This window comes from Ylistrum balloti, unplaced genomic scaffold (genome assembly GCF_031769215.1).
Source record: "Ylistrum balloti isolate Yb309-2 unplaced genomic scaffold, AGI_CSIRO_Ybal_v1 Utg370910, whole genome shotgun sequence".
Classification (NCBI taxonomy): Eukaryota; Metazoa; Mollusca; class Bivalvia; order Pectinida; family Pectinidae; genus Ylistrum; species Ylistrum balloti.
The window spans coordinates 425,558-539,228 of record NW_026782516.1 but is presented as its reverse complement, the minus strand read 5'-3'; the positions used below and the strand labels follow the sequence as shown (position 1 = coordinate 539,228).

At 34.3% G+C, this 113,671-nt stretch overlaps 1 protein-coding gene across 1 annotated transcript; it reads left to right on the top strand.

Annotated features, from left to right (window-relative positions):
* The first annotated feature begins 3,559 nt into the window (after window positions 1–3,559).
* On the top strand, window positions 3,560–45,717 carry LOC132559429 (TBC1 domain family member 19-like). Its single transcript, XM_060224043.1, has 17 exons — window positions 3,560–3,855; window positions 5,119–5,191; window positions 5,359–5,480; window positions 7,304–7,378; window positions 13,528–13,591; window positions 17,650–17,746; window positions 18,349–18,409; window positions 20,962–21,073; window positions 24,149–24,261; window positions 24,442–24,516; window positions 27,781–27,843; window positions 27,932–28,094; window positions 36,816–36,925; window positions 37,122–37,213; window positions 38,385–38,500; window positions 39,023–39,093; window positions 44,369–45,717. The coding sequence occupies exons 1-17, from the start codon at window positions 3,760–3,762 to the stop codon at window positions 44,435–44,437; spliced, it is 1,572 nt and encodes a 523-aa protein (XP_060080026.1). The 5' UTR covers window positions 3,560–3,759; the 3' UTR covers window positions 44,438–45,717.
* The last annotated feature ends 67,954 nt before the right edge of the window (window positions 45,718–113,671 follow it).

The window sequence follows — 113,671 nt, the reverse complement described above, 5'->3', positions numbered from 1 at the left end:
TACCGTAAATGATAAAAGGTTACTTTCGATTACACTGATAAACATGTCGTAATGATTTACAGAACCAAGGCTGAAAGTAGCCTTCTGTGTGTGATGCTACTTCTCACAATTAAAACTGACTTCATCATTATTGAATCGCTGATAACACGAAGGAATGGTTCCACGCTATCTTTACAACAAGCATATGATTGCCATTAAAGTACGATGGATCTGGCCTTTTTCATCATGCCAAAGAAATGGTGTGGGGATTACTTCAAAGCATTGTCTAATTTTCTCAGTTATGTCATCAACAACACATATTCACCTCCCCCACCCCACACCTGAAAAACGATGATGCCTTGTGCAATGAAAACGTGATCATATTACGAACCCAAATCCATAAGAATTCAACATAAATATTAATGTTTCCTGGCCAATAAGAGCTCCCGGCCAGAAAAAAAAAAAAAAAAAAAACTACACGTGATTAATCTTAAGTGTAACATGAATTATTTATATAAATACAAAATTACAATAATGATTAATGCTCCCTGCATCAAACTGGTTATATGAACTATTGGTTATACATGTAGTTGCATTGTACGGTAATTTGACTCATTCTACATGAAAGATAGGTGATTGTGTTACCAATGAAAATTAAATTTATAATAAACTTTATTCATTTTACAACAATTGCGAAGAAAGTTTTACCAACTTATATTAATTACTCTTGTTGGCTCGGATGGAAGTGCGCGGCAGGAAACCGGAGTACCCGGGGAAAACCCACGTGGTCGGGCAGGTTTTCACACCCATTCCGGGAATCGGACCCCGGCTAGGTGAAAGGCGAGTGTTTTACCAGTGCCTTTGGCATAATAATTATTCTTATTACACATTGACTTGTGTTGCACTGGTTGATATAAGTATGGCCAAATGGTCTGTATTTCTTCTATCCAAAACACGTGCATGCAAGAAGGATATATTCCATGAATTGGTGTCAAATATATTCCGGCTATTTTAAATGAACTAGTCAGTTTCACTGACATTGTACTACACTTCCTGTTTATTGATATTACATAATTGTTGGTAATTGTATATAATGCAAGCCCAAAGTAAAAAATCGAATAAAAATAACTTTGTATTAATGTTGTTATAAGTCTGAAATAAAAATTCGAGATTTGCCTGTATTATCTACAAGTAAAAAACACGAATTAAAAAAACTGGAGATTTGTTTACAGAATCTATTGCAAAAAGTCTTAAATGATATCGGATATATATTTGTAAAAATCTTTGACAAACAATGATTTATGAAATTTAAGTTCTCTTTTGAGATTTCTATGGTAAAATTTCTTTTAGAATCACGCTTAGTGAGCACCTCAACAGTACTTATTATAAAGCTGATGTCGACTTACCTGTCTGATCCAGCTTTGCTCCGAGAATATAAACAACAACATGTCAACAGAATCTCAGTCCAGACTCTTAATTCAATAAAACAAGCGCAAAATACCAACAAGTGAAACTTTTACACGGAGAGTCTTTAAAAAGTACAAAAATGATAAGACCAGGTGTTCCAGAAAAGTAAGCGTCCTCTGCTTCATTGACGACACCCGTTTCCATTGAAGATGATAAAATATTAACAACTACGAACTGCCAGACATACTTACTAACATTAAGCACATCCAAGTCTCGTATCAAACAAAGAAATATCACACTTCCCAATGAGGTCAAAATGACGACCGTTAAACTCATTATAAGATCGATACAACGTTTTTTGACTAGTTTAAGGTGACTTTCATAAATAACTTTCACTTCAAATGTGAACCAAAATCTATTTTTTGTATACAATATGTATGTATGTATGTAGGTAGGTAGGTATGTATGTATGTAATGGGAGCTACGCATGCTATGATTTAGATGTCTACATTTCAAAGTCTAAAATGTTATTCACGAAATTACATCGCTCTGCGACTTAAACACGGTTGCATGATTGGACAACGGCATCACTCACACTCCCATCTTTAGAAAATGAAATTTATATTTAGATGCCTAAGTGTCATATAGGTATACTAACGTATACCCAGTGCGACGTTGGCGTCCTACCTCATCAACCAATAGTGTCGCATTAGGCGACACAACTAATTATGTAGCGTAGAATATGGGCCCCATGACACTAACCGGTGTTTGTTATGATCAATAAAGATGATGGCTTAGTCGGTGATACTTAGCGTCGCAGTACTTCTGTTAGAGAGTATCGCGTGCTATCGTTAAGTGAACGCTTTCCTGTTGAATATTCAGTTCAATTGAAAAGGCGATGTTTATTATTTGTAAATAAATCATTTGTTGTGCCTACAGTAATGCGCCTACTGTGATATGCTTTTCCAACTTAACTGCCACATTTGGTAAAAAAACAAAACTTTTAAGGTGAACAAAATAAATTTGCTTTGAAATTGATTCGAAACGAAAATGGAAATTTTGATGGTTTTGCAAAGTGTCGCATATTTCAAAGTCATATTCAGGATTTTTCACACTTTTGGTTCCGAACATTTCTAGATGAGTTCTTAAAATGAGAAACAATTTTGTGATGCAGTTTTCTTTTTTACATCTTATAAACAGTTTAGTTTCACGTGTTACTTTGTTTTGTATAATGTGCATTGCCTACAAGTTCGTACCTCGTATAATGCGGTCAGGGCGTTAGCTTCATCCTTTAGCCCCTACAGGGACTTGGCATGAATTTCCAATCCACAATCCATCTATTCAGTATGTCACTATAATACTTATACAAATATATATAGACAGTGGTTTGGGAATTCGCACCAAGACCCCATGATTGCTCCATGTATGTAGATTCGTACACGTATTTCAAGTTGAAAAGCTGTGCTGTAAACAGGTTTATCTCGTATTTCTATTGGTATTTAAACAACATATTTTCTTGATCAGGATGGCGAAACGTAGATGGTATGCTTGCATTTAATATTGTACTTTTCAGGGGAAGAATTCTCTGATGTATGCTACCAGCCATACCTGAAAGGAAATGGCCAGCGCAGATAGAGACAGTCGATACTTTTGAAATTTGTAATCATTGTGTGAATGGAAAATGAAATGCGTTCTTTTAAGATATACTAGTAGACCACCTCTTTGAAATTATACCCAGAAAATCGCTTTGTCAGGTGTTTGAGAGTTATGTGTGTGTTAACGTTTATGTTAGGCGTGGAACTTGGATATCAAACAAATCTAGTCTGAAGGGTCCTGACTGCTATTTCATTTCAAATTGATTCAACATCCACGCGACACAGCCATAAATCGTCGTGAACCCTTAAAATGCAATAAACATGTCCACGTCATTTTGATTAAAACTTTAGCTATAATTGTGAGCGGATCTAATATTGATAAAAAGCTTATTCAGTCGTATGATCTGTATGTTGTCCAAACTGACAAGTTTACTCCAAGTTCCCGCGGAGTGTGCTGTGGCGCATTTTTATTCAATGTTACCTCCCCTGTTAGATAACTCTCCTACCTTAGAAGGAAATTTTATCGGATGGAAAATCTGGATATGTTTCAATATGACCGATGTGCTTGCGGGCTAGATTCAGAATACTACGTCGTTCAGTTGTTAATATAAAGTAGTAATATATTTATTATATAGTTGAAATATACTAGAACTTGAGTTATGCGTGTCAGATTCTAGTATCTTTCAGCCAACGGTTTATCCTGTTGCTAAGGACTCCATAGGCCTTCTTGGTAGCCTATCCGAGTACCCTTTAGCTTGGCATATCCTTTTCAACCAAGATGGGAGAACCGCCTTTGGCACAAGCTTATATGAAGGAGCTGATACATGAATTAAAGTCATCAAAATTGTACACTGACTTACAGAATGCAGCACAGGTAAGGGGCGTGTAGCTGTGCTATTTTATACAGAAGTTCGCCACACGGCCACTACACTTGTAAAATATCAAATATATCAAATTGCAATGTAGTGCATCTTTTATGCGTAGTCTTACATGTGTACGCATGTGTCATTCACAAACAAATAGGTGATGTAAGAACCGTACCTGTAAATATTAATAAATATTCTAATTCCTGACTAAGGATAATCAATTTTGTAAACATTAAAATACAGGAATATATATTCAGAGTTTGTTATATGCAAAGTCGCCTATCACACCACTGCCAACAAAATTGTAACCTAGACAAGTACGACTGGCATCGCTGATATAAGAATGGCTCAAACGTCAAATATACAATGTCTACAAGACTTTATTACACTGTGTACATCTTTGAATACCCGCATATCTATAGATATAAACATATCTCCCAAATACACGTCACACACAACTCCTATTAACAAGCACGCTCTTACCATATTATTGTTTACAATCACTTATGTAAATTGCTTAGTCACCAAAAATAGTGAACTGATATCCACTAAATTTCTCAGAAGTACTTCAAACAACATCCAACACAGAAATGTCCATGGATGTTGTAAAATCTTTCCATTGACGATGGCTGCTCCAGTCACAATATTCCACCTTAAAATAATGTGATGATCTGCTCATATACAGACAGTATACAATTGCCCAAATAGGGTCATCTACAATGTAACTGAATCAAAGAGAGTAAAAATGAGTTAACTCTTTTAATTCAGAACACACTTCAAGTAATGCATGTTATTTTTATATAAATTGTAATTTAAAACAATCCAACCACTGAAGTATATCTATCTTTTACTTTTTTTTTCAGCCATTTGTATAACCTTATATGCAACTGTAATTAATGTTGGGTACATTACACATGTACTTTGTATAAGTGTAGTCTGTTCATGTATGAAAAATGCCCTCTTCACAGTCTTTTTGTTTTTGACAATAAAGTGATCATTTTAAGATTAACAACTCTAGTAATTTGAGTAATATTCAAATATACATGATTGATATAATGACAATTTGTAAAAAACAATCATTTCAGTGATTCGTTTTCATTAACTGGAAAATAATTCTATTTTTTATGCCTTTATCCAAAGATATGTTGTAACTATTTAATGTTTTCTTTCTTTTTTTCTAATGACCTTTTATGTGTTGATGGGCGGTTGGGAATGTAATGATAAAATCATCGACACTAAACATGCATTTGTTTTCATTTTCACCTACACAGGTAGAAGTAGCAAAAACACACCTTAGATTATCTGATGTGAGGAAAGGTGTTCAAACAGGTCTTGTCAACTCGGGTAAGTGTGAAAAAAAATTGTCAGTTTTTACTTCATATGAACATTATTTATCTTTTAGTAAATAAAACAATATAGATAAACAACATGAATATTTTTTTTGTGAACTCTGCATAAAATTTCAGTGAAGAGGGAATAGCATCTCTAATTGTTATTGGTTTTTTTTCAAGGGTGGGACAGGAAGCTGAGGAATGCAATATTCAAATATATTCAATGTCACCCAAAGATACCATATCCTCTTCCTCCTGTTGAGCATTTGAAAGAACCCTTGTTATACCTTAGAAAAGCACAGGTAAGTACTTCAACTGTTATGCTGTTTATCACCTTTCTTATAGCACCACAATACTATTTAGATCTCAACTTCAAGAGATTTCATCCAATTTCTGTCGCAATTTGTTCCTGTAATCAAAAGTGAAATAAGAGAAAATTCTCTTTTAGAATTGAAATGAATATCAGAAGGTACAGATGATGAGATTTTCTTAGTAAAATGAAGAGCAGTATTTACAGATTAGCTGGGGGTGTCATTCTATGTTTTCTACAAATATATACTGATATGCTTATTGTATAATCACAAAATTTGTGCTATTCTAATGTAACAGAGGTCATTTTTCATCTCAATGCCTTTGCTAGGAATCAAATCCGGGACCCCTGGCTTACTAGTCTGACGCTCAACCAATTGAGCTAAAGAGAAGTTCTCTCTAGCCGAATGGTATGTTGCGGCTAGTATTTTACCAGGGTTACATACTCCCCCTCCAGGAAATAACTCGTCCTCGAGTTTCCAGGGGTTACAGAGATGCTGATGGGGCATGACTAAGTACTATTCCCGGGTCCCTACATGGGCGCCAATGTAACAGAGGTCATTTTTCATCTCAATGCCTCTGCTAGGAATCGAACCCGGGACCCCTGGCTTACTAGTCTGATGCTCAACCAATCGAGCTAAAGAGAAGTTCTCTCTAGCCGAATGGTATATTGCGGCTAGTATTTTACCAGGGTTACACTAATATACTGTAATGAAAAACAAATGGCCATTTGTTCTGTCCCATTCTCTTCATGTGAATTTTGAATTACATCATAATACACCATACAAGAGAAAAAATCATTGTCTTTTTCAACATATTGGGAATGGACGTGGACTATGTGTTATGTTAACATGAGAAATGTCTATTTCAACATATTGGGCATGGACATGGACTTTGTGTTATGTTAACATGATAAATGTCTATTTCAACATATTGGGCATGGACATGGAATATGTGTTATGTTAACATGATAAATGTCTATTTCAACATATTGGGCATGGACATGGAATATGTGTTATGTTAATATGAGAAATGACTATTTCTACATATTGGGCATGGACATGAAATATGTGTTATGTTAACATGATAAATGTCTATTTCAACATATTGGGCATGGACATGGAATATGTGTTATGTTTACATGATAAATGTCTATTTCAACATATTGGGCATGGACATGGAATATGTGTTATGTTAACATGATAAATGTCTATTTCAACATATTGGGCATGGACATGGAATATGTGTTATGTTTACATGGGAAACAGAAAGATGTCTTTTATCATTCAGTGCATGCCAGTTACCTATGTTATACCAGAAAGTATATACACTCCATGGATGAATTAACAGTACTTTGCTTTGTTTGTCATCTCACTCTTTACAGAAATAGAATTATGATTTGTTTTCTTTTTAAAGCTAAGAATTGTTTTGCACATTACCATACAAGACACCATTAGAAATTCAACATCAGATCTACACTGATTTTGACAGATCATCAAGAAATTCATTTCAGAAATTGGTTATTCAAATTGTTATTATTTAATAGGATATTATTTAGAAACTTCAAACAAATGGTTTCCTGTTACACTTTGTTTTAATATGCTTTAATGATACATGTATGTAAAAAAGATCAGTCTAAAGTTAGGGAATGCCATATAAATACTGTTTGCTTTTGATTTCAGATTTTTATTATCGCCTCCCTCCCCCAACATTACCACCAAAACTCAGATTTTTTTTGTTATGTAGAAAGTACCTAAGTTTTGGTATTTACTAAGCTTTTTAAGGTTGAACTTACTTAACTATTTTATTCTTGCAGCAAAATTGGGAAAAAAGAATATTGAAAAGTTTAAACAGCATGTGCACGGAGTTAAACATGCCTCTAGCCAGGAAAGTAAGTATGAACAATTTGTACTGGATGTTTTTATTTTGTCAGTGTAAAGATATCTACCAATAAAAATAACAATGGGTACTCTTAGGTTTGATATTTATACTAAATTACAATGATCCTCTGATATGACATCAACAGGTAGTCATTTAAGTAATTAAGGATTGAGCATGGAGCTTTGGGGGCACACAGTTTCATCATTGACAACTTAACTGGGATCTGCATGTGGAAGGATTTGGTATCAAGTTTTTGGGGACTATAATAGCAACATTTTTTATACTCCTGTCAAAAATTTTGATTGGATGTATTACAGTATAGTGTTGTCCATCCATCTGACATAAACTTTCACATATTTTATTTCCTCCCACAGTTTACAACCAACGTATTTCATGGTTAGCTGGTATCATCACCATGACACAAAGTTGTGCATGCCTGAATGGTTGTTTGATTTGACTCTATTTGGATGAGTGTATTATGATTACGGCACTTTGTTGTATCCATAATGAAACTTATATAGTACAGATGCCGATTCCATTGGAGTTGTCAGCTGAGTCCTCTTTCACTGAACGTTTCAACCCCTAACTCAGAACACTCTCTGTATGGTGGGTCCATAGTGGTGATCAGTCACATGCTCCAACGGTTGGCTTCCAGGTGCTATCCTCTTTCTTCATCCACAGCCAAATGTAGGCACGTTCAGTTGTTTGGATGAGACCCTGTACTACTCCTTTCCTCTCCTTCCCCCAAACTCCTAGTGTGCTGAACATTATCCACGCTGATTGTGCTGGGAAACCCCTGCACCCAACTTCCACAGGGAAGTTCCATGTCTGTCATCCCTGCTCCTGACACTCTGTTAACAGGTCCTTGTACTTGGCATGTTTCCTCTCATTGTCTTGTCCACATCTTCACAGTCATCTCTACCAGTATCAACTTCTCCCTCTCCTTGGACCACCATACCATGTCAGGTCTGAGATTTGTGTGGACAATGTCAGGAAAAGACGATTCAAATCCACATCCATTGTCCACTTGTCTGACATTTCCAGTAGTCCTCCTTTCCTGTTGGTTCCCAGTGCTGGAGTACTCTGTCCTTCCTTCACAAAGTTTATGGTAAAAGCCTTCTGTTTGTCAACTTTCCTCTTGGCCTTACTTTCCTTTTCCAAGGTATCTGCAAGCTCAAGGAGTACTTCATTATGTCTCCATAGTAATAGCCCTGACTTCGTGTCATTTGGCAGCTCGTCGGCACATGGTCCAAGGTCTCTCTTTTGCCATACAGTGCACATGCCGGGTCTGGCACTAATCCCCACATGTGGAGATTGGCCGGTGATGGTAAGATGTCATAAACTGAACGCAGGAGGACCTTCATCTGAAATGATGGACATTGCTAGATGTCCTTCCATGTAAGCTGTCTGTCCTCTGTGTCATATCTTGTTCATGCACCATGGCAGCCAATCTCCACTGCTTTTGTACTGCTTTCTCCTCCTCCTGATCTCACACTGCACTGATCCCCTTTTCTCTCTATATTCTTAGATGTGTTAGATTTCCATTGTTGTCTGTGAGTGGTTCCCAGACCCTATCTTCTGCAGCAAACTGTCCCTGCTATGTCTTTGCATCTGAGCCTGTTCTCAGTATCATCTACAGCATATCTTACTTGCTGACCACTTCCTCCCTGTCTTTACATGAGTGTCTGCCTGCCGGACTTTCTCATCCTTGGAGTGTTTCAGTGTCATGTTAAGTCTCGCCTTTCCTACCTTGCATCCCTTAACCACAGAAGTAATTGATAATTGTAGCTTTGATGGTCTGCTGTTAACCTTGCCCAAAAATCATTTCTCTCAGTTTTCATTTGTAGACTTAAATCATGATGAGATGAAACAATGTTTTCCTTCACACAGTTTACAACCAATGTATTTAATCTTAGTAGGCATCATATTATGACACAAAATTGTGCTTTCCTGAATGGCAGTTTGATTTGACTATATTTGGTTTAGTATATTACAATTACAGGCCTTTTTGTTTACATAATGCTAATCTTGTCCAAAGATCATATATCCTAGTTTTCATTTGTAGGCCTAAATCACCATGAGATGAAGTGGTGTTTTCCATAGCATCAGTTTGATTCAGCAATTTTTGAAGGAGTAATCTCCCTTTATTTTTTAGCATTTTGATTTTGTATGGAAATCTCCTCTCTCTTTTTTCGAAAAAAGGAAATTATGCCTTTCTTTGATGTTTAGAATATTAAAATCATACCAAAAAGTTATTGTCAATAATATGAAGACAAGAGTAAAAAAGCTATGCTTCAGTCATTATTGGATAGTAAATCCACAATAACATATCTTGAAAAGAAAATCAATATAAGACATTGCTAAGTAATGATGTTTCGGAGAAAAGGCTGAGCTCTGTCAATTAGAGACTATTAGTATCAGGCTAGGAATTTCAGATCTTGATTTATTGGTAAAACTGGGAAAATAAATTAAAGTTGTGAGAAATATAAACTAGTGATGGATTTTAAATATCTGAATCTCATCATTTAATGTTATTTACAAATACGAGAAATGTTTGATATTACCAGGTTATGATGTATGGCTTGCACCGTTACTATATACAATCTGACAGATTTTGCATAGTTTCTTGACTGAGGGCAACCAAATTTCATATCTTGAAATATTTTGCTGCTTGGAAACAAATGTCTGTTTGGCATTCTTCCATTTATTCTGAATGATTCAATGATATAAGTGATGATTATACAGTCTGAGTTTGTAGATACTCTCTAACTGTACAGGTCATGAAGATGTTAACATTGGTCGATATTCTGAAATAATTTATTAAGCAGCACTCTTCATTGTTACAAACAGACAACTTTGAAATGTAAATGCTTATTTGCTGTATTATAAATCTACAGGCTTATTGACAAATTTCAAAAACAGCAAATAAAAGTTAATGAAGGCAAATCTCTCCTTTTTCTATGTATTTACTTAAGTAGGAGAGGTTGTCGTCCACCGAAACATTTAAATTCTGTCTTTAAAACCCATTGAAACTTTGATTATCAAAATGTTGCCTGAATCATCTGATTATTGATTTCAAATGGGTTTGGTCAGGTCTAAAGACAGAAAATGAAATGAGATAAACATGCTTAGACTGGCAGCTTCAAGGCTCTTTTATTTTAAATCTCTTATGGCTAGTACAAGCAATTTGTAAGATATATTGTAAAACAGATACGACGTATAATTTGTGTCTCCAGCCTCAATGCTCTGTTAGCTGGTGAAACTTAAGTAGTTTGAACTCCCTTTCTCAAGATATTGCAGCAAGCAACAGGCACTTTGAACCTCTTTTCACAAGGTTGTGCTCAGGGCAGATTTGACATGGGTGCTTTTTAACCAATTCCCTGATAGCCCAGGGTTTGAACCTTCTCCGTGAAAGGCCTGCAGGATGTGATGGCATGAGTAATTATAACCCTGTCCTGCTAGATTCTTCAGTGTGCAAACCCAGCAAACCAGCAACCAAAACTTCTCCAATTTGGTGCTGTTGGCTAAGGATACCATGGTTAATGCCTAACTTACTCAAAGTGATGGACTGTAGGGACAGTATGGATAATGTGAATTACTTCCTTGAAAGTGATTTAAAGTTTGAGCATCATGAGTAATATGGCAAAGTGATTCTGGACAAAGTATGGACCCTCTTCCTTAAAGTGCTGTTGAGGAGGGACATGATGAGTAATGTTGACCCCCTTCCCTAAAATGATGTTGGGTAGGGACTAATATAGGTAATACTTGGCAGCAGAGACAGTATGGATAACTTGAAACCCCTCCAGCCAAAACCTGAAGGGCAGAGATAAGATAGCACAGTCCTCTCTGATAGTGCTGTAGGGTAGAACCAGCAGATATTGATTGAATTCTCCCCTGATATCTTTAATATATAAGTCAATACGTCAGGATCGGAAGCCAAGGATTAGTTTGTTCAAAGTTTCTTTCTATTTCATTGCGTACAGTGGTCATACATTTTTGTATACACGGTCTTTTCCATACAGTTGAATATTACATTACTTAATGTAACTTAGGTTCTAGTTTGAATTTTAAACTTAGCATAAGATAAAAGTGGAGATATATAAAATGGCTGACTGACAAATTTAAAAGAAAAAAAAATTCATTTCAGAGGGAAACATATTTCAATATGTGTAATGTGTGTTTGCAGTTCATCGCAGATACTTCGTAACGTTATAAGCTTATATCATGGTTTTTTTTTTAATTCCCTTTTGATGAGATACTAACATCATAAAGATATATGCACAACAAAAATTATGTACCAGATGATGGCATGTAGGTGTTATTTACAGTATTTTTTACTTACATATGTAGGTTTGAGACAACTCTGTTTTATACAGTTATTGATTATGTGACACAGTGCTGTGTTTGTTCCTTAAATTACTGGCATTAATACCCAAACTTTATCTACAAAATGTTGCCAACTGCTCCCAAAAATACAAACCATGTGATGCAAAGTTTTTTTTCTATAATTAGGGAAGATTTCCTTTGTAAGCGATGATTATATATCTTTTAAATGGAAAATGTTAAACTGTGATACATGTAACAAAGAAATCTATAGATAAAGATTACCAACGCTCTGAAAACAGTATTACCTCAGGAGACTGTTCTGTCGCACAGACAGAGATAAGGACATTAATATCAAAGACTTGTATAACTCATTTAAAAATCATTATTGTCAATACAAGTGACCATATTTATTTTTCTTGATAACACCTCGACACCAATTTGCATTGTTTGTTTTCAATTTGTTGACTGTCTGAAGTGTTAAGATGCAGGGCCATCTACTAACCTTACTGTTTTTTGTGAGTCTGATAAGATTGTGCCTTTTCCTTTAAGCAATAATCTATTCATTTATATTTCAAATGTCTGTAGAACATTCCTAGAATTTTCATTTATGTCTCATTTTTCAAAAGTTGAAACAATTTATTGATTTTTGTACACAACAAATTACTAGACTTAATGACTTAGAAAAAACACTGTTTTGGGTATCACACATACAATTATTGCAGTATTTTCACTTTGACAATTTAGATTGTGATGAGCGATTTTGAAGATTTGGTGATAAGACATGAGATTCCATTTCAGTTTATGATGCTGGTTATAAACTGAGTAAGGAATTAGATTAAAATCAGACTTTCTTATTGGGAAAAAATATACAGTCGTAAGGAGTAGGAGGGTGTGGATGAGGGAGACGAAAGTGGTGATTTTTAGCTCACATCTGAGTGATCAATATCTGACTTTATAGTTTTGCATGATGATCTGTTGCTCAAAAACTTTAACTCCAAATTAAAATAACTTAGTATAGCTGAAAATAATTAATCTTAAAGTTTGCACCTCCACACATCTATCATTACAAAATATTTTCCAGATTTTATCGTTGAGCAGCTCTGAAACCTAGGGATATTAAGAATTCGTACTTATAAGTTTATAAAAAACATGAAGCTCAGTTTTTTATACAGAACAAGTAAAGCTAAACCTGTAATAACTACAGAGTATTTGGTACATTTGTTACTGCAGATTTACTCTAAAGGCATACTGAACACTTGAAACAAGTTTCTAGAATACCAGACAAGTTTTCTTCCCCCTACATTGGAAAGCAACAATATTATGGGTGATATGTAGATGTCATATTAAAGTGAACTTCGAGAATCGAAGAATGGTCAAAATGTCCTTTCATGTTTTAGAGTGCATCAATTTTTAAACAATACATCCATAGTGTTCACAAATCATTGATTAGAATTATATTAAACTTGGAATTTTGTTATATTGGAGGTGGGAGATTCAGTGTATTTGTGTTTGGCTAAAATTGTCCATACTAACAAAGGGGACAGGTAAGACATATAAGGACCTGATATTCTAATTTGATATTTTGTACTAGAAATCAAGTAATATGTTTATCAAGACTTGTTTTACTGTCCCTGTACAGATTTGTTCATATTTTTGTTTTTTAATATTCAAGAAAAGCATCTATTTGTAACAAGTTTTCTTTGTTCACAGGGTTCCCCTTTTTTTAGGATTAGGATTAAGTTGAATTATCCTTGGAAAGCACACATGATAGACAACCAGCATCAAAGTGCTGTTTAAAATATGAAAATAACACATTTATTTGTTTGATTGCAGAGACCTGAAAAAGACCAAAGGGACATTATCCACAGATGGACAGAACTGGGAACAGATGGTCCAGGTATATTGTTTTCATTACTGATCATTAAAGTATAGGTAAACCAGCTGCAACCAATACACAAACACATTGCAGTTAAACAAATTTTGTATCATTGTAGAACAAGGAAGTAAGTGTTGAACACTTAGATACAGGATATGCCACATTCTAAGCTGATTGGTCAATACTGTCATTACTGAGCTTTTTTCAGCAGCTAAAAATGCGTTTTTTATGCTGGCAGTGGGTACCTTCAGTCTCTAAAGAGCTCTCATTTAATATCAATTAATAGAAAATTTCTGCACTTGCATTGTTTGTGGTAATATGTCATTACGCATTTCTCTGAGTTTTCCACTATTAATGATTGACTTCACAGAGTAAGGATAACTGATATCACTTGTCCATTGTCTATTTTTAATTGTTTCTTTTAACTATGTTTAATATAGATTCAATCAAGAGTGCAAATATATATTTTAGAAAACACAAATATAGAAGTGAAAAAATTCAGCATGTACTCCTCTGAGAAGTAAGAAAAATTATGAATTGAACTTTTTCTCTAGTGATACATTTTCGAAATGAAAATATTCCAAATTGACATACATTTTTTATTTTACCATTTACTTATGTTGATGTTTTAAAACTATCAAAACTATTTTAAAACTGTTTAGTTTGATAGAGAAAAATTCGAGGATACATTTCTTGATTAAAAAAGTGGGTGTCATGTGCTTTATTTTTTGTAGTTATTACCCAAATAGCCTTTTTTTCAAAGATCAAGAAATCAGCTGAAAAAATATTTATGGATCCTAAAATGGTCACCAAGTCGGAATTCACAAATTTGGAATCAATGATTTGTGGCGATAATTCATGCAAAATTAGTTAAATCTGCCTATGAATTATACTCATGAGGAGTTGCGTAACAACCAGAAAAAGTGGAAATTGTTGACGCTATTAATCACGCTGTCAACTACGCCATCAAAAAATGTAGTCCATGAGCGAAATTTCTTCACAACGTGATATAGATCTGCTGTTTTCAACTTAAAGGTACAACTACAGATGACAAAATATATATATAAAAAAAAGACAAAAGTGTTAGATGTTCTGTTGGAATTAATTTTATGTTGAGTTATGTCTTACTTCTGGTAAAAACATCAGAATAGTACATCCTTAAAGAAAAGGCAGCAAATTGGCGTGGGCAAGGTTGTTGGCGCAAAATTGTAATGTTGTTTAAATTACTGTATTTAAAAACCTGATATTTCGTCTGTCAGTTTGTTCCAGATTTTTTTCTATCCCAACAGTTTTGGTCTTGACATGTATGGAACGATTTTTTTGCTTTGGTCAATAAGTTAGTAACGTTTATCAGCACTTGACAGAAGGTCTGCCAGAAAGGTACCGATCAATACTAGGTACCACCGGGTTAAAAATATATTGGACCATCAATTGTACTTTATAGGATATTCTCGCTAAAGCAGCTGTTGAGAATTTGCATCAGAAAAAGGCAAAATCAGATTATAGAAAATTCTTGTTGTAACAGTTCTACAACAATATTTAAGTTTACAACAAAACAAGTGTTATACTAACTCTCAATTACAGTTGGAATACGTTAGGAGCCCCTTTTCGTTCCCATCACATAAACAGTTGTTCTGTAATATTCATGCTCATTGAGTTAAACATTCTTTTTTCCTGGTTTACATTGCCACAGAACATGTTTTCCTGTTCAAGCATCATGTCAGTAACCTTTTTCATTATTGTACATCTAGCTACATTGTGATTATGGTTGTTTTTGTTATTAAAGAACAAATTAAAACTTATTTCTTAAAACCATTACAAATTTGGTTCACAAAATGAGCTGCATAAATTTCTGCTTAACTTTAAAATCAAGCCATATTGATTTACCACTTTGACATAAACTGTGTTGGGGATTGTCAAAGTTAAACCACAGATTACTGCAGGGCAAGGAGAATAGTGATTTCTAGGAAATGGCACATCACATCAGTGGTGACAACGAAAAATGGCAATTAAGAGAAATCTGTAGAAAATTGGAAACTAATCTCTTGAAAGGCAATTTTGTTACTGTCAATTGGGACAAAGCTCTTGTATCATAGTGTTGATTCAAGCATGTTGGAATGCTGGATATGACACAAATAGAAAATAAAGAATTACCCTGAGGCTAAAAAGTGATATCAAATAATTCGTTTTCATTTTCAGTAATTGGTTGTTAAATGTGGATGGAGAATCATGTTCTGTGTTCAAGTTTGAATAACATGTAGAAAACGAAACGAATAAATCTGTGACTTGTGAAAAAAGATTGTAACTTGTGCATTCTAAAGTGCAAACCTTTTTAATGGAAAAGAACTTGTGTATTCATGAAACAAGAGAAGTAAAAAAAAAGAGTCATGAAATAAGAAATACATCAATGAGCACGAATGCGGATAAGAGTTTTGTTTACCGGATAATGATATTCACAGTAAAACAGGAGTATACCGAAAGGCAATTAAACGAGAATATAGTGTAATTTAAGATTTCTGATGTTGGAGTTTGTCTTCTGAAACAAAGAAACGCCAAAGTAATCTTGATATATTAATCCCGAGATATCAATTTTCGAAAAAGATCTGATGTGTTAAACTGATTTATGATGCTTGGTTTTGCTTTGTATGGTTGTTGGCATATTCTTATCACTGCATGTAAAGGAAAGATACTACTTGTAGAACTTCTTTTTCTGCAAGTGATCCTGATATAAACATTTAAGGTCTTTCATATGGTGTTCCGTTATTTGTGTTTTTGTGATAAAGGCTGTGGCACTGTAAATGTACATATTGATTAAACAAAAGGTATGTCACAACCCGGTGACTGGCACAACGTCGGCTACCGTCACCCTCAGCCAGACCATGGTCAATAAGATAAATATATTACATTATAGTGTAAGGTCGATGCTACTACACAATAAACTTTGGTGAAAAACAGATTCGGACATACGTTTGTAATATATATATACACACATTGAACATTACACTTCGATGTACGTGACCTTGCATATTGTAACACGTAATGGATTAATAATTACTTTATTTATTACCTTTCGCAGACGTGAGGCTACGTACACCTCTCTGCTTATACAAACCTACTAGTAACCGTAAATATTAACTAGAAACGTTTTTATCTAGTCACCCATGATAGATTCAATTAATATCCTGTTTTTCATGTTTTTCTCCTTTTGTATCGCTGGTCTGGATTCCGATATTAAACAAGCAGTCTGTTTAATATCATATACTGCCGATTTACATTGCCTGTATCGAAACGGAGCACAAAATAAAGAACGATGTGGAAATCTTCAGATAGCATTCACGAAAAGAAGTAATATCAGCCTTCCCGAATTATCGTTGTCCTACCGATGTAAGAACGCCGAATACCACATTTTCGTGTTAAGGTTATCAAAGCGCCGCAAAAAAAAAAAAAAAAAAACAAATACAGCAGTACAATAGTACTTTAGTATAAGAGTTCTTCATCACTAAGAAGTACATCGTTAGTGCATCGAAAGGAATACTATATCATATCGGTACGAGTACGGTATATTGGGTATAATTGCCGAAATCAATGAAGATATACAAAATGTCTACCATCGCCTGTCGTCATTAATGTTATTGCCGATTGTTTGACGATTTACTGCCGTTCTTTGTAGTTGACAACGATGTGATTCCGAATCCTGAGAATCGACAAATGCAAGCTCCATTATTCCTCCACCCACAACATTTTACGCCAATCATTGCATCATCTAAAAAACAATTTGAAATAATGAAGAAAGTCGACACCTATGCGGCTGATATTTTTGCCTCTTTTGGCCTGTGGCCCAATTCCAATCAAAGCAGAAATGGCTACATGCTTTTACGGATGATGATCTGAACAAGTCATAGCATTGTAGAAATGCTTTGAGTTTTGTTGAGAGGATGTTAATTAACTGCAAGTACGCTTACATCATAACCTGGAATACTTAAAACGTTTCAACACAAACTACCAGGCTTGCAAATTGAACTAAAGCGATGTCCTCAATTAATGTCAAACGCGTAAGTTCCATTTTCATTTTTTTACAGATTTGACCCAAATTCGTCCTGTTTATGCACCAAAAGATTTTCTGGAGGTGATCATAGGATTGTCAAATCCAAATTATCACAATGGCGATGCCCCTGGGTAGGTAAAGTAAGAAGATTACGCCTGTATCAGCAACATTTAGATTTCTTTTTTTCGCTGAGACAAATACATTGCATATTTATCATTGTGAATTTATATCATTTTCAGTTCTAAATTTCATGATTAAGAAAACTAGATATTCTCATTAGAATTGTTTATTTTGATTTCTCATGGTAGTTCATTATAACATACATAATTATCAAGAAAGTTATCATAGACATGTAATGTTACAATGGATATGTATCGTAAATGTAATGTGTATTTTGTTTAGTTTCGAACTCTCTATACGTTGCACTTACAATTTCAATTGATAAATACCCAGGTTGTATCAATGCAAAGAATAATACACATTGATTATTAAGTTTTTACATACAGAGGACGACATACAGTGAAAAATTTAAAAGATAACTGAGAAAAAGAAGTTATTAAGAATTGATTCAGTGATATTAGCCAGGTCAACATTTCCTGTTAAGCTGAGAAATCATTAAACCTTTATTGTTTCATTTAAGTATAAGTACGTTGAAATACACATCCTTCATAGTACATTGACAATTTGTAATTAACTTTGCTTACAAATAGTTATTTTATGGTGTTTGTTGCAGGTTTCATCACCTCTGGGGAATTGTACAAGTTCCCCTCAAAGTCAAAAGCATTAATAAACTGGTACGTGATATTTTACCTTCGGTTATTAATCAAAATGGTCATTTCGTCTAGAATTATTTTATATTTTAAATTTGAATATTCGTTTCATATTACCTTAGCGTGTTTCATGTTATTTTTCGTTCCAGATCTGGTCTCATTTATTACGTAGATGATATATAACTTGTATACTTATCCCATTCTTAGTATTCCCACTCAAGAAAAGCAGGAATGGTATACTGCAATCCACCTCGTTTAAAGTAACACGAGAACCCTTCAACATTTCCTAATAAAACCTCATTCGTTTCCCATACACTGACCTATTTTCTTATTCATTTTTTATCAAAATTGAATTTTACTAAAAGATCAAGGTCACCACACATTTGTATGTTAGAAAGCAAACAATAATATAACATTTAAACTTTTTCACTTATAAAACTAAACAAACCCATTACCAACATAATGTAGGAGCTTTAAATGTCAGTGTCTCTATGGCACCGTACTTCAAAATGCATTCCTAGACAATAAGTTATGTCATTACGCACGTAGAAAATAACACAAAGTTTAGAAGTGCTGGTTTGTTGAAGGTTAAGCCTTGATTAGCTGTAAATTCGAAGATGCAAGAAAGATTTTAAAGATGGTTATAGCATGGTGCTTACATAGATGAGACTTTCAACTTTCAGTCCGAATTCTGAGGAGTATTTATCAGTTGATTATAAATGTAATTAAGTACATCTTATGAAATATTATTTGAGCAATGGACTATTGGCAGTATTCAATTTGATATTTATACAATTCAGGTGCAAGATAATTAGAATGTCGCCCGTAAGACCCCTTAACAACAACTTCGGATATGTGAGTTTGTTGATATCGAATCCTTGAAGATATATCTATTCCTTCACCGACCGAATCACTGTAACTTGTAGTATACAGTGTCATATACTACAATTTGGCGTACTAATGATATAATAGGCGAATACTACACAGAACGTGAACATTTATGTCTGTATGTATTACGTTTTGGTGGATGTCTCGCCTTGACCATAGAAGTAGTATTCATACGCTTGACCAAATAGGCCTGTATAACCTTATCATACTTCCATCTGGTTACTACATAAGTAAACGGGAAAATGATAGTGTAATAGAAACATAATCATAAACTAATTTTACTAGAAAGTATTTATTAAATGTGTCTCAGTATATGAAGTCCTTATAAAGATAGCCATGATGGAACACCATAAAATGTTATAGAACAAATATATTCCTATGACTTTAACTGTTACATCATATAAAACAATATAAATATGCCTAGATTTTAAGTATCTGCTGCGAGGCGAATTTTACCATTAAATCGTCCTGAAGAAGCCCTTAGTTCGGACGATTTTCCAAATTAAGAAAAATAACTTTATCGGAGCTTGTTGCTATTGATTGCTATTCTTACTGTTTACTATTTCTTAATCGTCCTACATATCAGGTGGTATACAGGAGAGCGTTGGCTCAACTCCTGCATTAACGATTCTGTAAAAATTGTCTTATTTTAGTTTGAAAAAGGAGAATGATTACTAGCATATTTTATGATATTGAAAGATATTTTGGATTATGTGATGTCGAAGATATCAACCGCCTTAGAGAACAAATCCAGTAGCTTAATTATGTCTCTTGGAAGATTCGTGGTATTTCAAGCTGTTAGCTTTATGCAGACGTATGAGTTGTATCACATTTCGTATCGCATTTGAATTATAAACGATGGCGTCCTCCGGAGATACAATCTATTCAGCGATGTCACGTTTCTTCATCAGATGTAAGCTAATATTTATTTACATGTAGATTAAAAGATTCCAAGCATTTATATGTTTCGGTAACCCTGCTAACATGTTTTACTTTGATTAGTACATGAAAATAGTTCGTATTTCCAGTTTTGTCTTGCGTTTCTTTATGTTCCATATCTTATGCGGAAAAAAAGACAAATCAAAAGATAATTTGATATCCATACATCCTCATTTGTTTTTCTGATGTTATCCTGTAATTTGTTATGTTGTTCAATAGACTTTGTGTGGGAACTTCCTTCACATTTGTCTCTCTTTAGACTGTTGGTAAAAGGATTTTTTATGGAATGTGATTTTGGTGGTTCAAGTTAGTCATCCACATATTTCTAGTAGCTATTTTGAGTCCCAAATTGATATTCATGCAAAGGCCTCTCTATAATGCCCAATATCTAATCATTTTATCCCCATAAACGTACCTAATTGCACAAATGGACACCTATTAATTTTCGTGGAAGTAAAGTACACACAAATACAAATCATTCAATAAAAACGGTTTGAAATAACATTTAGTCATAAATACTGTACAAGAGCAAAATTTACTGACATAATTTGTGAACCTGATATAGCACTTAATGATCTTGAGTACATAATATTATTTCAATTAGTTAAGACGTAATCCGATGAAATTTAACCGATGTGGTATGGATGCTAGTATATTATGCAATATTGAACGTAATACATGGCTTAATTCCATAGAACTACATGAGTGTTTGTTGATGATAAGGGACATATTGTAGTATGTATTTTCAGCGGCTTCAGTACAGTGATATGGCGATCAATCAAGGCCAATCAGGAATAGATGACTTCGGGGATATACCTCCAGAGCTGTTCGAGTCTGACAAGATGAAAGTTGGAAAGAAAGGTAAATAAAGAACCCAGATTAACTTCCATGTGTTGTATTCAACCCGGACCCTTTGAACGTTTATTACCATGGCCCTTGTGAACAATATAATTGAGAAAGTATGAACATATTTCAAACTGGTCCGACAATGGAACAGATTCAAGCGTAATTAATAAACTTACGGTTCCTTGCAATTTTAGAACTGTTAGACCTAAAGACTTATGACCCTTTTGCAGTTTAAGTTAGTTGCGATTAGTCAGGTGACCGTTTAGGCCTTTTGATCTCCTGTTTTGCTATAGATTTTGCAGGCAAAACTACATTTTTATTATTTCTTTCTAACGTAAAATTCTATGTTTGAGGTCATCTGATGAAAAAAGCCATCAGCAACACTTTGGTGACATTCAAACCATGAAAGTGATTAAAAGCTTGCCTTTATCAGCACTTCTGCACGCAAAGCAAATTTTGAATTTGTATCCTGTAGCATTAATGTAATGTCATCCAACTCCTCACTTTTGGCTATTTATTAATCACTTTTTTGCTGTCAGTCTTATGGTCAACTAGTACTTGACAGGGTCTGAAAAGTTACGAGTACGCCAATTAAAAGTCAATAGCACTTAAATCTCCATACTACTCATTGGTTGCCAACGGGGACTTTCGTGTCACACGGACACGTGTAGTTCTGAAGATTTTTTTTTATTTTATTCTTTGTTTCATGCTGAGGGATTATGAAGTGCAGACATTATCTCGTGCGCTTGCTTGGAGACGGCAAACACGATGAATTAAAGTAACAAATATAGTACAAAGGCAACACTTAATGTGAAGCTGAAAATTTCCAAAGTAGTGACTGAAATTCGGATCGCAGCTTGTTGTTCTGTGCCACTATCGGGATTAGGTGTTGCTGTGTTCATTAGCTGACTGGACCCGATTTTTGCCTCCATCTATGAAACTTATTATTCGTTAGCGAATTGTCATGTTTGCGTTTGATTATATCGATGATTGACGACGTAGAAGCTACATTTTCAATGCCAAAACGCTGGATCAAGCTACCTGCCGTTTTTGTCAATCGGGTTTTTTGATATTGTGAGTTTCAAACTGTCGGTCGTGGGATTTCCCGCACAAAATATTAATTCTTTCTGGTAAAGCAATGACCCTGTTTGATATCATTGCAAACTTACTAGTGACTAAAATATCGACTCCGATAAACGTGGGATGACGTCAGCCTCGAACATCATGAAATAGCTGAATGATCTGCATCACTATATGATTACTGTTACATTTGAAGCTCCACCTTATTACTTGGTGATTAATGTAAATATTCATCTTTAGTCAGAAGAAAATGAAAAAAGTATGGGCTTTTCTGTACACGTATATTTCCAATAATTTTCAGTAGCTGCGTTGAGATCAAATTCTCAAAAGCGTTTCATAACTGTGACTATTATATGATAAGGTATCGATAAAAATGAGTTTTTCATTGATTTGGTTCATAGTTAGGATGGAAATCTATGTATTCTGATGGAGTTTCGCCAAAATCACTTAAATACTTTTTCCATTCACTTAATGTTAATATTGTTCTCATTTGAGGACATAATATTTCTTAAAAAGATATAAAACAGTTGTTGCTTACAAAATACCTGCTATTATTTGCCTTGTACTTTTTGCTGGTTATTCTTTAAATTTCTTATTGGTTTTTTCGTTCATGTTTTGCAAAGTTGACATGTTGATAATTTCTGTGCTGTTGTAAACATCGTCATTGAAGAAACGTATTTCATATATAAAACGGGCTTTGTGCTTCTGTCATCATATTTGTTTTTAATCGTTTTAATAGTACTCGTATTATTCCTTGGAATTGTTGCTTAACATGAAACATTTGAAGTAACAAAATGAAGTGTAAGTTATTAAGTAAGCTAGCTGATAATACGGTTAAGGGCTATTTTGCTAATTATCAGTCAAGCCTTACAATATCAACGGGAGCTTATTGTTAACGATATCAAGTGGATAAAGCCTCGTTTGTAGACCGGCAGCAACGGTTCCTCCCACAATCATACGATGGATTATTAGTACAAGGTTAGGTAGTCGGGTTTTAAAAGCGGATCAAAGATACAAAAGAGCAATTTCTGAGTAATTAATCTCCCTACTCAGCATGTATATTTGTGGTGCATTGGTAATTTGATTTCATAGCAATGAAGAATGCAGTATGGAGAAAAGTCATTTACTCTAAAGGAACTGGGTATTGATGCGATTAATGGTGTTATTTGGATGTGGCATCAGAACATGCAACAAAATTTGTAAATTATATACAGATGACTAGATTCTTAATACACCCCTGCAGGCACGTCATTGAAAATGAGTAGACAGGATCCATGATGCTAGAAGATCTGTTGGAATTCTGCAGAATCGATGTTTTTTTTTTTATTCTCTTTCAATTTAAAGGAGAACGGGAACGAAACTCCGAAAAATACGTTTTAAGCATACGGTGTCCTTTTTTACCCTTTCAGATTTTTTTAATCCCATGTATCTTACTTGAAACAAGTCTCTTCCATGTGTTAGCGTTTGCGGGAGCGAAAAGGTTTCGGGAGTTAATTATATACTCTGACCGAAATTTGTACATGTTATTTACTGCCCAGCAGTCATCACAATATAGTTGGTAGAGAAGCATCAATTTCTTACGTAATGTTTCCAATCGTAATGTGTAAAGTTACATAAAGACATTTACACGTAATGTCACTTAAAAGACTCATCATTCCTGACAATATTTTACAAAACGAATACACCGAAAAAGTCATATATCATGTTAATGTAAAGTTTTTTCTTGAATTTACATTTATCTGGTGTCTGTATTTCGATTTCTATACACCCACTTATAACTTTGTATGTATACACAGTAATTTAGTTATTTCGCTCTTTTATGTTCGGATACTTTGTTTAGTAGGTTATTCTTTCCAGACTGATTTTTAGATTCACGGAAGTGTCAAAGAATGATTGCCTCTTTAGTAAGGAACTTACATCTATCGCTTTATCTGTTCAAACTGACATTTTGTATTGATCAGTTTCTTAGCATAACATATTGACTCTGAATTTCCATTTTCTTTTTGTTAGTGATAAATGCATGCCACGGTCCACTGGCCCAGGAGTTCTCTAAAAAAGGTTGCCCAACTAGTTTGCGAGCCAGCTTGTGGTGTCAGATGTTAGGTGTGGAGATCGACGAAGAAGTAAGGGAAAACTGAGTATTATTTACATTTAAGTTACTATGCCTCATTAAGAAAAAAATAAAGTTATGAAAAAAAAACATGTTGTCTAAAGAAGATACGTAACGTAACATTACAAATGTCGAAGAAGAACGAAAAAATTGAATGTGTACTAGTTTTATCTTTGAACTGCTCTGTTTACAGGATACTTTGTACTATGAACAATTGAAAGTCAACGTCCAGCAACACGACCTTTTAGTTGACAGTCTATTATATAAGGTAAGAATCGATGGTTTTGTCAATCTAAGTTTTTGATTGGTGTCAATTTATACAAAAGTAGACGGTGGTGAATTGACCGCGTCTTCGTGAAAGGCATATGCTACAAACGTACTTAAGAGCGCACTCAAACTTCAGTACATTGTCACTTTGTGCCAAATTACCGGAATGTTTAATGACACATTCACATTTAATGTTATATATATATATTACACACAAACTGCCATGTGCTATCATATGTTTGCGCTATATTTTAAGCGTGAAAAGGTAACACAAATGTACCACTGAAATATGTACTTTCAAAGTATATTGCCTATTATGCTAACGTGAAATGAAACAATTAGTTATATTTGATCTTGATTTGTTTTCATCAAACATTAATATAATCTCACAGTTAAATAGTGCAGGTAAAGATATTTATTATGAACCTATTTCATAACATTTTGTGATGTCGATTATAGGACGGTCATTTAAGCAAAATTAATTGCTGGTTTGTTGTGTAAGGAAACCTTTATCGAAACATGCTAATTAAGGGAACGTTATGACTCTTTTAGTAGACGTAATATTAGTGTCGATTTTTAAGGACGGCGTTGGGTCAATCAATAAATAGAGGTTTTTAAAAAGTATGGCTTTTATGTCATCTGACCCAAGTTTTAGGATGAGTCGTTTGCCGTCTGCTGTGCGTAAACCTTTTACATATAACTACTGTCATGGAATTATTTTGAAATTCATTTCAAGATTCAATGGTGCTATTACAAAAAATAGTGGGAATGTAGAGTAAGGGCAATCGACAAAGGGCAGTTATTTTTCGGTCTCGTCGAAAGTTCAATGTACCAGCTCTGGTGGACATTTTGAAACATGATTTCTCTTTAATGTTTTCTTTATTATTCGGCCGAAGAACACAACTGAGGAGGTCCAGAATATCATATACTTGATTTTTTATCACACTGTTTACGATCTGCTAGTTACATCGATCTTTGTTTCAACTCTGTCAAAAGGGAAAACTCATCATTGAACTGTATGATAAGCATTTCCTTCACTTAATATGTCATTATTCTTTATGTACTGACCCTGTTCCCATCTTGTCCATATACTAAGGCTACCGTGATAGATATCGATGCGAAATACAGCTCTGTTCAAAGCGAGACTCCGCTGCAGACAGGCATTAAATAAAAAAAGACAAGAACAAATCATAAGCACTAATATTCATTACATCTATGTTGATGTAAGTTTGCTAGGGAAGTGTTACATTTGTCGTTATCACGCGACATTCTTTATTGATATAACGCCAGTTTTACATGCCCTGTGACGATGAAGAAGGAGACGACTCGTATATTCCCACTTGTACCCAATTGCCCCAATATCATCGTTGTTGATTTACGATTCTCACATATTGATATATAGCTGTTTTTATTTGCAGTTTAATCAAATATAAAGATAATATAATCACAAATTTCTGAAAGAAAGATTAAGACTTGCAGTTATTGCAGAGATATGGTTAAAAATTGTCCTGATTAGTTGCAGGAAATTCAATTAAAGTTTATAAATGAATAAAATCTTTACAATAAGATTTTCAATCAACAATTCCTGCATTAGTGTGGGACCGAGATGTACCGACAAACTCTTTAAGATGGGTTTTCGCTCCTTACAAAGAGCCCTTGGTGTCCATCGGCCGAAGTGATTATCGAGACACTCAAATTAACACTACCGTTCTCGATGATAGTTAGTAACTTTGTATTTGTTTTATGTTCTTTTTATGTCATGTAACAGGTAATTTTTTTTGTTTTGATAAAGGGGAAGATTGCCGCGAAAATTCGGCAATTTAATTGTCCCTACTGTCGTTATTACTTTATTGATTATATATATGTATATATATATAAACAAGAGGATGACCATCATTTTAAGACAATATATCCTGTCAGACATTATCTCACTTTTAGCTCTGAATCGTGATGCTTGTCTCTTGCGAGCTTGTATATTCACTTAAAGCTTACCTACGCTTTTTGCGATGATTGTATTAGCATTTAGACAGTTTGATTGTCCCCATGGACATGCACTGTACCACGTGATCAGTCAGAAGGAATAGCCTGCTTGTTTATCTTTGTAACTAATGTCTTAATTGTTCTTGTCTGTGTTAGATTATACAATTTCCAGGTTTGGCTGGTGAGAAGATTGATGCAGTGTGGACCTTTTATAGGAGATAGTTATCACTATAGGATGGTTTTCGGCTACACTGGAACAATGGCATTTTCTTGTATCAGTTTTGTGACAGCAAAAGATCTTACGCTCTCAGGGGGTTCATGGCTATCATGTGCTGTAGGACTTGTATTGAATTGATTAGGTATATACTTGTTCTCTAAGGAAACGATAAGCCCTTTATCAAATGGAAACTGCTACCGAGATGTAAGCTTTACAAGCAGTGTAAGATGGTTATTTTCAATCGACCTTTCCGTATTGAATTAAACACTTATATATTAAATCAGAAAATTCGCTGCTAAAATTATGGGAATCATTTGTATCATATGAACCAGTCTAGGATCTACTGCTTGAGATTTGAAAACGTCTGGGACAAAGAAATGTATGAAATAAAAATCTTGACTAAATGGGCAATAATATATTGGATTTCTATCACTAACAATAAAGTTTTAACGATAAATGTTACATTTTGTTATCATAGTAATTAGAACACGTCAGTAATTTTTCTGACATTTCAACAAAAATACTGTAAAATCCTTTATTTTCGATGGACTCAATTTTTGTGGGTTTTCAAAAAAATGTTTCGTGGATATTAATCTTCGAGTATAAATATAGCTCAATGAATCATCTTATGCTGCTTATGAAGGTATGGATTCAAGTGTTAAGAGTGCTTTTGAAATCAACGAAATTTTATATCACATGGTACGATAGCTGATTATTTCAATTCAAAGGATAAGTATCTATCTTGGAAGGGTTATATGGGTAACCTTTTGATATTGATGCATCTGTTTCATGAATCACTCTAGGTTCGTGAAGAAGGAAGTTCAGTGTCTAGAAGTAGAAAATCTATGACGAAAAACAATCAAAATCACCACGCTTATCATATAACGTATTGAAGCGCTTCGCGTGCTGATTTCTTTGAAAGTAGAGACTGGGTTAAGACAGATCAAAATGTAGAAGAGCAGTTTTATTATTTTCTATTCTGGAAGGTATTAACAATGGTCAGTGTATTTCAATTTAATGCAATTTCTGTGTTCATTTCAAACATACGCCATTCGTTGTGTTCTACAGGATGTGAAGCTCACGGCAACAAACGATGACCAATACTTTGTCTTTGAAGACTTCCTGTATCAGGTGAGAAAATTGATAATTTGTGTTGAAAATCAGATAACAATCAGCGTGTCAGTAACATGTAAGGATTTACACCAATCCTTTTTTTCAGGTTCTTCTTCCATTTTCAAGGGATACCTACGTTCTAAAACATTTCGCTCAGAATAGTGCTACCCCACCTAAATCGTATATACGAGGGAAAATGGGACAGGAAGAATTTGCAGTCATATATCCCCCAAATGGAGTAATTCCTTTCCACGGGTTTGCCATGTATGGTTAGTATACATATTTTTATTCTGTTTGTAACAGCTAAATCTTGTATGTAACTTAATAAAATGGTTGTCTGGAGTCATGGATTGTAGAATTACATGTTCGAGGAACATTATAAGTGGAGTATCATATCGCAATTTTACAGCAAGGTGCGTTCATCCAGGTACTTTTTCTTGATGTAAAGAAATCTCTGTATACATACATATAATCACCAGATTTACATCTTTACATTTAATCTTCTACTGCTTTATTTCTGAATACGAAACATTACTGATGTTTTATGCTGTAGGTATCGATGGAAGTGTTATACTTTTACCTGAAGAGACAAAATATCGATAATTTAACACTTGGCATTGAAAAAATGAAACGATACTGAGTTGTACTAGCTGCATTACCACACATTTCATAATTTCAAGTTTTCTTACCAGTAACCAACTGATAATATGACTTATCACCATAATACTGCTCGAAGACGGCGAATTATAGCCCGATACCTTTGAAGAAAAGTGCATGTCGAAATATTTACACGACTCACTATTTTTTGTATATATACGCTTAAATATTCATGTATGTTATTCCTGGTGGCCCTTCTTTTTATTTTTAAAGGCCTTGGTTTCATGGAAGAGCAGTTTGAATTAATATTTTGTCAACATTTTGGTATTTTCTGATATTTCATGCCGACCATCTTACTTTAACTTTGCCGATCTACTTAAAGCGACTATCATGTAAAAAAAAAAGACAACGAGAAAAAGATATAAAACGTTCTATTTTCCAATAGTATGTTACAAAACTTAAGACTTTCTGTTAATTTCTAAAGTTAAAACTCACTGCAACCATTTTTTATTGATATCTAAAAAATAAAGAATGTAAACATTGCGGTCCTGATCTAATTCATACATTACCGCTCGTAACCCTGATGCTGCGCATGCGTATCAACCTAAAAAGAAGCAATAAGGCGGACGCAAATACGAAAAGGCGACGCGGACCTAAACTAAAAGTTACCTCGCAGAAAGTGCTAGAGAGTGTAAGAGGAAGGAGTCAGTCCGGAAAGGAGGACAGACAAGAATTTATATTAGACAGGAGTTCGTTAGATGGCGGAAGATGAAGGCGGATCTTGGACTGAATACGGATTCGAAATTTGGTTAGCTTAACGTTAGCCCTATAATTATAACGTATCCGCTTGTCAATGAATATAATCCAATATCCAATGTTTGACTCGTGAGTATGTTATGAACAACACTACTAAAAGTGTTATCTGATAAATGTTGAATGAAAATAATTGTGTTATTCGCTTGAATTTACTGTCGACAACGTGTGTTTGTTGTTGACAGCAAGGTGGAGCCCAATTGGGGGTATTCGTTCGTGTAAAAGAATAACAATCGTAATGATAAACGTATCCTTCATGATAGTGCAATATCTATTAATGTGTACAGACAAAGTATCAATTCCTGTGCATTTCTGCACAATGAGATTTTTCTTTTCCGGTTGCATATAACCCTTTGGGGCCCCACTATTTTAGCGCCCGCGATTGACATAGATAATTCTCGCACGACAAAGCCAAAACAAAACGAATGACTAAGATTGATTGTTAAAAATTATATATCATAACACTATAGAATCATTTACTGCAAACAAGAATTAGCAGAAAGGCTCAAAAGCAATTGTCATACATAAGACTTATGCGTTTGTTTATCTCGTAATCAATTCTTTCCTTGCGGCGTCACGTGACAAGCCATGTGAACCACTCTTCGTAATAAACCAAGCGTGAACATCTTTATAAACGATAGTCAAGATAAACATTGTTCCGACGCCGAAAATATGTACAAAAACAACAAATTTGACATTATATGCGCGTGTATCGCTTTGTTATTGATATATTTTATTATTCATAAGCCGAATTCTCCATTTCCCGATGTTGAAATCTAAGGTAATAGCCGCTTTAAACCGACGCGAATAGCATATATTATCGGGGGATGTAACCAGAGTTAATGGTTATCTGAAGCTTAAACAAAAGTATGACTTATTGAGTACAAGCTCTTCGTGTACATAATATTGGAAATTTGTTTTTTTTTTTCTCGATTTATCAATTCGTTTGATGCAGATTCATTGTTTAAATACATGGAAGACTGCAAGTCGGTGCTTGAACAAACAGGATTTTTCCTATAATTCTAAGTTTCAAGAATATCCTTGAATATTGTAGAAATTGTAGAAACTTGCATAAAACTCGAGGAGTTTGATCTTTGATATCATGTTCATTTGTGTTAAAAGCGCTGTTATTCCATGTATCTTGGAGACGCCAATTGCGAACCCAATTCCTGCCAGGTTAAATTTGTATCAAGTACATATATTTATACAGTCTAATGCAGTGATTGCATTACCTCTAATAGATATATGTATACACCTTTGTCAAACTGTCGACCATAAAGTAATGCGTTTGATTTCTAGGAATAAGTGATTGCCCATGATTCTTTTACGTAAATACAGTTATTTCCGGTGTAATTGACTATATCAATGGATGGGACCCATTGTGAAACTGATAAGCATAGTGTACCGTCTGGTATTCGATCAGTCTAAACATAAACTGGTTTGCTGAGATTTTTGTCAACATGTATTGCAATAAAACATTTCGTCAGACCACATGCAGTACATCTGGACCTTAAGGAATGGGTCAATTGAATTTTACGTCGAATATATATTAACTTTAAAAGCTGTAATGAGAATCAAATAATATGGACGTCATATTCGTATCCTGTTTGGTGAATTATTGTATTTTGCAGCCTGTCACAGAAATTACGTGTTCCATGTATCAGGTCTGTAATGGTCTGTGGGTATTTATAGACCCTTCATAATGGACCTCGTGCGACAATATTAAACCTGCATATGGAAGGCACTCAGGCTGAGCCATCCGACAACGTTGATAATAATTAAAACTCCGGAAGGACGATTCTAAAGATGACATAATAGCTTGATGTCAAAAAAGTCTCGTAGGGCTATAAAAACAATGGAATTAGGAAGTCTTGATAACGGTTATCAGTGGACATCTAACGTAGCATCATTATGTAAAGGGTGTAGGGTAGGGCAACATTATAACTGTAGGATTGCTTTTCCTTTTCTGTTCATTGAGTTAGGGAAATGTGTAGTTTAGTGGCATGATTTGTTTGCTTTGTTAAACGATGTGTATAAATGTGATAGCTTTATTATTGAGTTCATTGGGAGATTGGCGGAATGACTTAACGCTTTAGCTGAAGGACCTCATTCATTATACTAAATACAAAGATGAATTATTCCTGATATGTGCAAGGGAAGGGAAGTAATCCAATCTAAATGTTTGACCTATCAGATATAATATGTGCTCGGGTTTCTTGATAATTAGAGAAAATTAAAAAAAAAATAGCTTAACATGTATTAATTTTTTTCTTGAAGTAAACGCAGTAATATAATTAAACAAAATGCAAAAAAAAAAGCTTCAGTTTGGAAATATCAAAAGAGAAATGTATTTTAGCAGGGAGTGTTATTGTCTTTCTTTTCTGCCATTGGTAGAAATAATTGAAGGAAGGTAGTAATTTTAGGTTGTAGAATATCCTATTATGAGTGTCCAAAATAGTGTTTCCGTAAATGGTGGAACAGACAAGACCTGAATTGTATAATAAAACCTGGCCTCATTAAACACTCAATACCAGCAATTTGGAAATTGATTATAATGCGAATATAATAGCTTTCGGAGGGTAGCCTGTCCTTCTCGAGGTCCTTGATTATCGGTCTATAAACAAATATTTGTGTATATAACATTGACTTTTCCTACAATTACATGATTGATTCGGGATATTTCCCAGATATTTAGTATATGTTAATGAGATGTGTTGTATGTTGTAACATGCATTAAACGTGGCAAAAATAAGGAAACCATGGAAATGCTGTGCATGTAAGTCGTTGAATGTAATTAAGAAATTTTCACCTTCATAGACCCTTCTTAAACATAACAAAGATTAATCCAAGAGTAAGCTTTTGATACGGAAAACGAATTAATGAAAATTAACATGCACATACATATTACCAATGCACACACGAAGAAAACAGTATCACGAAATGGGTCGGGAAATCATACATGAAGCTGTAGTTGATGCTTAAAACGTCGCCTTTGGTGACATCACTGCACTTTTTATTTTCTACAAGCTATCGTCAATAAAATGGTTCATTTGAGTTGCCTCCCATCCAACGATTACAAAGGGAAATCGTTATCTGTCTTACTTCACCAAATGATGGGATTGAATCAATGTATGGAATCAAACAGGAAGTGCAGTACATTAAGTAACTTTGTTTAGCAATTTACCATAGCACAGTAATACCTCTAAACCAATTTATCTCAATCAGTACCATTGGAAATCTTCTGACTTTCATTGAAAGATTGCTCTCTCTCTCTCTCCTTTAAGAAAGTTGATGCGAGCAAAACTAGGAAGAAAGCAATATGTTATCAAGACATTCGATGTTATAATAACAATTATGAAACAATAAATAAATATCGATGTATTTAAACCTCAGTCAATTAACTTGCATTATATTATATACCACTAAACTATCGTAACATATGGCATCGACCAGTGAAATTCTTAAATCACACAAAAAAGTTATATAGATTAAGTTAGACAACTAACGCTGATATCTGACATTGATTTATGAATGTAACTATGACCATAGTAATCAATTATAGCAATGATAAAACATTTATATGGGTTTGCCTTAACGAAGTAAAATGACAATAAAATATCAAGTTTAACTCGACTTTGTTTTACGGACGATAAACCGTAACGCGGGTATTAACACAATGATACATCTGTTTCCATCATTAAATCTTTTTGCTACGAAAAATAACATAGCATAGAAATGTTGTTGAAATGGTCATTTTTGAATACTTAAAAATTTTAATAAGATGCATATTTACTTTTGTTGACATAAAATGTATCACTATATATATATATATATATATATATATATATATATTTGTATACATTCTATTACATTTTTACTGGTGAAATATATGAATTCACATACCTGATGAAAACCTCATCATTGCAGTGGTGATGTAAGAAATCTTACCCCCCCCCTCCCGCGTAGTGATGATATAACTTTTTCAGAGATTATGTTACTTTTGAGATCCTTATTATGGAAAATCGCTGATTTCCTTGCGTCGGAGCAGTGTATCAAACCTTTTTCCATGTAACTTCCGTATTTCTCTAATTTGTTATTACAAACACAGCATAAAATGGTAGAATACCATGTGAAATAATTGTATTCAAAATGTTGTCGTCTTGGTGTTAAACATATCATAAAATATGGCCGACTTCGAGGAATGCCCTAATATACGCAAACAAAATGCTCAACTAGTCCAAAGGGGAAGGGTAAAATGAAACAAAGTTTGTATGAATGGTGGTTGTCGGCCCCCATGGCTGCAGAAATAGGAGGCCAATAGGGAAACTAATTATCCATAATCTTTTTTTCTGCATGAATGCTGAAATCTGTCCCAATATGGTCTAAAGCGTCTTTGGGTGAAAAGGAATCAATTTTGAATCATGGGAAAGGACATTATGTAAAATTATTTTTTTTCATAAATGGGAGGCCTTGCTTACCCCTTTGTATTTCATAAGTATTGGGATATTTTAGAAGTGTTGAACGTATTTAAAAGTATACATAATTTCAGATACAATCGCGTGTAACATATTCAACTTGATTTATTGGTGAATAAAACCTTCAGCATCTGTCGTAGTATTATTGTCAATTGGTGTTACTGTAGTTTTATAAGTACCAGTTACTGATTTTAATTCGACGAAAATACGCTGATACTGACACTGATAGTTCCTATTTTCAATACCATTTTACATTAAGGTGTTTAACGGGACAGACCTGAGTAGTCTTATGACGGCAATGATTTCCATTTCCCCTGGTATAGCTTCCCACGTGAAAAATAATCCTGATAAATGCTGATGGATTATAACCTATTAGCGCTATTATCGTTCTGTGTCCAGTAAGAACACTCCCAAGGGTCGATATAAGCGGGTTTTTTCATTATGTAATGTGATGGTATAATGACTGGTAAAAAGGCACTATAGTAGCAAGTTATCATGTAATGACCATAATGTATTTCCTGTCCATCTGATCGTAGGCAGATAATGGAATATATATCAAACAAGCACGAATACTCTTAGACCTATTATTATTATTGATTGTTTTCGGAGTCTATATACATATATATATTTTTTATTTTGGTATCTATTCCGAACGAACGATACATCTAAACAATGTGACAGTTGTTAAGTAGGTAATTGAACACGTATACGAAATAATGTCATGAATATTGATGATTTACTGCCGCACTACATCCGTAAGAGTGACAAAGATTTATGATTTTTCTCACACTGGACATGTCCGGAATTTTTCATGTTAATCGTGAATGAATATACATTAAGTTTTATTCCATCAATCTGAAATAGTGTTTACAACTCTAGAAACATTTTTTGGAACACTTAATTTGAATTTAAGGTAAAGAAACAAGCGAAAGAGACATTGTATACTATATGTAAATTTGTCTTTGAAACTTTCTGTATGTAAATAGTGTACATAGTTGACTGCGATAATGATTTTGGTCGGCGAAGTCATTATGGCTGAGAAATGAAGTAATATTACGATCCATTTATCACTCTTCCACAATCAGGAATTAGTCCGAAATTCAATAAAGCCACCTTTTTATACACCAAAATGGTTGAGTCGGAAACAATATATATATATTATGTTTCAACGCTTTTTGGATGTGCTTTTCATGCCGTTGAATATGTTTCTTGGCAATTGATTGAAACTTTTGCGCTACATAAATTCTGTCTTGTTACAACCATAAACATGTTCATTTCATTACGTGAAAGCATATCAGAAAGTCAATGTAGCATGGGCACTGATATGAATCCTTCATTATGTTATCTAATCAAATTATAAGAATAACCAAATAGGTCGGGCTTGATACAGAAGCACATTGGAGGACTTTTACCGTTATTGGTCGTCCTATAATGACAAAAATACAGCATCGAGAGTTAAAATTCAAGATATATACCTGAACTCGTGGCATGCGTGTATATTCGGAGAAATGACATAAATTTAGGTTTTTTCCCCGTTTGACTTTGTTCAGTTATCCAATTATAAAAGAATGTCTTTTGAAAAAAAAATGTTGCAGTTACTTTGCACTTAAAATGTGCAACCGAAATCAATGGTACGGAGATAGCTTAAGTGATATTGAAGACGCCTTTATTTTCAAAACTATTTCAACCAGACTCCCAAGCCTATAGTGATATCGAGAACTAACTAAATTAATGTAATAAGTGTTTCAATGACTTGCAATATTTATCTGAGTTATTATGATTCGTTGAATTGGGCTTCGTTCCAAATAACGTTGTTATGACCATAGTGCAAAAATACATTAAATTTAAAAATGTTCAGTTTTGCTGGTTGAGAAACCGCTGTATTATTTTTTTCTAAATGAAAATTGATATTTGGAAGATTGTGCAAAAGACAACTTTCAATGCCAACATAAAATAAGATTTAAGAGAACAAAATAATGGATTAAATTGCAATTATACAGTTGTATAAATTGTTGAAACCTGGAATGCATGCGAGAAAAATTCAATCAGTCGAAAGTAATGTTAAAGAAATGATGAAGTGGTAAACTTAACCCCTAATCTAATGAATTCAATATTTTTCATTATTGAAAAACATTGAGTACACGTGTGTGATATTAATCGTACCACTATTTGTCTGAATTAAACGACATATACATCAGATACTAAACGTCCACCAGCTATATCGTGTCCATTAACTACAATGTCGATGAATGTACTAAAGACACACAGTAAATAGCACTTTTCAACACGTACTTAAAATTAGATGTAGTGGTGGCCAATTATGATTATTATCTTCAGCACTCAGGTTCTTAAATTTTGATCAATTCTAACACACTTAAGTAGGAAACAATATATGTTCTATGTATCTAAATAGAAAAACACGCTTCAAATGCAGCTATATTCATAAAATGTCCACACTCAAAAGGGAATCGCATCATCATTAAATGCAACGGAAATATTCAAAGTCGGGTAACATTATGAAAATACATCCTGTAATGCAACATTGGAGATCTGATAGCTTTGCGGTATTTGAAGAATTTAGTACAGTGTCTAAAATACAGAAGTTTATTGTTTTAAAAAACACAATACCAAACTTCCTTTATGCAACATCAGAATTTTTTATATTTGAAATCAATGACAATGTCTATAGGAAAGTGTTGTTGAGTTCGTTTTAAAAACAAACCTTTTAGATATTATTGCCAAGTAAAGTTTCATAAGACATACAATACTTCGTTCCGAAGATTTATGGCAAACGGTAGATATATAGGTCGGTATATTTTGATTCAGACTCTTCAAGCTAAAAACAGTGATCATGACATTAAAACACAGGAAAAAATGCTGCGAAAGGCGTATGGTTCGGTTTATTGCTGAGCCGTAAATATTGAAGATAAAATGTGATATAAATATCACCGATTATGTTTCATCTGCTGTTTGACGCGGTTACATCGCCACTAACATTGATGAATCCGCTTGTAAAAGACATGTATCTCAATCAATTTTATTTAGGTCTACATTATCGTAAGAATCAGTTGAATATTACATCTAAAGAGCATTATTTCATTTCAGTTGCACCTCTCTGCTACGTTTTTAACGAGCCCATTTGCCTTTACTACGTCTTCAGGGAGATGTACTGCAGACATTTCTTTCGCCTTCACAGTATTTCATCTCATCCTCAGGTAAATATCCATATTAGTGTCTAATTATATATAGGTCGAACGATTGTGCAATTATCATATGCTGTTATTGACATTAGGGAATATGCTGGTAAATGTGAAAATTGTTTCACGTGGATCACGTATTTGATATTTAAGGATTCATTCACAGATGTATTATCAGTTGTACTGACAAAACATTATTTTCTTACTTTATCAGGGGATATTAGCCATCAGTCTGTTGTTCGAGACTTTACTCCAGATCCACGAACCCGAACTTTATTTTCACCTGAAGACTGTGGGTTGTCATCCGTAAGTAGCGATAAATCTGATAATGTTAGAGCTATTTAATACTAAAACTGTATTGTAGCTGTTCGTTTCAAGTCTCGAGATAATGTCATTTGAGATACCTGTATCAAATTCCAAGGACCAAATCAGTAGTTCAGGTGGAAAAGGCAATAACGCATTTTATATTCTTCATTCTTAAAATGTCAACTGAAGGCAGGTTTATTTCTGTATGACTCACATTTGAAATAGCAACCCCTTGACATTACTCTATTAGGTCCATTACAGTTTAATATATGCCCAAAACGCATCCCTATTTTTAGCGAGATTCTTCTAAAACATATTCATGGTTGAAGTTATTAGCGTTTAAGTCGTGGCGCAGTGGTTACGCACTCGCTTTTCACATGAACAACCACGGTCCAGTTCCCTGGTCGGACGTGAGATGATTAGAAATCACTGTCGGGTCACGGGAGTTTTCATTGGTTATTCCCGTTTCCTATTAGGACTACAGGAATTACAAGTAATGTTTCATTTTTTTTTAAAAACGATCATTCCTCTTTCATGTGGTCAAACAAATTTGAATGCAATAATAAAACATTATAATTTTTCTAGTTGTGATTTTCTTTCTCAGGCTTCCATGCTCCAATAACTTACCTCAAATGAAATCGTAAATGTTCTAAATGGTTAAGATAATTTCTTATTTTCAGTCCGAAATAATCTAAACAATTACATTTTGTTCAAACGCTTTTTTTGTAAAACAAAAAAATAAAAAAAAATGAAAGGGATTTAAATTGACTGGACACCAGGTTTTCCAAATCTGGAGAAGCGAATAAACAGAAAGCAAGCAATGAGGAAGTTCTGTTGTTTTCAATGATTTTGTTATAATGCCAATGGCCAGAACATCGATATCAAATAGAAAACGCGCTTTAAATTTTGTTTAGAATATCAATGTACAATATATATATAATATACTTTTACCATTTGTGCATAAATGTGGTTATCATTTTTTCTCCGTTATCAAGATATATAACGAAACCGTTACTGAATCGTTAGATAACTTAACTTTAACATTCTTACATATATAAATGATATCACGTTTTAAGGATTTCAAATGCTGATTGGAACTCCAGTGAGTAACACTCATGAAGAATTGATTTTGATGGATATTGTAATGACTTCAGATTTACTTCAATTACAGACTGAAAATTTCTTTTAAGTGGCTCGTACGAGCGTTTTCTGGCTATCTCTCCAGCGACCAAGTATTATTGCTGTGGGACCGAATACTGGCACATTCCTCTCTGGAGATATTAGCAGGTTAGTATTGATTACAATATCCATGCGTTCACTAGACAGAGAGTATACTGACTAGTAGAAATACAAGTTAGTACGTCTTAACTCCTTTTTTTTATAAATCGGTGACAATTTTAACCTCTACTCTCTATAAACAAAAGAAACTGCGGTTCTAATAACTTGACATATTATTTACTTGGATTGACCAAGGTTAGCATGACAGGTGTCTTCAATGTAGCAGAAGACGCTTACTCTTCCGAAATACCTGGTCTTTTTCTCCTTGAACTTTTTCAGGAGCCGCGGGTACATCTTCCTTTTGTTCATAGTTTGCCCTAGTTTTATGATATTTGAGTTTTAAATATGATTATATTGACAGACATGTCGGTATTTTCTTTTGTACTCAAATAAGCCTTTGTACGTCTGCTTGCCTTCTGGTAGTAAATTTGAATAATGTCGAAACGGTTTTTACAAACATGAATATTTATGACGTTTTCTTGCAGAACTTGTTGTAATGATGATTTGATTTCTGATTTTCATTTCTTTCAGTGCTTGCTGTTGCGATATTTTCGTTCAGGAAAACAAATCTGATGAAAGTACAGTCATACAATGCTGCAGAGGTAAGAATTGGAAGTCCCAAACCTTTCGGTTTATTTAAAGATAAGGACATATTTGAAAAAAAAAATCTAAAAGGTAATATATTTCGTCTGTGATGGTGATCTAAGCTTATATATAATTATTATAAAACTATTCTTAGAAAGATCAATCAACGAGGGAACGTCTACTAAACAAAATGTTGGATTTGTTTCAAGGTTAATAATTTTTTTAAGACTAAGGAGTCTGAGAGCACCATATGTGATACAAAAGCTTCATCTCTCATCAGTAAAAAGCAATAACTGTTTGAATGTCCACAGTTTATAGTACAAGTCTCTCTTAAAACATGTATCGGAGAATCACTTTTGTTTTTATATTTCTGTTGGAGTTATCTAATGTGGAATTAGAAGTTTATTTACAAAACGGTAGTGATCCATTAGGATAAACACACATTTTCCACTTCAAAACTTCTCATATCTTGATAGAGAGACGAACAACGAACCATTGTTAGGTTTTTGATTATTTTTATTACTTTTGTGTTTCCGTCATAGTTCGGAAGTGTAGCTTGATTTAGACTTGTTGGTTCTGGCGGTGTTTTTTTTTTTAACTTATGTATGTTACACGAGTGTGCAATGATCATTTGAGCTCGATGCTGGTAAAACGCATGTATGCTTGACATTTTTCGAAAAGCATCCTTACATTTCTGTTTTCACGAAGAAAATATGAAGTAGCAGGATGAAAACAAATCGAAACACATCGTCCATAGGTTTTACTTATTTCAAATATTGTTCAACAGAGAGTGAAAAACAACAGTAAACCAGCTCATAAAGGAATTATTTTCTCATTTACGGAATTAGCTAAGTTTAGATGATGATAAACTGTGTATGGAGAAAACCTTCCTTTTTGGAGAGTACATTGAGGTCGTAGATGGGTAATTGATAATTAAGCATCAAAGTTCACCAACATGTCAGCATGTGTTCTGGGTCATATCACAAAAGCTACAAGAGTTATTAACTTGAAACTTCACAGGCAGATATATCTCGATAAGGAGAATAGCATACTTTAGTAGTTATTGAAACTTTAAGTAACGCTGGGTCATACGAAGAAAATGTGCAGTATACCAAATTCAAAGCTTGCAACTTAATTTACAGAATTATTGCCCTTAGATTTTGTGCCCAATAAGGTCGTTTACGTGGAGCATTCCTTAGTGTCACTGATACTCTTGTTAATTGCTTAATGATATATATTACTGGAAAATAAATTTCTAAATCTTGATTTTTTACCATTATATTTAGATCTAAAATTATGACCTCGATTCTAGGCTGTTCTGTATTGATTGATTTGTTGTAACGCCGTTACATCGATGAAAATTGACGGTTTTAATGTAAGTGAACAATATCACTATATCAATTTCATACGCCTTTTGCAATTTATAAAAATTCTAAAGCCCCAAAATTGGCTCTCTGTACGGTGTAGGTCTCTGAAGCTCTACTGTTCTTCATTGATATATCGGTTTTTCTAATGTTTTAGTGCAGAAAATTAGATACATTTGCACAACATTATAATGAATATGATAGGCATGTACGCTTACCCCCTTACTCCCAACCTCAAGTGGGTCATTTCCAATTTTCACATTCCGTAAAATATGGTATTTATTTGTGTCTTAAAAATGAGATGATAATAATGAAGACATTTTTGTATCTAGGTGCTCCAGATAAAACCAGTTATATGTCATATTTCTTATAAAAAAATTTACAAATTCCGCGAACATGAAAATCTGATTAAAAGAATAAGATACTTTAAGGTCAAACACCAATATTAACCAGTTGTGTTCCAAATATTCGAAAACAGAAAAAAATACATATCCACTATTAAACCTTTTTTTAAAGCGAAACATCTTAAACAGTTCTTTGCTTTGAACACATTTAAGGAAAAAGTGGGATTCTCAGACGAATCATGCTTAATACGTTATGTTCTAAGTGTCATTAATCAATGATTTGAATGTTCTTCAAAGGATCCCAAAAATGGGCTTAAGAGATAAATCACCAAAAGTAAGAAACAAATAATGTCTCGTGTTTTCACGTTTAATTAAATGTTGATGGACATAATCTTATTTGTTATTATAGTGTTGTGTGTTCGCGTTCATATTCCTCAAACCTACCTGTCTAATTTCGTCAGCGATATATAACGAAATCACGTGTTGTTCCTTTTGTAACCCTTGTTAGTAATGTAAATTAAAACTCATCTAGAATTAACTTACACTGGGAGTTCATTTTGTTGTGATTTCGTTTCGAAAATTACTTCATTTTCCTTCTTAATCTATTTCCTTGCCGACTGCGAAATTTCAATTCGTCCGCCAAGATGTGTCGTTGTTCATATTGGTAACGTTACCCATTTCTCTCACTGAGAATATCTGAAGAAATTCTTCTATGTGCTTGGTTATCGGTTTATAGGCTGCTATAGATTGAATAAAGTCTGACACAAGCACTGCGTCTTGATGTCGTAAGATATATGATAGAGAAAAGTTCAATCTTCTAAGCCAAATACATTTTTTCTTCTTTTCTCAATCCTTAATTAAATCAACACTTTTGTTTCACTTGAGCTGTTGAATGATGCTTTCTGTTCATAAAATGCCCCGATTTCTGTGGGAGGGTTGATTTCCATTTTGACAGTATCAGTTTATTACACAATGAAGTTCAAATAAATCAAGTGAAAGCACTCTGTGCGCCTATTGACCTGTGTATTAAGACATCTTCCTGGTACTCTGCCCTTACTATTAAAAGTCGTCACAGTTTTCAAATTTTTATAAGCAGTTTTTTTTTCATTTTGAGAACTATCGGTGAAAATACAAATATTGAGAAGTTTTAAGTTGGAATGTGCTATACTCCAATCGATAAATACAAACCTATAAGATTTAGAATAATGACATTTCACCTATTAAAAGCTTTAGCAAGAAGAAAAAAAAATATCAACTATTTTCTCAGGAGCCATGAATATCTAATGTTACACCCGAATTGTACAAGGACAGGGAGCATAGAGTAAACAAATCTGATAGAGACGTTGAGGATGAATTAAATTAACAAATCACAATATTAAACTTGAAATGAATGCTGTGAAAAATTGATTCCGCTATCATAAATTTTCGTTGTTGACAACTTCCATCCGCATCGCAGTAGAAATACACACTTTGAATACAAGACTCTTGGAATGGACATTATGCAACTTTATAGAGCTTGTTTTATTATGAGAGGTCTGTCTTATCAGAATTAGCGTTATTAATTTTTGACATGATGCAGGTACTGTAAGTTCATCAGTTCATTAATACAGGTATCAGTCTTGCTTTTTCATTACTACAACGTTTAACAATTTTCTGACACCTTTCAATCACGATTGTTCATCAGATATCTATAAAATGCACTTTGAATTTCACTAGCTTCCCCATCATCTGTGATATTTGCAAAGAGAGAAAAAATGAAACTTCATATACATGTACTTTCACCGAGATACTGTGTATGAAGTATTTAGAATTAGGATGAATTCATTTTAAGCATGTCCATTTCTGTTCCTTGGTACTTAGGTGCCTTTTATTCTTAACTGTCTTTTCCTTCTAATTATTGTTTTTTTTAAACTTTATATCCACAGTAAACAAACAAACATGTTTCAAGTTTGTTTTCCAAAATTTTGTTTTCCAAAATGCTTCTGCTAGACTGTTTTCTTCCGCATCGGGACCCAATCTGTGCCTCAGCGAAGCAATTTTAGCCAAGACCTACGTCTGTGTTCCGTCATCCGTCCTTCCATAAACATTTTTTGCTAGACGGATCTTTCTCAAATTTCAGACATAGAATCCCCATACTCCCTAGTTGTGTCCATTTGATTTAGGGACTTATCAGAAAAACAAAATGGCTGACAGGCGGCCGTTTTGGAATTTTTCAATGAAGTTTGTTGTCGCTATTTCTTGAAAAGTACTAAATAGATCTCTCTCTAATGTCATTTGTAGGTTCCCATTGGTCCTTAGATGTGCCCATTAGACTTTAGGTAAGGTAAGATCAGAAAAAAATGGCCGACCGGTGGCCATCTTGAATTTTGACTTTGAAAGTTTGCTATCACTATTTCTTGAGAACGACCGACTGGTGGCCATCTTGGATTTTCATATTTAAAGTTTGTTATCTCTATTTTCTAAGAAATACAATATTGATCGGTCTCAAATTTCCTATATAGGTTCCCATTTGTACCTAATTGTGTTAATTTTATTTTGTGACTGATTAGAAAAACAACATGAGCGACAGAAGACCATCTTGGATCTACATTGTTAATGTTGCAAAAAACATATACTGAACAATTTGATCCAATCTCATTTCGATCAAGAATGATATACACCAAAAATGTACAAAATCAAAAGTATAGCAGGACTATCAAAAGCTCGTTTGGTAATTTACAGAATATAACAAAACTGTACATGCTCAATAAATAAATTGAAAAATTAAAAATACTTCAGTGAAAGTACATCCTTAAAGTCATTATGTAACTTTCTCGTTGATTTTGAAGGTTTGTACAGATCATTAAAGTTTGTATCTGTCTGATTACTTGTTTAAATAGCAATTTCTGTTAAGCTTACGTTTAGTAATAACGATTGCTCCTGTCAAACACGCTAACTTATCTATCTTTATGATTTTGCCTTCAGGACTTATTTTTGAACTTTTCTGTGTATTTTCTTAGTTTGCACAAACGTAAATTAAACGCCTGTTTAATTATTTTTTGTGCGTTTGATATTAGGTTAAAAGCAGTTTATATAAAGCAAAATTGACTCTTTGAGATAAGTTCAAACATGGTTATATCATAATAAAAAAAAATGGAGAGTTCTGGCATCTTTTATTTCGTTTCATTGTTCTCCATCTATGTCTGTGGTCGCTTGCTTGCGGCTTTGTGTATCTTCAATGAATTTCTCTTTTTCCTTGCTGTATTGCTATAGATTTTGTAAATCATATAAAGAGAATCAAATGTTTTGTGTATTAAAATCAGTTCGTTTACTTAGCCAGGTGATATGTAACAGGTGTGCAAACAATGGTAATGTTGTCCTTAAATGCAGGACCGATTAAGAGTAACGGCAATTCTGATAAGAGAGTAAGTTTACATTTTCATGTCATTTGGTCGTGCATATTTCGCATGTGAAAGCTTTCTTTCATCATTGATATTGATACTGTTAATCTGGTTCACCACTGAAACCTAAACTGAACGTCATATTGATTTATTATATTCACACGGTAAAAAATAACGTTCTTTGATTCCATTTGATGTTGACAGGCAGTGCTCGCTGATTTGACAACGCTGCAGGTGATCCCTCTCATACAGCTGAGCCTATTCTCAAAGTAACGGCGCTGTGTACTCTCAACGTCGGTGCTGTAGGGGAAGAGGACTTACTAATGCAGGCACCAGACATTTCCTACACATCTGCAGTGATCTGCTCTCTGGTGTATCGTTGTATTGTAAAAGCTACATGCTTTGTAAAAAAACGGTCTTTAAGTAAGGTGTTGTTGGCAGAATAGCCTGATATCAGACTTTGCAATTAACAGATATTATGAAGTTAGATTACATAAAAATGGACGTTGTTATATTTTTTATTTTTATTTATATCCCAGCCAAGTGTCAGCAAATATGTGTTTAAGTGAGGACATGGATATCAGACGTACGGTACTTTAACATAACGGTATAATGATACTGCACTCCAATTCCTTTTTAAAATCAAATAGAAATTCAAAATTATAATGTAGTCAGAAAAGAAACAGATGGAGTTTTTATCTTATATCAGTGATGTACAATGTAAACATTTTTACTCCTCGTTTTGTTTTCATGTTTATTAGTCAGACAGGAAAAAGATAAGGCTTTTCTGTTGTTACATTGTACTGTGGTTTGCAATGTAAACAACTCTACAAATCAATTTGTTTTTTCAATATAAATGTTATGTAAGCTTTAATGAAAATCTGGCACATTGTTGTCCAAAACCTGCTGCACCTTTCGAACGTCTTGCAGGACATGTTACGTGAGTATACCAGTTACATTTTAGTCGACATCGTAAGAATTTTTGGTTCGATACTACTGATGTCGGTTTCCTTTACAATAACGGTAAATTCTACTGTATATTAAGTCGATTTTTGCCACAGTTTCAAGTATGGTATAGTTATTCTGTCCCTAACGGCACTCATATTTCGTGTTAGACAAAGCTCATACAGAATTAAGATTTGATTACGTGCTGTGTGATCAGAGATATAAAAAATGATGAATATCAATATGCTGCACTTATCCGTTATAAAGAACATACGCCAATTGAAAATCATTTATTCAATATATGTAGCCCCGAACATTAAATCCCCATTGACCTAATATGATTGAATAATCTACATGGGCAGCAATGAGCAAAGAAAACATTATAGATGTTTTCCTGTATATATTAAGTTATTTGACATCGGAACATTTGTGACATTTTGGTGACTAAAGAAGAAAACAATGGTTTTGTACTTGTTTATCATCTTACGTATTTATATTTTTGTACTCTCATTATTTAATATACACAAAATACATTTAGTATAAGTCAATAGCATGTAAGACATTGAGTATGAGTCAATAGCATATAAGACATTGAGTATGAGTCAATTGCATGTAAGACATTGAGTATGAGTCAATTGCATGTAAGACATTGAGTATGAGTCAATAATATGTAAGACATTGAGTAAGAGTCAATAGTATGCAAACCAAGAATCGATAAATGTAAAATACGTCAATTATCTATATGCTCTTATGTTTTACTATTTCCAAGGCTCTTGAATATGTAAAATATATTTCTAACAGAGGATTCATCTCATAAACTTTGAAACTATATTCCATGATAGAAAGACTGTTTTTGTGATGTTACCTGACTGCTAGGACAAGAAAATATACATTGCATTCTCTTATTAGATGTTATAAGCAATCAATTGTGACGGCAAACGTGTCATTTATTTGCTGATGATATCATGTTTAGAAAAAAAAATTGTGTAATGTATTGTTCTAGTAAAGAATGATTTTATCATTGCACTACTTGGATTAAGTCCATTTTTTTCCAGATATTGTATCTTAAACAGAAGTTAATAAGAATATATTGTTGAAGTTACATTGTCTGGAATTTACGTAAGCATTCTTTCGGAGTATTTATTAAACAACGTGTTCGAAATCATCGTATGAGTTATTTTGTTATTCTACAGAAAGATACGTTACAAATTTACACAATATTTTAATGCATTTACTTACTCAGTTTTCAGTCGATTTTTTTGTTTCTTCCCAATTTCTTGTGAAGCGCCAATACTATTTTTCGTGTCGACCTATTTTAAAGATTAATGTCCCTTTTTTAAGAAGAATGAACTCCATTTTCCCCGTCAATGGACTTGCTTATTTTTCGTTGGAACTTCTTTCACATTTGGTGTAAAGTGACAGTACCATAAAGAAAGGTGTCCCTAAGATGTATTTTACATTTATCCTATTTTGAAAGAGTTTGTGAAAAATGAGACAGATTTTGTCTGGATGTATTTATATGGTTTTTTTTTTTTTAATTTCGTGTGAAGGACTAGCACCTAATTGTGTTGTGTCCCTCGTGTAAGTTTGCATTTCAGCCATTTTTAAAGGAGTCACTTCCATTTGCAAGCGCTCATCCTCACATGCCTCCATTTTACACTTTGTGCTGTGTCAATACAATATGATTTAATGGCCCTTACTTTGCAACCATTCTTTATACTACCCGCGATGAAGTTCCAGAATTGTTAAGGCACACGATTGGTTAAAATCGAGGTATTGCTTTAATGTTTTTACTTAACCAATATATACATATATATTTAGACTACGGGCCATTTCCAGGGATTCGCACTTGTCTAGGAAAATTCAAGGTCATATAAAGGGATAATGTAACTGGCATTGTAACTGAAAGGGTTGATATGTAAACTCTTTCATTTGCAGCGGCGAAAATATTAATTATCCTGAGAATGAAAATATTGGTTTTTCCTTGATTTTATTAATATGTTACATTGGTAGTTTGAGAAGTCTTATCGGTACCTCAGGATAAAAATAAAATATTTCGCGGAATATTTATTGCTTCTTAAAGATTCTTGATGCAAGGCTTTATACAAGATATTTTGCTTTCCATTACTTGATTCGTATGTGGTTTTGAATGCTTTGATTTCAAGAAATCACAGAATTCACCATTTGACCGACAGCATGCTGCATGCATATTTACGAGAATTGGATAGGACTAATCAGTCGTGATTGGTTAATTGGTTTTTGCTCAATAATTTTCCATTCTTGGTGTGTATCTTAATTGGTTTGTATCCCGTGTAATGACTCCGTGAAATACTTTCATTTGAAACAAATTCGGGACACACACAGAGAAAAACATCAGATCTATGTGATGAATACTTTCATATGCAGGGTAAATGAGGCTGGGCACTTCTGTTTCATTACTCAATTTTCTATAACATCAGCCCCTAGTGTGATTCTCTCTTGACCGATTCGCATACATAACTGATTAAACAGACTGCCTTGTTTCTTCTTCATTACTTGATAGCAACGATAATTTACATGGTTATTGTTTGGTTAGCGCTTTCTCCGAGAGGTATACACCCAAATGTTTCGTAAAGCATTGGTAATATTTTGTCTTGTTGGTACTGTTGTCAGTCAGGGTGTCGTCCGTGTCACGTTGTAATACCCAATCAGTTAAATTTCTAACTTGTTTTTACCGAGTTACTTTTTGAGTGACACTTACTACTTTCTCTTTGCCGAACATACATGCCTATTAGATACTTATGTAGTGTAGGTGTTTAAGGTTATTCAATTAATACAGTTGCTTCAGCTAGACTTCTTCTGAAACTGAGATATTTAAAGCTAGATATTTTCTGATATTTTAATGCAACTTTGCCAATACCAATGCTGATTCGGTGCAAAGTTATGAAACTTCCTGATAAACATTAAACAAAGAAAGGATTAAAGATTCCGACACTTCAGAGGTCTGTCGTCTGATGTGGTATGAAGAAGATGAAGTTAGTATATAGACACAACATCTATTCGATCTGCATCAGGACTTATTAGTATCGGGGAAAATCGATATGTTGGAAATCCAGAGAACCGTAAGCCACTTCCAATAGTGTCGCAATTCCGTCAGACACACTTCTCGTTACTTCCCGCAGAGTTTGTATACATTTTCACTTGTCAAGTCCTCAATTTTATATGAAAAATACATGAAGTGGTTGTTTCAGCATAGTTACTGATAGACCACAAATATAAATTGTTTCGACTAATATACATCCCTGATAACATGCATTGTTCAACTCATTTTGGTTTTTTAGTGTGTTTTGGTATTTTTCTTTGTATTGTACCACGGAACGAAATGTTCGGAAAACTGCTTGAACACCTTGGTTTTGCATTACATTATCTGGTCAAGCAAAAGAAGATGTCATTGTACAATCAAATAAATAAATAGGGATAGACTATTCTAATGTGTTTTATGATGCTTGCGTCGTTTCTGTGACTATCCGTCAAAAATGCTGTTGTATCAAACCCATATCACTTAAAAAACGGGGAATTTACCAACGAACGGTTCAGAATTATGCGCACAATTTTCATTGATCTTCATTTATCAAATAAGCGTGAATGTGTAAAATATTCTCGAAAAGGTATCCTGTGTAATTTTTAAAATGTATGTGTCTTCTTAAAATATCAAATATACGTAAAAACCCAACTAAAAATATCTTTTGCATAAATCTTATTTATAAAAGTATATAGGTGCTGAAACAGTGTATTTATAACATACACCGAAGTTAATTGTTTTGTTATATATTTGTTTTCACACAGTACTATTACAAATTGTGCTTCGAATGTGTGAAACCAGAGCGTCTGGATTATTTATGAAATTTGAATAAATGCATGATATATGACAGGTGTTTTATATTCCATCACGATATTGGAGTTGGAACACTACACTGACACCAGTTTGCGTTAGTGAAGACACATTAATGAATTAGTGACACCATCAAAGTGATTAAGGGTAGTGTCAAGGTGTAAAGTTTCCTGCCTATTCCCTGGAGAGTAGACTTCTACACCTAACGTTACATGATGCATTGGAAACGGTTACAAAACTGTCGATACTGTAGTGTAATTCAAACGTATGACTTACATAACTCTATCATCACCTGAAACTATCCACCGAGTGTCCCCAAGGATTATCATTTCATTTATAACCTTCCAGGTAGTTAATGTACGTGTTTGAATGTTACAACTATTGTAATTAATGACTGTAATATATCCTATGTATATACATCGAAATGAGTTTTATATTTAAATTGTAGTTGGCGCCACAAATTAGTAAAAAATGCAAATATATAACTTAATATTTCATTTGCTTTTTCGTAAATAATTTAAGGTGATTTACAATAAGTTATTGCCACATTTTAATTTATTTATCGATAAATGCAAACATTTGTGTGGATTTCTCTCATCCATACACTGCATACAAGTGTTAATATTCATATATAGACATTGCTTTGTCCATCGAATTATTTTCAAAAGGTCGTAATTCGTTAACGTTTTCCTTCCAAAGATTAAGTAATTTAATCGATTACAAGTATTGCGAACATTCAAAACCTTTGATCCGCATGATGTTAATTTAGGACATAGTGAGAAGGACCCAATACAGCTTCGTCCCGTGTGAGTTTGAACCTACCTGATATGTAAATAGTGTTCAGACATAATCAACCTTTACCTACTTGAAGGTCGAATGAGTTAAGTATCTTCATTTACTTCGAATGTCCCAGTTGTGTTTAGCACACAGATAAGTGACTGGTGAATGATACAATCCCTTTGGTCTTCTTATTATAAGACGCGTTAATGCGATTCTATAGCATGGCGATCACAACAACATTAGAACCTAACTACAGCGGAGTCGTACAGACAGCGATGAAATAACGTCTTCATTATCAATAAGTGAATAGACAATTCTCATAATGTAGCACTCTTCATGTAATTGATACCTGGTGGACTCAGCTTGAAAGTATTTCCCCTTTTGAATAATCAAATAAGACTTATTATGTACACTGTACTAATCAATAGTTGACACGCTACCACCTGGGTGTCCAGAAGATATATATTTGTCGTTTGGTTCGTGTAGACAATTAAGCACAATTAGGTCACACGCATTGGGATTTGTTGTTTAGCTACACCCAGTAAATGCCTAACTAACATGACCTCATTTCCTTTAATATGGTCATTAGCCAATCGGTTACCAGTAACTGTGAGCCAATGCCTTTCACATAACACCTTATAGGCATATACATTCATTAGGAGTCTGAACTCATATTTGGACATTTTCAATCTAGATACTACGACACAACTGCATTTTTTCTCGATTTCTGCATATTTCGAACTCTTTGTCCACTTTCAGAGTAAATTATAGAAATGACATCAGTGCCAGAATTGAGGTTGAGATTATAGTTTTTCTGTTGGTATTTGTTTTTACTGCTTTTGAAGAACTGTCCAGTGAAGCCCTCTACTATTTCATATATACTTTTTTGACGAGTTTCAAAATTCTGTATCTTATCTTCCTTGGTATTAAATGGCGATATTCACTCTTGTTCCTTTTGTACAATATCCGAGGTGCATTCAGCAGGTAGTAGACACTGCTGGCGCACTGCTAGTCCACGAGATCAATTCAATTGAATAGTGGAATGGTTCAGAATATACACATGCACTTGACGTTCTTCCTTAAATGATCGTATATATGAAAAATATGAGTTTTACTGCATTATGGGTACAGTGCATCACCCATCTAGATTATGACATTACTTTTCAGTCCCTTGATGTCGTTTAAGCCCTAGTACACAGTAGTATATTACCTACGAGTCATATAAGAACGAGGCAGCTGCATGATGAGGTTAACTTTATTGGTTGACTCTGCTGCATCTTACCTAAATTTGCATTCACAGTTGATATTCACTTGTGTGTCTTTTGCTCCATCTTCGAAATGAAATAATTTTTTGATAATTTTGCATTTATTAATTTTATGTGTAACGTAATAAATACGGAGTTTAATCATTAGCATAATTATTATTATATTTATCATTATTTAACATGTTTTGGACTAGATTTTAATCAAAATAAATCTAGACTCTCTACTCTGGATAATGCGTGTGATATATGCAATCATTAATTGCTCTAAAACTATATAAAAAAACCCGTTCATATTACAATCTTACAAACAGTGAGAATTTTACCTACATATTATTGAATATCTTTATCCAGATATCTGTAATGTAAGAAAATAAGTTTATCAGAAGGAAATTATATTCAAATTTATGTTATCAATTGTCACTCGATTACTCCCCCAAGAGGTTCATTTCGGAGTGTGTTTTCAATGTCATCTGTGATGACCTCTTATATTAAGTCGGTGAAGACATTCACACACAAAAGTCATGAAGAATACTATAGCCCAGAGTAATGTACGCCTTCTAGTACTATATCTATGATTGATATGTTTACAAGTTCCATTGGCGTAAATCAAATTGCGGTCAATGTATTCTGGCAACAACTTGACCTGAATGCTGTATATGTTTATCGTAATATTAACCTGTCTATTGCAATAGTAATGCAGTTTTTTTCCGTTTTAGTATCATTTGACTTTAATCTACACTTACATGATATCAAATGTCCATTTATCGAAAAATGATACTTTCTATTGTACCTCGTTTTTCCATTGAAAAGTTGGGTATCTCTTTTGTGATAGATGATCGACTAAACCACGGATAAGAAAAACATGTATGTTGAAACTGACGACTTGTGACAACCGACTGTGAACCAATACATAAATATAGGGGTTTAACGCCTTTACTACCGCCGACGCTATATTTGTCACGCGAAATCGTCTTTCCTTAGATATATCAATGGCGATCACATGACCTGGATTCCTCAATAAGCCTTTCCTTAACAATTTGTAAATGACAGTTAGGTATGGAGAAATGATGTCTATTCCTGCTGATGGTATTTTCTTACGATAAATCATTGTGTACCAGCTTATGAGCCAATTACCTGTTCTTTTCAACATACAAGAGATCTTTTTGTGATTGTAAGTCTTCCTCAACACATCGATCTATAGATCTGGATAGGTCAAGAACGTTAAACGTCATTCAATCAATGTTCAGTGTTGAGACCTTGTTCCCATTATAGACCTCTGATCATTTCTATTTCTCTAATCGTTTCTATAACGACGGATAGTACAATAGGCATCTTTAATGAAGTCGAATGAAGAGCTCTAAATAAAGATGTCCATCTTCATTACTCGCTTTTCCAGATAGATTGGAGTGTTGGATGAATGTAGATCACAGTTGAGGAACATTAAGGCTCAAAGGATTTAATCATTTTCCATTTCTGATACGGCATCCTTAATGAACACACTGACTGGATTAGTCTCATTTGGTATCTTTTGTAAAATGACAGTGCTTTACAGAAATAAAAAAGTTTTAGCTTTTGATATCTGTCTCCTGACTGGCTGTTCCTATTTCATAAACAAGTTATAGAGATTCTAATGTCCCTAAGGTATACATCATCAACAAAAGTTATACTTGTTTTAGCAACATTTAAGTGCAACTTTTTAAAATTACTATAGTGTAAAGAATGATTTGCGAATGATGTTTTGGTGGTATTGTTTTATTTGTTTTTAGAAAGGATTTGAGTTTCCCACAGGTAGAATAGTATAAGATGACAATGATGTTTTAGTAGGTCGTTACATTAGGAGTTAAATAAAAAGATTTAATATCAATCTACGTAAATTTGTGAACTTTAAAATTTCCTCCTGTTTATATTTCATGCGTATTACTGACATACTAGGTGCATGTCCAATTCTGGCATTCTTTTGGCTTGGTTTGTTCCTAGTTGTACCTTTCCCTATTATCTTTCTTCTCTAGCTAGCTGCTGTAGTGATTAACCTAGAACTGTTTGATGACTTCAAATCTTCATTCGAACAGTGTTGAAATACACACGTGACTTGGTGTTGTTCTTTAATAATGATAATATTACGAAATTAATTTTGAATTTTTGGGCTAGTTGTTTTACTTTAATTTCGACCATTGTCGATTTTCTTTGTTCTCAGCCTCCTAGGTCCTCCTAGGTCAAGCATCATTGACGAGTCCTTGAAGGACGAATTATGTAGAATGATTTATTGTTCGGCTCTATGTTTCTAACTCTAAAGCTGTATTTAAAAATGTTAAACAATTGGGTTTTTAACCAATTTACTGCCACACAAGATCTTCTCAAACAGTCATCATCTTCTTTCGAATGGAAAGTATTTATATACGGAAGAGGCAGGTTTGTTGGAAAAGTTTCCTCTATGAGAAAATCATCTCAATTTGTTTTATATGTGGTGCATTGATATTGTTTTATGGTATTCAACGAGTATTATTTTGTGGAATGCTTCAGGAATCTGCGCCATCAATGTAAGATTTTGGTATCTATAGTATCAATAGGCATGAAAAATAAAAACGACACACACATATATATATTATACATTCATTAACAATAACATCTTCATGTAAACAATAAACAAATTTCTTATTCTTATTATTTATTAGGATTTTGTTTAACATTTGTGCATAAAAATGAAATTATCCATTGTCTTATTATTGTTGAGAAAATTCTAAATAAGAAACTCCTGATAACTTATTTCAAAAAGACGTAGATAGTTGCATTAGTTGGAGCAATTTCGCTGCTCACCGTATGTTTTTTTAACATTTCATGTTTGTTTTTATTAAAGGTAAAAGTCGAGTTTCATACTCGTCATCCCCGACCAACCACTGTAATTTTGGGTTTTGAGTTTGAACTTCAAAGAAGAAACTCTGCATCAAACTCACACTCAAATTAAGTAAAACACTTATAATAATTGAAAATAAGATGCATCATGTAATGTAAATGTTTCGCTGAAATGCTGGTTTCAGTATACAGCATTTTCCATTAAATACGTCCAAAATCAAAGAAGAAATATTTGGAAGCAAAAACGTAAAAATGATCCGAAAATACCATTTGAATATTTTCTGTTTACTTATTTATTTATTTTTTTTTTAGATTTTATCAAACAGGTAACCCAAAACAAGGAAATGTTTTAAAATTAAACTAGACATCTTTTGTAATCCTATCTATTCAGTTACTGGCTCTTCCATTTTGTCCCGTCTTTGGACAATGACTATCCTGTGTGAAAAATCACGTCTCCCTTTATTCCTAGTTTTTCTTGTACAGGGTTTTCGTCTTAGCAAAAAAAAAAAAAAAAAAACAGAAAAAAAAACAAAACGTCAGCGTTGTCTCGACAATACTCCGCGCCCCTCTCTATTGTTTCTTTGGGTTATTTCATATCTCTACTACATGCCTCTTCCCTCATCCTGAAGCATCCTTTATACATGCCTCATCCTGACACGTTCTTCACTGAAATTATTATACAGGATTATGTGTCGACTAGCTCGTACCGAGTTCTTTAACTAATACCCAATTACAAATAATCAATTTGGTTTTTTTTCCCTTGCTTTTCCCTCTTCAACTCGACGCTCCATTACTCAGTTGAAGGGTGTCAAAGCACAATAGTATGACTGAAATATTGGTATCGTCTTGATTACTACATTATAATTAATTTTATAAGTAATTTATAGCTTGATCTCACTATTCGCGAAGAATCATGACATATCCATGTCTATCTTAATGGATTATAATGCGATTTTCACATTTGATCGTTATTTTCGTTTTCAGTAATATGTTTTTTTCAAATTAAGCAGATAATTATTTAAGGAAATGCCGACTTTGTTACGGTAATGATATGTTCTCAGTGAATCATTAAAAAGTTAATACTTTTCTGTAATGGCTCTAGGGATGTGACAACTATGTAAAACATATTGCTCTCCGAAATGTTTGACCTATTTGCAGTAAAACACGAGGAGAGAATTTCCCAGGATAGACATTCACATTTCACTGCCAACATTAACCTTTCCCTTCGAATTATCAACGTAATCTTGTGACAGAGAAATGCTCCTTCAAAAATCGTCATGCTTCTTCTATTGTTCTGTTCCGTATTTGATCTACATTCTTTATCCTTCGAATTGGCGACAATGGGGCATAAGCCAGTGCAACGGCAATATGATTAAGCGTCCGGGTAAATCGGATGGTTGTCACGTAGTGCACCTATTGATCATTTACATAAATGCTACAAGCTCGATGTTCTTCATTTCAGGTGTAAAAAAGATACTGGTTGCTCACATGCATTGGCATTTATATGAACCCCTCCACTATATGTGATGTGGTGTTTGTGGTTATTTAACAGTCAAGGCATTTCACGGAATTACTTAAGATATTTCAATATATGTCATCTGGTGTTGCGGACATGAATTCAAACAAAATGATTAATGACCATTACTGGTAGTTAATAGAGGACATAGAAAAGGTCTCTTAATGAAGCCCATCGTTCACTTTGACGAGCAGGATTACGTTATTGAGTACTCAAAATACTCTAATAAGTTATTGCAAGTCAGTAAATGTTTTACAGCATCAGGTAGTGTTCTTCATTGTTCCTTATGTTCCAATGCTATGTAATAATACAACGAACAAATGGTATCAGTTGTGACATATTAAATCGCCTTGTCGTATTAGTTTTTCTTTCTTTCTAGTATTACGGTTTATTTGAACTAAGCCCGCTTCATAAATAGCAGATCATTAATCCTCTCAAAATTGCTACATGTATATCTCAAACATGATAGCCGCATCAACAGCAATATTGGTCAATGTTCTTCAAACAAACAAACAAAAAAGAAAAAATTAATCTTAGAGCCTTAGAGTATCTTTGTATAAGGCTGCATATATGTCTACTGTATCTAACTAAAGTTATTAAAAGAAGCTATTCTCTTTTGTGTCTTTTGTAGTCTTTGAGATAGTAGGTGGTAGGCACTGCCGGTGGACTTATTATCCCCGAGATTTAACGTAACCGTATTCATTCACGCTGTTCTAAACTTTTCCTCGATATGAACATTACGAAATTTATTCACCTATAGGGTAGCTGTACCTACCCATCTCGTTTTTTACTTTTCTTTGGATCACTTTAGATCCTCCTTCCTCAGTTGCCTCCTAAGACTTGAAAATTTAAGCCCGTAGTATCACTGACGAGTCCTAGAAGGAAGAAACAGCTATATGATGCAGTTTAATTCATTTGTGTTTGGCACTAGTGTAACTAACTTTAGATTATCAAAAGGTGCTATTCATTTGTATGTCTTTTGTACAATCTCTGAAGGGGTTTCACGGAGACATTTTAATCAGCTTCTTATACTAGCAAACTGTGACGCTTACAAATTAAAACGTCACTGGAAAAAAACACGATGTCTTTTTATCTAACAGCTTATGGTGGAGGTGGACACGTAAATAGAAAATGGTGTATATTTGACGGGTCATATCATGTCTCTTAATATGATCTATGACGATTTTTTTCCTTTTTTAAGATGCTAAACTTCAAAAGCATATGTATGACACCCTGAGTGGGAAGCATGCAGGTCACGAAGGTACAGAGTGTATACCAAGTGTACACGCAGTGGCATCCAGATCTATGTATACAGTATACGATTACTGATATACAAGTATACGATAAAGTTATTATCAACCAGTTAATATCTTGATCACAATAAAGTAGCATACAAATGTTACAGATGTATTGGTGAAATTCAGCGCCAGTCGAGCCAATGCTGTCATGGCTTAACTCAAAATATAGCGAAATTGAGACGTTCAGACATATCGTCTATTCTCTCAATCAATATGCGGGTAAATGAAAGTCTACAATATCTGAAAATGTCAGCTTTAAGATTAATAGGAAAGGTGGTGACTTACTGCGTCTTACTGCATATTGTTTTTTGGTACTGTTTTCACAATAAGTGTACACTTTACTATTGAATTACTACCACTTATAAAGCTGTTCACAATAGGTTTAACATAGCGGAATTTCTAAGACATCTTATACTTTACGGTATAACTATTTCGTTTATAACTTGCAATAAACACATGTAGTTATACGCACAAACAAAGACATTACAACTAACACGAAGGTCTTTTCTATATAACATTGTTTTGGTAATGAAAACAATTGTTTCCATAACAAGTCAAGGTTTTTCGAACGTACATTATTTATTCATTAGCGCCCAGTTTGGCACCTTCTTAACGGCGTGAACCCCTATTCAATAACCTTTAACAAATGATTAGCATGTTTACAAAAGAAGATGTCCCAGTACGATGGTATATGTCATTATGTACTCATGGGAAACGACGACTGTTCAGCACTGGTGTTAAACTTAATATTTCTGATGTCCAATTGCTTCACCTTTCAACACACAGCGGGTATTGGACTTCAACAGAACAGTGAACTTCGTTACATTGATTAAAACATAATGCTAACTATATAAAGTTCATTAAGAATCGTCAATATCTTTTGTAAGTGAAATGTTGAATTAATAGCAAATATATATAATATAAAGTGGTTTCTTTAATACGTCATATATTTTAAGATTAGTATATGTTGCGAATACCCAAATAGAGATATAATTTCAAAATATAAGCCACACAAATGAAAGATATACATTTGTATGTGATTTCGGTAAACACAGATTAATTTCTTCCTTGCGATATTTTTATTTGTCGGTGCTTCTTTTTTTATATAATCATGTTCTAGAGGGTGTTTTCGAGAATGGAATAAGCCCGAAAACAAAAGATACCTTGAATATGAAATCATAATCCTAAGATAAGAATACAACTATCAACTACATGACTTTGTGGAACAATACATCATTTAACTGTATGGCAACTCAGAAAAATAACCCCATAAAATCAAATTATTGAAATAAATATAAAAGAAATTAACTTTCGAATTTTTTTTTAAAATATCGCATCAAACTGTTCAACTGTCATTTGAATGATTTGATGAGATCTTCTAAATGAGCTATGTTTATATTTAATTGCAATGAAAAAATACGTTTACATTTCTTTTTATTTTACTGTTAGAAATTAATCATTAGTTTTGTTTTTATTTTATTTTGAAATTACATAGATACACGTGATTCCTAATCTATAAATATGTTCACCCTGTTTGATGAAGCGTACACGTTACCCCTGACACCAAAAGTCAAAAATGCGTGAACAATGCACTGACTGCGCAAGCTTATTTGCCCAGGGTGATTAATGCTTCCTTATATTGATTTTTAGTTCAAGGCTGTGGAATATTTATTTTCGGTTGTGTAGACACGTCAGTTTTTAACATCGCGGTGAACTCCTATCTTCAGTCATATAAACCTACATATTAAGAACGTTTGAGTTGTCTTTGGCCGTCGCTAAAGTAAGCCGTTAGTATGACCAAGGTTAATGTTATATTCAAGAGATGGATTTGAATATAGAATTTAAAGCTCTCCATTCAAAAATCGTTTTATCTTTTGATTTTTATGACATCACTTGTTAAAATATTGAATGTTTGTGTCATCAAATATTTCCTGTCATTACATCACTCGACTAAAACTTGACCTTTCTGTCATACAATTATTTACTCAAAAATAAGCAAATGTTCTTTTAGGTACGAATGTCTATCTTATGTAGGTATGACAGGTTATGAATGTGTGTTTTTGTAGTTATGTATTAATCAAGGAAAGTCTGCGAATTAAAAGAAATATTGAAAATTAAACGTTCTATAAAGAAAGGAAAACTAACTACAACGATGCAAAGAAAAGTCTTGTTATAATGTTGTAAAATGGAGATTAGCCGCAAAAACAAAAAAAATCAAGATAATGCCAACATGGCATCATAATCATAATTCAAACTAAAATTCCATAAAACTAGGGCAAAGTATGAACAAAAGTAAGATTTATAAGGAGAATCCTGAAAAGTACAAGGAGAATAAGACCAAGTGTTCAGGAAGAGTAAGCGTATTCTGCGTCATTGACGACATCTGCCATTTAAACTTAGGTAAATCTACGGAAGTAATATTACGTTTTCAAATGAGAACAAAAAACAACAAGCAATCTAACGAGAATCAAATAGCAAATAGACAAGTATAGAATATTTCTCAATGAGATCCCAAAATAACGTGATGTATCACTGATTTTTTGTCTCTGTATATAGTGTATTGTTATAACAAAGGATAAATTCCCTTTTCACAGACAAGAAATCCAATTACATCAGACAAGGAGCAAGGAATTTCCGTCATATATTTGTAGACACAACAACATGCTTTTCATTAATGGTCTTGGCATAGGGTTCAACAAATGCAATGTCCTGTTCTTTTTCGGATTCTTTATGCTTCATATTCTTTGAAGAACCATGGCCTGAATGCATTCATTGAGCTCTAAAAGTAAAACCCTACAAGATGTTTGCGACTTTTATTGATAATTTGGTGATCACCTCCAGGTAAGTCGGAGCTGAAGTAACAAGGAGAAGCTAAATCGGGTCATGTAGGAAGAAGAATTCTTTGAAGATGGATACATGTATAAAATTCTTGATGATGATCAAATTCACCGTGTTACATTGATATCACCAGCTAGCAAAGATGTATCTATCGGTTAGAGCCAACACATTCGACTTTTATCTTCCTTATATGCATTGGACATTCAGTAAGCTTTTTATTTTCATTTCTTTCATTTCCAGCATTTTGTAAAACAAATACAAGAAAATTAATCTGGAACACAAATTAATAAAAGGAGTTCGTTAAAGCGAGAAGATGATTACCTGACCGTGAGACGGAAATTTACTTCCTAATAACAGCATTCTCTGACGCACCAACATTTAATAGGTTATCAATTATACCGTGAACGGTTATCAAATATCAGCGAATCCTACCGTAATTGTGTTCGGACATGCACTCATACACAGTGAACATAAACATAGAGCTAGAAAATAAAATTTCTACCGGAGGTTTTTTATAATAAATTGCTAAACTATAAAATTATATGTTGGTCAATAAATGCCAAGCGCGAACAAAACGTTATATGTTGTAGATTACCTTGGCTATGTCCAGCGACAACCCCAGTGCAGATGAATTATTTATTTAGTCGCATATCGATTGGTGTAGTTTGTTAGCCAACAGGCCCCAGTGGCCAAAGTTTATGTATCTTTGTGTTGTTTTCGGTAATGGAATCCTGGGACCAAGTGTATATCACTCCCTCTATTGGTAGTTAACATCTCTCAGTTATCCCGAGGTCAGATATTTTGTAGTGTCTAAAACATTATTTACACGAATTGTGCTTTCAATCGTAAGGGTGAAAACAGGTCATGAATGCTTAACATATGCTGTTTGTTGATTGATTAGCCATCTGCTTTTGTCAGGATAAAGCTCGAGAAATGGAAAAGGGGTAAGCCCCTGAGTAATGTGCATTGGCGTTGACACACAGTTAATAATATATACGATTGTCATAAACCTCGATAAATAAATACGTGGAAGATAATATACCGACTTCTGGAATGCAATAGGGGCATGGATTCATAGGATTCATACTTTGATTAATGAAAGTACGAATATATCACTGGCCATGGATTCGACTCGAACTGATAGTTGTTATGGCCATTGTTATCTTCTTCGAATTGATTACTGTGTCAAATGGGTAAGAAATCTTTATTGTGCTTAAACATGGAACAAAACAAGTAGATATTTCTACAGAAATGCTCTGTAATCATCGTGAAAAAGAAGTGAATTTGTATCTGCTTCAGTCTTATATTACTATAGCACACATATATCATTTGTTTCATGCTGATGAAGGTCATGTGTTGATTCTGCGATACAATTGGGTACGACATGTATGATTTCGTCCACAGTGCCCTGATGTTCTTCAAGCCAATAACGACAACTTAAGCCATACGGACAGTTCCGTAAATTAACCAACTGTCCATTGTGTGTCTTTTGTCTTTCCAGTTACAACCCTTGGGAAACAATAATTGAATTGATATGGCAATTCTTGTTCGTAGACGTATACCGATAGGGAGTAACATATTTAAGAACACAAATGCTGGCGTGCAGAAATCATCAAAAACGAGTACTGTCACCTCCAATTGATGTTGATAGGAGATGAAAGGACGTAACCCTACCCGGTCATTCATCAATGCACTGATTGTCCTTTAGGTGGTGTAGTATATAATCTTATTTCATTTAAGAAGATAAAGGGACGGATTGTTCTAAAAAATGAAAAAAATGTTGTTCTCTAAATTAGCTCAGTATGTGATTGATTTGGTAGAGTAGTGTTAGATTTTAATTATCACGTACAACAAACAAAAAAATAAGACAAAGCAAAAAGCATGAAAAACCAACAATAAAATACAAAAAAAATATGTATATATATGTGTGTGTGTATGTGTGTGTGTATGAGTGTGTGTGCGTGGGTGTGCATGTGTGAGGGTGTTTGTGTGTGTGTGCGTGCGTGCGTGCGTGTGTGTGTGTGAGGGTGTGTGTGAGGGTGTGTGTGTGTGTTATTGGGCCCTTTATCAAGACCTCTGGTGACAGCGGTTTCACACTAACCAAGTATCGCACTTCGTGCATAATCCAGAATGTGAACGAATGCAGACTGTTAACTCAATATTCAGAGAGAAATTACACGATTAATGTTACCTGGGTGATTTCTTTTATTTGACTTAACCTCAACACCCTGTCCCCTTTATTTCAACAAGAGAATGTATATATATAGAATACATGACCAGTGCCTTAAAATATTAGCTGTAATATTAGCTTTGCGAGACACTGGCCATGCATTATATTTATCCTGCAATGATTGAAAATCGAACTATTTAAAATTTAATAGTTTTGTTCAATCTGTGTTTACCTGACTTTAACGTTACGCTGCATTTTGCCTGAGGACAGACGTTTAAATAATTGCTCCGCGTGGAAGCATAGTTCCAAATTTCATCGGATATAAAAGCGATTTTACTAATTTTTATTAATCAACTTTATCATTACAACATGTAAATCGATCATAACACAGCAGCATCTAAATGGTGATTACGAATAAGGTATTATCAAACGATTCCAACAGATAATGTCTGAAATTTTGATAGTTTCACTTTTGAAAGCCGGATTCACTTGCGGGGTAGGCACAGTCTCCTGGATTTGGCATTTGTTTCAACCAATACTGACTGCCCTCTGTCAGCTCCTAGGTTTCGACTATTCAGGCCCTTATCGTCAGTGACAAGCTCTACAAGGACGAAAACAGATATATGGTGTACATATTTTGTAAATTGGTGCTTTCTAACCTGAGATATCAACGACCAAAAAATGAATGGAGAACGACGGGAATTAATTCTTCAAATTATATTTTCCATTATTGATGTTTAAACCAAATATACTTCGTTATGTAATTTAGCAATGTTCATATTTATCACATGTTAAGTTGGATATTCTCCGTAACTTACACGGAAGTGCATTGATCGTTAGCTGAATGAATGAAGAGGCATGTCATGGCCTGCCATGTACACAATACAGCGAACTAACTATCTGTCCTTGGCCTCTGTCTGACGTATTGGAAAAACATCTGAAATCAACATGAAACTTATGACAATATCCTGTAATTTAAAGGATGTGGTCAAACCTGTCATAGTTGAATATGATGAATGGTTGTTTGAGCTATAGTCATTTGGCAGTACCGAGATCACAACACGTATCTATTTGTGTAAGATGCTGAACTATGATCCACGACGATTGAGGGTTTCCACGAGATGACTTTGTGACAACATTATATACAACTATACACTATTTAACGTAACTGACCAAAAATTCCAGACTAGTGCATTATGGTGAATGACGGAAAATGCAAAAGATATAAAATATTTAAGATTTTAAAATTAGTGCGTTTGTTATTTATCAATTTCATAATTAAAGTTCTGATTAGGTTTATGACACTTTCATTAATTGTCACGGTCTTATATATCATTTTCATTCCTGAGAGTTATAAAAAATTATCTTGTAATTCAAATAAGCGTATTCGGTGTAGACAGAAAACATCTTGCGTAGTCCCTATCATCAACCGGGATGAATGACAATTCACAGATTATTATGTCTCAAGCTTCGTAAGCAGCATAGCCTGTAGGGACTGAGGAATAGTGAAATAAAAATGACTTAATTCTCCAGCAGATGCAACAGTCTTTATAATGGTCAAGACGCTGCAGTGAGGAATATGTCTTGAAAAGTTCGCACCAAGGAATGGCGGTCTACAGAATGCCCTGCCTCTGGTCTCTTCAAATGAAAAAAAAAATAATGCTTAAAGCGACAACAACTATCAATTTCGCCATATTTAACTAGAATTAAATAAGTTATTTATATTTTTGTTTCTTGTCTATGATAACATCTGAGGAACATGCATCAATAGGATTACAATATAATGTCGTGATATTTATGATTGATATGCACTCAAAGGAATAAGTTCGCGAAATATCAAACCGAATACAAATGTTACTATGACAGTTGTTGTCGTCGGAAATTTTATTAATGACTGTCGGTGACATCTAATATCTGATCCCTGAGTATAACACTGTTTGGCTTGCTTCATTTCTATCCTTTCATTAATGATTTTTAACTTTTTTATTTTTTTTCCCCAAAAGCTTTTAAGGATAAAAAACAGCAATTTGTTAAAAACACTTCTCGAAAAACCAAATGTAATTTCATTATATTATCTGATAAAGTGTGGATATATTGCAATTTTAGCGTCATAAATATTCCATGGTTTTCTTAACCTTTCAAACGAATTTTATCATCTCTTAAACTATATTAATTATATTGTGCTCACCTCTATCTTAGTGTTCGGAAGATAATTTTCCTTTACGTTATAAGTGCGTCGTGTGTATGGCATGGAGGGCTGCTGTACTTTCTGCACGTTTCTCATATGAGATATCCGCATATGTCTGACAATGTACGACCTAATGCGTCCAACGTCGCAGGAGGGTCTGGCTCAATTTCATCCCAAACATGCTCGAAAGGAGACAATTCTGGTGACACAGCAGGTCAAGGTAGCAACGTTCTGCTGTTGAAGATATACCCAAACATACGTATAATATAATGCGTTTTCCTTGCTACGCTAACTATTACGGATAGATGGAAGAAAATGAGGATGTATAATTTTGTACGGTAGCACACATTGGTCACGTTACCATCCATCATAACCAACTGAACCCTTACATCTATTGTAATGCCACAATGCTACCTCCGCCGAACTGACGATGCTGAATCACACAAACGTCACTGTTACATTCGACCAACGGTACAATTGCACAAGACCATCATTGCTATCAAAATCTGGACTCATCTGTGAACTTTAGTCTAGTCACTGTTGGTGAATCGCAGATGTCTACTGCACTAAGCGCAAACATGTGGTGTTGAAGCGAAACTGGACTAATAATGGTACCTAGTGCTTGGATGTTGACTTCTTCCAATCTGTCTTGTACTGATTTTTGACTTAAATACTTCAAGCGGGCAATGAGGAGGAATGTGACCAATTACGCTTATGCAATGTTCGTCTATACGTGTATTGCCGACGTGACCCTCGTGTAGATGTTCTGTTCGTAAACGCTTAAGTAATGTGTCTGTTTGTCTGCAAAAAATCCTCCGCAAAGTATCTATGATATCAATGTGCACCCCAAACTGTCATGCCACGTTATCCTGAGACATTGCAGCCTCTAGCATGCCAATAGCACCAACACGCTCATTTGCACGTGTCATGTTCCCGACAAAATTATCTGCAGAAAAATAGTAATAATTTGATACATTGCATAGAATAAAACTTCAAACGAAAGATAAAATTATTGTTCAATTCGTATGCGATGCCTAAGATCAATCCAAAATGCATCCAAAACATACTACTAACCAATCAAACAAGTTTTAATACTTCGGAATAAAATTATCGCTGAGAAAAATATTCCGGTTATCATTCTCTGATTTTCTAATTGTAATCATATACCGTCCTTTCCTACTGAACCTGCCTTGTTGTAGCAGATTGGTCTATAACATTTCCTTTTATTCTTAATCTTAAGCTCGACCACAATATTACGATTACTGTTATATATATCAAGAGATAGTCACCAAGATGACGTCGGTATACTATGTATTTATAACTTAGGAATATATCATTTGCCTTTTCAAAATTCCAATGCATTCTTAATTCAAATAACCACGAATATCAGTAACAAAGTTTCATTTCAATGCAATTTGCTTAACAGTGCATCTGAAGATAAATCTTTGATTTGTAATTTTATATTTCAAAAAGTGCATGCGGCCTTACAAATAACATTAAAACTGTGTTCGTTATAAAGTGCACTTTTAATTTCCAAGGTTTTAATTGAATCGGTGGAGATCAATCAACAACAAAAACATTCATTTCAACACATCTAGTTTAACTTCACCCTTATTTTTCCTTGATTTTTTTTTAAATATCGACATTTTAAAACAAATTAAGTAAATTAAAACTTGTTTCATTATTTACATAGAACAAGCAAACCAGGACCAAGTTACCACAGAACTGTCAAAGCAGAACTTAAAACATTTACCTTTTAAGTACAAACGACCACCTATCTAGTGGTAATATCAACTTTGCTGTCTTGTAAACTTTAATGAGATCCACTAAGTAACTCGATATATTAACTAGGGTGAAACATTACCAATCGTTATATAACTTTGTTTATCCTTTCCTGTTCCAATTCATGCATTGTTCTTGTATAATCCAAATGGTATATGGATTTACAACAAATAACTCTTCAATATGGGAAAAAATGCAAATACGGAAAATGATTTCGAGTAAAATATCATCGTTCTAAATTAGCTTAAACCGTATGCCATATACTTGTTTCCTCTTGCGACTTTGTTCTAAGCCTCAGTATACCAGATTATTCCATATATTGTTTTTAAATGATATACGCTGTGCAAATGTTAAGTTAAAGGAGAACTTGTATATCTCTCATCTCTAGTTGTTTTGTGTTTTAATTGGATAACAACGAATTAATTTCCCACGTGATTTCGATCTCACAAAAGCACGTTTTTACGTATTAATCTTCCTTAGAATCTATCAGTACTTTGATAGGCAGATTTCTCTTGAAATAAAAATCTTATTAGATAAATCCGAGTAGCTTAGAAGGAAATGTTTTCCTCATTTTCTTTCAAAATCGTGCCACAAACTACATAAGAAGCATTAAATACATTCCCTCGAGCCATCAGACATTGTGAACATGGTATAATCACAGTAACTACAACACCTACACCTAATGTAAATACATCGCTAACCTGAATACATTTCTGTTAGTATGATGATCTATGGATAACATATCAAGTACAGATATTTCACATATCATAATGTCGTAAGATTGAACTGCTGCACTATTTACTTTTTTCAGTGATTTTTTCACTTTAAATGTTAACCTTATTAGAGACAGTTAACTAGGTACGTTCTGGTTTGAATGTCTCATTTGGTTAATGGTAATTATAATGATATTTAATCTGTTTTCAGACGTTTTTCATTTATGGTTTGTTCACCTTTTGCACTAATTGAGTGTTGAAGCACATTTGTATGTACATCACTATTATTTAAGTTGATTTATGCTTCTGTTGGTTTGTCTGTGTTGGCATTTCGCTAATATGTATTGTCATAGCTTTATTGATCTGAGTTTGGTTTATAATCATGTTGACCTGTTGTCATCTTTTTCTTTTTTTTTAAACTTTTTTATCGGTTAATTGCATGGCAAACTATAATAATAATTATTATTATTATTATTTTCAGAGGATAAATACATGTTTAGCCTAAGTCTTATCTAACGCATGGTCATTACATATTTACTTAGATGACTTGATGTCGATTGCTTACTTTGATTACTTTTTCGGGAAAATGTTACAAGCAGTAAAAAAAATAAAACTAAAGCTGATTGATTGATTGATTGATTGATTGATTGATCGATCGGTGGTTTATTAATTGAGTCATCTTCCATGTTGCCTATTGACTTTGTTATTAATGGATCGATTGGTAGGTTGAGTTTTTATATGTCATCACGCTACGTCCTGAAAGACTATAAAGATCGAGAGGAAGTTAACTATATTAACCTGCCCACGATTTTTCGTTGGATTTGCAAAATTGAAAATTGAAGATACAGGCGTCGGAATATGTGTAACGGTAAATAGCTCATTTTCACATACAGTATAAAATTCCTTTTTTTCCTTGAATAACGGATATTCTTTATTATTTAACCATCTTGTAATATTTAACATTTTAAAAAACTTTGTTTTGATAGATTTATTTTCGGGGATATGTTTCATACTTGAAAAGATGTTTTGTTTTGTTTCGCCATTTCTACCCAGTTTTTTCCAAATTCAAAGAAAAAAATAAATATTTGTTTTCGGCTGCAGAAAAAGTGGTCAACCAAGTTTTAATTCACGAATTTGAAATTTGTGTGAATTGTGGCATTAATTAAACAAGAAATCTAGATGAAATCCACTAAAGACTTCCTGAGATATGCTCAAGAAGTACCTTAGCATCGACAAAATGTTGAAATTGTTGACGCTTTCAACTGAACTACGCATTCAACTTCGGCTTAAAAAACTGTAGTCCACTCGCACAATTTCTTCAAAACGTCACACAAAATGTCTTTTTTCAATTTATATGTACAACGATAGATAACAAAATATATATAAGCACAAAAGTACGCAGTATTTCGTTGAAACTCTTTTTATATTAAATAATGTCTTACTTCCGGTCAAACATCAGAGGGGTGCACCCCTAAAAACGATTTGAAAAATGAGATTAGGGGAAAATGCGCTCTTAGATCAAGAGATTTGCATTTTTGTCCACGATGATATTTGTTGCAGAAAATATATAAAGCTTACTTGGCAGACATACAACTGATACCGTAAATCTATTAGTTCACGTTCGTCCTTTTCATTTGTCAGCCAAACGAACGCGTATTGCTTCGTATTTTTTGTGGTGTACAAATGGATTAAACCAGACATTCTGTAAGGGCATGATTAATAGCGTTACGTTTCCTCTGCCTTCGTCCATGTTCGGGAGCAAGTGCAGAAACAACAATTCCATTGTATGGTTGTAAAATATAAAATTAGAACCCGCATCTGAGAGAGTTGTCCGTAGACAATAGGCCCGTGGGTCATAGATTAGGATTTCAGTATCTGATTTACTAATGGTATGATAGAGAATGGTACCTAGTTTTCACAACGGTATACAATTGTAGCTGTTCTTTGACATTTTCTTAATGTATGAGTCAGTTTCGGTTCATAGTACGATTTAATTTGTATGTGATAATCGGTTTGGACGGTTTGCCATATCTATTTCTCTTGCTAGTACCGGGAAGAGAAATAGACTAATAAAATGCAGTTGTAATTAATGATATCGTTTTGGGTTGAATGTAAAAAAAATGCGTTTATCACTACCAGGAGAACAGGATCATTACAGTAAGACAATAACTGTAATGATTGGATCAACAATTGGGAAACGATCGGAATGGATTTAAATCTAAAATGCTTCCATGTGTAGGTAATTGGTATCTAAAGAACCAAGGAGAAGATATCTACGCTTCCAACAAGATGCCGTTTCATTCCTCAGCTTGATAGCACAGAAGGTAAATTAAGAAATAAACCTCCGAAATTTATTTCTTTTACAGTTTTACTGTTTTTCATTGCCTCAAATAGGCCTGATATTTGTTCTCACTCCGTTATATTGCGTTGGTGTTACATAGGAATCGGCGAACTATCGTAGTTAGGAAATTACACACCAGAAAGGTAGTTCATACAATAGATACACAAACAACATGGCTTGATTTTATAATCATATGTGATGAATTAAGTTCATTCTTTGTAACATAATGCAGCTGTAATACGATATTCCCTTTTTATATCACTACAAATACAATTACTATACGTAAAAATTGATAAAGCAAATATAGATAAATAGATAAAGAAATAGATAAATAAAGATGATAAAATAAATATGATGAACAAAGAAACAACGGATGCTATTGAAATATTTTTCTGACTTGAAAAAAAATGTCTGAAATATCTAAATATCAATGCAGAAATGGACAATTTAACAACATTTTGCTCCAGTAAAGCAAATACCTTCCTTGGACCAATCCACGTCGAAATGTTGTAAATAAACATTTTTATTGATTAGCGAGTCTTATCCATCTGATTGTACATTCATGATCTTGGTCGTATACCCATATGGTCAGACTCATATGTTCGGATCGTCTATCCAGACAAGTCAGCTGTTAATACCACAAAGCATTATTTCAGAATAATTGAATATCCAATGCAGTTAATTTGAAACTTTAACACAAACATGCCATGGACTTGATGTCTTCCCCAACAAAGTACGTCTGGATATTGCACTTTTTCCGGGGTAGCTGAATTTAAATCTATCATGTTTGCAATGATTCAACTGACCAAATATGTCTATCATTAAATGTCAAATATGTTGATTGTTATAGGAATCAATACGTTGTTTGTATTACACTGTATCTGTTAAAAATTATATACGTAATTTGTACATTGCATCTTTTTTTCTCCTTTTTTATTGATTTTTTTTTTTTTTTTTACTTATTTTTTTTTAATGAAAATTGATTTATCTCGACATGTTTTGATATGTTGTTTTATCAGCATGATATATATATATATATATATATATATATATATATATATACTGCAACATACTACTGAATGACTAACGCTTAGTGAATGGTATATTCAACCATGATTAATGTCTTCCAGAATGACCATATACCAGGGAGATATTGGGTGTAACAAGGTCAGTGTTTATATACGTCCCTAGTCGGACATCGCATCTCTTCTGCACTAATACCCTTGATAGATTTATATTTGTCTATGAAGCTGTTTGGATCTTTGTGTTCCTGACTTTCTCACTAGCAGACAATTTTCATAGTTATCAAGAGACTGATTGGCTATCTCACTACCCCTTAAGACTTTTGATTGTATTTGGTGACCGCTTAAGTACCACTTCGACTGATTACGAGACACCAGATTCTGCGGAATGTAAATACGCTCCATTTAGTTACTTTTGTTTTTCCTGTTACTATCACATCTCTGCCTAACAACACATGTTATGAAAGTGCAAACAATATATTTTTTTCTTACATTTTGTATCGCAGTCCAAAACACTTTAACATGGTCATTATTCATACTGGATTTCAAATAAACGTATGACATTGACCTCAATCTTGCTTCAATATGTTTCCGCCGCCAGGAAAGACTTCCGCAGTGAGCATTAACCATTGTGAAAGGTTAGCAACATTTACAATGCGATGCACAATTTATCAGATAGTGGACAAGAAAATCTCCTGTGAGAGCCAGTCTGAGATGTACATATTCTATCAGGCGTACGAATGTGTTCTGATGTATTTTTCTTTAATCAAGTCGATTAATTGTCGATTTGAAAATGGCCCATAGCCAAAACATAAAAGATAACTGATTTCAATTCCCATGTCTCGGATATCAAGGCTTACACAGTCGATCACTGTTTTAATTCGTACACAATGTTCTGACTATGGCCGCCATGTCGTTCCAAGGTGAAATTTTAATCACGTTAAACGCTTTCAATGACTTTCAAATCAGTTTGCAAATGTTATTTTGATATGAACGAATGTAATAATGCATCCTTCGAGAAAATAGCGAATAAGATAAGTGTCATGTTCATGTCAAACTGTGCTGTAGAGTCTCCGTCATCTCTAGTGTTCTCCATCATGCTGGTTACAGGTCGGGCTATCTTCCTCGATTACTATTTTGATGTTCTCTTAGCCGGATATTTTGTTCATATTTTGTTTGAAGACGTCATCAAAATTCAGTGGTAGAAGCTTTTTTGTTGGTCTCAAGATGTCTAGGTTAATATTCCAATACTTGTGTTATCTGGTTGTAATAAATTGCAGTCATCTCACTGAACACCATACCCCGATTTTTTTCTTTTCAGATGTTGAAGCCTATATAAATGTGCTCGGACAATGTTCCTCTTCATCTTTAATTTGACTTTTCTTTAGTTTGGCTTTTCCTCGTTTGCCTTCTAAGCCTCAAAATTTAGCACTAGCATCAATGAAGGGTCCTACTAGGATGAAACAGATGTATGATGTAGCATCAATGAAGGGTCCTAGAAGGACGAAACAGATGTATGATGTAGCATCAATGAAGGGTCCTAGAAGGACGAAACAGATATATGATGTAGCATCACTGACGGGTCCTACTAGGATGAAACATATGTATGATGTAGCATCAATGAAGGGTCCTAGAATGACGAAACAGATATATGATGTAGCATCACTGACGGGTCCTACTAGGATGAAACAGATGTATGATGTAGCATCACTGATGGGTCCTACTAGGATGAAACAGATGTATGATGTAGCATCACTGACGGGTCCTACAAGGACGAAACAGATGTATGATGTAGCATCACTGACGGGTCTTGCAAGGACGAAACAGATGTATGATGTAGCATCACTGACGGGTCCTACAAGGACGAACCAGGTGTATGATGCAGATGGATTCATTGTTTGACTCCACCGTATCTAAATGTAAATTTATGTTTAAAAGTTCTGTTAACTTGTGCCTTTTGTTGTGTGCAATCTCTATGAATGTGTCTTCTTACTACCTAAGAAATGTAAAGGTAAGAAGACGCATCATGGTTTAAGCATAGAACAAATGTTCCATTGGGGAAATTGATAAAATCGCGAATTCTACATTATTATAGGAGTACTTTAGAGATATCAATGTTTCTTTCTGTCATTACATATGTAGGCAACAATAGGTTTGTTTTACTTTTAAATGATTTTGTGTGTGAAATATTTCTACGAAATGTTATAGACAATGAATACCAGTAAAGCGAGCGGATTGCGTCTAAATCATATTCTAGAGACAAGTAAAATTTTGTCAAAATGGCAACAGACCTTTTTACTTGTGTGAAAAACAATAATCGGCGCATTTGCTGAAACCCGTATCTAACAAACGCCGAATAAATAAGTTACGATGTAGGCACAGGTGTATGATCGCCAGTGTTCGTTCATGTAGATATGGACTTAATCGATAGTTAAAACCACCGGACAGATTAATTGCATGTAACACCATCGACGTATTTGTTCAGGCTAGTAGCGAACAAACTTTTTTCAATGGCAACAATATAGCTGAACTATCATATTGACAAAATGAAGATATATTGCGCGTTGATTCATACATTTGTCACCAATGACCTTTATGTAAATATTCATTGACATTTTAGCTGATACAGATACAAAAACCGGTGTTTATATAAATGTATTTAATCAGACGTCTTCACACCTCGATGACAACAAATTACAACAGTTCAAACAATCACTCCATACCCACTGACTTACAAACTTCGCTAATAGTTCTTGTAAACAATATTGTACTGATTACATGGTTAATCGCTTAAGTCTTGATTCAAACTGTACACTGCCTTTAATTTCATAAACATTGTATGTTTCAGAATTAGAATCAATGGAACGTGCATTTTGAAGGATTCCAAAAATTATTTTGATCAGTTTCGAGAAAACTGATTTATCAAAAACTTTTCTTAACATGTGAACTACATCAGAACATATATGTGTAAATACCATTAAATAAGAATTTGAAAACCTAATTGGTAGAAGGTTTCAATTTCCCGTTCATTGCACTTTCGTCATGCTCCCAAGGCTATCCAATATAGCACTTAGGCACCGAGGGGAACTAACTTATACATAAATTTCCATGTTCCTTAGATAAACTCAAAAGAATTTAAAATCAAGGAAAAGATAGACTCTGCTACATCTACATAGATTTTGTTTTTAGCATACAACGCAAACAGATCACCTTAACGATGAAAAGTAACAATTCCCCAAACCTATGGCGTGTACATATTACGGTTATATTGTATATCCATTTGCTACATGAAATATGATGTGTTTGATGCAAATTAGCACGCGGGCGTCATTAATGATACAAAAACACATTTCCGGAACACATTGTCTTATTTTCCCGATATTTTTTATCAACGTTCTCATGATTTTTTTTTTTTTTTTTTTTTGCATCGTATTTAACAACTTTTTATTATTTTTTATTTAGACATGTGTTTTTAGATATGTCAGTTTTTCCTAATGTTTTCCACAACAGCCATCTTTAAAGGTGTAAAGATTAACATATACGATATAATGTAGATATATATTTCTAATCATTAAATGGTTGACATATTAACTGATATAAGATATGTTTTAAGTAACTGTGCTATTTCAACATACATGCACTTTTAGGAATAAGCACAGAGAAATACCAAAATGCTCGGAACTGTCATTTTTTTTATTTATTGGAGTTATCATCTCCATTATTATGATACAAATGCACTTCATAATTGCGACGATCACATTTTGCAACACATTTTGAGAAAAAATAATCTAAAATCGAAATATTTGAAACAGCAATTCCCAACTCGGGCGTTAAATCTGAGAGAATGACTTCAGCTGAACATTTAAAGATATATTAGTTTGATAAAAATTTAAAATAAAATATTTCTGACCTAAAAGGAATTGTTCATCTATCAAAAATTGAGGACTGATATTCTTGGCAGTTTAATGTCATTGTCCCACAAAATGTCCACTGAAACGCTTTATTAAATGAGGACAATGACGCTACTGTAATCTTGACGACTCCCTCCTTATTCCTCAATAGCGACTTTAAGCAGGTGTTAAAGACAAAGTCTTGTGTCAAATTACCGATATTCGGAAAAACTAGACAACGACTTAAATATCTAAATTTACACACGGAAATTAGAAACTATGCAAAGGTATAATATGCTATAACGTAGGAGGTATACAAGAAATCGTCACAAATTCAACGAGGTTTTCATTTAACACCAGCTCATTTGATATAGTTATGCATCAGCAGTGTCTTGGATTGAAATCAGTTTTAGAGACGTTCTCTAAACAATGTTCAACTCATCAATACCGCGTTTGTCCATTACTGGAGTCGATGCTTGCTTGACAACATAACCTAATTGATGCGACATGTGAGCAGAAAAATGGCTGGGATACCATTCCATATTCTCACAAGCGCACGTGACAGGTCAGGTAACGTCAACGACTGATTTTGGAGGCATCGTAAGCGACGCTGCATCTTATCCCTCACGTGTTCTATAGGCGACATATCTGGTGAAATTGCAAGCTAGAGCTGCACATTCACAATGTTCTGGATAAAGAAGTCAGTGACGGCTCGCGCGGCGACGTGCGGGTGAGTGTTATCCTGTTTGCAGCGTGGCGTCACTTTGCTGCACAAATGGAAATACGTGAGGCCGGATAATGTCATCACGGTTTCTGATTTCTGTAAGTGTGCCGTCCACAACCACAAGAGCTGTTCTGCCACGGAATGAGATGCAACCCCAAACCTCAGCGGGGTGGATATTGTTGAACAACTGTCATTGAAACATTCACCAAATGTCTCGTTTAAGCAATCGATTACGATTACGCACTGTTCGGGGACTAATTCTGCTAAGGCAAGATATACTTATAACCGGGGGAAAAACAGTTCTTAGTCGTTCACCGAGATGAACGACCCGGATATAGGTATCCTGGCGTTTAGACGTTACACATGGACGTCATGATCGCAGCCCGTCTCCAAAAGGTGTCTACAATGCACACACCGAATTGTCTGGTAATACCAGTACGACGCACATCGCCTACGGCGCGACATCTGTCAGTTTCATCCAACCTTGGCATGGCGTATCCATGGCGTTATTCAAAATCATGCTGGTTTTGTGTGTTACAGAAATTTACACCCTGTTTTTACACATGTTTAGACGACAAATGTGTTTGCGATTGACTGCTGCCCGACAAAGAACGTGAAAATGAAGATGTGGGCTAGACAGACAAATTACCCATGCAACTCATGTACTGATCAGTGTAAATGACGGAGAGGCATATACAACTTACTTGTGTGAAGTTGAAACCTTTGGCTAATAAAATTGAGCAATGCATGAACATTTAACAATTATACAGTTTCCGCTAGTGTAGTTTTATTATCCCTTCCAACAGCACTTTGTGCTATTTTTCTGTATATTGTAATGTATTGGTCGATGAGATTCAGGTTGCGTTGTGTTAGACAAGTAATAAACTATTTTTCCATGAATCACTTTTATACTGATGGCGTGCTCTAATTATGTACACAAAATTACATTTTCATGACATCGATTCGAAAAGTGTACCTTTTTGCTTAGTGTACTAAGTAACACATTTACTTTGACCATTTTTAATAGCAAAACAATCAATCGTCGATCGCATTTACTATCAATTAGTCTGTCAGATTACTTTTTCATGTGCTAAATTTTTTTTTTGTTTATGCAGGAACATAATTGTACATACTTATCCAGAATATGTTTTAAATCATAGACCTAATAATGACTCAATCTTTTTAATCATAAAAATTATCTATCAAACACGATGTCTCTAAAATATTTAATACAAGAAGACGGTCAAGTAAAGGACATGTAGTTTTGGTTGGTACTCAGTTTAAAGTTCGTTAAATGAAATCAAAACTTTTGAAAGAATTTTCACGTGATTTTTTCTTGATATCCAAGTATCAAACCCTTGCTTTGTAAGTTTGTAAATTTTTGAAAAGGTCACAGGGACGTATCTTATTCAGGAAAACAAGAATGACAATATGTGTAAATAAATTATTTTCTTTTACACACATTCAGATGTCTGTTCTGGAGAAACAGTGTGGAAACATATTGATTTTTTTTCTGTTAGTTTACTTTCTGAAATTAAATCTTTCAAAAAATCATCATCAAAAATAAAGTTAAATACTGGATTTTTTTGCTTCTTTGAGGAATACATCCTTAATTTGAATTTCTATTGTGTGTCATTTAGTTATGTTTATTGTGTTGCTGACAACCGAATTTAACGATATGCATCAATGAATGAAGATTTTGACACATGTGTGACATCTTTTCATTATTAAAGTGTCAAATTCCAGAATCTTTTTATAGGTGTCTTCACTTTCCCTATTCATATTGCGTCTGTCATCAACATCTCATTTCCTTTCAGTTGGTGACTGATCCGTTCATTGTGTCACATGCTGGGATAGGACATTGCAGATCTATATCGACAATATATATATCATCGTTCCTCACTTCAATCTTTATGAAATAGACGGGACTTGTTATACTGAAATATCATTCAGCAAAGCACACGGATTCTCTAACAGTCAGAACAAACCAACCTAAAGCAGTAGTGCCCTGCTCTTAGTGCTATATTTATCGCGAGCGTGTGGTCATTTGATTAACTTCTAACGTGTGCACTGTTAGAGAAAATAAAGCTGTATTTATTTATGCTTAAAAGGGGTTTATATACAAATGAAGACCAATTTGGCTAAATTGAAACTACTTTTAGATCTCTTAAGTACAGACACAATTAGAATATGTTAGACTTAAATATTTGCATTTACTTTATGGATGATTGGTGACATTTTATTTTACGTTAATTGGTTACCATTTTATGTCCTTTTAAGAATACTTGGTTGTACACTGGCTAACTTAAGTATCCGAGGTTTTCCATGACTCTGTATTCTCCGTGTACATTTGCATTTAACTTGAGTTTACCGATGCCATTGATTCTCCAAATAATCCAATAACTAAAACTTAAAGTGATAGAGTTATGTGGACAAAACTTCTCATCAAAAATATCAAGAACATACCATCATGGCAACATAGTCATAATTCAAACTCGAATTCCATTAACTAGTGCAAAATATCAACAAACAAACAAACAAGCAAACAAACAAAAAAGACATACACAAATTAAAAAGAAATTAAACGGATACTCCTGAAATAGTAAGGGGAGAGTAACAACAGGTGTTCTGGAAAAGTAAGCGCCTTCTGCTTCATCGGCGACACCCGCCATGTAAACCTAGGTCAATCCAAGTAAGAAATGTCACGTTCTCAAATGAGAACAAGATATACAACAACGGGACCAACAGGCAAGCTAACGAGCATCAAATACGTCCAGCTTCATGTCCCACAAAGAAATAGAATATTTCTAAATGAGATCGCTATGGCAACCATAAAATTTGCCCATAATTTTCATCAACCTGCATCTTTTGAGCCCTTGTGTTACGAGTTTGTCCGTCAATTGACGACTTCTTGCACGAAAATCGTGATAATGGGGACAGCCCCTTGAATATCGAATTAACTGTGATATGGCAATACCATAGGTTGGAGATGTCTTATATTATCAACTTTATTTCACCTGTGTATGATCTTAATTTGAATTTCCTTACCTCCTTCCTCAATTTCGCCTATCATCACTGCAGAGTCCTCGAAGGACGAACGCCTTATAAGATGCAGTATCTCATTACTTAATATGTAAAGTGTTTGATGGTAAATTCCTGTTGAGAGATGCAATCATTTTTTTTTTGTTTTTTTGTTTTTTTTTTGTTATTCTCTAAAACAAAAAGTTCCTCACGACAGACAGGACCCATTGTATGCTGATATACTTGCTGTCATTTTGTCATGGAAGGTCCATTACCGTGCATCCCTCCTTTGTCTTCTCTTTCGTCCGCAGTTACTATTGCTTCCGATGTGTTCATGTGCTGCCTACATTGATATCGACTTTCATCCGGAAAATACGACGAAAATAAACAACTAACAAATACACATAAAAAAATCCAGATTTGTATTGGAGGCAATTCTGTCAGGTTTCAGTGAAATATTGTAAATAGGGTTAAAATTAGTCTGTGTTCTGTATATTTATGGACGTTTAAACGCCGAAAAAAATCTTATGGTTCGGTGGTTTTGTTTGGTGTACAAGACATGTGGTGGTCATGTCTCTAAGAACAATGTTAGGACCACAGCATTACAACTTAGCCGCATCATCGAATGGTCTGAACCGGGATAGCGATACACTCCTCGTTCAATGCCTGAGCCGATTTCGCTGGCAAATCTAAAACTTGGACAATATTTTGCTATAAGAACGCTATACAAATGGAAGGCCAACGGGTGCTAAACTTTCGTTTCGATACCGAAATGGTGTTACACAAAGACGGTACGTGTGTAAGGCCTCCTCGCACTCATTCGGTGACGTTTCAGCCTGTTGCAGATTGTCTTACTGCTTTCCGGTCGACCAAGCAAAGTCCTTGCTGTTACAGTTACAGGAAGAGACGAATCTCGAAGATACTGCAGCAGTTTAAGACGGTCTTCACGATGGATGACAACTCCTTCCGCAGTTTAGTTGTCTGCGATTATTTGATTAAGATAATTCTAACTTCATCTTAATTGATCATTCTAGCATCATCTTAATTAATCATTCTAGCATCATTTGATCAATTGACCATTCTAGCATCATCTAAATTGAATCATCTTAATTGATCATTCTAGCTTTTTCTTAATTGATCATTCTAGCTTCATATTATCTAGCATCATTTGATCAATTGATCATTCTAGCATCATCTTAATTGATCATTCTAGCATCATCTTGATCAATTGATCATTCTAGCATCATCTTAATTGATCACTATAGAATCATCTTATTTGATCATTCAAACTTTTTCTTAATTGATCATTCTAGCTTTTTCTTAATTGATCATTCTAGCTTTTTCTTAATTGATCATTCTAGCTTCATATTATCTAGATCATTTGATCAATTGATCATTCTAGCATCATCTTAATTGATCACTATAGAATCATCTGAATTGATCATTCAAGCTTTTTCTTAATTGATCATTCTAACTTTATCTTAATTGATCATTCTAACTTTATCTTAATTGATCAGTTTAACTTTATCTTAATTGAAAACCCTATTTAGAACATAAAGACTGTATTATGAAAAACACATTTTCCGTGTGCACAAACTATGCTTTCATGAAATCGTTAGCCTCTAGAGAGATCGTCGAAAAGAAAAATCATGGGAAAGAAAGCGTTAGGTATGAAAAACCTAATTGTTGCACAATTGTTGCAATATGGGCTGATTTTATTATCTTCTGTGATAGACGATGCGATACACCATTGGTTTCGAGCAAAAGTAATTTTAACATAATACTGACGAATTCGATGGGTCAAGGGTCACCAGGACCTAGTTGGTCGGTTGTTCTGGAGCTCCGGTGAAAAATTATCTTTTTGTATGTTTGCACGATATATTGGAACTTAATTTTCTGTCAACATCTAGTTAATATGCTTAACTAGTTGACTGATATATCGGTCTGTGATATTTTCTTCGGAAAATATACTTTTGGAGCAGGAACTTTTGAGAACATGGACTGAGTCTAGTCACTGACCACTACTCACCACTTACGTATACCTGGCCGTGTATGTGTACACCTATAGATGGACTATCTACAGCCTATATATTCTGGAGCTTAGTTTTTTGTTTACTGGATATTGTTTATCATGCCTCCCAAGACCCTGCGAGATCGAGCTCACAGCAGCAGGACCAGTGGTATTGGTACTAAATCCACAGACGATCGACTAGACGAGATATATGAGATCCTCAGGAATCTTATTACTGAGGATGTGTTGGATAAAAAGTTAGAGAAACTCCGTTTGGACATTCAGCTAGAACACGCAGAACGTATTGAAGCTCTGGAGGAGAGGGTAAACACCCTGGAAACTGAAAATAACAACTTGAAAGTGACAATTTCTGAGCTAGAGAACGAGTTATTGACCAGTCAAGATCGACAGAGTGAGATGGCGGGAAAGTATAACGACCTGGAACAACAAGGCCGGAAGAATTCTGTTAGAATCGTTGGACTTCCAGACCCGGGAGTGAGGGAATCGGTAGAGGACTGTGTCCAAACGATCGTGGGATTTGTACGTGACACCTTGAAAGTACCACTTCAGGAGAGGGACATTGACATCGCACATAGATTGGGAAAGTACAATGGTACAAATCCTAGGAATGTGATAGTAAAGTTCACGCACCGGAGAAAGAAGCATGAAATTATCCGCGCCCGCAAGATCCTGAAAGGTTCCAAGTTTGTTATCTATGAAGACCTTACTTCCTTAAATCAACAGAGACTGAAGGAAGCGTTCCGTATGAACTGTGTCAAAAATTCGTATAGCACAGACGTGAAAATATATGTGATTTTGACTAATGGCAAGAAGCGCAGACTTTTACACGATACACCCTTGGAAGAAAGTTACTTGATGAACGATGCTAATTTTGTATCAAGGAGATAGAAGTTGGACAGTGCACAGTGATCGGTAAATGACTTAATGCCAGTGTGTCTGGCAACCGATCACCTTTGTGTTGTATACTAATGTGCTTTTTTCTGTGGTGTACATGTATATGTGTGTTGTGTGATCAATTCTTCTGTGTGAAAAGGATATATATCATTACTGGAATTCCATTTGTAAAAGGTAAGAATAACTACGTAGTATTTTTTGTGAATTTAGATTTTAAAGTATGATAATGAGATATACACATGTAACGTCATTCAAAGTGAGCATATAGCTTGTTATAAATAATATATTTGTAACTGTCGTAATTTAAGAAAGATTTTTTAAGCTCCGAAAATAAATGGTATGTATATGCTATATTTTGAGGATGTCGTAGGTAGTAGTAGTATTTAAGTCCGTGGTAGTCCATAATATCTTGCTAATAACCTATATTGAGTAGCCAGGTATTATATGGGATATTATATATAACTTACAGAAATGCATGTATGCTATAATATAATTGGTGAACGTGTAGTTGTTTTATATATACTTTCGGTCCGGGTGGTCTCGGGAGGTCCCCCGGTCTATTCCGGATAGTTCCGCGGGCCGGTTCATTCTCCGTGCATTAGTATCAACACTTCCTGTTTGTCATTTCCGGTATAGCGGCACAAATTGTCTGATTGTCCGAAGTTTTCACGGCCAATAGGTTGTGTGTAAGTGTTGAGTGGTGGTGTAGCTCCTTTCTTGACCTTGTAAGATGCTTTTATCACAACCTTTTCCCCCTCTTATCCCCATTTCTTCTCCCTTTGTCTTGTTTCCTATTTCCCAGCTGGAAGGCTGCTCTTACGCATTCATTCAATTTCTCAGTTATGGATGATATCTGTGTACTCTCGGTGAACTGTCAGGGTCTTGGTGATAAAATTAAGAGGAAGGATGTTTTCTCATACTTAAGAGACAAGAAATACCACATCTACTGTTTACAAGACACTCATTTTTCAACAGAACAAGAAAATTTAATTAGAAATGAATGGGGGTATCACAGTTTTTTCAGTTCTTTCTCATCAAATTCTCGTGGTGTAGCAATCTTACTCAATAATAATTTTGAAAGTAAAGTTTATAGAGAAAAACGTGATTTAGATGGAAATTTTTTAGGGATTGATATTGATATTGAGGGTAGTAGATTGACACTTATAACCATTTATGGGCCTAATCAGGATAATCCAATTTTTTATACTCAGATTTCGGAAACTATTGACAGCTTTGGAAATGAAAATATAATAGTCTGTGGCGATTTTAACCTCGTGATTAACCCTGAGCTTGATTATGATAACTCATATAGAAACATCAACAATGCATCTGCTAGGGAGAAGGTGTTAGAAATCAGTGAGACATACAATCTTATAGACATTTTTAGAGAACTTCATCCAGATATTAAGAGATATACTTGGCGAAGAAAAAATCCTATTAAGCAGGCCAGACTAGACTTTTTTCTCACTTCAGACAGTTTATTATCCAGTACAAGAAAATCTTTCATAGAACCAAGTTATAGATCTGACCATTCGGCTACAGTAATAGCGTTAAAATTAAATGAATTTAAAAGAGGAAGAGGTCTCTGGAAGTTTAATAACTCATTATTATTTGAACTAGATTATTTAGACATGGTTAAAAAATGTATAGATGACATAAAATTACAATATTGCCTACCTGTATATAATCTTAACTCTGTTTCGCTTTTACCTAATACAGAAATTCAATTCTTAATTAATGATCAATTGTTTTTGGAGACATTGTTAATGGAAATAAGAGGCAAGTCAATATCATATGCATCTCATAGAAAGAAACAACAGAACCTTGAAGAAGAAAACCTAAAGAAATCTATCGAAATTATGGAAGCTAATATAGACACTGACCAGGAAGAATTAGATGTTAAAAAAAGAGAACTTGAAGCAATACGGTCAAAAAAAATAAAGGGCAGTATTATTAGGTCAAGGGCCAAATGGGTGGAGGAAGGGGAGAAACCAACTTCGTATTTTTTAAATCTTGAAAACAGAAACTTTACTTCTAAAATTATTCCAAAAATTCAGAAAGATAATGGGGACATAATTACCAATCAAGATGATATTTTAAAAGAAGTTAAACTATTTTACGAAAACTTATACAAACATAAAGAAGTTACCCCAATTGATTTGGATCATCATCTCCATGACTGCAGTGTCCCTAAGTTAACTGATGCTGAGTCCAATAATTTAGAAGGTATTATAACATTTGAGGAGGCAGGAAAGGTATTGAAAGATATGAAAAACAATAAGAGTCCGGGTTCAGATGGCTTTACTTCAGAATTTTTTAAAACTTTTTGGAATTTCATAGGTATTTTTGTGATTCGTTCGATTAATTATAGTTTTTCAGTGGGCCTTCTCTCAATTACTCAGAGACAAGGTGTTATAACTTGCTTACCTAAGGGAGATAAGCCCCGTCATTTTTTAAAAAATTGGAGACCAATCTCTCTCTTGAACATTACATATAAAATAGCATCTGGAGTAATTTCATATAGGTTAAAATCAGTTTTAGGAAAACTTATTCATGAAGATCAGACGGGATTCTTATCTGGGCGTTATATTGGGGAAAACATCCGTACTATTTATGATGTAATGCGTTATGCAGAAGATTTGAATATTCCAGGAATGTTACTAATGGTCGACTTTGAAAAAGCTTTTGACTCAGTTTCTTGGGATTTTATTGATAATGTTCTTCGTTACTTTAACTTTGGAGTGGATATTAGGAAGTGGGTAAAAATTCTGCATACTAATGTTTATTCAGTGGTTAATCAGGGGGGTAACATTTCTAGACCAATTAACATTCAGCGTGGTTGTCGTCAAGGCGACCCAGTTGCCCCATATATTTTTATACTAAGTGTTGAAGTTCTAGCTGCAAGAATTAGAAATAATGAAAATATCCAGGGTATACAAATTAATAATGTGTCTATTTTAAATGTGCAATATGCTGATGATACAGGTCTGATTCTGGATGGAACTGAAAAATCACTAAAAGAATCTATTAATGAGCTGAATACTTTTGCTAAGATATCAGGGTTAAATATCAACACCAGTAAGACACAGGTTATTTGGATAGGAAGTAAGAAATATAGTGAGGAAGCTTTTCTTCCAGAGTTAAATCTAATTTGGGGTAAGAATAAGTTTACTTTTTTGGGAATTGATTTTTGTGTTAACCTTAGTGAAATTCCTGGAATGAATTACGATAAGAAACTTGTTAAATTAAAGGCTCTTATTAATGTGTGGGAAAGACGAAGGCTTACTCCTTTAGGTAGAATCAGTATAATAAAATCTTTATTAATTTCCCAGTTCAATTATTTATTTATTACCCTACCAAATCCTTCCAACAGTTTTCTTGGTAAATTGAGCTCTATTTTATTTGATTTCCTCTGGAATGGCAAACAACACAAGATAAAAAAAGACGTGGTCATTCAGAACTACATAGACGGGGGATTAAAAATGATAGATATTGTAGCTTTCATAGATTCTCTCAAACTTGGCTGGATCAGAAGAATATTTCACTCATCAGGGAAATGGAAAATATTATTGAATTCTATTATAGATGAGAAAAAAATGTTAAATTGTGGGATAGAATATGTTAATTCTTGTTGCCTAAATTGTAGAAATCCATTCTGGAAAGATGTATTTAAAAGTATGATTAAACTTACTAAATCGGAACTTTTTAGACAATGTTATATCACATCTGTCTTAAAAAGTCCTTTGTGGTATAATAAAGACATTCAGGTGGGGAATAAATGTGTTTTTTATCCAAGATGGTTTAATGCAGGTATACATACCATAAATGACCTTGTAAAGAATTATGAAGACATGACATTTTATTCTTTTAATGAGTTTGGTAATCTTTTCCCAACAATCAACGCCAACTATCTGCAGTACTTTGGTCTAATTACATCTATGAAGAAATTTCTACGGAAGAATACACTTCAGGTTGTACAGATTCAACAACCTTTCATACCACTTTTTTATGAAATATTTTTCAAAAGTAAAAAAGGTTCAAAGGATTTTTATATTTGTTTAATTAAACGACCACCAATACCAACTGGAATTCAAAAATGGGGGATAGAGTTTGATTTTGATGAACAGAAGAGGAAAAATATTCTAAGAATCCCATTTACTATCACTAAAAACTCAAAACTTCAGTGGTTCCAAGCAAGAATTATTCATCGTATATTGGTCACAAATTCTTTTCTTTTCAAAATTAATTTAAGTCCTAGTCCTTTGTGTAATTTGTGTAATATGGAAAGGGAGACAATTATACACTGTTTGTGGGAGTGTGTCGAGGTGCAGACACTGTTAGAGAGATTTGAATCGTTAATCAATCTTTTTTTTATTCCATTTTGGATGAACAAAGAAACTTATCTCTTTGGTATTCTTTCTCCTACGGCTAATGTAGTAGATAATGAAATTTTGATTATTATTAAACAATATATATACAAGACAAGATGTCTGCACAAAACTCTAAGTTTAAATGGTCTCATAAATACAATAAAAGATCACTTCCGAGTACAAAAATATATTGTTTCCTCTAAAAATTGTCACATAAAAAGGAATTTTGAAAACAACTGGAAAAAATGGAAACCTGTTTTGGACTTATAAATTATATCTTGAGCTACTTTCTCCATTGACCTTGACATCACCACAATTTCAACCATTATTTCATTTTCCTCATTTTGACCTATATATTAACTGTAAATGTTAAAATAGACAGTATCTGATAAAGCCCTCCAGCTTGTTTCTTTCTCTCTTCTCCCTCTTCAATCCATTGCCCCTTCTTTCCTTCCCCTCCGCCTCACCCTTTCCCATCTGTCATATGTAATGTGTGTATGATCTTGTGAGGATGTGTGTGTATATACGTGTGAGAGAGGGTGTGTGAGTGTGTGTGTGTGTACTCATCCCATAGAAGGTATGGGCTGGGCCAAATTCCGTAGCCACCTATATTTTCTGTTGGTTAATAGTCTGGATGTTTGATGATGATGATTATGATGATTGATGTTTGATGATGATGATGAGGATTGGTGCTTGTTTGATACATGTAATTCTTTGCGAATGATAATGATATGTTATGTACAATTTAGAGTGAAAATGATGTTAGGCCCTTAAATTGTATGGCGTGTCTGTGTATTGGTGTGTGAGGGCATGTGTGGCTTTGAAAGGCTGCAAGTAAAACATTTATGTTTTGAAAAATCTTTGAAAAATAAAAAATTATAAAAAAAAATAATACTGACGAATTCCGGCACGAGAGGCTATCACCGCAAATTGAAAACATGGACCAAACACTATAACAGGAAATGTTCAAGACGCGAGGTAGTTTGGACTAATGAGAACGAATGATTAACTAGTACATGGCAGACGACAGCTCGAGTCATGCACAGAGACAAAAAAAAAACACCCAATTGCCTCGGTTTCCGAGAAAGATTTGCAGACATTTTTGCTTGACAAAGATTCCGAAACCATTAAAGGTTCCACAGAATCTCTTGTACAACATTTGTCGGGAAAACGACAGCCGACTGAGATAGAAACGCTCTGAACGAATTAAGACAATTTTTACATGGATATCCCATGGAAATATGCCTCGCTAAGCAAGCAGACTACTTTATTTTGAATTCTCCAATACCTTAATAGGATGAAATTGAGCTAGAACATTTGCTCACAAAGATTTGTTTAAAGACTCAGAGTTTATATATGCAGACCGAGTCTTTGAAGCAGTTTCGTAGAAACTGAAATTGGAGTTGGGGTATCGCTCATTATGTTTTGCGAAAGATCTGAAAAAGTACGTCTGTTCAGACACCAATGAGAAATTTCATCAAAAGGCACATATTGAAATGATATTTTTTATAAACGTGTGGCCGTACAAATATTCATTAACTGAAGATATCTGACTTCGCAGCAAAGACGGACGGATCGTTTCATCAGGGGGTATCGAGGGAACATACCATAACAAATCCTGGCTTTCTTTCGTCTTCCAACCTGAATATTTCTAAATATATATCCTATGATCTTACCTTATAGTACATTATGGTTCTTAATGTTCATTGTCTGAAATTAAAGGTAGACATCTTAGTTATTGTGTTTTATTTTCACAGTGTATTGCCCTTTACTTAAACCTACAGGCACGGACGATTTAAACGCTGAATTCACTGGGCTTTTTGGACCTCTCTTCTATATTGTTGAGAGTTAGCACCTATTTACATAGAATCTGCATTAGCTATGTTTTCCATACTTACTTGTAATAATATATTACATTGTAAAACATGAATTTTTAATCCATTGGTATGTTTTAATGTAGCTGTATACAAAGATGTTTTCATTAGATATTGACGTTTTTTAAAGGTCCTTACACTGTCCTACAGGAAGTAAAACGAAGTATTGCGCCTAACTTTTGTAGCATGCCTTAATAGGAAATGGTATTACAAGTACTGTTCATCATTGAGGTTCTTTGTACATTTTCATTAGATTAAGTTTTTCCCGGTTGGATAACTTCGTTCGCCTGTCATGCGTGAAAAGCTTGGGTACCTTGTTCATAATCACATTCGATAACCATGAATATCTTGTTCACAATCACATTTGTTACGCTTATTTACCTTGTTCACCAGTAACATGTGTAACAAACTGGAATACAGAAGTGCTAATTCGAGTAACAAATTTTGAAACCTTCTTCCCACAATGTCTAGAATGTTGATTGTTCTTAATCAACTTCCGTTTTCCGAAAGGGTCAAAATTCAGTAGTGTCATTTTGAGTAACAAACTTTAAAATACCTTCTCAAGTTCCACAATATATAGAATCTTGATATTTTGCATGTAAGCTGTCCGAGTCATTGACGAACATGTGTGCTAATATGAATGACATTGACCGATTTCTGAGGTCACAGGGATCTTTGTATCTCTATATGGTTTCTTCTGAGTAACCAAGAGGTACAGGTGATGTTAATTGATCAGTTCCAAGCTACGGTTATTAACGCATGTCCCATTCACCTGAATACTTCGAAAGGTGATATTTCCTTCGGTTCAGCGTAAAATCGTCAATGATTTTATATCAGAATGTAATATTCATGAATGTACTTTAGCTTACCTGCTCTGTTGTTTTACAGGTCACCAAACTGTAAAAGCTATTTTTGATTCAATGGCAGATACGGCGACTCGATTCCGCCTACATTTGTGACTATTCGTCATAAAAGTACATTTCATTCATAACATACCCCCAATATGTCTCCTTTGCTTACGTCATCACTCGAATCATTACGTTTATACAAATGTAGTACTAACGCGATCAGTTTCAATTAAGAAAATCGGAAAATCATTGTCCGACGAAAGGCTTAATTCGAGTTTTTTTATAACTCAGGGGAAAACTGGAGAGCAATGTGATAAAGTATAGCCCGGTTACTACTGCTCGTGATATTTGAATGTTCATTAGAATTTCGTCTCATTACTGTTGAGTGAATCAAGTCAATACAGACAGGATGTCGTCTGGTAATTCTCACTAAATGTCAAGTAGGTATTACGGTGGAATGAGTCTTTTACCGTCTACATTCTTTATCGCTAGAAAGGTATCGGCGTGATAAGGACTCGTGCAATAAAACGCGTTTCCGATTGCTTATAGCTAAATGAACAGAATTTTTCTGGGCTAATTCTAAGATATATTCAGAATATACTAGATATTGGAAAGAGACAAAATTTACCAAACCATGGGCTGAGTGCACATTTAAAACGACTACAAAAAGACAATAGAAATATTCAATCAGCAACAACAAAAGTATGAATTAAACTATATAAATTATGTTCTGTCTTTCTATGACTTCAAGCGAGTCCTTAAGGGATGACAATTTTTTATCATACATTTTCTAATTCTAGATGTGTTTGAAATTATGATATGTTCCTTTGTGTGTCCTTCGAACGATTCCTGTATAACTCTAAATCAGTTATATCCTGACTCGCTGAAAGAAGAGCGAAAATAAATCATTTACATAATTTTCTTCAAAATATCTTCATCAATTGTAAAGGACTCTCGTTAGTGGGAAAAACATGCATAATGGGGGAAAATGTTGCCAAACAGTGATGCTAATTTGTGAACAGAAAGATTTTAGGTAACAACATAGACAGAAATGGCTAATACGCACTTTAATACCATGGTTGCTTTACAATGTACTCATTTGGTAACTTCAAGTTACTTACATATTTTGACCAAGGTTAACATGGTGAGGCTCGTCGATGAAACAGAAGACGCTAACTCTTCCGAAACACCTGGTGTTATTCTCTTTATACTATTTCAGGAGTCTTCGTGTAAATCTTTCTTTCTTCATATTTTGCCCTAGGTTTATTGAATTTGTCACTCATTGTTTATTTCTTAACAATATATCGTTTTAATATACGTGACTTTTTTGTATATAAAGACTTTTGAGGTTGTCTACATATTTTTAAAATGAACCAGATCGATTTTTTCCAAACGATATGTTTACCTGTTTTCTTTCTATTACGTGGCCTTCATTCTTCGAAACTGGTCAATTATCGTTTAGTCAGGAGAATCTTGAGATATCGCGTCTTTATAATGTCGCCTCCATCAACTGTAACAACAATCAACAAAACATATCCGGACTAATTGCGGCAATACCAACATTTTACATTGCAATATGATTGGTCCATCGTATTTTACATCAACATTTGTAAACTTTCTTAAGCCGACTTCGTTAGATGATAAAACCATCATCGGCCCACCGTTTAAGTTTCTTTTTCCGTTTAAGTCACTCTTGGATGAGGTGATGCGGACTTTTGACATGACTAAAAGCCATGCTAAGGTTGATGATGGCACGATAGCGTTCACATGTCACATACTTTATAGTTCTCTGAAGTTATAGCTGATCGTTAGTCAGCAATTATATCGCTGTCTTGTGTAATCACAACTTAACTATCGCCTCACAAAAATACTTTACAACCTAAAACGGGATGAGAACAGCTCTATATTTCGATAAAGACGCCCTAGTTTTCAGTGACACTATTTCATTTTGCCCTCGTTGATTAATTGATGCCAGACTTATTGTATTTTTCATGTGTCTAAAACAATATTTTTATGAATTAATAAAGACCAATAACAGTGGTACGGATATTCTCAATCAGCTTCACAATTTGCTTTTGATTATCTACTAATTTGAATAACGACCAAGACATTTTATAACATAATTGTTCAGAGATAACAAAGTCTTTGAGATACAAGGAATAGATACTGCTGATGGACTTTTATTCTCCGAGATTTGCCATAACCGGAAAAACCAGGTTTTAATTCATTGGGATTTTGGCACGGTTCAGAATATAATCATAAAGTAGTGTTCTTTATCATATATATGAAAATTATGAATTTTGAATTTTGATATTTTGACATTTCTGTTATTCCAATCGTTATCAAACTTTTGAGATTTTCTTTTATGGGATCTTTTGAAAACTTTTGAATATTGAATTTGCAAACTTTTTTTAAAGAAAATACCAACATTGCAACATAATCATAAATCATAAATTCAATAAAACTAGGGGGAAATATGAACAAAAGAAAGATTTACACGGAGACTCCTGAAAAAGTACAAGGAGAACAGGACCAGGTGTTCCGGAAGAGTAAGCGTCTTCTGCATTATCGACGACATCGTCATGTAAACCTTGGTCAATCCTTGTTATACTGTAATGTAGTTATGTTGATGTAATGTCGTAAACAAATGAAACAATAGCTTTTCTACAACGGTAGATTTTAGAGTAGCTGGCTGATTGTATTCGTTATTTTTTTGTCTACAAACTTTGAAGTGGATGAAAATGAAATTGTGTTTTAATGAAGAAAATATGTTAATAGAAGGATTAGCTTAATATTTTGTTTAGAAACAGAAACAAATAAGAAAGCTAATTACGGGACTAGTTCAACTCCGAATCTAAATTTTGATGTTTCTTCCGATTCCATCATAATGGATTTCCCTCAGCCGCCCCTAAAGCTTCCAAATTTAGGTCCTTAGCATCACTGACAAGTCCTAGTAGGACGAAAAAGCTGTTTTGTGCAGTTAAAATCACTGTTTGACGCCACTGTGTCTAACTCAAATTTTGTATGAAATGTTCAATGTATTTGCTTGTGAGTCTTGCGTACGATCTCCTGAAAAAGGAGTACGGCATGCTACTAGGGTTTTCTTTTATATCGGCGTACTAATTGATGTCATGCGACATTAATACAGATTAAGGAAGGCATCGCAGATACCTGGTTTTTCATTAGAAACTCATTAATTAACATAAATTTGAATACAATGAATTCATTATCAACATTAGTTTTTAATACTTTTTAATACTAATTTTAGTTGGCATAGCAGACTGGTATTCATTTACTCGACATCTCATCAAGGGAATGATCAAATGACATATCCCCAGAATGGCTGAATTATGTAACATAACTCTAGAATGGCTTAATAATGTAACATATCCCAAGGTTCGCTGAACACTGCATCATATCCCAAGGATAACTGAACAATGTAACATACTCTAAGGATGGCTGGATAATATACAAGGGATTCCCCCTACAAGACATTTCATTGTAAGGGATTCCCCCTACATAACATTTCATTGTAAAGGATTCCCCCTACATGACATTTCATTGTAAGGGATTCCCCCTACATAACATTTGATTGTTAGGGATTCCCCCTATATAACATTTCATTGTGAGGGATTCCCCCTACATAACATTTCATTGTAAGGGATTCCCCCTACATAACATTTCATTGTTAGGGATTCCCCCTATATAACATTTCATTGTGAGGGATTCCCCCTACATAACATTTCATTGTGAGGGATTCCCCCTACATAACATTTCATTGTAAGGGATTCCCCCTACATAACATTTCATTGTAAGGGATTCCCCCTACATAACATTTCATTGTAAGGGATTCCCCCCTACATAACATTTCATTGTAAGAGATCCTTCCCTTAGTAACATTTCATTGTAAAAGATCCCCCCCACGTAACATTTTTGGCATGACGCTATGAACCCTTTTTCTTCTATTTCCATTCGATTTAACAAGAAATTGTTCTGTGACATTGCTGTCATGGTTACTAGAAGTAAAATGAATATGATAGTACAAGTCTGTTAATCTATATTTGAAAATATTACTGATTTGAATGCGGTAACACTTTGATCTATGCGAAATGAAAAAACGTTTCCAGCTTTCCATGAAATACCACGGAACTTCAGCTTGAAATATATTAATAGATACGTCTAATGTTCCGCAATGTAAACGTTTTGATTATATTACAAGGCAGGGTCAACAAAAATATCAAAACTTCCAAACACACTCAGTACCATAATCTGGAAAGAAAGCTTTCTTAAACTGCCTGACACAGAAATTCAACATTAAAAAATTTGAATTAAATCACCATCATACGATGTATTTCAGTTGTGATATTAAAACTATAATTATCAGCAAAGATGCGCTCTGACATAAAACACCATTTCAAAAGTATCAGAGAAGAATTTTATTATTTAGTAATGTTATAAGTATCCTACCTTTATTCGGCGTCTTTGACTTTTCTACAAACATAATTATACAAACATCCAGCAAACGGAAGTCAGAACATCAGGATCAACAAGACGTTTCACACGCTTCGTTCTAAACTGTCAACACTGCTTTAAGGTAGGTCATACTCGAACGTGAGCAAAATTTGCATATAGATATTGCTTACAGATTTACATAATGAGTTTTAGGTGTGTATGTTTGAGATCTTGTTACCGAACTGACAGTCTGCTTGTTATCTTGGGTACAGCTGTTACCGCCACTTAATGAAGGCGACAGTTGCAACGCCACTGTGACAGGATGAAACGCCACTAGTACGTTGCCAACAAGACATTGCGAGATCTCGGAGCAGACGTCGCAGAAGAAAAGATGTTCTAAAAACATGGAAGTATCAGCGGCATTCCACTGATTCCGGATATGACTCGGGTTATTTTTTACTGTCAAACAACTACAACCTCCTTGTACGTGAGTGTCCGTTTTTAGCAGCACTAACTGGGTCGCTTTATTTTACGTGTTAATGGTTTGTCGTTAAAGGATGTGCAAATTCTTCGCATTGACGATAAAATTAATTATCAACCGACAATCAGGAATTCTTACGGTAAATTTTCGCTGAAATTGCATTCACCTTACTACATGTAATTGTGCTTTTTGTCTCCAGGAAATTGGATGTGTCTGTAAAAAGGTGTGACCTAATTAACTGCTTATTTTGAAAGATTCATCCAATTAAATCTGTGTAACACAATTATTTTGTCTATTAGTGTTTATAGATTTCCCTCGCTGTTCCTTAATTCATGCTTGAAGACCATCTTTAAACCAATTCGATGTTACTTGTAGAAACATTTATGTTTAATTGTCATGTTTTCACATAATGGTATTTTGTACACAAACTGTTGCGGAATTATAGCTCAGTATATCAAAATCATGCTAGATTTTCGAAATCGACAATTTATTATAAAAAATAACTCCTTAATTTCTATATTTTTAATGGCATATCGTGTAGATTTTATCTATTATGACTTCTTGATTCTATAGTTACTCTACTACATAAAGTTATGTCGGAGCCTTAAACCAAACACATATTATCTCTGTAAACAAGTCAACCTTGAAACCTAACATAACTTGTTCTTTTGTCTGAGGAAAAATTGAATGAATACATCGACTATAGTTTTGAAGAACGTACACCAAGGCCACCTCTAGTGGTTACAAGATTGTACAAAAGACACACAAATGAATAGTACTGTTTCATAATTAAGAGTGAGATACAGTAGAGCCAAACAATGAATAAAACTACATCATACAGCTGTTTCGTCCATCTAGGACTCGTCAGTGATTCTAAGGGCCTAAAATTTGAAGCCTAGGAGGCGACTAAGTAGAATCCAAAGTGATAAAAAGAAAATTCAAGACATATACAATATGTTTTTAAAAAAGCCAGTTCTTTTTAATCTTGTCTTTACTTCAGCTTCTGTTTGTAAAACATCAATCGTTCAGACAGTTCGGAATCCTTTTTATTAAGTCTTATAAACGCGAAGCCTAAAGTGGTTTTTGGTGATAGGTTGAAAAGTAAATCATATAGTGTTTTCTGGAGGGAATTTCAGATCTGTTGTGATGTACAAATTGTGTTGTCATTTTTATGAAGGATTATTTAATTTTGGAATAGATAACAATAAATATATATATATAATCAATCGAAGTAGACTTACCACAAATAAATCCCTGCTCTGAAAAAAAAATATGGCATGATTAACAATGAGGGTAGGTTAACTTAGAAAACGTTGAGTAATTACGGAAAGGATAATTGGCATGTATATTCCTACTGTATCGATCAGAGCAACCCCCTAAGGGAAAGCGACCTAATAACGCAACTGGTAGGCATCAAAGCAAACAAATCATTTCATTTCTTTACCTTAAGTGTTTCAGAAATCTTTAAGATGTGTACCCTGGCTCACACCCCTCACAAGGATCATAAAATAGGTCATAGTACAGGCCGTAAGTGACGTTTAGATTTTTTTAAAACATACATTCTTAGGAGTTTAATGGGATACTACAAATAACAGTCAATAAAGATAATATTTGGATGTGGGCAAAATTACATGTACCGTAAAACGGATCCTTTGGTGAAAAATATAGAGTACAAAAGCCAAAAAATATCCAAAACACTGCTGAAAGACACGTGTTCTCCTACTGAGGAGATGTTTGGTGAACCGATGCTAATTGTCGTAGAATACGTGTTGCGATCGAATATGCTACTAGAATCATTATGTACATTCAGTCATGCGTGGCAATAGAGAGATACTTATGGTCGATAGATGGCCGTTTGTATCTGAGTATATAAAAGTTCAGCTTAAGGGCAAGAATATATGACCAAAATGTGAAAAATGGGAAAAAAATGATGTTGTGGACAAATTTCAGGCTAAGTGGCTTGGTTCCTATGTCGCAGCATCCAACTATTGTTGTTTTAAAGCTACAAAAGTACACTAATCACCAGTACTATTGTCACATATGTAAATAAATACTTATGTTATTTTAATTGAACTGAAGGCGGGCATTAAACAACTTTTGTTTAAATATCATTATTTTAAAAAATGGTTTTTAAGTTCGAATTTGACATATGTTTTGGGGGCTATTTTGTCATTCAACACGCAAATGATGATAGAAAAATTTTTTTCTTGATGTGCTGGCCATTTTAAAAGAGGAATGATAACTGTTTGTAATAGCGAAATCTATATCCAGTATATAGTACAATCCCAGAGTCGGTTAGACTTCGTGTGTTTGTATGTTCAGATGTTGTAACATTTATTTCAGTTCTGGTCTTGTTAACTCAAATATTACTATAGAACGTAAAGCCCTCCCGAATAACATTGTTATATTGTTAAGAGAAATTAAAAAAACACAAACAAACACCATTTTAGCAAACATTGTAAATAAACAGTCTCAATCTAGTTCCAAATGTTGTTAATAAAACAAAATTTAATCAAATAATAATGAACAAATCTGCATTCTCCAAGATTCCCAAGGACAAGTAGGAAGCTGAATACAAATGACGAATGCGTGAAAGTAACCATGATAATCACTTCACTTCCAGGGCATCGTACAATTGTACTCTGGTAGTATTCTGATCATGTTCGAGTCCTCTCGGTGTGCACCGTCTTCACAAACATCTGTTTTACATTTTTTTTTATCTCAATAGTTTCCAGCCTACCTTATTTCAATGCAAATTTAGATGGCGGTGATAGAATGAACCTCAGTTGTGCTTTGCAACAACTTGTATTGAAAATCAATTAACAGCAAATTCGGCTAAGTATTTGGCAGACAATGGGGATACCTCAATACTGAAATACTGATAAGAAGACGACAGCGTACATATATCACGTCATTGTTTTTAATTGGGGTTCAATAACCTTCCTCACATGCCGTGTTAGCCAGACGGACACCGGTAAATCACTATAGCTCTCCCGGGAAATGTTATCACTTCCAAAGGCGCTTCCCATATATTCAGTCAAATCTAAACGAAACAGTCTAGCCGCTTAATGCTAAAGGCGGTTAAATACACTGAATTAAGTTAAAAAATGGCCTTCGCACTTCATTCCTGGTGTTATTTGCATGGGTGAATAAACGAACATTTGCTCGTTGAATGTAACCTTTGGGGCTGAAGCATGGCATTTTGACTTCCATCCTTTTTTTCCGGAAAAAATCACGGTCACAATGTAAATAAGCCAAACATGCAGAATCCTCAGAGACGATGCCAACCGTGAACGAAAAACGAGAAAAAGACTAAAACTACACAGCAAACAAAAGACCAACGCCAATGAAAAAATAACATTTAAAAGCAAAACCAAAGAAGTTTTACTTTGGTTTTGCTTTTAAATGTTATTTTAAATATAAGAATATTAGACGTAAATATATGAAAGGAGAATGATTAACTTTCAGCTGTATTAACTACGATAACTTTCTTTACTGTTAGAGTGAAGATTTACACTTATTTGGTCATTATTACAATCACTGATTGGTCTTTCTGCAACATATCATCGTTATCTGTGCAGTATGTGTAGGTCTTTACTCTTTTCTACTTACCCTGCACTTATTTCGTAACATTACGTACATATGTATCTACATATTGTTTGTCATTTAAATCTCTGTTACATGTATAAAGTATAAAAAAAAACTTTGTGTTTAATCCTTTGTTTCACCCTGTCAGTAACGCGATGTACAAAGTGATAAAATTATTGGATTTTTTTATTGAATAGGGGTCGATAGATTCTTCAATTAATTATGAAAAGGAATTAATGATGTTTTAACTTACAGTCGAAAATATACTAAGAAGGAATGCTTACATGTATATGTACCTTTTCTGGAATTCCAAAATGTTTGAAGAATCCCATACTTTCTGTTTTGATTTGGTTACTATTTAATCGCTGATTTTGGGTTTTGTATATTATTTGATGTTTTAGAGTCTATATCTAACAGATGTCGCCAGTAATCATGAATTTACAACTCGTAAAACATTTACAGATCTAATCTCTTAATTCGTTAAGTGAAAATAGGTTTGGATCAAACTATATAATATTGAATATTTCAGATTGAATGTTGAAATTAAAAATCAAATGCTTATGAAATGATGATGTTAACATATAAAGAACATGAATTTAATTTTAGTGGAAAAAAAACGACTCCCCCTTTCGAAGACGATACAGTGATGTCTATGGCTGGACGTACATGTAATCTGCGTGGCTGCCATAAGCTTGGTGTCTGATTTGCCCCCGGGCGTAAACAACATGGAATTTATGTAGAATGCCCGACAGCGTCCTGATGTAATAGATGCGGATAGTGTTCTAATTCTCGCGAGAGTTATGTGAAAACGAACGACATTCCTATCAGGTGTCTACGAGTAAGTGATTACTCTGTCGATGGAATCGTATCACATCGCCTAAAACAGCATTCGGACTGACCTCTTCTTTTTATTAAGTTAACTTTTTTGTTAAATTTGGACCACGGCTTCGCCATTTACGTATACTCCTTATGTTACTATATGATTAGACACAGCGCAGTTTATTTACATCCAAATGAACTAGTACCGATAGCAGTCTTTTTCCGGAAGAGTCTTCCTGGATTTCCGAATACCCTATTCACATTTATCATGATTATTTGAGGACTTCTTGTTCCCCTTACATTTCCAGACACAAGAACAAATGTTTGCCTGTTGCGACAATTTAAATTCTCGTCACAGTTGTGTTAATATTGTGACTACTGACCCACAGACATAAAGCTGGTTCTACTTTTTGATTTCACATGACATAAAAGTAAGCTGGTCCTACCTGTTACTCTCTTTATATGTCTTTTATTTTACATCGTTTTACAACTTTGTCTTAAGTAATCTCCCTTTACTCAGCTTCCGGTCCTACCTGTTAACTCTCTTGTATATGTCTTTTATTTTACATTGTTTTACAACTTTGTTTTAAGTAATCTCCCTTTACTCAGCTTCCGGTCCTACCTGTTAACTCTCTTGTATATGTCTTTTATTTTACATCGTTTTACAACTTTGTTTTAGTATTGGTGTAATTCTCTTGTATATGTCTTTTATTTTACATCGTTTTACAACTTTGTTTTAGTATTGGTGTAATTAAAGAATTCATCCTCCTGACTAAAAGGCTACACATTTCGGCTTGTATTTCTACGTTTGTGGTTCATTTCTAGGAGTGTTTACGGCTGCATGAGTAACCAGATTCTTTCTTTCTGGAAAGCCTTTGATAAGTTATCTACGCTGAAGATTCGTTTTATGTCTTAAGTCGTAAAGGCTCTCGATATTTTCTAGAACCTGACAGATGAAAGCGGACCACATGCCGCGCGGGAAACGTTTGCTACTCATCAGCGCAGATTTCGCGTGGTCTTCTTCTGTTCTTGATCAATACTTGGAATGAGTCTCATATTATTATTCTACAATCCTTTTATACATTTTGTTTTACAGTTCGTTTTTACCTATGTTTGCTTCGAACGTTATATTCTGTGTTTGTTTCTATTTTCTTACCACAGGTATGACAGGTACTATGGTTTGATTGTGGTTTTGAAACGGATATGTTTTCCTTGATGAAAGCTGCTACTTATTTATTTTTTGTGATAGTTAATGTACAAATCCTCTGCGATTTTTAAATATGTAAATTAGAGAGAAATACATAAATAATATAATGGAAGCCAAAATATTACATGTAGCTTTAATTTTTAGACATTTTTTTTTGCAATGAACATTAATTCATTAAAAACAGCAAAGAAAATATCGACATGTCAAACGTCCGAATAAAAGAAAGATATACACTGAGACAAGGAAAATTCAATTCTCTGTTCAGAAAGAGTAAGCGTCTTCTGCTTCATCGACGACACCCGGTATGGGATCAGGATGTGTCTTCTGCTTCATCTACAACACCCATTATGTGATCAGGAATGGAATGTGTCTTCTCTGCTTTATAGATAACACCTGGTTTGTGATCAGGAAGTGTCTTTTGCTTCATCGACAACATCCGGTATGTGATCAGGAATGGAATGTGTCTTCTGCTTCATTGACGACACCCGGTATGTGATCAGGAAGTGTCTTCTGCTTCATCGACAACACCCGGTATGTGATCAGAAAGACTATGTGTCTTCTGCTTCATCGAAAACACACGGTATGTGATCAGGAATGGAATGTGTCTTCTGCTTCATTGACGACACCCAGTATGTGATCAGGAAGGGAATGTGTCTTCTGCTTCATCGACGACATCCGGTATGTGATCAGGAATGGAATGTGTCTTCTGCTTCATTGACGACACCCGGTATGTGATCAGGAAGGGAATGTGTCTTCTGCTTCATCGACAACATCCGGTATGTGATCAGGAATGGAATGTGTCTTCTGCTTCATTGACGACACCCGGTATGTGATCAGAAAGGGTAAGTGTCTTCTGCTTCATTGACGACACCCAGTATGTGATCAGGAAGGGAATGTGTCTGCTCTGCTTCATCGACAACATCCGGTATGTGATCAGGAATGGAATGTGTCTTCTGCTTCATCGAAAACACACGGTATGTGATCAGAAAGACTATGTGTCTTCTGCTTCATCGAAAACACACGGTATGTGATCAGGAATGGAATGTGTCTTCTCTGCTTCATCGACAACACCCGGTATGTGATCAGGAAGGATTAGTGTCATCTGCTTCATCAACGACACCCGAACTCTCAAATGAATCACTTCATAGCTTTTCGCAAAGCATATAGATGCTTACAATGTATGCTTTCAAGAGAATCTAGTAAATTAATGTACAGAAAACAAACGTTACAGTTTGATTTAATAGACACCTAGAAATTCAAAACTAGTGCAAATAAACCTATTGACGGAGGTAATGATTATTTAGCCGTTGCTACGATTGCTTTCATTTTGACAATAAATACAAAATGCCTACCATTCAATGGCTTGATATTTTACTATCATTTTCATATCTGCCATGAGGTATATCAGTGTACAATATGGACAATGCAAAAACGGTAATACAGCATGTAGAAGAACCAACCTAAGCCTGCAATACTCTATAACTGTTAACCTAAAACAGTAAATTGTATCACCAACCTTTACTTTGTTACAACTACTAACGTAAGGAACTATATTGATATAACAAAGTGACTACCCATATAACACAACGTAATTAAATGCTGGTCTATGTATTTGGACTGACTTTTCACTGGTGAAAATTGCTCTTACGTCAATTGGAACTACAACAGGTCACCAGGATCCCATGGCGGAACAGGAAGATACATTACAGACTGCACTGCATTCTTCAGCATGTGACTTAACCTAGACAATTTCAGCCAAGCTAAATAGTTACCAAAATGATTCAGTGGCTCGAAAGGTCATGGACGATAATTTTGCACGCAAGGAAGTCGCCGTTACAACAGTTCTTGCAACAGCTTGATTATGATGCTTTGATAATATGTCCCTTTGACGCATCATAGCAGTAAAAGATAAGCAGCTTTAAGTTCTTGATATATGAAAAGAAAGAAAAAACTATTATAGCGATTTTAATACTAAATGGTTGAATAATGTTCAGAGGAATGGTTTTTTCAACACGCTTTTTTTAAAAAGAAGAACAGGCTGCCTTCATGTAATAACTACTATCTTCTGTTAGGTAATCATACTTAATAATTTCAGAGTTCCGGATTTAGAAATAACAATAAAGATGCTCACATCCCTTGTTCCCATTTAATTTGTAACTTCTCGAATTTTTTTTAAACATTATTGCTTGCTGGTCTTTTAACTTCGCTTATATTGCCACTTTTGTTTTATCTGATACCTTCCGATTTCAATGCACATTGGCATGTAGGTGTCGCTTTTCACCAGAAACACAATGCTGATATTCGTGTTCTGATTGGACAAGGTGGTCGCCATATAACAGCTTCTGGTTATTTGAAATTTAGATATCCGATTTCCACGAGGACAACACTGTATTTTCTGACATAAGGGAACAGTTATGGGGCTCATTTTTCTGATTAAAAAATGACGACGCTAGCGCGAGATCCATTGGTATTCAGTGTACCGCTTAGCTCGCCAGAGAACACACAGTGTTTTACTGCCCTGCTCACTACCGTACTTGTAGACCACTATAGCCTTATTAGGTTATCGATAGCATACATAACATTGGTGTCAGAAGTATTTGATTTGGTCACTGGTATTTTCTCGATCATTCATGCGAATTTAACAGACCTTGCAAGGCCGGTTAGATTTTTATTGTTAATGACTTTTACGCTCACATTCTCCCATTGCTGTCTTATTTATATATATCATACTCTATATAAGGCCGTTGGGAGTTTACCACATATAGCACTCCCTATTGTTATCAATTATGGATATTGATACATCCACAGCTGATGGCAAACTTGACTCGAGTATTCATGAGGCACCATATGTTGAGTTTATTGTTTTACCTGATTGTCTCGAAGATTAGATAAATAGGCCGCTGAATAAGGTGGCAACCGCAAAATTGGAAATCCAGGGGATCTCCTAGGCAGTTCAAAGGGGGAGCCGTTGACGGTCACCTACTAGAATGGGTATTAGGTCTCCAGCCACATCTCATGATAGGAATGAGCCATGCTACAATTTTGGGCAACAAGAGCACTTCGCCAGAGAGTGTTAACAACTAAAGGGACAATGTGAACGGTATTTGGAATCCAAATCTGCATGTGCAGCAGTTGGTGAATCACGGCATGTTGACAGTAAGTTATAGCTCGAGTCGGACTGGATTCCTGATAAGCTAGTCCTGCAGCTCGCCATTGATTGGGATGTAGTTTGCTGCTGATACATGGGTGTGGCACTATGTGTGGAAAGGCACGTCCGGCTCGGGGGAATGCTAATCTTTGTCTTGCGGCCAAGAAGAACACTTGACCTACCATCTTCGTGCCATTTTCGGACAGACGATAACCATTGAGACTCAAACAACAGTAATCTGGTATAGAGTTACTGGCAGCTTAAAGCAATAAATACATGGTTTCTTAGCAAGATTCCATTCCCTGAAAGCTCGGACAGGAATCAAAACTGTCACGCCGGCTATGCCCGGGAAACAACATCATTGAACTCTTGTTGCAGGAAAGGGATAAATGTATTCTGAAGTTAGCAGACCAATTTATACAGTGGCTTGACAGCTTTCCTCTGCCATGTCAGAATGATGGGATAATAGTGAAAGTGGCTGTTGTTAGAATTTTATGGGGGTTTTAATGTCCCACTGGGGCATACTGACCAGGGCAAAAATATGGAAGAAACTGTGGTAGCTGTAATTTCCAAAACACCTACTTCGACTGGGCGAGTAGATATTTTAGAGTCAAAAGCTCACACCACCCTGTTGGGGTCCATAAATAGTAATCTTAGTCATTCATATTTCCTATTGTTTGTTTGGAAATGACTAAGGAATCACAGAGAATCCCGACAGAATCCCGGACGTCTCCTCCAATGCCTAAGTAAGCAGTGGAATCTTCTGTGGATAGGCGATAACCTTGGCAGGAGTTGCATTAAAGTCATCAGGATATGGAAGATTTATTTACCCAATAGATGTGAGATCATGGGTGGAGGGATGAGAAGGAAGTCTATGAACTGAGCAGATTACAAAGAGATGCCTGATTATGAATTAAGCAGGCCAAACAGAGGCAGTCGCTATTTTTACTTTTCGCCTTTCGAAGAAATTGGGAATGATATAGGTGAAATAGGTCTACCTTGCAGGATGCCAATACAGTATGCTGACACTCTGTTTGGGTCACTAGCGCGATATTCATTGTAAGGCAGTCTACAATTAAGTGCGTCAGTGAACACACGGGTTTCATTGCTGTACTTGCAAACCATTATAGTCTGCATTATGTTATTCTTGGCATTCCTAACTATACTGAGAATGAAATCATGTCGATGATTAATTTTGTGGACAACATTTTACATTTTAGTAATTGTATTCAGTATACAAGAAGACCCCCTTTTATAGCATAGAATGATCATATTCACTTTGTTCGTTTTCATTTCTTTTGTTTATATTTGAAGTGGATTCCCAACAAGAAGTACGATTTCGTTTACAATCATCATTCCTGTCATTGTGTCTGAACAATTCATTTCACATACACAATCTAATTGAATACCGTACACTAAATAATTTCTACGTTATGTTTGGTTATAATCCTGGGCTTTATATCAGCATTATTCTCGGTCATTAAAAATAGCGCGAATGTAAAATGCACAGTTAATAAAAAGTTTTGGAAAAAGACACGTGCGAAATGTAATCCTTTTGATCTTGCTTAAACTGGCACAACCGCAAAATATTATCACCTCGATATTAAGCAACTATACAGTTTATTACAACATTATATCAAAGTGTTCAGTCGTTGTTATAACAAACGGTATGATCTAGCCCAATCGTAACCGATAGCTTTCCAACAACAATTAAGTTAACATGCAAAGTCAATCAAATTATTCAATTTCCATTGGGTTATTAAACCCTTGATACAATATCACGTACTTTAGGCTGACATTCAGTTGTTGCTGAATAATGCGTTCGAAATAATTTATAATCGTCGCATTTACTGACATGACCGTGTTATTTCAGTAATTTCACTGGTACATGAACTTCATACTATACCACAACATATGCAATGGAAACCCTATCCATGCAATCAGCTTTTGACGATAAATGTTAGCTGTATACATATGATCAGGCGTGGAATAGAGGGGTGTAGATATGTAGATAAAATACCCATATACTATCTATTCACTACAGATACAGCTATTAATAGATTCCGAATAGTTATAAAAGATGAAGCATGACTGCAAACTGTGCTTTTTGGGAAGACACTTCAAGAGCATCTGCATATAAACTTCTATATCGGACTTTGTTTTATGTTTTTTTATGAGAGGAGTCAAAGTGGGAGATGTAAACTGAAAATTATTACTTTAATATAAATATTTGTGTAAGCTTCTGAATTTATAATAAAGATAGAACTGATAACATTAAGAGGACATCTATATCGGTCATTTTCCTTTAGGGAAGATATTGAAGTAGCCGAATGAATATCTGGCTCCTTACTTTGTTATGAAACTGGATGGAAATATCGAAGAAACGAGAATTCTATGATAAGTGCTGATACGGAGTTTGGACAGCATGCTAAGGGAATGAAAATCGGGGCTGGATTACGAAGAGCAATAAAAATAAGTTTTTATTTTAACCTGCATAACACCAGGTCCATACGCACTTTTATCACGACTTGGAGTCAGTGTTCTGTATTACGTCAACAGTCCTAACACAGTTCTCCCTATACACAATGCAGCACGGAAAAGACTTGGACTTCCCTAAACTAATTACATGTCACAAGTAACTTGACTTTAAAGGGCTTGTTCCAATAAAGCACGATTTCTGAGAAAGAGAAAGATAAGGTCTTATTATTCATCACCATAATTTCTATTGAAAATATTGTAATCCCCGTTTTAATGATATAAACTAAGATGTGTTAGATGCCTGGTAATTCTCTTCTGCTAAATTCGTTTCCATTTGAGAAGGCAACATTGCGTACTTTGAACAACCAAGATTTTCATAATGAAGCAGAAAACGCTACCCTTTGTGGGACACCTGGTCATTTTGTTATTGTGTGTGTGGTTTTTTGTTTTTTGTTTTTTTTTTTTGTTTTGTTTTCTGTGAGGAGAGGGGCGCTGTTTATTGTTCATTAGTTTTTTTTAATTGTACATAAAAATTCAGTGTTTAGATTTTCATCAAGTGACCTCGATCCACCAACAATTCCTGTTCCAGAGTATTTCGGTAAGACTTTGAATTGGTATCATTGAATGTTAGTGTAACGCGATACGTTCATGGAGAGTTTTATTCAAATATCATGTTTATCATTTTCTAGTTTTTTTCCCTTTTTTATTAATAAATTATGTTAAGCTTCCATAGCATTTTCTTTTCATCTCGTGAATTCAACATTATTTGAACTCGGTGCCTCTCCTCAGCCACTTGGTCCATAATGATTGACTTGGCTTAGTCTCCCCACTATTTTGTTTACTGAATTTTAAACCTTCGACATTGTTTCCTATAGTTTTTTTATGAACTATAAGTGTTTATATGCAGTAACGCAACAATAGGGAGGTCGTGGTTCCTTGTTCATTGATACAATTGAGTTTAGTAGTATTAATTGTTTTTTTAAATGTGCAGATGTATATTTTGTAATTTGATAATGATAAACGAAACAAGCCACGTATATATAGATGAGAGTTTGTCTCCATACTTTCGAATCTTTCAAACGTCTTCCTATCCTATATCAAGCTTACCATTAGGTACGTTGTTTTTCACTTTTACCAGAAATGAAGAGAAAATGTCCCATGACCAGTTTGGAATTGCCTCTTTTTGCACTGTTCTCAGACCAAATCGTGAGACAGCGTTTTTATGGCACAACAATTGTCATTTTCTGCTCTCGTTTCTTTACACGAGACATCTCAATCGACAATTGAGACCGATGACACAAAACCGATATAATTTTGTTGTTATTCTTGGTGTTCCATTAGGCCATTCACACGACGTAACATTTACAAGTGCTCTTTTATTATTCTTTGCCTTTGATGTCATCGATAGATATGTAGAGATCATTTAATGACTGGTATAATGCAAATACTAGATCTAATTAAACAATTGTTCAAATGGGTTGGTTACATTGTTCTTTCCCAAATGCTTTGCTTATTTACCGTTACATATTTAGTATTATGACTTTGATGCCTTCTTTCTCATTTGGTTCCCCATTAGCTAGATCAAGCGTCATTTTCCCTTGTCTGTCAAACTCATGCAGTGCTTCGTTGTTTGAAATTTAAAGCTTGAGATTTTATTTGTATTGCGTTGTTAACAGAAAACAGGATCCTCTACTGATGGCCTCTCTTAGACGACACACCCACTCTCATGTCAAATCAAAGTAAAATGCTACTTTGTTATGTTTCTATGGAAAGTATACTATATTCATAAAGAAAGGTTTATTTATAAGGCAACCTTTACGGGTTAAGGGTTGGGTGTGATACAATGTACGTTCTCTATTAGGCTTATAAGCGTATGTTTGGATTTTAATTTTTGTTAAGGCGAACATTAAAAGAATAACGGGCTGTAACAAAAAAGTCTTGGGATATTTGTTTTGATAATGTAATTACCGATTTTCTAAGATGAGATGCAGCAGGCTCTGTTTTTTTTTTTTTTTTTTTTTTTATGACCTCCAATTATCGAGGAAATCATCCTCTTTCCAACAACGAGCTATATGGTGCTCTCATGCAATACAGCGAAAGCTTCAAAAACCGGGAAAAATTCTGATAATTTGGCAAATAATTTGCTTCATTTTGTAATTATGTGTACGCAGCAGCGAATTTAGGAAAAGATAGCTACACGCCTGCCTTGTGCCGCGTATGTCATCGTTTCAACCACAATTTGTTACGCTTGCAATATTCTTAACATGGCTGTCATCTATTAATTACTAAATATTACTCTATATGTTGAAAGATATATATATATATATTAACAAATAACACAAAAATAAAAACTTGTGAAATCAAAAATAAGAATAGAAAACAAAAGCAGAAACAAAAACGAAGGAAACTAAGTTAAAAACAAATACAAATATCAAAACAAAAAATAAACCGTAAAACTCCAGCTTGTGATGATCATAAACGAAGGAAAGATAGTCGTGGATGCTGCTCTTTCTTGTGTACTCTTTTAAGGTTATTTGAATGTGCCGTTGATATACCCGGTGTAACAAACAGTTAAATGTATGCCTCACTAGGGTTTGTTATCTCCTTGGATTCCACGAAGGACATGGACAATAATTTCTTGTTATCTATATACTAAAAATTATCAAAAACAATTTACGGTGTTATTCATGAAAGAGTTACTTCACTGCTTGGCTATGCTGTATCTACATCTAAAGTGGGACTCAAATATCATTCACGTGTGTCTCGCGTAAGGGTAGACTCTGCTGGTACACAGTAATTTGAATGTCACGATTTATTTCGCCGCAATCGGGTCACGTTTCTGAATATACATATTATTAACGATTTTTTTAACATGTCACATTTTAAAGGTGATAAATTCTATTGAAATATTGGAATAGCGAACATCCCCATCTATATTGATCCACCTCAGGAGAATCACTTGTTTCGACACTTAAAGACCTTTGTATCGCTGACTTCTCCTAAACGGACACATCAGTTGTAGGATGAAATCAAAGTCATTATTTGGCTGTGTTGTATGCAATTTTAAACGGTGTTACTTTCATACAATCCTTGGGTTATTGGAATGTCTTAGTAAAGTTTTCAATATTCAGGACAATGATGAATTATTTGTTTACAATTATCACTTATATTTCGTCCGGTACGTTGTGAATTTAAGCAATGTCAAAACAAGATGAATGCCTCATCTAGTATCTGAATGTGTTTTCTCGCCGCTTAATATCTGACAATCCTTGCTTTTGAAGATTTAACACTGCTGTACCCTGTGGAACGGCAGCAATATCATTGATGGATTGTCATTTTGTTCACAGATCAGGGACATCGTTCCATTATCGGAAGTCTACCGTGTTTTAAGCCTATAATAATCCGCCAACGTTCCATCCCTTGGATGTGCACCATAGATACGGTCTCGCGCATGAGAACGAACTGAGCAACAGATGTATCTTGTACGCTATTAGATTAAAAGCTTTCACTAATATGTTTCTCTTGATGCGATGTACTGGTCAATTTTACCGCTATCTTCTTTTCATCGTTCGGAGGATATGTTTTACAGCGGAAATACTAGGTTGCTGGAGTGCACATCGTAAACAGAGGGACGAGACATGGTCGGTAGAAACGGTGTATGAATTCGTTACGAAAATCACAAATTTCCATACTTTTTAACATAGTGAGGAAGAATATTATTTTTAATAACATAATTCTTCAAATAATCTAATAACTAAGGTGTTATGAGTAAATTTCACTAGTAATTGCCAATTTATGTTCATTGTATTTTTTGATAATGTCGAGCAATATTTTGTTATTGCAAACTGAATTTCAATAAATCATGTGAATTTAATAGGGGATTGATTGTCATGTTGCAAATTCAGTTACTTCGTGCTAAGCTGTCTGATAAATCTGAACATATAAGATGGATTAAAACAATGAAAACGAACTCGCTAACGAACCAATATACTATATTTTCAAACTAAGACAATACTAATCATGTGTTACAGCGCCATTCAACTTCAAAATTGTGGAAAAGTTACATAGATAACAAGGAAAAGGTGCTAGGATACTATGACCATGTAATTCGTGGTGCTATTTATCTTATGCCTCATTCATGATTGCCATCATGTTAATTTTGAACAAATTTATTTGATTCCTCATTCCAGGAAGGAGATCTTTACTAGTGACAATGAAGAACAACAACAAGGGCATTATTGAATACGGAACATCTTAAAAAATCTTGGAAGGAAATAGACTTTTTTCTTTTGCTTTCAGCAGTAGCAGATATATAGGATATTGTTATACAGAACTGTAAACTCTCAACATGAATTAAAAGTCATTATCTTCTTCGCATAGCGTAATAACGAAACTGTTCCACAAGATAGCGTAATCGCGAAACTGTCCCTCAAGATAACATGTTAAGTAAAACTCAAAAACATGAGATAGTCTAAACCAGTAAATAACGTTGTTTATTTGTAGTTTATGATGGAACATTCGGTCGATAAGGTTGATAAATGTCTAGGTGTAAAATGGAAAGTAGAAGGTTTTTATTGTCTGTCTGTGTAAACTCATTCATAGATTCAACCTCTTGCGCAGAAATAAACACGATGTCGCCATTTTAATGTCACACAAGTTACCCCCACGAGTATCACAATGGCATAAGGCTGGGAAATAAGGCAAATATATTGTCAACCTTGCTCCGTTAATTGTGCCATTTTATTATCTTGATGTTTCACTTTGCCATTTTTTTCCTCACGATGTTCTTCGGAATAATACATGACATTTGAAGCCCTGGCAGTTGCTCCGGAATGTTTTACGCAGTGACAAAACAATCTCTGTCAGAGTTGTCGTTCCTTACAGCACGATACACGTCTGTAAACGGCTAGCGGTACATATGTTTATTTGGGAGTGTCTCAAGACGTACCAAGAATGCGGGGATAGTGTTCAAAATTGACTGGACAAGAAGTATTTGTTGATCAAACGTATTTTCAGTACGTTTATTTAAAAGTTTATCACATGATCCTGACGAATGATATCTAGGGACAAAAACCAATGACTACGCTTTGTAACGACCAAATGATGGCATCATTCACATGTATAAATGGCGAACAACTTTAAATGGATAATGAAAATGTTTTCATTCAATATACTGAAATTATCTGAATTTCTACTGAAAATCGTTTATCTTTCATCATATATATACATTGATAAAGTTACCCGGCAGTTTGAATTTTGATTTTGTAAACACTGAAAAACCACGTAATTAGTAAGAAAAACAGTGTTTGTATACGTGACTGTGACGCACAGATATTTCCATCACGTATTAATTTGCTGAAACTAAATAAATTCGTCGCCTGGTGAACACTTGAAGGAAGGAAGACGAAAAGTATTAAAGCAAGGTTGCATCACAAAATTTGTCCCGGGTATGTTTTTGTTAGGATTCTTAAAATGACAAAGGCCGCTGTCAATCACTTTTCTATTATCCCGTGGGTGTATTTCCGAACGGCGAATCTGATCAAAGGAAATCATATTCACAAACCATTTCTAGTACTATATTTGTAATTATCATGACAAGCAAAACGTCCATTGATAAAGATATTTTCCGAACATCAATCAATAAAATTTTCCAAAGTAGCAAATGATGGCGGAGTTCCTTTAGAAAAAACTAAGGAAACAAATTGTGCTTGAGAAATGTAGATTTAAAATGTTTGCCTACACATACTTCTATCTATCAATGACATTTCGTATATATTTGACATTTATCTATGTATAGAAAAACAATCAGAAAATACCAACATGTCAACATAATCATAATCAAAAATGAAATTCAATCAAAATAGAATAAGATATGAAAAAACAAAGATTTAGACCAGGTAATCCGGAAGAGCATGCATCTTCTGCTCCTCGGTCAATCCAAGTAAGTAATGTCACGTCCTCAAAAACAAACAAGCATTCAACAACGAAACCAACAGGCTAACTAACGAACATCAAGCACGTTACGCTTCATATCGCACCAACAAACAGAATATTTCTCAGTTAAATCACTATGTCGACCAATAACACTTCCTCGTGATTTGCATCATTTGACACCTTCTGTTACGAGTTTGTCCGTCAGTTGACAATTTCTTGCACAAACATCGGGATTATGGGAACAAAATCGAATCAACTGCAACGTGTTAACACCACAGGTTGTGAATGCAGGAATGTTGCTATCCAGAAAAGGAAAATGTACAAGAAGGACAATGAATTCATCACGTTATTCTGGTGTGTATATACGATGTTCTGAAAGTCAGACCATTCATAAGATCTGCTGCGGTATCAGAGACTGAGGAAATCTATTAAATAATTCAGTCATGATACCGCTGATTAATTTCTTCCTTGTTACACGTCTTAGTATAACACCTAAAACACTGCCATTTCTGTACTTTTTCCGCTCCTTTGGAACATTCTTAAGTTTTGTTTTACTTTAATTGTCACGTGCGAGAGAGTTCATAAGACATAATCATTACAAGTCCGACAAAATGCATGCAAAACTGATTTGGATTGAGTTTTTTTATAACACCGTGTTAGATAAGTAATATTTGACGGTTTTACGGAATCGACAATTTGCCAATAATTCATCGTATTAGCTGGGTATATAACGAGACGGCCGCGCAGTGAAGTACCTATATCCATACTGTGTTTTGTTAAATGTAAGAAATCCGAAATAAAACCAGACACATGAAACTCGTGTGGAAATGTGATAAAAAATGTAGACGGACATAAATGTGACTTGAACGTTTGAAATTGTCATACTTTGTCCTAATTTGATATTAGATGTACATCCTTATTGATTGGGTTTACTAAGAACATTGAAAACTAATAATTTCTTTGTTTATCTGCTGATCTGCATATGGTTACATCAGACCCTTTAGAACCTTCTGATAAGCAAATTAAAATCTTATAGTACCATTTCTTGTAGCATGAAAAATTATATATATTGACTCCGTAATATATATTGCGATTTCCACAGGAAACCATATTCAAGATATCTTCGAAAAACCATTTGAAATCACAAGGCAATTTCATTGAAAATAGTTTTACTACATACGTATCGATATTGGTTTTAGTCTTTCGATAAAAATAATTATATATATATTTGTATCTTTGATATTGTTGCCACCAAAGCAAAAAAAAAATAAAAAACGAAAGTAAACAAAAGCGAAATAACGAAAAGACGCACGACCGACGTAAAAAACGACGCCGAAGTTTTAAGTTAATATGGCGTCATTTTTCCGAGAAATGCAGGTTTATGAAGACTACATTGATGTTTGTTGAAGTCGACGTGATCTCATCGGGAATATTTCTATTTCTTTGTGTGATCTAAGTTACAATCGGTGTATAAGATGTTTGTTACGATTATTCTTATTCTTATTGAAGGATGTGACGTTATTTTAATATTTATCTAAATTCACGTGACACTTGTTCTCGATGAAGCGGTACATATCGATATATATATTTAGTAAAATTACTATTTACGTACAAGTTTATATGTGTTAAATATGTTTTATAGAATTTTATTTAGAGTGTTATCTCTCAGTTTGTGAATCGAAAGGCATTAATGAATTAGGATGTTTTCCGGAACTGATAAAGATTCCAATCAGCAATATATAACCACAAATATTAATGGGCGATATTTTAAAACGTGGCTGCAAATATCAATTTTTGATTGGGTATTGCTATGTTATCTAGTACATAAAGTATATGACTTCATTACTTTATCGATGGAATGTACTCTCAACTATGTAGTTTTTGGGGGTTTTTTTATAATTTTTTTTTCTTATTAATGTCATTATGTCCCCCAAACCAAGTGGAGAACTTATTGATTTCATTCGGTTTCTTCTTTTTCTTGATTTTTAATATTCATGATTTTGCGATTCATAGTAAAGAATATTAGACTCGATACAAATGTATAAATGAAAAAGAAAAAGATAACAAAACATTTGATAAATAAAAACTGTCTCGGCCGAGCTTCGAACCGTCCACCAAAAATTGATATCGGTGACGCGGCTCCTTGTTGAGATAAACAGCTATCCTATAAAACAATGCGGTAGGAGCTTGCCACTTCAGCAAGAAGTAGACGTTAAGTTTGTGTAATAGTGAATCAAAGAGATTGATTTTCTCGAGACGTTTAGAAGATTTGCAATAACGATTCTTTCAAACATGCACATGATCTAGTGTTAAAATGGCGGGCCTTGAGGAAAAGACAACTTGAAGTGGAATTCAGTAGCGTAAATTTCGGCGAGTAAACCTTATACAATGTCAGCGTGTGGTCAGATATCATCTTTTTAGTCAATATGTTATCGGATCAGTTGTCATATAGTTGTAACGGTCATTACCATAAACAAATAAACAAAAGCCCATTTGTGACTAACAATTGTTTTTTTTTTTGTGTTTTTTTTTTTTTTTTTTTGACGCTTCATTTTCTGTCTTCTGATTGGTTTATACTTTCTCAGCTATTACTTTTTTTAAAGTATCATTCACTGCAATAGAATGAGAATTGGTGGAAAGGATGACAATACAATCTCTCCTTGCGTAATTAAAATGACATTGCCAAAATAAATACCGTCATGGGGAGGCTCCTGATTGATCAAAATTTAGACTTTATCCAATTATGGCAGAATCTATTTTCTGATTTAACAAGAAAGCCCCTTTGGGATGAGTTCTGTCCATCTGACATTGTCCGATTTTGATAAAGTTTGGTACATATAGTAGGTGTTATGTGACATGACGAACACAATGTTGACATACATTTTCTGATTGGACAAAATGGCTGCCCTAGAGAGGCGACTAATGTGGGGATATTCCCTAAATTCTTGGATGTTCATTGAACAGTTCTTGTAAGTATATTATAACAGTCAAATACTACCGTTACTTACCTTGTTATCGCCAAAGTGGCAGTCTAATGAGATGACTAATATCCTGCACCTTTGGCATTTTCCGATCTCGATATTTTTTTACTTACAATTTGCAAGGGCGTCTGGGGGTCTTAATAAAACTTGTTATTATCAGCATCGTCATTATATTTTTTTTTCTTGCGCCTCGCTTTGTCAGACAAATTTCTCGAAAAATTAAGGCAATATTCAAAGGAAACTTAGCATGAGCGTTATGGACAATATGAAGTTGTGGTTTCGATCATTTTTCTTTCAATCGACGTCACAAATAAATGATGCAGTCAGAACCTCTCATTGGTTAAAATATAACAGACTATAATTTAAAGACCGTTGATCAGTATGAATTGAAACTTGGTGTGTAATATATTGTGACTAGGAAGAGATATGTTTGAGACATTCTTCCCACTCCAAGATGGCCAATTTTGCTATTGAAAATTAAAAGTTGTTATTTTTTTATGAAAGTTACAACAATTGTGCGACCGGTTTTTCAATTGAACAAAGAAACTCACATATTTTTAATCGTGTACGATCAACATGTCGACATCATCATAATCAAAGCTGAAATCCTATAAAACTAGGACAATATATATATATAATATTTACATGGAGACTCCTCAAAAGGACAAGAAGAATACGACCAGGAGTTCCGGAAGAGTTTGCTTCTTCTGCTTCATCGACGACACCCACGATACAAACGTTGGTCAATCCAAGTAGGTAAATATCAAATGAGAACAAGGTAAATTAAAACAGAACTATCATGCAAACTAACCAGCATCACACACGTCTAGCATCGTATCGCACAAAGAAACAGAACATTTCTCAATGAGATCACAATGGCAACCTGAAAACTTTCCATAATTTCCATTAACCTGCGTAATTTGAAACCCTATGTTATGAGTTTGTCTGTCAGTTGATGACTTCTTGTACGAAAATCGTGATAATGGAAACAGGCCCTTGGATATATATCGGATCAGCTGTGAAATGTAACACCATATATTTGAAATGAAGGGATATTGCTCTCAAGAAATGAAAAAAAAATCACAATAGGGATATTGAAATCATCACGTTTATCATACAGCTTGGTGTAAAGCTGTCAATATTGGTTTCGTTGTAGGAAAAGATCGAGATAAGCAGCTAATGTAGAA

Bases quoted from the DNA above. Each gene is read 5' to 3' on its own strand.
- LOC132559429 (XM_060224043.1), top strand. From the start codon at position 3,760: ATGGGAGAACCGCCTTTGGCACAAGCTTATATGAAGGAGCTGATACAT. The intron at 7,379-13,527 runs GTAAGTATGAAC...GTTTGATTGCAG, and splicing joins ACATGCCTCTAGCCAGGAAA to AGACCTGAAAAAGACCAAAG. The intron at 39,094-44,368 runs GTAAGAATTGGA...TGATGTTGACAG, and splicing joins AGTCATACAATGCTGCAGAG to GCAGTGCTCGCTGATTTGAC.